A 144,179-nucleotide genomic window follows, 5' to 3' on the forward strand; every position below is an offset into this window, starting at 1 on the left:
CAGATTCCAAGGAGTCCATCTCCCCATCACCATTATTATCAGGCCATATATCCCCATCCCAAATTTCAGGATCCCATTCTTTCTTATCAAAATCCACTACTTTCACAGCAGATACCCTGCAAGGTTGAGATTTTAGCTTATGTAGTAAATCTGCTACTCGCTCAGTGAGCCTCTGTGTCTGGTTTTCAGAGATCTCAAGTCTGCAATCAGAAGAAAGAAGATTTTCTTTCAGGGCAAACATGGAAACGTTTACATCATTCTTACAGCGCTTAATTGTAAGTTTGAAGACTTCAGCTCATCCCTTTCCCTCATCGCTGTATCCAGCGTATCTAACAACAACCAGCAAACATCATTATACATCTGAATTCCACAAAACTCCATAAAGGTGTCAAAAACATTATCACCCAGAATCTTACCTCATATAAGCATACAATTAGCAGAATCTAATGGTAATATTTTGGGTATCTCTTTTGCCAACTCACCCCATGGACTTTCAATGCCATCTTGATTACTGAAAACAGAGTCATTAGTACCTCTGTGTCCAATCAGAGTAGAAAACCAATTGTAAAAACCCATTTTTAAGATTCTGTTTCTCAAGAACCACCTCACTCTTGGTACCATGCTGTATTAGTCAGGGTTCTCTAGAGAAACTGAACCAACAGGACATGTCTGTAAATATGAGATTTATAAGATGTCTCATGCAACCATGGGAATGGAGGAGTCCAAAATCTGCAGGGCAGGCTCTGAAGCTGGCAGCACCAATGAAGGGTCTGGACAAACTCCACAGGAGAGGCTCACTGGCTGAAGAAGCAGAAGAAAATTCTCTCTTTTCCCTTAAAAGCCTCCAACTGATTGGATTATCTCATTGTGGTAGACACACCTTAGTTGATCACATATGTAATCAGTCACAGAGGCAATCGATTGACTGGTGATGTAATACAGCAGCCCTCCAGTTTATCAACCAACCGCGAAATATCCTTGCAGCAATGGTCAGGCCAGTGCTTGCCTGACCAGACAACTGAGAATAATCTCTTGACCAAGTTGACACCAGAACCTGACCATCACAGCCTTCTCTTTTTTCCTCTTCTTTCTTTTTTTTGGGGGGGGGGGCATTGGGGGGGATAGGGTGCATGGTCCAAGCATCCAACCCGGGTCTCCCATATGGAATGGTGAGCATTCTACCACTGAACACCTGTGCACCCCATCACAGCCTTCTTGAACATTTTCTTTCTTTTTTTTTTTTTACATGGGCAGGCACTGGGAACCGAACCTGGGTCCTCTGGCATCGCAAGCAAGCATTCCTGCCTGCTGAGCCACCGTGGTCCGCCCTTCTTGAACATTTCAATGAACTTTTATAACATTCTTCATAAAGATCTAATCTTATATATATTACATTTTTCTTTGTACTCATTTGGAAGTTTATACTCTCCTCTTTTACTCATTACCCCTACAATTTTATTGCACATGCTTAAACTCTAAAAGTAATATCTTAATGCCCATCTGAAATAATACAAGGACCTTAGAACACTGTATTAGTTAGGGTTCTCTAGAGAAAAAGAATCAAAAGGGAACTCACAAATATAAAATTTATAAAAGTGTCTCACGTGTCCACGGGAACACAGAGTCCAAAATCCACAGGGCAGTCTGCGAAGCCGATGATTCCAATGGAGGGTCTGGATGAACTCCACAGGAGAGGCTCACCAGCCGAAACAGGAAAACCCTGTCTCTTCTGAATCCTCCTTAAAAGGCTTTCAGTGATTAGATTAAGCATCACTCATTGCAGAAGACATGCCCCTTTGGCTGATTACAAATGGAATCAGCTGTGGATGCAGCTGACATGATCATGATTTAATTCCATGAAATGTCCTCATCACAACAGACAAGCCAGCACTTGCCCAATCACCACTTGGCCAAGTTGACACGTGACCTGACCATGACAAACACCTTCACTCCAAACTTCACCTCTTATTCTATGTTAGTTCTGCCCTTTTATTCATCCAATATTCACTTCGTTATCATTATTATCATTACTATTTTATACAGACACTTACTTAGATTTATCTCTATGGTTGCCACTTCCTGTGCTCACCCTTCCTTCTTGAATCACACACCTTCCTTCTAAGGATGTCTTTTTCCCTCCTACAGTACAGTCTTGACCCTCATATGATGAAGGTCCACTGGTGATTAATTCCTGGCTTTTGTGGTGCCCAGAAGCATCACGTGGAGGGGCTGGGGTGGAGGAGGACCAAGATGTATGGGGCTGTCCAGGTAGCTGGGCTGGGCTGGGAGGGTGTCGGGGGAACTCCTGGTTCTGGCAGGGGTCAAAGGGGGGACCCAGCTGTCTCCCTAAGAGGGTCCTCGCTGGCATAGAGGGCTGGGGTAGAAGAACTTTGCTGCTCACTCTCTCTCTGGAGACCCATTTGCAGAGGCCCCAGCACTAGGTAGACCTGGACAGAGCTAGAGGAAGCCCAGGAACTGCCCTGCTGCTGGATGTCATGGTCCGTCCGGGATCTGTCATGGCTACTCCCTCTTCTCTGCCCAACTCCGTAGGATTTAGACCAGGAGGAGGGATGAGGAGGCAGTATCCCCATGGTGGACAGTAGTTCTCCCTCCCCTTCTGTTCCAGTCTGCTAGCTGCGGGAATGCAATATACCAGAAACAGAACGGCTTTTAAAAAGGGGAACTTAATAAGTTGCTAGTTTACAGTTCTAAGGCTGAGAAAGTGTCCCAATTAAAACAAGTCTATAGAAATGTCCAATCTAAGGCATCCAGGGAAAGATACTTTGGTTCAAGAAGGTTGGTGACATTGAGGGTTTCTCTCTCAGCTGGAAGAGCTCATGGCGACGTCTTCTAGCTTTCTCTTCCAGCTTCTCGTTTCATGAAGCTCCCTGGGAGGCATTTTCCTTCTTTACCTCCAAAAGTTGCTGGTTGGAGGACTCTCTGCTTCATGGTTCTGCGGCATTCTGAAGCTTTCTCCAAAATTCTTCTTCTTTTATAGGATTCCAGTAAACTAGTCAAGTCTCAGGTAGAAAGGGTGGAGACATGTCTCCACCTAATCAAGTTTAATAACCACACTTGATTGAGTCACATCTCTATGGAGATAATCTAATAACAGCTTCCAACATACAGTACTGAATAGGGATTAGAAGAAATGGCTGCCTTTATAAAATGGGATTAGGATTGAAACCTGGCTTTTCTAGGGTACATACATCATTTCAAACCAGCACACTTTCCATTGTAGAGAGAGTGCCTGGAAGAAGAAGCTTCTCCAGCTTCTAGGCCCTTCAGCATGAGTTGGGGGATGGATGGGGGATTTTGAATAGGTTATGAGATCAGAGCTTTACACTGATGAGTTGTGGTTTTTGTTTTTATTTTTTATACACTTTTTTTATGGAAAATTTCACACAGCCATAAAAGTAGAGAAAACAGAGTAGTACATCCCACTTAACTTTCTCCCAGTTTCTCCAATTATCAGTTCTTGGCCCATCTTGTTTTAGCTATATCCCCCTACCCACCCACATCCTCTACCCCAGGATTATTTTGAAATGCATGCCTGATGCCTATCATTTTGTCTGTAAATATATCAGTTCGTATCTTTAAAAGATGAGGAATCTTTTTAAAAGAAAGATGACCATGATACACTATCACATTTGAAAACATTTTAGTAGTTCCACAATGTCATCAAATAGCCAACTATGCCAAACTACGTAAATAGTTTGCATTTCCCTTATTGCTTATACTTGGGCTTTTTTGCAGTTTTTGTTTTGTTTTTCAATCCAAATAAAGTTCACAAAGGGCCAGACTCACTGGCTGCTTGTTGTGGTATGGCCCATAAACTAAGGATGTTGTTTACATTTTTAAATCATTAGAAAACATCAAAAGAAGAATATTTTATGATATATGAAAATTGTATTGAATTCAAATTTCAGTGTTCATAAATAAAATCGTATTGGGAGGTCGCTATACTGATTCATTGAATATTGTCTATGGCTCCGTTCACACTACACAATCAGAGTTGTGATAGAAGCTGGATGGCTTCAAGGCTAAAATATTTATATCTAGCCTCTTACAGAATAAGTATGCCAACCCCTGATTTCTAGACTTCCCCTCCACCTTTGTTTTTCTTTTGCAATTTTTAAAATTGAAATAGCTGGGTCATTTTTCCTATAAAGTTTCCTATTGGTCTGAATTTTGATGCTGTTGTTTAACATTGTTCCTTGTTTCCTGTATTCCCTAAAAATGGTCATTGAATCTAGAGGCTGGACCATTCTAGTTTGTTTGTTTTAAGCAAGAGAATTTCATTGGCATTAATGTGCTCTCACCCCAGGAGGCCATAAGTCTGCTTCCTCTCTTCATCTGATGTTAGTAATCATTGATGAGTGTTGGCAATGAAATGTGATTGGAAAGTTGTAGGATCTGCCAGAATATTAAGTTATAGGATCTGGTCGACGGCCCAGCAAGAGAAAAGAGAGTCAACAGATATGGTCAAGGGCAGTGGTTGGAAGAAATTGAGTTGAGATTCCTTCGTAACCCTGTAATCCATAGAGGGAAGAAATAATTTGATAAGATATAATCAAAGTAATGAGGAGTATTATTTAAACCTGGTGATGATTTGAGTGATGCATAATTTTCTGTGCTTTATATATTTCTGTCAAAACTACTCTTTTAAAGAAGATGATTACATCTTCTAAGAAAGATGATTACAAAGCAGCTTATGTTGTATTCATTGGCTTTCTTTTCTAAGCACATTTCTTCTCCCTGTAGTTAGACTGTGTGATGGCTAATTTCATGTATCAACTTGGCTAGGTTATGATGTTCAGAGGTTTGGTCTAGCACTTGCCTACTTGTTACTATGAGGGTATTTTTGTACATACGACTTGTACCTATTACCAATAGGCTGCATCTACAGTCAGTTGGTTGCATCTACAATGAACAAAGGAGCTTTCCCTAAGCAATGTGAGGAATCTTCTTATCCAATCAGTTAGAGGTCTTAAAAGCCAGAGCTGAGGACTTCAGGAATAATTTCTGCCTCAACTTCAGTGTGGGCTCTCTCTCTCTCTTTCTCTCTCTCTCTCTCTCTCTGGTAGTTCTGTTTCTCTGAAGAACCCTAGTACAGACTTTAAGATCCTTGAAGACAGGATTCATCCCCCGCCATTCCCTTTAGTCATCACAACATTCACTTGTAAAAAAAAATACCTGCAGGTACTAAAACTCACTAATCAGGCTGAGTAGTGTACCAAATAAATCAAAACTGTTTTCCCAAAAACTTACTAACATGCTTTCTGGCAACAGCACCTTCATGCCCTCATCAAATATTGACTGAACATCCCTGAGTCTAGGTTCTGTCCAAAATGATTCCTACACTCCCCTTTGCCTCTACCAAAATGGTCTTCTAGTATTTCCCCCTAATTGTCCCAAGCTCTGTTCCAGGATGATGGGAAACTGACCCCCAGGAGAAGAAGGCTCCACAAGGGAGTTTCCAGTGACCTAGAAGGGAATCAGATAAAAGAGAGAGGCAGATTTGTAGGCCCAAAGTAGTTTAGTTTATGCATTAGCCCCTCCCTACAGCCAAAAAGTTACACACATTTAGGGGAACAGGGATTGTGAAAGAGGCTCGTGGATCAGAGAATGGGGTGGGGTGAGGAGTGGGGCTGCCTCAAGATCCCTAATCATGGGATGTATTTCCCAGGGTATTAATTAGTAGTTGGTGCAAAAAGGTAAAATTCACTCTAGTTATAATCTGTGACCAATGGCAAGGGTGTGTCGCTAGTTTGTGCTTCGGACCGCAATTTAATACCTGCTGGAATTATGGGCAGGAACCATAAACTTCATGATTTGTTTCATTGATTCATTCCATAAATATATGTTGAGCATTTACTCTTCATCAGAGACATTATTCAGAAATGTGGGTTTCTCTATAAGTTTCTCTCAGAACTTATAGTTGGGGAGTAGGAGGAATTTTTGAATAAATAAATCTTCAAATGCATAATGACAAGTTACGGTGAGTTCTCTGAGGGGAAACTGCAGGGTATAGGGAGCTGGGGTGGAGTGGGGTAGAGTGGGGGTTGCCATGTGTTGCAGGTTGCATCATGTCCCCTAAAAATGTATGCCCAAATCCTAATCCCGATACCTGCAGACATGACCTTATTTGGAAATGGGGTCTTTGCAGATGGCATTACATTAAGATGTATACTGGATTAGGGTGGGTCAATCTAATGACCAGTGTCCTTTTAGGAGCGGGAAATACAGATACAGACCTGTAGGGAGAATGCCATGTGGCAACCGAGGCAGAGATTGGACTGATGCGTCTCCAAGCCATGTGAAATCAGGGGGGACAGTCAGAAACCACCGGAAGCCAAGAGAGATGCATTGGACGGATTTCCTCCCAGAGCCTGCAGAAAGAACCTACCTGCTAACATCTAGATTTCAGACCTCCAGAGATGTGAAAGAATAAGTTTATGTTGCTTTAAGTCACACAGCAGTTGGGAATGTGTTCCAGTCACCCTAAGAAAGTAAGATTCCAGGTCTCATTGCTATTGGTGCAGAAGTAGGTAGCTGCCCTCCTACCAGTATCAGGGTCAAACCAGGCCAGTGGGGCCCCTAGAGTTTTCAGCCCATTCCTGGACCTCTTTCATAAGTTCCCCCTTCCTCTGGCTCAGGGACAGAGATTTGCCGTCCTCACCCCCAGACAGACCCACAGGCACTTGTCCCCTGGACAAGCCCTTCAGATATATTAAGCCCAGGCAGGTCCCTCCTAGCTGTCAGCCACGTGGATCACCCAAAAAGAGAAAAGAAATGCAATTTCCTTCTGCTGCCTCCCCACTGGGGGCCCCTACCAGCCCCCTCTCCCCCACTGTCGTAACAGCCTCAGGGTTTCAGAGAGAGAACAGTTGTAGCTAGCCTTCCCTCCTCAGCTGACAAATTAAGGAACTCAGGCTGGGGGCAGGGGACACTGTTTGCTGCGGGCTACAGGATCAGTGCCACTGGGGCTGGGACAGGACCTGACTCTGTTTCCGGGTGCAGAGTCCCTGTCCAGCTGGCCTCTCCACCTTTGATTTCTCTTCCCACTGTGCGTATAGATGGCTCTTTCTGAACATATTTCCCCACACAATCATCTCACTGCGCCTATTGTGAAAGTCTGCACAAATCCCCTTGGCTCATTGCCCAAAGCTCTTCCATGTCTGACCTAAGTCGGTGCTTCTCAAACCTTAAAGTGCTTCCAAACAGCCTGGAGAGCCCTGTTAAAACGCAGATTCCTTGCCTAGAGTGTATAATGATAGTGACCAAATGTACAAATTTAAAAAGTGTTTTTGCATGAGGAAGAACAATCTATGTCATTACTGCAGGGTGCTGAAAGTAGAGGGTAATTAATATTTTAAAATTTTACCTTATGTATGAGACTAAAGCAAAAAATGTTTATTTGGTACAAAATTTGTATTTTGACTCGTGCATTTCCTAATATAACTTATGTAGACAGCTTAATTGAACACCATAAATACAAGGAACCTTGAGTAGGACATGAGATTTTGTTGGTTTGTCCAGAGTGATGCCCTGATAAATCCCAGAGTGATTTGAACAGTGAATAAAAAAGTATTTGCAAAATCCCTTTTGGGGAACGGTGAGAAAGGGGGAAAATTGAACTTCCCCAAGTTGAATTCTTGATATTCTCACAAGCAGTGCGGACAATCAAAGCTATAGGCTGATCCCCCAATCTTGGGATTTGTTCATATGAAACTTAACCCTACAAAGGATAGGTCAAGCCTACTTAAAATTAGGCCTAAGAGTCACCCCCATGAGAGCCTCTTTTTTTGCTCAGATGTGGCCTCTCTCTCCAGACAACACAACAAGCAAACTCACCACCCTCCCCCTGTCTACGTGGGACATGATTCCCAGGGGTGTGGACCTTCCTGGCAACGTGGCACAGAAATCCTGGAATGAGCTGAGACTTAGCATCAAGGGATTGAGAAAACCCCTAGAATGAGCTGAGACTCGGCATCAGGGGATTGAGAAAACCTTCTTGACCAAAAGGGGAAAGAGTGAAATGAGACAAAATAAGTGTCAATGGCTGAGAGATTCCAAACAGAGTCGAGAGGTTATCCTGGAGGTTATTCTTACATATTAAATAGATATCACCCTGTTAGTCAAGATGTAGTGGAGAGGCTGAAGGGAACTGCCTGAAAATGTAGAGTGTGTTCCAGTAGCCATGTTTCTTAATGATGATTGTATAATGATATAGCTTTCACAATGTGACTGTGTGATTGTGAAAATCTTGTGTCTGATGCTCCTTTTATCTACCTTATCAACAGATGATTAAAATAAATGGAATAAAGATGAATAATAGGGGTAACAAATGTTAAAATAAATTTAGAGTGAAATGCTGGTGATCGCTGAAGGGGAGGGGTGGGGTGTGGTATGTATGAACTTTTTTCTGTTTTATTATTATTTTTTTTCTTAATAGATGCGAATGTTCCAAAAAATGATCATGATGATGAATGCAACTATGTGATGATATTGTAAATTACTGATTATATGTATAGAACGGAATGATCAAAAATGACAAATGTTTGCGTTTGTTTGGTGTTTTTTTTGGTATTTAAAAAAATTTAAAAATTAATAAAATAATATATACTTGGGGGAAAAAATGCAGATTCCTGGTTCTTGCTCCTAGAGATTTCACTTTAGTAGGTGTGGAGCAGCCCGAGAACATGCATTTCTGAAGAGCTTACGGATGGGGAGACGCCTTCATCCTCTCTCCCCGCTGTCGAAGCAGTGCTTGCCCGCCCCCCTCAGCACCCAAGACCCTGAGCTTACTTATGCCCCAGCTCCCCCTGCCAGGAGCTCCCTGCTGCTAAGCCTGTCACTACAATCAGGTCCTAGGGCCTCTCAACTCCGGGAAAAGTTGAGAGGCTGCCCTACCTCTTTTTTTTTTTTTGCATAGGCAGGCACCGGGAATCCAACCCAGGTCTCCGGCGTGGCAGGCTTTTTTTTATTCAAAAAAAAAAAATTTTTTTTTTGTACGCTGTGCAATGGTGGGTGGGGGGGGTCACATTTCATTCTTTTCCATGTAAATATCCCATTATTGCAGCACAATTGTTGAAACTTTTTTTCTTTTTTTAAGTACACGGGCGGGAATCGAATTCCCTGCCTGGCAAGCCGAGAATTCTACCCGTGCACCGCACACCCCGCTTTTTAAAGGGGACTCCTTATTGGAAATTGAACCAGAACTGGACAGACTAGTCCTAAGGCTCACGGGGAAGCTTAAAAACAACACAGATCTCTGCTCTCTGGGCCCCACCCCCTACTTCTCAACGTGCAGGTGAAGAAACCCAGCCAGGAGAGGGGAGTGACTGGTCCAAGGACACGTGGCATGTGAGAGCAGAGCCTGGGCGAGCAGCCGGGTCTCCTTCAGCAAAGCCGTGCTCTTCGGGACCCAAGGGGACCCTCCTTCCCGTCCCACCCCACGCCCTCCCCTTCTCGCCTTTCCCTCTCCCACTTTCTTGTGACCGCAGCTGCGCCCTGGCTTTTCCAGCTGGTGTTGATATGAAGCCTTGGGGGACCATAAAACTTGGAAAAGGGAGAAGAGTGGGGGAAAGGGCCAGGAAAATGAGGGAAGGAGAACTTTGGCAGGCAGAGTCGGGGAGGGGAGGAGACACCGGGAAGCCGCCAATGCCCGGCCTGGGAAGCTGGGGGCGGAGCTGCCCATGGCACCGCAGACCCACCGAGGGCTTGCGCTCCGCAGCCACGGAAATCACAAACCAGCCCTTGCCCTAAAGGAATCAGCCACGGACCCCCTCCGCGAAGGCGAGGCGCTCCACATCGGGAGGGTTAGTTAGACACCGGTGCAGTGGGTGGGGCTGGGACTAGCTCGGGGCCAGGAGTGACCGCCGCTCTCCCAGCTCTGCCCGCCCCGGCCTGCTCCAAGGAGCATTAGGACCTGCAGGGAGCAGGTGAGGCGAACAGCTGGGAGAGCTGCCCTAGACGTTTGAGGATCTGAGCTCCTGGAATCAGAACTGGCAGCCTGAGCTGTACTCCCCCCATCCCTCATGTTACCCCGAGAAAAACTGGACCCACTTCCTGACAGCTTCATCCTGCAGCCACCCGTCTTCTACCCGGTAAGCAGCCTGGTCTGGGACTTGCTGGGTCTCGGGGTGCTTCCCTTTCACCTGGGCGGGGATTCCCGGGTGGTGGGCGGGACAGAACCTGTCCTGGGCCCTGCTTCCCCTCTCACCTGTCCTGAGCTCTAAAAGGCCCTCCTGAGCTCAGTACCTGGGTGTTAAAGCCAGCTGGACCCCCAGGGGTCCTTGCATTTTAAAAGTGGCAGAACCTGACCTATGGCTAGGAGAAAGCTGGGGAGGGTGAGTTGGGAAGTATCATTGGGGGTTGCTGATAAACTGGAAGGGGCCGTCTCCTCTAGTCTTGAAGGGAAATTAGATTGGAGCCTCCAACTCAGGGCTGCAAGGGGAAGTGGGGAGGTGTCTCTTTACTTTCTCCCTCTTGCTCAGTGCCTGGCAGATTTGGCAGATTCTCCAAAGCCAGGCCATGCTTATGAGAAAGCTGAACGTCCAGTAGACAACCCCCTTGTGGCTGGATTAATGAGCACTAATTATCTCTTACCCTTGACTCATCCTCTCCTCCCAGGACAGCTGCATCTGCTCAGTTAATTTTTAATCCATATGTTTTACTCGTCTGTTGATAAGGTAGATAAAAGGAGCATCAGACACAAGGTTTTCACAATCACACAGTCACATCGTGGAAGCTATATCATTATACAATCATCATCAAGAAACATGGCTACTGGAACACAGCACTACACTTTCAGGCACTTCCCTCCAGCCTCTCTAATACACCTTAAACTAAAAAGAGGATCTCTATATAATGTGTAAGAATAACCTCCAGGATAACTTTTCGACTCTGTTTGAAATCTCTCAGCCACTGACACTTTCTTTTGTCTCATTTCTCTCTTCCCCTTTTTGGTCGAGAAGGTTTTCTCAATCTCTTAGTGCTGATTCCTAGTTCATTCTAGGATTTCTGTCCCACGTTGCCAGGGAGGTTTACACCTGTGGGAATCATGTCCCACGTAGACAGGGGAAGGGCAGTGAGTTTGCTTGCCCTGTTGGCTGAGAGACAGAGAGGCCACATCTGAGGAACAAAAGAAGTTTTCTGGGGGTGACTCTTACGCCTAATTTTAAGTAGGCTTAGCCTGTCCTTTGCGGGGATAAGTTTCATATGAACAAACCCCAAGACTGAGGGCTCGCCGTATTGATTTGGTTGTCCCCACTGCTTGTGAGAACATCAGGAATTCTCCACATGGGGAAGTTGAATTTTCCCCCTTTCTCGCCATTCCTCCAAGGGGACTTTGCAAATACTTCTTTATTCACTGTTCAAATCACTTTGGGATTTATCAGGGCATCACACTGAACAAACCTACAAAAATGTATTCAAGGTTCCATGTACTTATGGTGTTCAATTAACCTGTCCATATAAGTTGTATTAGGAAAGGCACTAGTCAAAATAGAAGTTTGGTACCAAATAAACATTTTTTGCTTTAGTCTCACACAGAAGTTGAAGTTTTAAAATATGAATGACCATCCTGCTCAGTTAATGACAGTTCCAGCCTGGAGCCTGGGAAGCGGATGCAGCAGACTTGCTGAACCCGGCTAAGTCGTGGGTGCTCTGGCAGGCTGGGGTATTGGGGACTCCTGCACCTGGCCAGGTGCCTGAGTCAGGGAGTGAGGCAGGCTGAGAGCTTGCTGCAGGAGGGTAGCGCTGGGAGTTCCTGCTCTTTCAAGGTGCTTTAACTTCTGAAGGCTACATGTGAAGGCCGATCAGGTGATAATGCCTGATGTCCACCTGCTACCTGGGTCACATTTATTGAGCAAATATTGAATCAGAGCCTACGCTGTGCCAGGCCAGATGCTGAGCTTACAGAAGGGAAAAGACCGAGCTTCAGCCTTGGGAACTTAGGGCCTCCCAGGGTAAACAGTCAGCCCAACACCTCCCTCGAAGCCAGTGGAGAAGGCTTCAGAGACGATGTCAGGAGTCTTAAAAGACAAGTAGGGCATCACAGGGTGGCGGGAGGCAGACAAAACAGTGCCCAAGAGAGTGAGGAGTTGTAAAAGTGTGCGGTATCTTTCCCCAGCAACTCTGTGGGGAAAAGTGAGCTTGGGAAGCGAGGCTGGCACACCCCCCTATCTACCTCCCCCTATGCACGTATCAGCTGTCAGTTCCCAGGCTTCAGCCATTAAACAGTCCTCAGGTAGCCTGGGTACCGGCTTCCGGGGGTCCAGCGAATCACTTGTTGGACAGTGAACAGCACTGGGGCAGGGTGGGAGGTAGCAGCCTCTGGCGCCCTTTGAGCCAGGAGAGAGGGGGCTGGCTGCTGCTTCCAGGGGACAGTGTGACCAGGGGTGTCTTCCCCACTGAAATGTGACTTTGACATGCAACCGTCCAGGGAAGCAGGTGGTAGAGAACATTTCTGATCAATTCAGTTTGTCCCCTTTTTCTGTTTCAGGAGGGAAAGTCGAGTATTTTTGTTCTTCTTTGCCCCCACCCCCACCCCCAACATAGGGGTCCCTGGGGTCCTTTCTCCAACCCCGCCTGGATGGTATTTCTCCTTGTTCAGGTGATTCCTTATGTCACGACAATTTTTGGCGGCCTGCGAGCAGGCAAGATGGTCATGCTGGAGGGAGTGGTCCCGACAGATGCACGGAGGTAAGAGAGAGGTGCAGGTAAGGAGCGCTCGCAGGTTAGGAGCGCTCACAGATAAGGAGCGCTCACAGGTAATGGTGATGCAGGAGCTCAGCCCTAGAGGTTTCAAGCAGGTGGGGTGGGGGGTTCCTCCCTGCCTTCAGGGTCCCTGGGGGTCTCTGCCTTCAGCTGCATGTTGAGTACCTGGCCTTCCCCCAGGTTCCAGGTAGACTTCCAGTGTGGCTGCAGCCTGCAGCCCCAGCCGGACATCGCCATCCATTTCAACCCTCGCTTCCACACCACCAAGCCCCATGCCATCTGCAACACCCTGCAGAGCGGGCACTGGATGGCAGAGGCCCGCTGGCCCGGCCTGCCTCTGCAGAGGGGCACCGGCTTCCTCATCCTCTTTCTCTTTGGGGATGAGGAGGTGAAGGTGAGTAGAAGGCTCTAGAACTTGTGCCCTTCTGAGCCTCCTTTTGGCCAAACTCCCCATGCCACTTAGCACCGGAGGCAGAGGCGGTACCGAGAGAACCCAGATGGGGCCAGGCGTGGTTCCAGCTGCCTCCAGCCCACTTGTCCCGGTGTCCATGGCAGCAAGAAGCCTCTGCAGCACCCAGGTCTGGAGAAAGCACCATTGCCCTAAAACTGGCAAACACCTAGATGGTGTCCCCAGGTGCCAAGCGCTGCTCTGAGCTCTTTCAGTAGATCAACTCGTTTGATCTGTGCAATAACCCTGTCTTAGTCCGCCTGGGCTCTATGGGTTGGCTTGAACCACAGAAGCTTGCGGACATGTGATTCTGGAGGCTAAAAGGCCAATGCCAAGAGTCCGTAGATTTCTCCCAGAGGCCATGGCTTTCTCCCAGAGCCCATGGCTTTCTCTCTCTCTGTGTCTCCTCTGGTTTCTGCTGCCTTCGGTCTTCTGCTGAGTGACTGTGTCCAAATTTTCTCTACTGTAAAGGACTTTCAGTCCCATGGGCTATGTCCTCCCTGATTCAACTTGGCCACATCTTTAAAAAGATCTCCAAAGATCCTTTTCACAAATGTGTCCACACCTGACCTCATAACAGCTTCAAAGGTCTTAGTTTCAAATGGGTTCATGCCCACAGGACCGGGATCTGGACCCAAGTGCATCTCTAGAGGGGAAACAATTCAAATCCCAATAAACCCCACAAGGGGATGACCCCCAACTTACAACTAATGGGGCGAAGGGAACAGGGAGAGAGAACTTAACCTTAAAGCTTCTCCTATAGAGACGGCAGCTGGTGGGAGAGAGCTAGCAGTGGGAAGACCTTGGAGCAGGTGGGGGGTGGAGGTTTGTGGGATATAGGATGATCACAGAACCTCCCGAGCCTCAGTTTCCCCATGAGGAAGTAGGGCTACTGCTGCGGGCAGGTCTGCTAAGAAAGTGAAACAAGGGCCTATTTCACTCCAAAGCTAGCTTTGCCTTCTGCCCATCCTGCAATCTTGGGGAGGTTACTAAGCTCCCCAAGCCTCGGCCATCTCATCCGTGAAATGTCCCTACCTCATCGAGTTGTGACGTTAAATGAGAAAAATCCAGGTGAAAATGCTTCTCCATGTGTGGCACATTCTCATGCGCTCCCTGGACCTCAGCTGCTGTTGAGTAGCCTCCGTCTGTGTCTCCAGGTCAGCGTGAATGGACAGCACTTTCTCTGCTACCCCTATCGGCTCCCGCTGTCCCGTGTGGACACCCTGGGAGTATTCGGTGACATCTTTGTGAAGGCCATTGGGTTCCTGAACATCAACGTAAGTGTGTCTGGGGCCGAGGCCAGTTGGCTGCAGCCTCCGACTTCCTCTGACACCTGGACAAGCTTGGGGACCCCCTCCCTGCCCCAGACCAGAGACACAGGAGGGCTGGCACATCAGCTAGAGCCAGGGGGAGGGGACCCTCTTAGCGCGCTGGATATAGGGGGTGGGGAAGGGAAGATGACCCCAGAAAGGAGGTCCAGGGGTCTTGCACAGAACCCAGATGGAGTCTGGTTCACACCATAGAATAAGGGCTCACACTGCAGAGCAATGCTTCCCAAAGAGATAGCAGCTGGTGATGTCCTTCTCCCCTTGGCAGCTGATTGCAAATGCAGATTTCTGGGACCCACCACCAGAGATCCTGAATTTTTAGGTCCGAGATGGGGCCTGGGAATCTGTATGAAAATGCCAGGCTTGGGAACCCAGTGATGCGCTCTGGAGACCAAAACCTGGTTTCTGCTCACCTCCCTGGCACAGGCAGGAGAGGTGGGAGCCAAATAAATGACATCTCAGACTTTGCAGATTGGTCCTGACTGTTACTTGTCGCTGTCTCTTTCCAAACAGCCATTTGAGGAGGGCGAAAGAGAGTATCCGGTGGGATATGTGAGTCTCCTGGGAGCAGGGTTGGACATTGCAGTCCCCTCTCCCCACCCCAGCATGACCTGCCTTCGGTGGTCTGCCACTTGCTTTGGACAAAATTCTTGCATGTTGCTTTTGCATTGGGGATGCCTGGGTCAGCTTCGGTGCTGGAAAGCCTGTCTTTGCTTCTCCCACCTGGTGTCCAGGACCACGTGGGAAGATGGATGGGCTGGGTTGGCTGCTGGGGGTGGGCAGGGTTCCCCCTCTTGGGGGGGTCCATATGTCAGTTGGAGCTTTCACTTCTCGGAGCAGCCCTGTGTGGTGGCAGGCTCGGCTCCTGAGAACAGAGGGAGCTGCAACGCCCTTGAACTTACCTGCGGCCACACGGTGAGGGACTGACAGGCCCTGCCATCCCCTCTCTCCCACGAGTCCACTAACTGCCTCTGAATTCAAGAGGACCCCACTGGGAGAGACCAACCCCAGACACCCCCAATTTATAATAATAATTAGAGGAGCCCTTTCATTACACAAATGCTACATGTCCTCAGTTCCCCCTCTTTCTCTCCTTGACAGCCTTTCCTGCTGAAATGCCCCAGGCTGGTGAGTGGACCTTCTCCTCTTTTCTCCTGGAAGCCTGGGCCCTTATCTGCTCCCTCAGGGGTGGGTGGGCAGCTGGGAAATACCCCACCCTCACCCCATGCTGGGACATGCCCTCAGCCTCAGTTTCCCCTTCCCTTACTGAAAACCACACGCTATGGGGGGGCCAGGCAGCTCCAGACTGAAGCCCCAAATTTCCTTTTGCCTTTTCTTCATTCATTCATTCATTCATTCCATGAACAAGTTATTTGCTGACCCTCCGTGCCAGGCCCAGTGCCAGGCTTTAGGGCTGAGGGACAAGCCAGCTGCAGTGCCTACAGGAGCTCACAGGCTGGGGGTGGTGGTGGGGAAGTCAGACCCCTGAATGGCCATGACAGTTCGGGGTACAGCAGTGGGAGACAGAGGGGACACCACACTCAGCCCGGGGGAGGCAGGGATGGCTTTTGGTGGGTGCAGGGCACAGGGATGGGTGTTCCTTAAATGATCAGGGCTCAGACCCTTCCTGGCTGCAGGCCTAGGGACAGAGACTTACTGAGGGCAGCCCAGGAAGCTGTCACTGGGGAGTGGGGGGTGAGGTGGCCCCTCCTTGAACTCCCGTGAGCGGGCTCCTCAGTTATCTCCTATGTCCCTCCAGGAGGTACCCTGCTCGCGTGCTCTCCTCCGGGGTCTCTGGCCTGGGCAGGTCATTATAGTGCGGGGGCTGCTCTTACCAGAGCCCAAGGAGTAAGTATCCACAAGGAGGGGAGGGAGCAGCCTCTCTGGGCAGGCACGTGCCTTACCAAGGTCACCTGGTTTAATCTCTGAGCACCACCATTTCACCCCCATCTGACAGCTGAGAATGCTTAGGAGCAGAGAAGGTCGCAGGGCTCCTGACTGGGGCTGGGGGAGCTCAGGCTGCCTGCTGGCCTCTTTTGGGGAGCCCGGCTTCCAGAAGGATCTTTCTCTCTGCTCCGTTTGCTCACGCCAGCTGGTCTCTGGTGGCAGGTCTCAGCTGGGGCCCCAGGAAAAACCCTTCACAGGCAGGGGACAGGCGCAGTCTGCAGATGTAGCCTCCCACAGTGACACAGTGCATGGTTTAGGAAATGGGGGCTGCCCCAGGGAGGAGGGGAAGTGTTTGGACCCCAGAGCTGGGAAGGCCAGAATGACCAGGCATACACTGCCTGCAGGGGGCGCTTCGTCTCTGTCTGCCAAACCTGTGGGCTCAAACGCAGCCTCCCAAAGAGAGAAGGGCTGGGTGGTTTTGATGCTTTAGCATTTTTCTACCCAAACCAGCGTTATAAAGCAGTTCTACCGTATGGTACACCCTCCCTAGCTGCAAATTGCATTTTAAGCTTTTTTTTTTTAAATTTTACTCTCCCAATTTTATCCACTGTTAATATAAGCATGCTTCAGGGTTAACTTTTTTTTCTATTTTCTTGATCTGTTTTGATATAAGGTTGTCTTTTTTTTTTTTTTTTTTTAGTTTTTTAAAAACAAACGTACTCCCTTTTCCTTGTCCCCCGCCTTACTGCCCCAGTTACATCTAATATGCTTTCTGTCTTTGTGGATTTACTATTTCTAGCCCTTTCTTCTAAGCAGCATCAGGCAATTATTCTTGTACGTCTTGCTTTATGTCACCAAGCATAATGTTTTCAAGATACTTTCCATGTTGCAGTATGCCTCATAACTTCAGTATTTCTTATATCGGATACAAAATTTTTGTTTATCCATCAATTTGCTGATGGAGTTGGTTTCTTTCCAGCTTTCAGCTATTGTGAATAATGCCACTGTAAACACTGGTGTAAAAGGGTCTGTCTGAGACCCTGTTTTCACTCTTTGGGGGTATATAACTAGCAGTGGGATTGCAGGGTCAAATGGTCACTCTGTATTTATCCTTTTGAGGAACCACCACTTTGCTTTCCACAGTGGCTGCACCGTTTGACATTCCCACCAGAAATGCACTAGAGCTCCAATTTCTACAATACATATTATTTTCTGTCTGTTTGTTTGTTTCAGATAATAGCCATTCTTGGGGATGTGAAGTGGTATCTCATTGTGGTTTTTACTTGCATTTCCCTAATGGCTAATGATACTCAGCATCTTTTCATGTGTTTATTGGCCACTTGTTTGTCTTCTTTGGAGAAATGTCGATTCGGGTCCTTTGCCCATTTTTAATTGGATTGTTTGCTTTGTTGTTGAGTTGTGGGAGTTCTTTACATAGTCTGGACATTAAATCCTTCTTTGATAGATGATGAAATTATTTTCTGCCACTTTGTCCATGGTTATAATATCCTTTGCACAAAAAGTTTATAATTTTGATAAAATCAAATTTATTTATTGTTTCTTTTGTTGATTGTGTTTTGGTGTCTCATCTAAGAATCCATTTCCAACTCAGGTCATGAAGATTTGACCCTACATTAACTCCTAAATGTTTTATAGTTTTTGCTCTTATATTTCGGTTCTTAATCTATTTCGAGGTAGGACTCTACCTTCATTCTTCTGTATGTGAATATCCAGTTTCCCCTATACCTTTTGTTGAAGAGAATTTTCTATCCCCACTGCATGTACTTAGCATCCTTGTCAAAAATCAGTTGGCCATGAATACGCGGGTTTATTTTTAGGCTTTCAGTTCTGTTCCACTGATTGATTTATCTGTCTCTGGGCCACCAGCACATTGTTTTGGTTACTGACACTTTCTAATCCACTTTGAAATAGGGAAGTGTGAGTCTTCCAACACTTTCTTCTTTTTCAAGATTATTTTGGCTATTCCTGGTCACTTGCAGTACCTTATAAGTTTGAGAATTGGTTTTACCAAGCCAAATGCTGCCGGAATTTTAATAGTGATTGTACTGAATTTGTATATGTCCTTGTTAGCAGTATAGTTAATATTGACATATTAGCAATGTTAACTCTTCCCATCAATGATCATGGGATATCTTGCCGTTTATTTAGGTTTCCTTTAATTTCTTTCAGCAATATTTTATAGTTTTCAATATACAAGTCTTTTGTTTCCTTAGTTTTATTCCTAGGTATTTTATTCTTTTAGATACTGTTGTAAATGGAATTGCTTCTTAATTTTCTCTTCGGATTGTTCATTGCTAGTGTATAAAAACACAGTTTTTGTGTGTGTGTATGTGTCGATTTTGTACCCTGCCACTTTGCTCGATTCATTTTCTAGTTTTATGAGCATTTTATCAAGCAAGAGTGCTGAATTTTGTGGAATGCCTTTTCTACATCAATTGAGATCGCGTGTTTTTTCCCCTTCTACTTAGGTACTGTATTCCTCTGACTTTTTACATTGAACCATCCTTGCTTTTGTATCAGAGTAATGCTGGTTTCATAGAATGATGCAGGGAGTCTTGAATTATTTGGAAGAGTTTGAGAAGGATTGGTGTTAATTCTTCTTGAGTTGTTTGAATTCACCAGTGAAGCCACCTGGCCCTTGATTTTTCTTTGGTGGAAGGATTTTGATTGTTGTTTCAATATCTGTACTTGTTATAGGTTTGTTGATGTTTTCTAGTTCTTCTAGAGTGAATTTTGGTATTCAATGTATTTCTAGGAATTTTTCAAATTTCTTCTAGATTATCTAGTTTTTTTGTGTACAATTGTTCATAATAATCGTGCAATTGTTCATATATTCATACAGTTCATAATATTCTCTTATAATCCTTTTTAGTTCTGTAAGGTCATTAGCAGTATTGCCGTTATCCTTTCTGACTGTAGTTATATGCATCTTTTCTCTTTTTTAGTTTGTGAGTTTGACAAGTTTTAGCAAGCTAATCGAATTTTTCAAAGAACTTTCTTTCTTCTCTCAATTGTTTTTCTATCCTCTATTTCATTTATCTCTACTCTAATCTCAATTATTTCCTTTCTTCTGGTACATTGTGTTTCCTTTGCCCTTTTTTTCTAGTTCCTCAAGATGTAAAGTTAGGTTATTATTTTAAGGTCTTTCTTTTTTGATACAGGCATTCATAGCTATAAATTTCTCTTTGAGCACTACTTTTGCTGCATCCCATAAAGTTTTGATATGTTTGTTTTTGTTTTCATTTGTCTCTAAGTTTTTGATCATTTCCCTTGTAATTTCTTTAACCAATTGGTTGTCTGAGGGTGCTGCTTAATTTCCGTAAATTTGTGAAATTTTAAGTTTTTCATCTGTCATTGATTTCTAGCCTTATTCCACAGTAGTAAGAGATTATTTTTATTATTTCAATGTTTTAAAATTTATTTAGAGGGCCAACCATGGCGGCTCAGCAAGCAGAGTTCTCATCTGCCATGCAGGAGACCCGGGTTGGATTTCCGGTGCCTGACCATGTTGAAAAAAAAAATTATTTAGGCTTCTCTTGTGCTCAAACATATGATCTATCCTAGAAAATGATCTGTTTTCCCTTGAAACCACCATTTTTGGGTGAAGTGTTCTATATATGCCAGTTAGATTTAGTTGGTTTAAAGTGTCGTTCACGTCCTGTTTCCTTATTACTCTATTTAGATGTTCTACCCAGTATTGATTGTCACATGATGAAATCTCCAACTATTATTATAGAACTGTCTATTTCTCCCTTTAATACTGTCAGTTATTTCTTCATATATTTTGGCACTCTGCTGTTTGGTGCATAAATGTTTATAATTCTTAAGCCTTCTTGTTGAATTAACCTTTTTATCGATGTGATGTCTTTGTCTCTCATAACAGTTTTTTTTTGTTTGTTTGATTGTTTGTTTTTTTGACATGGGCAGGCACCAGGAATCGAACTGGGGCCTCTGGCAACAGTTTTTATTTTTAAAGTCTATTTGATGTGATATCAGGATAGTCACCCCTGCTCTCCTTTGATTACTATTTGCATGGAATATTTTCCCATTCTTTTCACTTTTAACCTACTTGTATGTAAGATGGGTCTCTTTTAAATAACATATAGTCTGCCTTTTGATTGGAGAGTTTAATCCATTTATATTTAGGGAAATTACTGATAAGGCAAGACTTACTTCTGCCATTTTGTTCATTGTTTTTTTGTAAGTCTTATACCTGTTTTGTTCCCTCATTTCCTCCATTACCACCTCTCTTTTTGTTTAGATGCTCTCTGTTTTTTTTCATCACATAGTTGTATATTCATCGTCATGATCATTTCTTAGAACGTTTGCATCTATTCAGAAAACGAAAACAGAAAAAAATTCATTCATACCATACCCCTTACCCCTCCCTTTCATTGATCGCTAGCATTTCAATCTACTAAATTTATTTTAGCATTTGTTCCCCCATTATTTATTTATTTTTAATCCATATGTTTCACTCATCTGTCCATAAGGTAGACAAAGGAGCATCAGACACAAGGTTTTCACAGTCACACAGTCACATTGCGAAAGCTATATTGTTATACGATCATCTTCAAGAAACATGGCTACTGGAACACAGCTCTACATTTTCAGGCAGTTCCCTCCAGCCTCTGTTTCATCTTAACTAAAAACGTGATTATCTATTTAATGCGTAAGAATAACCTCCAGGATAACCTCTCAACTCAGTTTGGAATCTCTCAGCCATTGACATTTTCTTTTGTCTCATTTCCCTCTTCCCCTTTCAGTCGAGAAGGTTATTTTAATCCCTTGGTGCCAAGTCCCAGCTCATGGGATTTCTGTCCCATGTTGCCAGGAAGGTCCACACCCCTGGGAGTCATGTCTCATGTAGAGAGGGGGAGGGCAGTGAGTTTGCTTGTTGTGTTGGCTGAGAGAGAGAGGCCACATCTGAGCAACAAAAGAAGTTCTCTTACTTAAAATTAGGCCTAATTTTAAGTAAGTTTAGCCTATCCTTTGTGGGGTTAAGTTTCATATGAACAAACCCCAAGATTGGGGACTCAGCCTATTACTTTGGTTGTCCCCACTGCTTGTGAGAATATCAAGAATTCTCCACTTGGAGAAGTTGAATTTCCCCCCATGTCACCATTCCCTCAAGGGGACTTTGCAAATACTTTTTTATGCACTATTCAAATCCTTCTGGGATTTATTGAGGCATCACTCTGGAAAAACCTACAAAATCTCATGCCCTATTCAAGGTTCCATGTACTTGTGGAGTTCAGTTAAGCTGTCCACATAAGTTATATTAGGAAATGCACTAGTTGAATTATAAATTTTGTACCAAATAAACATTTTTTGCTTTAGTCTCACACATAAGTTGAAATTTTAAAATATTAGTTACCATCTATTTTGAACACCCTACTTTATTGACATTCCTTTGTTCTTCCTTATGCAAAACATTTTTAAATTTGTACATTTAGTCACTATCATTATATACTCTAGGCATTCCTAGATTATACCATCTCGGTCTTTATCATATGTCTTTCCTTCTGATTTCATTTGTGCCCCCAGGCCTCCTCCCTCTATAATTCTCATATTCAGCTTCATTCGATGTTCTAACATTATTGTATTACAGTTAGGTAGTATTGTGCTATCCATTTCTGAATTTTTACAATCAGTCCCGTTGCACAATCTGTATCCCTTCAGCTCCAATTACCCAATATCTACCCTATTTCTATCTACTGATGACCTCTGTTCTTAACTGAATTATCCAAGTTCATTCATTAATGTTAGTTCATATCAGTGAACCCATGCAGTATTTGTCCTTTTGTTTCTGGCTAATCTCACTCAGCATAATGTCCTTAAGGTCCATCCATGTTGTTACATACTTCAAACTTTATTCTGTCTTACAGCTGCATAATATTCCATCATATGTATATACCACAGCTTGTTTAGCCGCTCTTCTGTTGATGGATATTTAGGCTGTTTCGATCTCTTGGCAATTGTAAATAATGTTGCTATAAACATTGGTGTGCAGCTGTCCATTTGTGTCTTTGCCCTCATGTCCTCTGAGTAGGCACCTAGCAATGGTATTGCCGGATCATATGGCAATTCTATACTTAGCTTCCTGAGGAACCGCCAAGCTGCGTCCCAGAACAGTTGTACCATTTGACATTCCCACCAACAGTGGATAAGTGTGCCTCTTTCTCCACATCCTCTACAACACTTGTCGTTGTCTGTTTTATTAATAATGGCCATTCTGGTGGGTGTGAGATGATATCTCATTTAGGTTTTGATTTGCATTTCCCTAATAGCCAGGGAAGTTGAGCATCTTTTCATGTGTCTTTTGGCCATTTGTATTTCCTCTTCAGAGAAGTGTCTGTTCAAGTCTTTTGCCCATTTTGTAATTGGGTTGTCTGTCTTTTTGTTGTTGAGTTGACCAATTTCTTTATATATTCTGGATACTAGACCTTTATCTGATATATTGTTTCCAAATATCGTCTCCCATTGTGTAGGCTGTCTTTTTTACTTTCTTGATGAAGTTCTTTGATGCACAAAAGTGTTTAATTTCGAGGAGTTCCAATTTCTTTCTTTCTTTCTTCAGTGCTCTTCCTTTGGGTGTAAGGTCTAGGAAACTGCTTCCCATTATAAGATTCATAAGATATTTCCCTACATTTTCTTCTAACAGTTTTTTGGTCTTAGATCTAATTTTTAGGTCTTTGATCCAGTTCGAGTTAGTTTTTGTGTAGGGTGTGATATATGGATCCTCTTTCATTCTTTTGCATGTGGCTATCCAGTTTTCTAGGCACCATTTATTGAAGAGACTGTTCTGTCCCAGGTGATCTGGCTTGACTTCCTTATCAAACATCAATTGTCCATAGATGAGAGGGTCTATATTCAAACACTCTATTCAATTTCATTGGTCATTATATCTATCTTTATGCCAGTACCATGATGTTTTGACTACTGTAAATTTGTAATACACCTTAAAGTCAGGTAGCATGACACTTCTGACTTCATTTTTCTTTCTCAGGATACTTTTAGCTATTTGGGACACCCTGCCCTTCCAGATAAATTTTGTTATTTGTTTTTCTATTTTTGAAAAGTAAGTTTTTGGGATTTTAATTGGTATTGCATTGAACCTGTAGATCAATTTAGGTAGAACTGACACCGTAACTATATTTAGTCTTCCAATCCATGAACACAGTATGCCCTTCCATTTATTTAGGTCTTCTGTGATTTCTTTTAACAATTTCTTATAGTTTTCTCTGTATAGGTCCTTTGTTTCTTTAGTTAAATTTATTCCTAAATATTTTATTCTTTTGGTTGCAGTTGTAATTGGAATTTTTTTTATTGATTTCCTCCTCAGATTGTTCATTACTAGTGTATAGAAACACTACAGATTTTTGAGTGTTGACCTTGTAACCTGACACTTTGCTGTACTCCTTCATGAAACTCTAGTAGTTTTGCTGTGGATTTTTCAGGGTTTTCGACATATAGTATCATATTATCTGCAAACAGTAAGAGTTTTACTTCTTCCTTTCCAATTTTGATGCCTTGCATTTCTTTTTCTTGTCTAATTGCTCTGGCTAGAACTTCCAACACAATGTTGAATAACAGTGGTGATAGTGGACATCCTTGTCTTGTTCCCGATCTTAGGGGGAAGACTTCAATTTTTCTCCATTGAGGGTGATGTTAGCTGTGGGTTTTTCATATATTCCTTTATCATGTTGAGGAAGTTCCCTTTTATTCCTGTTCTTTGAAGTGCTTTCAACAGGAAAGGATGTTGAATTTTGTCAAATGCCTTTTCTGCATCAATCAAGATGATCATATAGTTTTTCTGCTTTGATTTGTTGATATGGTTTATTACATTAATTGATTTTCTTATGTTGCACCATCCTTCCATACCTGGGATCAATCCTACTTAGTCATGGTGTATAATTCTTTTAATATGCTGCTGGATTTGATTTGAAAGAATTTTGTTGAGGATTTTTGCATCTATATTCATAAGAGAGATTGGTCTGTAGTTTTCTTTTTGTAATATCTTTGTCTGTCTTTGGTATAAGGGTGATGTTGGCTTTGTAGAATGAGTTAGATAGCTTTCTCTCCTCTTCAATATTTTTGAAGAGTTTGAGTAGGATTGGTACTAATTCTTTCTGGAATGTTTGGTAGATTTCACATGTGAAGCCATCTGGTCCTGGGCTTTTCTTTTTGGGGAGCTTCTTAATGACTGATTCAATTTCTTTACTTGTGATTGGTTTGTTGAGGTTTTCTGTTTCTTCTCAAGTCAATGTTGGTTGTTCATGCCTTTCTAGGAATTTGTCTGTTTCATCTACATTGTTGAGTTTATTAGCATAAAGTTGTTCATAGTATCCTGTCATTACTTCCTTTATTTCTGTCGGGTCAGTGGTTATGTCTCCTCTTGCATTTCTGATTTTATTTATTTGCACCCTCTCTCTTCTTCTTTTTGTCAACCTCACTAAGAGTCCATCAATCTTATTGATTTTCTTATAGAGCCAACTTCTGGTTTTCTTGATTTTCTCAATTGTTTTCGTGTTCTCAATTTCATTTATTTATGCTCTAATCTTCATTATTTCTTTCCTCTTGCTTGCTTTGAGGTTAGTTTGCTATTCTTTCTCTAGTTCTCTTAAGTAGACAGTTAATTTCTCAATTTTTGCTCTTTCTTCTTTTTTGATATAGGCATTTAGGGCAATAAATTTCCCTCTTAGCATTGCCTTTGCTGCACCCTATAAATTTTGATAGTAATGTTTTCATTTTCATTTGCCTCGAGATATTTACTGATTTCTCTCGTAATAGCTTCCTTGACCCACTGGTTGTTTAAGGGTATGTTGTTGAGCCTCCATCTATTTATGAATTTTCTGGCACTCTACCTATTATTGATTTCCAACTTCATTCCTTTATGATCTGAGGAAGTGTTTTGTATGATTTCAATCTTTTAAAATTTATTGAAACTTGCTTTGTGACCCAGCATATGGTCAATCCTTGAGAATGATCCATGAGCACTTGAGAAAAAGGTATATTCTGCTGTTGAGGGGTGTAATGTTCTATACATGTCTGTTAAGTCTAGCTCATTTATTGTATTATTCAAATTCTCTGTTTCTTTGTTGATCCTCTGTCTCGATGTTCTGTCCCTGATGAGGGTAGGGAATTGAAGTCTCCAACTGTACTGGTTTGAAAGGATGTACATCCCCTAGGAAAGCCATGTTTTAACCTAAATCCCATTTTGTAAAGGCAAAATGATTACTATTCAATACTGTATTTTTGAATCTGTAGTTAGATCATCTCCCTGGAGGTGTGATTTAATCAAGATTGGTTGTTAAGCTAGATTAGGTGACAACATGTTTCCACCCATTTGGGTGAGTCTTAATAAGTTTCTGGAGCCCTATAAAAGAGGAAACATTTTGGAGAATGAGAGCAGAGCAGAATGAAATAGCCATGAGAAGCAGAGTCCACTGGCCAGCGACCTTTGGAGAGGAAGAAGAAAAATACCTCTCGGGGAGCTTCATGAAACAGGAAGCCAGGAGAAACTAGCAGATGATGCCAGGATCACCATGTGCCTTTCCAGATGAGAAACTCTGACTGTGTTCACCTTGTGCCCTTCCACTTGAGAGAGAAACCCTGAACTTCACTGGCCTTCTTGAACCAAGGTATCTTTCCCTGGATGCCTTAGATTGGACATTTCTATAAGCTTGTTTTAATTGGAACATTTTCTCAGCCTTAGAACTGTAAACTAGCAACTCATTAAATTCCCCTTTTTAAAAGCCATTCCATCTCTGGTATATTGCATTCCAGCAGCTAGCAAACTGGAACACCAACTATTATGGTAGATGTGTCTATTTCTCTTTTCAGTGTTTGCCTCTTGTATTTTGGAGCATTCTGGCTTGGTGCATAAATATTTATGATTGCTATGTCTTCTTGCTTAGTTGTTCCTTTTGTTAATACACAGTGTCGTTCTTTGTCTTTTTTAATTGTTTTACATTTGAAGTCTAATTTGTTGAATATTAGTATAGCTACTCCTGCTCTTTTCTGATTGTTATTTGCATGAAATATCTTTTCCCAACCTTTCACTTTTAACCTATGTTTATCCTTGGGTCTAAGATGCATTTCCTGTAGACAGCATATAGATGGTTCCTGTTTTTTAATACATTCTGCCAGTCTATGTCTTTTGATTGGGGAGTTTAATCCATGTGCCCCCTCCTTTCCTTCAAGGTCCAGACCTTTTCAACTCCAAAAAACACCTCTTTTTTTGTTTTTGCTTTCTTTTACCATCAGCCCTGTCCCCTCTGTGCCGAGGCAAAAACCAGCGACCTCTGCTTTTACTCGAGGTTCTGCTGAGCTTGGGGCTGTTTTTTAGTAGTCAAAACTTGTTAATTAATTTCACAATTGGAGTTTTGCTGCACTCAGCCCCTGCTGCTGGAAAAGTCCCTTTCCTTTCCCCTCTGGGAAGCAGTCTGTCGGGGAGGGACACCGGCTACTGTTGCTTTAGGGAACTCACGGTTCTGGGGTGCTTTAGCAGCTGGTCCAGCTGGTCCAGACTGGGGTACACTGTGTGTCCAGTCACTGATGTGGCCCCAGCAGTTGTTCTGTACTGTTCCTGGCTGTTTACTAGCCGCTCTGGAGGACGAACTTAATCCCACACTTCGCTAAGCCGCCATCTTGGCCCAATACCTGTGTTTTACATGCTATCTTGCTCTTCAGAAAAGTGCTTATTCATATTTTTAGCCCATTTTATAATTGGGTTGTTTTTTCTTTTGTTGTTGAGTGGTATGATTTCTTTATGTATATGGAATATCAAACTGTTATCCGATGTGTGATTCCCAAATATTTTCTCCCATTGAGTTGACTGCCTCTTCACCTTTTTAACAAAGTTTTTTGAGGCACAGAAGCATTTGATTTTGAGGAGTTCCCATGTATTTATTTTTTTCTTTTGTTGCTTGTGCTTTGGGTATAAAATTTAGGAAGCTACTACCTATTATTAGGACTTGAATATGTTTCCCTACATTTTCTTCTAGGAGCTTTATGTTGCTAGTTCTTATATTTAGGTATTTGATCTACTTTGAGTTAGTTTTTGTATAGGGCATCAGATAAGGGTCCTTTTTCATTCTTTTGGCTATTGATATCCAGTTCTCCCATGTCTATTTATTGAAAAGACATGTCCCAGTTCAGTGGATTTGGGGGCCTTGTCAAAAATCAGTTGATAGTAGATTTGGTGGTCAATTTCTGCACTCTGATTCAATTCCATTGGTCAGTGCTTCTATTTTTGTGCCAGTACTATGCTGTTTTGACCACTGTGGCTTTATAATAAGTTTTAAAATCAGGAAATGTTAATCCTCCCACTTTGTTCTTCTTTTTTAGGATGCTTTTAGCTCTTTGGGGTCTCTTTCCCTTCCTGATGAATTCGGTAACTGGTTTTCCAACTCTTCAAAGTAGGTTGTTAGTGTTTAGATGATCTTTTATAATCATCCATTTTTAGATCATCCTTTTGTGCAGATTTTTTAGATATTTTCTTTATGGTTACCATGTGGATTACATTACTAACTCTATACAATTTAGTTTGTGTTGATTCCAACTTGACTTCAGAAGCCTATGCATCCCCAGTGCCTTTGTTCCTCCCTAATTCCTTTAATATTGTTCATGACACAAATTATTACATCTTTATGCATTTTGTGCCCAGTCACAATGATTAACATGTGTTTTTCACCCATATAATAAATAAAAGACATTAAAAATTAAAAAATGAAACAATGCTGATGTATATATTTATCCACATTTTTACTTACATCAGAGAGGTTTATTTCTTCCGTTGATGTGAAGATACGGTCTAGTATTCTTTCCTTTCAACAGACTCCTTTTATCATTTCCTTTAAGGCAAGTCTGGTAGTAATGAACTCAGTCTTTGTCCAGAAGCGCCTTCATTTCTCCCTTATTTTTGAAGGACAACTTTCTCAGTTATATTATTCTTTGGTAACAGGCTTTTTTTTTTTTCTTTTTCTTTCAGCACTTTAAATATGTCCTTCCACTGCCTTTAGCCTCTGTGGTTTCTATCGAGAAATCAGATGTTAATCTTATTAAGTGTCCCTTAGATGTGACACAGTTCTTCTCTTTTGCTGTCTTTATCCTTGGCATTCAGTTTAATTATAATGTGTCTCAGTATAGACCTGCTTGGTTTCTATTGTGCGTCTTAGATTTGTATATTCATATCTTCCATCCGATTTGGGAAGTTTCCACACAATATTCCTTCAAATATCTTTTCTCACACTTTCTCCCTCTCTTCTCCTTCTGGTACTCTTTTGATGTGTGTTTTGATACACTTGTTTGTGTCCCACAGGCTCCTCAGGCTCTATGCAGTTTTTTCTATTTCTTTTTCTTTCTGCTACTCAACCTGGGCAACTTCAATTGCCTTATCTTCAAGTTCACTGATCCTTTCTTCTGACTCCTCCAATCTGCTGTTGAACCCCTCTATTGAATTTTTCATTTCAGTTACTATATCTTTTCAATTCCAGAATTTCCCTTTGGTTCTTTTCTATAGTTTTGATCTCATTATTGAATTCTCACTTTGTTCATACATTGTCTTCCTAATTCCTTTTAGTCCTTTGTCCATGTTTTCTTTAAGTTTATTGATTCTATTTATGATAATTGTTCTAAGTTTTTGACTAGTAATTTGAGAGACTGAAATTTCTCCAGAATATTTTCCATTGAATATTTCTTTCCCTGTGACTGAGACATACTTTCCTGCTTCCTTATATATTCTGTAATTTTTTGAGAACTAGACATTCTGAGTATTGTTATGTGGTCATGCTGGAAATCTAGTTCTCCTACTCTTCAGTTCACTATACTAAGAACAAGAAGGGGGAAAGGTAAGGAAAGAAAGAGAGGGCAAGGGGAAAAAAAGAAAAGACAAAATATGAACAGACAAAAAAAAAACACCCACAAAACAATAAAAAGGAACAATAATGAAATGCACTGCCTCTTCTGGTCTTTTGTTATGTGCTACTGGGAAGCCAAAAGTTGCTACTTTTGAGACAAAAATCTGGGCCAGCATCCATGCTTACCCCTCATGGAGCCATAAGACCCAAAAGAAAAAAAAAACAGAGGAAGAAAAGAAAACAAGTAGAAAGAAGGAAGGAAGGAAAGAAAAGAAAAGAAAAGAAAGGAGGAAGAGGTGTACTAACTATGTTCCTGTAGATGCTGATGTAAGGCCATGCTTCACTTTGCTTAAATTGTCAAAACACAATATACAAGAAATAGCTTGGCTCTTAACAATGAGGATTTATTAAGTTACAAATGAACAGTTCTAAGGCCATGGAAATGTCCAAATTAAGGCATCAACAAGAGGAAACCTTCACTGAAGAAAGGCTGATGGCATCTAGATTCCTCTGACATGGGAAAGCATCTGCTGGTCCTTTGCTCCTGGGTTCCATTGATTTCAAGTTCTGTGTGTCTTTTGCTTGCTTCTCCAGGGACACCTCTCTGAGCTCTTTGTGTCCTGCAGGTCTTGTCTTAGTATCTCCGGAGCATTTCTCTCTCTCTGTATCTTTCACTTGGTTTCATCTCTCTGCTCTCTGTGTTTTCTGTCTTTATTCTCTCCATAAAAGATGAAGACCCACCTTGAACTGGGTGGGTCACATCTCCATGGAAACAACCTATTTAAAAGGTCCCACCCACAATAGCTCTGCACTCACAGGAACGGATTAGAAGAACATGGCTTTTCTGGGGTGTCTCACAGATTCAAACCAGCACTGGCCAGAAGATGCTGCTTCTGAGAGAAACCAAAGTTAGCATATGTGCTGGGCCCTCGGGCATCTGCCAGACTAAACAGCACAAGAAAGAGAAAGAAATAACTCCACCAATGCAAAGGGGCTCTGGGCTTTTAAGACTGGATACAGGATGGTGTGTGCACAGAAGCTTCTGCTGCAGGGAGGGTTGAAACCAGGAGCAGTCCATGCTGCACCCTCTGGGATCTGTGAGACCAGGAAATGCCCACACAGACATTCAAACAAACAAACAAACAAACAGAAAGCACTAACATCCCAGTGGATGCTGATGGGAGGCTGGAAAACTGAGACAGGTTCCATGCTGGGCCCCTCTGGAATACCCAGACCCACTTCAACCCTCAACCCCAAGCTACATAGGAGGTTTTCTCTGCCAACCCTGGCCCCAGCCAGCCACCCCCTTGCACTGCTGCAGCCACAGACTCCTCCACAGCTCTTAACTGCAACCATGGGGCTGAGAACCGGGGGCTGGCCACTGCTCTGTTGCTTTCACCTACAAAAGCTGCACACTCTGCAGCCTCTCACTTCCTCTGGCACATCTGTAGTTGTTCCAGGTGTCCATTCTGGTTCCAGGGTTACCACCTGGTTAATTCCAGCCTCTTTTTCAAGCTTATTCACTTTTCTCATAAAGGAAGCGATTTGTAAAACGTGCTGCCCTGTATTCCCTAGAGGGCTGGTTTGTGTGGTTGTTAGAACATGGGTTGCATGTCATGACTTTTGGGAGCCGAACTGCTTGGATTTGACTCCTGCTTTGGCCATTCACTACCTGTGCAGCATTGGGGCAGTTCATTTTCATTTCTGTGCCTCAGTTTCCTTATCTGTAAAGAGAGGATAATTGTAGTGCCAGCCTTAGGGGTTGGTATAAATTCTTAATAGAGTGCCTGGCACATAGTAAGTGCTTGACAGATGTGGGTGGGGAAGGAAGAGGAGCCCCCGAATTCCCCCAGCCTTGCCCCTTTTTGTTTTTGTGTCTAGGCCCCTGACCTCACCAACCCCTTGCCCTGCTCTTAATCCTGCTGAACTCTGGGGCAGGCACAGAGGCACAGCTCTGGACAGTTTTGGAGCCAGGCACACCTGGGTTCGATTCCTGGTTTTACTGTTAGGCAAGTCATGACTCCTTCTGAGTCTCAGTTTCCTCATCTGAAAAAAAGGACAGACATCCCCAAAATGGGGAAAATGAAAAAGTGCCCAGTGGTAGTGAGAAGCTACCCCCACCCCGTCCCCGGAAATCTTGGGAGACATGAGCCCAGCTCAAAGCTGGATGGTTATTTGTAACACAGCAAGTCACTTACCTGTTCCTTCTCAGGAGCTAGGAAGGCATGTGCCCTCAGGGGCCAGGCAGGCCATGTCAGTAGTGAAGTGTCACATCCACAAGGTAGAGGAGTGGAAGGGGGACTGGAGAAGAGAAAGGCATAGAAGACAGCTGATGGGGGAGGATGGATAAGGATGAATAATGCAGGCTATTCTCCAGGTTCCTGCCTTCCCGGCTTCTTCCAAGCTCTGAGCCTGTCCATCTCCTTCCAAAATCTGGGAATTGATGGAGCCTCATGTTAGAATGGATCCACCAAAAGTCCGAGAGGCCTTCCCATGGCTGGCCTTTCCCCCACTTTGCCTGCCAGCTGCATCCCGTGTCACTTCCCATTTGCAACAACTTCCCACTGAGGGGTCAGCCCATGGCAGCGTTAAGGAGATTGTTTCAGAGATGACTTTGGAAGATCCCAAGACACGCAGCAGGCTCTAGGTGCCCCAGGTGTGAGGCAGGTGCCATGTGGTAGGAAGGAAGACCCACCTCCAAATCTGGTCCACATCCCAGCTTGAGAACCGTGGCATGGGGATTTTGTATTAAGGAAAGGCAGACACTAATGTTTGTAAAATGCCTACTGTGTGCCAGGGGCTTGCTGGCTTTCACAGACATTATCTCCTTGGTTCCCATCAGGGATACCTGTAGGTGGGTATTGGGTTATGCATCATATTTCAATCGCATTGGGTAACATTTGAGTGCCACGTGCCAAGTGCCATTATAAGTGCATTGCACGGATCTGCTCATTTAACTCTCACAACAGATCCACAAGGCAGGGACCATCCTGCCAGTTTTCCCATATCATAGATGAGGAATCTGCAGCCCCAAGAGATGAAGTGGCCCATCCGAGGTCACAGGACTAGAAAGGAGCAAAGCCAGGGTAGAGCCCAGACAGCTTCACTCTGACCACTAAGCCATGCATGGACACTCCAAACAATACCTGGCACACAGCTAGCCCTCGACAAACTGCTGTCTCGCTTATCCCCATCTCAAGGAGGGGAAACTGAGGCTCAGCATAGGTCATTTGCCCAAGGTCCCAAATCAGTTCATGGCAGCACAGGATGCAATCCCAGGTCTGTCTTTGATTCCTGAGTTCAGAGTTCCATGTCCAAGCATCCAGCCTGTCGTCTGTTGCAGGCCCTTACCCTTGCCTCTGGAGGCAGGGTCTGCTGCATCTCTCAGCCGTTGTTCAACCTCCACCCGCCTCCCTCCCAGGGCCCCACAGCCATACTCAGTGGCATTGACTGAGCAGTGGCCTGAGATCCGCTGGGAAAGACCCCCACTCTGGCTCCCCTGCCCACAGTTTCACGCTGAGCCTGAGGGATGAGTCTGCCCATGCTCCCGTGACGCTCCGAGCCTCCTTCACGGACAGGACACTGGCGTGGATCTCCCCGTGGGGACGGAAGACATTAATCTTGGCCCCCTTCCTCTTTTACCCCCACAGGTTCTTTGAGGTGAGTCCGTGGAAGGGGGGTGCCTCCTTGCTTTGGGATGGAGCCCAGAGCTCAGGCAGATGGTGGAGGCATCAGGCAAGAGCCAGAGCTGGCAGCTGTCACCCCTCCACGCTGCTGCCAAGGGAATCCATGCCCAGAAACCTAGATTTAACTAATCTGGGTGAGCCTAAGCATTGCTGGGTTTCACAAGTTCCCCTGAAGGTTCCAGTTTGCACCCAAGATTGAGAACCACAGGTCTAGGGGACGCAACCCCTGTGACAGGTGGTCAAACCAAGGCCCAGAGATAGACCCTTGTCAAAGGTCACAGTGGGCTGGTGCTAAGCTGGGCCCATAGACCTGTTCTTTGCCACTACTCTGCCCTTTGGGTCCAGCCCGTGGCCCCTCTGATGGGAAGAGGGTCTCTGGGTTGTGCATCAGGCAGGCATAGGAGGGAGGGTCTGTCTGGAAGGCAGCACCCCACTCATGCCCTCCTCTTCTAGGTGCTGCTCCTGTGCCAGGAAGGTGGGCTGAAGTTGGCACTCAACGGGCAGGGCCTGGGAGCCATCAGCCTGTGCCAGGAGGCCCTGGAGAGGCTGCGGGAGCTACGGATCAGTGGCAGTGTCCAGCTTTTCTGTGTCCACTACTGAGGGGTATTGGGGAAGAAGAGGGTCAGCCTACACTGGGGACCCCACATTAGGGTCCCACTCTCCTCCCTGCATTGAACCGTCCAATGTCACCACCAAGTCAAGCCCGACTCACTCAGTCTGGGACTGCCAGGCTGAGTCTGTGGGAGCTTTGGGCCCCAAGACAGAGGGAAGGCACGAGACTTTGTCAAGCATCCTGGAAACTCTGCACCTCCCTCCACCTTCAGCCTGGGATTTGGCTCTATCTTCCTTCAGGGCATGGACTGGTGTTCAGAGAGGCAGGTTTTCTAGCCTAACAGAGATACTCCAAAATACAGTAGCTTAAAGAATGCAGAAGTTTATTTCATTCTGATCTCTCCCTTCTGGGGTGAACGATCCAGCTCAGTGGGTGAGGTCTCTTCCCCCAGGGACATCTGGGTTCTCTCCTGCTCATCATCTGTGCAGCTGAAGCTCAGCTCCTGCCATATCCAGGTTTCAGCCACTGGGAAGGCGGATGGAGGATGCCAGCCCACCTGGCATTTTCTATGCCCCAGATCTGGAATGGGCTCACACCGATGACATGTGGGTTTCATTGGCCAAACTGTCTGCAGGGGAGGCCAGGAAACATTTCCCTTATCACGTGCATGTCCAGCCATAGTTCTATAAAGGAAAGAGAGAATGGATTTTGGTGGCTAGCTCTAGCCTGTGCGTTAATATCCTCACTTTGGAAAGGAGGAAACTGAGGCACAGAACTTCCTTTCCCTTCCCCCTTTTAGATCGTAATTGCCTTAAGTAACACATCTGCACACACTTAAAAGCCCCGTAAGACTACTAATATTTTTTTCAACCAACAAATATATTTTGAAGTTTTTTTCAGAGTTTCTCAAACTCAGTACATTTGGGGTCAGATGATTTTTGGTTGGGGGAGGGGGGCTCTGGCCTGCGTATTGAGGAAGGTTTTGCATGATCCCCGTCCTGGCCACTAGGTGGCAGTAACAACCGCCTCCCGCCATCAGGACAATTAACAAGTGTCTCCAGACGCTGCTAAATGTCCCCCTGCAGGGCAAAACGGAGACCCAGTGGTCTAATGTATTTACCCAGGTAGTTATTGATTTTGTTGCCCTGCCTTTATGCCTGATTCCCAAGTTTCACTCTTTCATTTTGCTTTTGCCTGAAGAACATCCTTTCGCGATTCTTTTACAGAAGACACTGGCAATGATTCTCTTAATTTCCCTTTATCTGAAAAAGCCTTATTTCACTTGGATAAAAATCTATAAGTGGGACTTTTGGGTTGTACAATAAGTGCCTCTTGTGATAAGTATATGGGAGGGTGGGAGGGTGGGAGGGTAGGAGTGGGAAAAAGACGGCAGAGAGTGCCTGAGGGGAGGTTTGAATTGGGGGGTTCTAGTTTGCAGGCTGCTGGAATGTGATATGTTTATCTTTAAAAAAGGGGAATTTATTAAGTTGCAAGTTTGCAGTTCTAAGGCCATGAAAATGTCCAAATTGAGGCAAGCCTATAAAAATGTCCAATCTAAGGCATCCAGGGAAAGATAACTTGGTTCAAGAAGGCCGATGACATTCAGGGTTTCTCTCTCTGCTGGAAAGGCACATGGTGAGATCTGCTGGCTTTCTCGCCAACACCTTCCCCAGGGCTCTGCCTGTTCTGTCGGCTGTGTTGGCTCTCATAGCTCTAAATGCTTTCTCCAAAATGGTTCCCTCTTAAAGGGCTCCAGTAAACAGCCCCACCTTGAATGGGTGAAGACGCATCTCCATGAAAACCATCTAATCAAAAGTTATCACCCACAACTTGGAATATTTCTTTGGTAACAGAGACCATCAGGAGATAGAAATAGGGTGAGATATTGGGTAATTGGAGCTGAAGGGATACAGACTGTGCAACAGGACTGAATGTAAAAACCCAGAAATGGACAGCACAATACTACCTAGCTGTAATACAATTATGTTAAAACACTGAATGAAGCTGATGTGAGAATGATAGAGGGAGGAGGGCTGGGGGCATAAATGAAATCAGAAAGAAAGATAGATGTTAAAGATTGAAATGGTATAATCTAGGAATGCCTAGAGTGTATAATAATAGAGACTAAATGTACAAATTTTAAAAATTTTTTTGCATGAGGAAGAACAAAGGAATGTCATTACTGCAGGGTGTGGAAAATAGATGGTAATTAATATTTTAAAATGTCACTTTATGTGTGAGACTAAAGCACAAAAATGTTTATTCGATACAAAATTTATATTTTGACTAGTGCATTTCCTAATATAACTTATGTAGATAGTTTGATTGAACACCATAAGTACTTGGAATCTCAGGTGGGACATGAGATTTTGTTGGTTTGTCCAGAGTGATGCCCTGATGAATCCCAGAGTGATTCGATCAGTGAGTGGAAAAATATTTGCAAAGCCCCCTTGGGGGAATGGTGAGAACAGGGAGAAATTCAACTTCCCCAAGTTGAATTCCTGATATTCTCACAAGCAGTGTGGACAACCAAAGCTACAGGCTGAGCCCCCAGTCTTGGGGTTTGTTCATATGAAACTTAACCCCACAAAGGATATAGGTCAAGTCTACTTAAAATTTAGTCCTAAGAGTCACCCCCAAGAGAGCCTCTTTTGTTGCTCAGATGTGGCCTCTCTCTCCAGCCAACGCAGCAAGTAATCTCAGCACCTTCCCCCTGTCTACGTGGGACATGACTCCCAGGGGTGTGGATCTTCCTGGCAATGTGGGACAGAGATCTTGGAATGAACTGAAACTGAGCATCAAGGGATTGAGAAAACCTTCTCAACCAAAAGGGGGAAGAGTGAAATGAGACAAAGTGTCAATGACTGAGAGATTCCAAACAGAGTCGAGAGGTTATCCTGGAGGTTTTTCTCATGCATTGAATAGATATCACCTTGTTATTCAAGATGTAAGGGAGACGCTGGAGGGAACTGCCTGAAAATGGAGCTGAGTTCCAGTAGCCATGTTTCTTGAAGATGATTGAATAATGATATAGCTGTCACAATGTGACTGTGTGACTGGGAAAACCTTGTGTCTGATGCTTCTTTTATCTACCTTGTCAACAGACGCGTAGAACATATGGAATAAAAATAAATAGTAGGGGGAACAAATGTTAAAATAAATTTAGTTTGAAATGCTAGTGATCAGTGAAAGTGAGGAGTGGGGGGTATGGTAGGTATAATCTTTTTTTCTGTTTTCATTTTATTTCTTTTTCTGTTGTCTTTTTATTTCTTTTTCTGAATGGATGCAAATGTTCTAAGAAATGATGAATATGCAACTAAGTGATGATATTGTGACTAGCTGATGATCTATGTTAATTTTTATTTCATTTGCTAATTGTTTTAATTAATAAATAAATAAATTTTTAAAAAAAGTTACCACCCACAACAGGGTGGATCACATCTCCATGGCAACAATCAAAAAGCTCCCACTCAGCAATACTAAATGGGGATTAAAGGACATGGCTTTTCTGGGGTCCACAACAGATTCAAATTGGCACAAGGGGGGTTGAGAGGAAGGGGGAACAACTGAGGCAGGTATAAAAGGGTAAGTAGTGAGAGTTGTGTGGACTTGGAGCCTTAAGATAGAAGATAGTTTTTGAGTTTCCTCAAAGCAAAGTAAATTTTCTTTCAGAACAGTAGTTGGTTTTGGCAGTTTCCAATATATTTAAACATACATTTACCATATGACCCAGAAATCCCACTCCTAAGCAATCACCCGAGTGAAATGAAAATGTCCTCACAAAGACCTGTGTTTGAGTTGTGATAGAAACTTAGTTTATAATATCCCCCAAACTGGAAATAACTCAAATGTCTATTGACTAGTGAATAGATACACAAATCCATATAACCCATATTAATGGAATATGACCCAGTAAGGAAAACAGGAATTACTGATTTCATGCAGCAGCCTGGGTGAGTATCAAAAAAGCATTATGCTTAAGTGAAAGAACCCAGAACTAAGAGGCTCCATATTGTGTCTGCTATTTATAAGACATTCTGGAAAAGGCAAAATTACAGTGACAAATCAAACCAATGGTTGCCTAAAGCTAGGGGTTTGGGAAAGAGTTAACTGCAAGAGGCAGGAGGGAATCACTGGGGATGATGGAAATATTCTGTATCTTCATTGTAGCAGTGCTTACGTGATAGAGGTACTGCCAAACTCATAGGGCTGTACTTAAAAGGTGGACTTTATAAATAAACTAAACCTCAATAAATTTGACTTAAAAATGAAAAAGACTTAGTGGGACGCAAGAAAATGATCAGTCATCCAGAGCAAGTTCAATCATTTTTTAAGATGATTATACACAGAACCTTGTTTTCATTACTCAAATATTAGTAACACTATGTTAAAAGTGAAGTTTAAGCTGAAGTATATTCCCAAGTGAGTTACGTGATCCAGAAATAAATACATTTGAAGTAAGAGCAGATACTTCAACCTTCATCCACTCCAGAATATTGGAGGCTCAGGACTTGGAGATTAGTGGAGAATTTTTAAATGAATTTTGAAAGTTATTTGTTTAGTTCTTCTCTCTGAGCAGGAGGAAAAATGGGGTCAAGAGAGAAAGCCTTTATGCGCCGACTGAGAGAACTGGGTATATGTCCCCTGGGCTTGGGGGGTGGAGCGGCCAAAGAACTAGTGTCTGAGTCCCATCTGGAAAACTCCAGAGGTTAGAGTAGACTGGACACTTCTCTTTTGTACAATCTGCCCATCCAGAATGGGGTATCTCTGGAGGATGCATGAAAGCACCCACCCAAGGGTCAGCGCTGAACATCTACCAAGTGTGGGGAGGACTAAAGCTACATCGTCACTGCATTACCTGTTACGGATTTTTCTGCTCACCTTACCTCAAAGGTTTATCCTTCTCCATCGAATTGCTTTTCCAACCTTGCCACACACAACTGCCCATACTCATGCAGACTTATTTTTCGACTCTGTATTATGTTCCATTGGTCTATGGGTTCATTTCTTTGCCAACAGGACACGGCTTTGACCACTGTAGCTTCAAATTACATCTTAATATTGAGTAGTGTAATTCTTCAAATTTGGTTCCAGTTTTTCAAATTAATTTTGTCTCTTCTTGATCCTTTGCTTCTTCATGTACATTTTAGAATCATTTTGTCCATATCTACAAAATATCCTGCAGGGATTTTGACCAGAATTGCATTAAATATAAATCAATCTAAGGTCAACTTGGAGAGAATTGACCTCCACATTATGAGCTCTTCCAACTCAGCTCTCCAACTATTTTTATCGGGATTTTGTAGTTTTCAGTATGCAGATCCTATACATTTATTAGTAAATATTTAATTTTTAGAGCTATTGTAAATGGTACTTGTTCACTTCAGTTTTAATTGTTTATTGAAGTATATAGGAATATGGTCGATTTTTGTGTGCTGGCTTTGTGTTCTTGTGACCGCTTCTCTCTTCCTCCTGCTCCTCATCTGGAGTAAGAAATTGAACTGATAAAAATGGGTAAAGAAAGACAGGAATGGTCAAATGTGCTCCCTTTCCCATTGTCCACAGCTAGAAGAGAAGATTCGGTTAGATCAAATTCAGAGTTCTGATAAGTGACTCAGCTTTCATTAGTCAGAAGGAAAATGCAAATGAAACCACATTGTCATACTTCCACATGCCCAGAAGAATGGCTAACACTAAAGTCTGACAATACTAAGAGTTGGTGAGAATGTGGAACAAAGGGAATTTTCATGCCCTGGAGGGGAGGAGAACAAATTAATGCACCACGTGGAAAACCATTTGACTTAACATATGCATACCCTATGAGCCTGCAATTCCAATGGTAGATAAATATCCAGTAGAAAGGCATATCTAGATGCCAGAGGACATATATGAGATTGTTCATAACAGTCTTTATAATTGCCCAAAGACCTATTCATTAACAGAATGGGAAAAAAAATAGTTTTCTCTTCATACAGTGGAATACTATAGAGCCATGCTGCATACAAGAGCACTGATTAATCCCAAGAACTGAAGTTGAGCAAAAGGACCAAATGCAAAACAATATTTGCTGAATAATTCCATTTATTTAAGATTGGAAAACAGGCAACACTAATCTATGGTGCTTTGAAGAGGTCCAAGATAGGGAGTGAAAGTAGGCGTGAGAGAAACTTCTGGGGTGTAGGTTGGCACCCCTTTTAGTGGATTAGGGTAAAGTGCCCCTTCCTTCAGGAGGATGCCAGTCCTGTCTGGCACCCAGCCTGGCAACAAACCAGAAGATGGAGGGGCTTCAGTTGTCACCTGTCCCCTCCTCTCAGAGCTTCTTGTGCAGGGAACAAACAGCTCAGCCATGGGAAGCAGGAGAAGGGAGAATGCCCCAAAGAGGAAGATGAGCAGGCGGGGTGTAATTACAAAGGTTTTCCATGCCAATATGTGTAGGACTACAACCTGATTTTTAATGGATGTCCTAGGGTGCCATTTTATGTGCGTATTGTAATCCCTTTTGTTGAACATTTTGATTTTTCAATTTTTCATTTTCATAAAATTGTTGGTACAGATCTTTTTGTGCTTGCATTCATCATCATACCTTTAGTTAATTCAGAAGGAGGCAGTTTTTCTTAACCATCTTTTTTGTGCCAGGCTGATGTTTGGACATGTGTGATTCACTTGATCCCCTCCTTGTCCCAGGGGGGTCGGTATCACCACCCCCACCATATGAAATGGACTATAGAGCCTTTAGGAGATTAAGTAGCAGAGCCAAGGTCTCTGCTTAGGACCTTGTGATGGAGCCAGGATCCAGAACCTTGTGTTTAGGGTTCTCTAGAGAAATAGAACCAACAGGAGAGATATGTAAATGTGAGATTTATAACGGCACCTCATGCAACCGTAGAAATGGAAGAGTCCAAAATCTGCAGGGCAGGCTGTGACACTGGCAGCTCCGATGAAGGGTCTGGATGAACTCCACAGGAGAGGCTCACTGACTACAGAAGTAGTGAAGAAATCTCTCTTCTCCCTTAAAGTCTTCAACTGATTAATTATCTCATTGTGGAAGATGTGCTTTAGTTGATGGCCGATGTAATCAGCCATAGATGCAATCAATGACTGATAATTTAATCCACCAGCCTTCTGGTTTATCCACCAGCCACCAATTATCCTGGCAGCCACAGGTCAGTGCTTGCCTTACCAGATCAACTGGGCATCACCATTTGTCCAAGTCGACACCAGAATCTAACCATCAAAACCAGGACTCATAAACTCCATAGGTGCAGCCTACTCTGTGGAGTCAGACTGCCATAGTGTTTTCTGTTTCAGACATTTCTCTTAAACCTGTCACCTGGCACATGGGACACATGACAGGGCTTACCAAAAACTGCAATGCAACTGATGTATAACAAATTCCCTTTCGTGGAGAGTAAAGGTCCTCGGTCCTTTATTTCCAAAGAAGCCAACATGCTCAGTAGGGGATATACTATGATTGATTAGGTGGATAAACATTCCTACTTCTAGACTCAAGGTTGATATTTAAACAGAAAATCCTTCCTGACTTGCAGAAGCCAACAGCTCCTGTTCTCATCTCCCACCTCAATGGCCCAGTGCATACAGCCCCTGTGAAAATCTCAGCCAGATCTCCAGCTGGTGCCATTGGCCTGCCTGCGATGGAAGAACCAAGAAAATACAAACCTGAGCCCTCCCAAAGAACCCCAGACAGGCTTGTTTGGGGAGAAGGACAATGTTGCAGCTTAGCCCATGAGCCCCAAAGCTGATTTCCATCACCTGGTGGGAAACATGGGGTCCCCTGAGGGGCGCCTGACTGTGGGGTACTCAAGAGAAAATGCCCCTTGAGAAATGTGGAAAGGTGGGTGCATACAGGGTGTGTGTCTGTTGTGTACCCATACATGCAGATGTGTCCAAATATCCATGGCTGTATTCTCTGCATGTACTCATGAGACTGTATGTGCCATCGTCTTTACAAAATGTCAAAGCACCAAGCCTGCCCGGGGCACAATTGGACAGTTGGTCTGGAGCCCCTTTCCTCTTGCAGATGGATTCTTGAGCCCAGCTTATCTTGCTCCCTGGACGTATTGAACCTCCCTCAATATGCCCTTTTCTAGAATTTGATGTCCTCAGAGATGCAAATTGAAGGGACTTTATGTAACCCAACAGGCAGTTTGGTCAACAACCAGCCTCTTGCAGTAGGTGGACAGAAGCCATCAGCCCCTTTGCTGGGCATTTTTTCTCCAATGGGTCCAGTGCTCACAACAATCCATGCAGGGAGGGATTCTCACCCCCATTGCACAAGTATGCAAACTGGGGATCAAAGAAGTTGACTGATTTGCTCGAGGTCACTTGGGCTAAGAGGCCAAGATGAGTGGTGTGTCTGCCCACACTGTATACTGGTTTCTCCGTGTCTGTATATCCTTCCTTCTAATTTCCTTCCCAGTTCTTGGTGCCCCACCCCAGGGCTCTCCAGCATCATAGAGAAAGTCTTTCTCTGTTTCTCATTCTCTCAGCCCTTGACCTGGTAAATGGCTTCATCCTCTCCACCTCTCACCCCTGGTCCCCCAATCACAAACCTTCCTCCTTGTGGTGGTTTGAAGCTGTTTTGTGCCCCGGAAAAGGCCATGTTCTTTTGATCCATTCCTGTGGGTATAAACCTATTGTAGGTGGGGCCTTTTGATTGGATTATTTCAATGGACTCACCTTCCAATTCAAGGTGAGTCTGAATCCTCTCACTGGAATCCTTTATAAGAATCACTCATAGAGAAAAGCCCCAGAGAAGCTAGGAGAGCACCCACAGAAGCTCAGAGAGGAGACCCACAAAGCCAGAAGATGAAACCAACAAAACCCAGAATGAAGGACCTGCGGATGCCGGCCATGTGCCTTCCCATGTGACAGAGGTGTCCTGGATGCTGGCAGCCTGTCTTCAGAGTCCAGGTATCATCTTGTCGACACCTGGCGTTGGACATTTTCACAGCCTACAAACTGTAATTTGTTAATTAATAAATCTCTACTGTAAAAGCCAACCCATTTCTGGTATATTGCATTCTGGAAGCTTTAGCAAACCAAAACACTCATCAAATCACAAAGGCCCATCATTGGCACCTTGGGAAGATTCTCAGAACTCATTTCCTCATCCCATCTCCTGGTCCACTGCCTTGGCCCACAACCACCGCAACCTCCTCCCTGGCCCCCTGCCTCCTGTCTTTCCACTCCACTTCTCACCTCCACCATGCCCAGTGACTCCCTGAGGCTGGCTCACCCAAGTCCCACAGACCTGGGGTTGGTTACTCCACAAGCCCACATGCCAGTTCTTCCCCAGCTCCTTGGGGTGAGCTGGACCCCCTGGGTCGAGCAGGCACAGCTCCCATCACAGCATCCCCTTCCCCCAAGCTCTGCGCTTGGCTCCACCGAGGCAAACATGGCCCCATGACCTCACCATCCAGCAGGGAAAAGGGGCTTTTAAACAACGAATAGTTTCCGATGAAAATCTTCAAAAGGCAGGCCATGGAGTAGCAGTGTCAGAGGCCTTTATACCTGGGAAGCTGCCCAGTGTCCAGTCACTGATATAAAGTTTTAGGGGGACTTACCGAAGCCATCTGGGAACCAGCACAGGGGGTCTCCTGCTCGCCTGCTCCTGAGTCAGCTTTATACCACCGTGGAGAATTTCACTTTCAATTTCCTTCTGACACTTCTCAGAAAGAAACAATTTAAAAGCAAAATTTTTACTCTAAATCCAAAGGCTGTTGATTACCTTCATCCATACATAGAATCACTGGTGCCTGCATGTTCCCCAGCAGCAGTGAGAGTGGAAAGAGAGGCCCCACCTTCCTTCCCCTGCTTGGGAAAATCAAGGTCTCCTCCAACAAGAACCCTGGCAGCTTTTTCCATCTTGGGAGAGCCAGTGTGTAGAGGCAGAGAGATGCCGATCCCCACCCCCATTCCCACCCACAGAGGATTTTTCACCTAGCAATATTGGAAATATTGGGCCAGATGAGAGCTGCACCCCACAGGAAAAGACTGCAGGTGCCTTAGCCTGGCTGAGGTTCAGGCCCTGTTAGGATACACTTGGCTGCAAGATGCAGAACGAAATGAAAAGTGGCTTCACCAGCCTGGTGGTTTGTTGTCTTGGTAACTTGGAGACAGGAGGTAGGTGAGCTGGGTTTGACCCAGCAGCTCACCCCAGCCACCCAGGACCCAGGCCTTTTGTCTCTCCATGTTGCTGACCCTGTGTCCTCAGTGGCTCCCTGCATGGCAGGATGTGGCTGCAGCAGCCTTAAGCATCCCCTTCAGGGTAATAGGTCTGGACCACTGCAGTGCATCTCTTGGATCTGTGGGAAGGGCTCTTTCTTCAGGGCTCCATTATCTTGGGAGAGTGGGGACGTGGGGGGAGACCTGCTGCTGGTTAGGCATCCCATCATGGCTACTGATCATACCAGCTCACCTCCTAGTCCTTGTAACAAACTAGGTTCATTGGAGAGCTACAAAGAGACTAGACCCAGTTCTCAAATAATCAGGCTGAAACTCTATAGAATCTGGCAGTGAAAATGGGAAGACTGACCCCCTGGGGATTGGACAGGAAGGTGGCAGGCCTGGGGAGGTTGGCAGAGTCCCCAGAAAGAGAGCTCATGCTCAGGGGACTCTGGAAGGGCACCCCCCCCCAACACACACACACCACGCCCAGTCCCTTTGTCCGTTCATCCACATGCAACTCCAGTCACAGTGGTTCAGCATCCATTAACTCCTCCAGCTTTGTCCTCATGCCTGGCACCCACCCATCTTGTTTCTAAGTAACGTGGATTTTCCTGTTTCTTACAGAGCTTCCCTTTTCTCATTTTTAAAGGGTATAACAATTGCTGACAGTCACCTTCTAGCGCAAATTTGACTGCAAATTCCAGAAAATATTTGGCAGGAGGAGAAGCAGTACAGTTCAGATGAGACTCTGCTTCACCACAGAGAAATTCAATGAGTGGAGCGTATTACACTGCTTTAGTGTGAAATACTCAATGTCCCAATCAGCATATTTTTTGCTCCAACATACAAAACTAAACTAAAAGTTGCTTACATGCTCAGATTTTGCTTTCTACATAGCATCGATCAATAAAAGAGACCAGGCCCCTTGGAGAAAGGATAAGATGAGCCTGGAATATATTGCTATTGCAGAAAAGTAAGGAAGAATTGAAAGAATGAAGTGGATGTATCCAAAGAATACAGAATGGGGACCTCACTGGCAAATGTGGGACAGTTTGTGCATCAAAATGAATAATAATACCAAATTATCATGCGTTGTGTAAAAATACTCACAAGTCCATACTAGTAAAAATTAATGAACAAACAAATAAATGTGAGAGAAGGCAAAGTTCTTCTAGTAGAATGCAAAATAATTATAGAGAAATGATGGATTTAGAAAATCACCATTTGCAACCATAATAATCATTGATTTGTCCTGTAATCAATGGATGCTAAACCTAGTGCAAAAAATTAATAAAAAGCAGGGTATTTACATAGTCACACAGTATCACCCTATAAATGGCTCACTAATGATAACTTTATAGTGGAGAAACTGATGGACTCCATTTTATTCAAATAATCAAAGTTAATATCACCAATAAGAAAAAGCAATATCACATGCCCCCAATATATGTGCTGAGAAGGACATGGTATCACTTCTGTGACAGTATAGCCAAAAATGCTGAACTTGAGTCTTATCATAAGTAAACATCTGATAAATCCAAATCAAGAGATATACTATAAAGCAACTGGCTTGTAGTCTTCCAAAGTATCAAGATCAGGAAAGATAAAGAAAGGCTGAGGTGTTGTTTCAGATTAAATGACACTGAAGAGACCAAACATTCAAGTGGAAAACATGATCCACGACTTAATGCAGGACTGGAACAAGTAGCTATAAGATATGATTGGGCACTGGCAGTGGTGGCTCAGTGACAGAACTCTCCTCTGCCATACTGGAGACCCAGGTTCAATTCCCGGAGCCTGCCAATGCCAAAAAAAAAAGAAAAGATATGATTGGGACAAGTGATAAATTTTGAATATGGACTCCAGATTAAAATAAAAGTAGCACATCAAACAAACCCTTAGAAAGACTGATAAAGGAAAAAAGAGAAAACACAAATCAATAAAATAAGAAATGGGGGGAGGGACATTAATGCTGACCACACAGAAATAAAAAGGATCATAAAAGGATATGATGGGATTCTGGCCCAAGATGGCGGCTAACAATGTATGCATTTTAGTTCATCCTCCAGAAAAACTACTAAATAACCAGAAACAGTACAGAACAGCTCCTGGACCACGTCAGTGATCGGACACACAGCGTACCCCAGTCTGGACAAGCTGGACCGCCTGCGAGCCCCCCCAGAACTGTGAGTTCCCCAAGCCATGGCGGCTGGCACCCCTCCCCCACAGGCTGCATCCCAGAGGGGAAAGGAAAGGGAATTTACCAGCAGCAGGGGCTGAGCCCAACTAAATGCCAATTGTGGAAATAATTAACAAGTTCTGACTACTAGAAATAGGCCCCCAGCTCAGGTGAACCTGGTCAAAGCGGAGGTCGCTCATTTCTGCCCCGGAGCTGAGGGGGGCAGGGCTGATGGAAAAAGAAAAAGAAAAGGAAACAGAGGTTTTGTGGCTATGTTTCTACAAAGGCTTGACTGCCTCTGGATTCAGTGGCAGGACTTCTCAGGCTGCAACTGCCTCAGACATAGGCAGAAACAAGGTTGTTTGAGAGTTGGTCTGGAGCCTTTGCCTTCCCCAGGGGAGGGGTGATGCCCAACTCAGGTGGAATCCCTCCCTCAAGGAATTCAGACCTCAGGGCTTGGTAATTTGAAGCCATTAAAACCAGCCTACAACCTCTCCTCCATCTCCACCACATTCCCAGCAGGGAGAGTCTGCCAAAGTTAAAGGTACCACATCATCTTATGCTGGTGGGACCTGCAGGCAGACAAGCGCCACATACTGGGCAGGATAAGAAAAACAGAGCTCAGAGACTTCACAGGAAAGTCTTTCAACCTGCTGGGTCTCACCCTCAGGGAAAACTGATGCAGGTGACTCCTTTCCCCTGATAGGAGGCCAGTTTAGTCCACGAAAACCCAGCTGGAGTCTATAATACCTATGTAGACCCTCCTAAGGGTGGGGAGGGAAAAGGCACCATACAAGCAGGGCAAGGAAAAAGAAAACAAGAACTTAAAAATTATCCTCTGTTAAACAAAACCTAAGCTAGAGGTCCAGATAAAGCTGAACTGAATGTCAAAGAACAGATAGACAACAAATTCATTCAGCAAGAAAACCCTAGGTAAAAGAAGTGAAAGCAATCTCCAGAATAAACTAATTAAGGTAATTAAATGCCTAGATGCCAGCAAAAAATAACAAATCACACTAGCAAAATTGAAGATATGGCCCAGTCAAAGGAACAAACCAACAATTCAAATGAGCTACAGGAGCTGAAAATATTTAATTCAGAATATATGAACAGACATGGAAAACCTCTTCAAAAACCAAATCAATGAATTGAGGGAGTATATAAAGAAGGCAAGGAATGAACAGAAAGAAGAAATCAAAAGTTTGAAAAAAAAATCACAGAACTTACGGGAATGAAAGGCATGGTAGAGGAGATGAAAAAATCAATGGAAACCTAAAATGGTAGATTTTGAGAGACAGAACATAGGATTAGTAAACTGGAGAATGGAACATCTGAAATCCAACAAGAAACAGAAACTATAGGGGAAAAAATGGAAAAATATGATCAGGGACTCGGAATTGAAGGACAATATGAAGTGCACAATATATGGGTTGTGGGTCTCCCAGAAGGAGAAGAGAAGGGAAAAGGAGGAGAAAAACTAATGGAAGAAATTATCACTGAAAATTTCCCAACTCTTATGAAAGGCCTAAAATTACAGATCCAAGAAGTACAGCATACCCCAAAGAGAATAGATCCAAATAAAAGCACTCCAAGACATTTACTAATCAATATGCCAGAGGTCAAAGAGAAAGAGAGGATCTTGAAAGCAGCAAGAGAAAAGCAATCCATCACATACAAGGGAAACCCAATAAGACTATGTGTAGATTTCTCAGCAGAAACCGTGGAATCAAGAAGACAGTGGGATGATATATTTAAAGTACTAAAAGAGAAAAACTGCCAATCAAGAATTCTATACCCAGAAAAATTGTCCTTCAAAATGAGGGAGAAATTAAAACATTTCAGACAAAAAAATCACTGAGAGAATTTGTGACCGAGAGACCAGCTCTGCAAGAAATACTAAAGGGAGCACTAGAGACAGATATGAAAACACAGAAGAAAGAGGTGTGGGGAAGAGTGTAGAAAGAAGGAAAATTAAATATGACATATAAAATCCAAAAGGCAAAATGGTAGAAGAAAGTACTACCCAAACAGTAATAACACTAAATGTTAATGGATTGAACTCCCCAATCAAAAGACATATACTGGCAGAATGGATTAAAAAACAGACAAAGAATGATGCTATGTACTAATAACAGGAAAAATTCAGCATGAAAACATAACAATCATAAATATTTATGCACCGAACCAGAATGCTCCAAAATACATGAGGCAAACACTGCAAACACTGAAAAGGAAAATAGACACGTCTACCATAACAGTTGAAGACTTCAATTCCCCACTCAATCGACAGAACATCTAGACAGAGGATCAGTAAAGAAACAGATAATTTGAATATTACAATAACTGAACTAGACTTAACAGACATTTATAGGACATTACACCCCACAACAGCAGGATACACCTTTTTCAAGTGCTCATGGATCATTCTCAAAGATAGACCATATGCTGGGTCACAAAGCAAGTCTCAACAAGTTTAAATAGATTGAAATCCTACAAAACACTTCCTCGGATCATAAACAAATGAAATTGGAAATCAATAATAGGCAGAGCACAAGAAGATTCACAAATATGTGAAGGGTCAATAACACATTCTTAAACAACCAGTGAGTCAAGGAAGAAATTACAAGAGAAATCAGTAAATATATCGAGGTAAATGAAAATGAAAACACAACATATCGAAACTTATGGGACACAGCAAAGGCAGTGCGAAGAGGGAAATTTATTGCCCTAAATGACTATATCAAAAAAGAAGAAAGGGCAAAGATACAGGAATTAACTGTCCACTTGGAAGAACTGGAGAAAGAACAGCAAACTAACCCCAAAGCAAACAAAAGGAAAGAAAGAACAAAGATCAGAGCAGAAATAAATGAAATTGAGGACATGAAAACAATTGAGAAAATCAATAACCAGAAGCTGGTTCTATGAGAAAATCAATAAGATTGATGGGCCCTTAGCAAGACTGACCAAAAAAAGAAGAGAGAGGATGCAAATAAATAAGATCAGAAATGGAAGAGGAAACATAACCACTGACCCCACAGAAATAAAGGAGGGAATAACAGGATACTATGAACAACTTTATGCCAATAAATACAACAATGTAGAAGAAATGGACAACTTCTAGAAAGGCAAGAAAAACCAACTTTGACTCGAGAAGAAATAGATGACCTCAACAAACCAATCACAGCACAACTGTGCTGGGTTTCCATGATGAACTTGCTAGTGCTGCTGAGCCATATCCCAGCCCAGGTGGACTCCCATTGCTGGTTCCTGGCCTGGAACCCAACAAGGATCCTACTTGCTTCACCTAGGGGTGACCATACACTCAACCACTGAGGTCATGAGGGTGGCAGGTGGATCTGCAAGTCTGTCTTCTTGAGGGTATCCAGAGAACTGTGTGAATGGAGGCTTAGTCTCCCTTTGAGAATCACATGGCTTCTTCTAGCTTTGACACTGTTGTTTTCATTTGGAAGTGAACCAGGATACACTTTGGAGGGTCATGGAAATGAGGTCAAAGCAGTGGCATGGGCCCCATCTGGCAAACACCTAGCAAACTACAACCAAGATAAGAATGTCTCTCAGGGAATTTGATGAAGAGAATGAGTATGAACATGCGAGTGTCCTCAACTCCCAGACTCAGAATGTCCAGAATGTGGTCTGGAACCCAAACCAGGAGTTTTAGGCTTTTACCAGCTGAAATGACACAGTGAAGCTGCACCAGGATCAAGAAGATGACAAGGTATGTTGTGCCACCCTAGGAAGTCACAATCCCACCTCGTGGAGCATTACCTTTGTCTCCAGTAGCCAGCATCTGACATCTTGTGCTGATAACTGTGCTATGCGTATTTGGTGCCAGTGCTTACAAGGCAACAAGCAAGTGGTGGCATGCAGTGGCTCTGACCCCAGCTGGAAATGTTTCTGCAGATTATTTGGCTTTTCCTTTAAGAGCAATTATGATACTGTTTGTTGTCAGTTGATATGGGCTGAGATTCAGACTTTCTTACAGAGGTTGTGGCTTTAATCCATTGAATGGCAGTCAAAGTTCCCCAAGGTGCTGCAGACTGAGCCTGGTAAACAGAAAGCTGCTATCTCAGATGCCATTGGACACTTAGGGAGGCTTCAGAGCACCAGTGGAGCTCACCAGGAGCCTTCTGCAAGTGTGCCGGGAGAACTCACTAGAAAGGAAGACAATTGTGCATCTCACATGCTTACCAAGTGCCAGAGGAGCAAACACACTCAGCATCTTGGAAGAGAAGTACCTTCCATTTGTCATGTTTCTTCAATGCACTTTATTGAAAAAGTAAAATTATCATAAACTGAAAAAAAACCAGCATGGTACTGGCATAAAGATAGATATATTGACCACTGGAATCGAATAGAGTGTTCAGATATAGACCCTCTCATCTATGGACAGTTGATCTTTGATAAGGCAGTCAAGCCAACTCACCTGGGACAGAACAGTCTCTTCAATAAATGGTGCCTAGAGAACTGGATATCCATATGCAAAAGAAGGAAAGAGGACTCATATCTCACACCTTATACAAAAGTTAACTCAAAATGGATCAGAAACCTAAATATTAGATCTAAGACCATAGAACTGTTAGAAGAAAATGTAGGGAAGTATCTTATAAATCTTATACTTGGAGGTGGTTTTATAGACCTGACACCCAAAGCAAGAGCAATGAAGAAAGAAAGAAAGAAATGGGAACTCCTCAAAATTAAACACTTTTGCGCATCAAAGAACTTCATCAAGAAAGTAAAAAGACAGCCTACACAATGGGAGACAATATTTGGAAATGACATATCAGATAAAGGTCTAGTATCCAGGATTTATAAAGAGATTGTTCAACTCAACAACAAAAAGACAGCCAATCCAATTACAAAATGGGAAAAAGACTTGAACAGACACTTCTCAGAAGAAGAAATACAAATGGCCAAAAGGCACATGAAAAGATGCTCAACTTCCTTGGCTATTAGAGAAATGCAAATCAAAACCACAATGAGATATCACCTCACAGCCCCCAGAATGGCCATTATCAATAAAACAGAAAATGACAAGTGCTGGAGAGGATGTGGAGAAAGAGGCACACTTACCCACTGTTGGTGGGAATGTCAAATGATAAAACCGCTGTGGAAGGCAGTTTGGCAGTTCCTCAAAAAACTAAATATAGAATTGCCATAAGACCCAGCAATACCATTGCTAGGTATCTACTCAGAGGACATAAGGGCAAAGACACAAACGGACATTTGCACAACAATGTTTATAGCAGCATTATTTACAATTGCGAAGAGATAGAAACAGCCAAAGTGTCCATCAACAGATGAGTGGCTCAACAAACTGTGGTATATACATACGATGGAATACTATGCAGCTGTAAGACAGAATAAAGTCATGAAGTTACGCAACATCATGGGTGGACCTTAAGGACATTATGCTGAGTGAGATTAGCCAAAAACAAAAGGACAAATACAGTATGGTCTCACTGATATGAACTGACGTTAGTGAAAAAACGTGGAATATTTCGTTGGTAACAGAGACCATCAGGAGATAGAAATAGGGTAAGATATTGGGTAATTGGAGCTGAAGGGAAACAGATTGTGCAACAGGACTGAATGTAAAAACTCAGAAATGGACAGCACAATACTACCTAACTGTAATACAATTATGTTAAAACACTGAATGAAGCTGAATGTGAGAATGATAGAGAGAAGAGGGCTGGGGCACAAATGAAATCAGAAAGAAAGATAAATGATAAAGATTGAGATGGTATAATCTAGGAATGCCTAGAGTGTACAATGATAGTGACTAAATGTTCAAATTTACCCCCAAGAGAACCTCTTTTGTTGCTCAGAAGTGGCCTCTCTCTCCAGCCAACACAACAAGCAAACTCACCACCCTCCCCTTGTCTACATGGGACATGACTTCCAAGAGTGTGGAACTTCCTAGCAACATGGGACAGAAATCCTAGAATGAGCTGAGACTCAGCATCAAGGGATTGAGAAAACATTCTCGACCAAAAAGGGAAGAGTGAAATGAGACTAAATGTCAATGGCTGAGTGATTCCAAACAGAGTCTAGAGGTTGTCCTGGAGGTTATTCTTATGCATTAAGTAGATATCACCTTGTTGTCCAAGATGTAATTGAGAGGCTGGAGGGAACTGCCTGAAAATGTAGAACTGTATTCCAGTAGCCATGTTTCTTGAAGATGATTGTATAATGATATAGCTTTCTGTGTGATTGTGAAAACCTTGTGTCTGATGCTCCTTTTATCTACCATGTCAACAGATGAGTAGAACATATGGAATAAAAATAAGTAATAGGGGGAACAAATGTTAAAATAAATTCAGTTTGAAATGCTAGTGATCAATGACAGGGAGGGGTAAGGGGTTTGGTATGTAAAATTTTTTTTTCTTTTTCTGATTTTGTTTTATTTTTTCTGTTGTCTTTTTATTTCTTTTTCTGATTGATGCAAATATTCTAAGAAATGATCATGATGATGAATATGCAATTATGTGATGATATTGTGAATTACTGATTATATATGTAGAATGGAATAAGCATATATTAAGCATGTTTGCGTTTCTTTCGTATAATTTCTATTTAATTAATAAAAAATTATTTAAAAAAAAAGGAAAGGCTGCTCCCACAAGATTGGATCAGGATTTGAACATGGCTTTTCTAAGGCACATAATCCTTTCAAATACCCATTAAAAAGTATTTGTAGTCCAAGATACTCCTGGAAGGATACTATGGAATTCATAGTGTGGCCTCCAGGGAGAGCCTGGGGGGCCAGAGTGGGGAGGCAGCAAGCTTATTTTTTGCTTATTTTTATAAGCAGGAGGCTTATATTATCATAAATATAAATAATATATTTATTTATTCATTGAATAAAAGTGTATAAAGAGAAAAAAGAGCGAGACTTTATTCCGGGTTGTATCAGCCCCTCTCTGCCCAGTTGAGACAGTCTGTTTCCAGCCCAGTGGCTGGAAGGACGGCAGGTGGACACACAGAAATCCCAGCCCCCTGCCCCGTCTTTACTGAGTCTCCTTTCACGGGGCTGTCCCGCCCGATTTTCTGAATAGATTGGGTTGGGTGAAACGCTACAAGCCCCAGAATGGAGACCAAAAAAAAAAACACACGTTCCTCTCAACTCCATTCAGTCTCTATATTGGCGCCAACCCAGGTCCTGTCAGCTGAAGCCACCCAGCCAACCCCTGCCGCTCAGGTCAAGGGAATGCCACTGATTGGATGAGCTGAGGTCACCTGATTCACGACCAGCCAGTCAACAGTTGCCCTGCATTCCCTTGGGGCCCCGCCCAAAGGGGCTCTGGCCAATGGCAGCAGGAGGAAATGAGCCAAGTCAACCCCACTGTCTTCTTCCAGAATTGAAGCTGCAGGTGGCTTTGAGCGTGGTTCCACTGAACTCCAAAGGAGAGGGGAGTGGAGATGCTGAGAGAGGCCGAGTCTCCTTGGGAGCAAGACAGCAGCTGTCTTTAGAGAGGCTGTGAAACCTGAGTAGTGTCCATTCCATCGGCATTCTCACACTAATGCTTTTTTTTTTTCTTTGCCCAGTGCCTGAGGAGAGTGGTTTCTGGTCCTTGTTTCACTTGCTCCAGCCCCCTCCACCTCTTCCTGTCCGGGTTGACCTGGATATTGCAGAATATAAATGGAAGTCAGAAGACATATCCTTATTTGGGGTTCTGGGTTGGCTGTCGCTTTGGTGACTCAAAAAAGCAACTCCCCCCCACAAAGTTGGCAATGGATTTGGGTTTTCAGTTGGTCTGGAATGTGTGTGGCTGAAGAGGGGTGGGGAGGGAGGGGTAGGAGGGGAGTCTCTTCTCGTACTTCTGGCCAAGTCAGCTCCCTCAGTTTCCACCATGGGGGCCATGCCACCGATGACATGTTGTATCTAGTTCCATCAACTTTGAAACTGGTGGAAGTGTTAGCATGTTCTGGCAAAGGCCAGTTCCATTTTTCAGGGTCCACCTCCGTTCCTGAAACTCTTCCCCTTTGTCTTTTGACCTTCCATCCTACCTTGACCCTTTCCCCATCTGCCCGTGTCTGTTCCCCTTCCCCTCTCCTATCCACCCTGAAACTTGGTGAGCATGTCCCTCACCTCAGCCACCACCGTAACCAGAGCTCTCATTTCTCTTATCTGGCCAATTGTCTTATTGGGCATGTTCTCTAGCCCTTCTTGAAGACAGGGAACTGTTTATTTGAACCTTGATCTAGGTTTTTAAATATGTGTATGCCTGGGCAGGGTCGAGGGAAGATAAACCTCTTAAGGTTAGGGAAAGGCTGGACCAACAGGCAGTGTCGGAAAGAAAGCCATACCTGACAGAGAATAAACACTCACCCAATGATACAGAAGAAAAGAATTTATTAACAATCTTGTAAAAACAGGTGAACAAAATGTGGTGGCTAGCACACCAAACAACAGGAGGCAGCAACATTTATACCCTAAGCCTAATATACAAATCCCTCCCATTTCCCCATTGGCTGGGTACTCCAGAGATTACAGCCTATTCAAGAGATATAACTCACAAACTTTTTCCATATAAGGAAATGGTGCTGATTCCCAAACTTATATCAGAGGTCCCTCTCCCCCCCCCATCTCGGACCCTGAACCGCTCTGGGCTGGTTTTGCAATCTTTGTTTACTAAGTTTCCATTTCCCTGACTCCATGCCATTTTGTGTGAAAACAAAACTTAATTTTATTCTTACAGCAGCAACAAACATGAGACACCATCTTGACTGAAGAGTGACTTTGCAAATGCCCCGTGTACTGGTTTGAAAGGAAGTATGCCCCCTAGAAAAGCCATGTTTTGATCATAATCCCATTTCATAAAGGTGGAGTAGTCCCTGTTCAATACTGTATGTTTAAAAACTGTAATCGGACCATCTCCCTGGATGATGTGATTTAGTCAAGAGTGGCTGTTAAACTGGATTAGGTGACGACATGTCTCCACCCATCTGGGTGGGTCTTGATTGGTTTATTGTAGTCCTATAAAAGAGGAAACATTTTGGAGAATGAGAGATTCAGAGAGGGCCAGAGAAAAACGACATAGCCACAAGAGCCCACAAGCCAGCGGCCTTTGGAGATGAAGGAAAATGTCTCCCGGGGAGCTTCATGAACCAGGAAGCCAGGGGAGAAAGCTAGCAGATGATGCTTGCTCGCCATGTACCCTTCCAGCTGAAAGAGAAACCGTGACTGTGTTTACAATGTGCCTTCTCGAATGAGAGAGAGACCCTGAATTTCATCGACCTTCTTGAACCAAGGTATCTTTCTCTGGATACCTTTGATTGGACATTTCTATAGACTTGTTTTAATTGGGACATTTTTTCAGCCTTAGAACTGTAAACTAGCAACTCATTAAATTCCCCCTTTTTAAAAGCCATTCTGTTTCTGGTATATTGCATCCCAGCATTTAAAGCTTTTATTTCAAAGAAACAACTTCCCTGTTACTGTGAAATGTCTGCAGCTCTGACACAAGAGGGGACATGGGTCCATGATGAGGCCTGAGGGTCCGGCTGTCAGACATGGCAGGGGAAGGCATCAGGGAGCTGGGCCATGAGCCCAGAGGCCTCCTTCCCTCAGCTGCTGGGCCCAGTTTGGACCACTGAGGCTGAGGAGCAACATGGCCTGGGCTTGGGTTTGTGCTTTTCCAAGCCCTCATCCAGCCATCCAGGGAATGATGGGCTCAGGGAAGGCAGCCCCTGGCCCAGTGCTCAGGGGCACGTCCTTAGCCACACTCTCCAGGATTGCTGTGAGTGGCTGGGGAAAGAAGGTCCCAGAAGGTGCTGTGTAGGTCTCCCTTGCTTCCCAGCAGTGTTGGCACCTTCTCCTTTTCCTTCCATCCCCTTTTTCCCATCCCTATATTCCTTCTTCCTTTAGTCTTCATGATAGCCACATTTCCCAGGTGCTTATGGCATCTTGGAACAATGCAAAAGACCTTTTTTTTTTTTTTTTTTTTTTCCTGAAGCTTGAGTTTACTTCAGACAGACTTCAGACAACTTTATTCTTAACCAGATCCTGGTTATATACCACAGGATGTCAATAGGCATGCATGCATTTCCTGAGGGAACAAAGTTCTTATCTTTCAGTGTTCTTCCTTCATACTTAACATAACCATTTGGGGTAAACATTCCCTTCCTCCCAGACTGCTCTACATAACTATCTCCACAGTTTACTGCTGCCATCCTGAGGCCAGCTGCTCCCAACAAAACCTGCAGGTCTTGTTTTAACCCTTGGCTCCTACACTCAGTTAATTTTTGAAGGGAAGTTGCAGGGAGATACATTTAGAAGATTTGATGAAATAAATACAATTTGAGCTGGATTTTTAGTAAGAAATGGAAAATTGAGTGTTCATAGTTTTTCTAGGTCAGAGAACATCTTAATTAATAGGGTATACCCACCCTTTTGTTCATTAGTTGATTTGAGTTGATTTGCTGTCAGTTGCCTCAAGATGAATTTGGAAGAAAAAAGTGGAGTGAAAAAGGTCACGTGCTCTTCTCTCCTCCTGCTTATAAGCTATAAAGTGTATGTATTTATTTTGTGGTGCAGCTTCAGAGACCTCATATTTGCTTGGGCAGTTTCCCACTTGTTTCCCCCTTTGGAAGCTCAGCAGGCTCCAAGCACTGTCATCTGAGCCATGTATGTGACTTGGTTCAACCTATCAGATCTACCTGAAGATTGGGTTTAAACAGGGTCAAAGGAGCTGATGGCCCATGCCACCTCTACCTCAGCCACCCAACCCCTGCAGAGTGTTTGATAAAACCAGTGCGACGAGCTACTGGGAGATGGCCTGCCAGGCAGACAAGGCAGGGGTGGCAAAGAATGAGAGAGAGCAAGACAGAGAGTGGGAGAAAGAGAGGGAGAGAGAGAGAAGGAACTCTCACTCAGACTTTGTGTGAGAAAATACTGGGTTAGAAAAATAGGAAGGGCATGGCTCTCTCAAAACAAGGAGTCTGTTTCAGGAACATATGGCCATAGGAAAGTTTTTTATCTTCGACACTGGTGGAACATATTCATTAAATTCCCTTAGTACATGTGATGAGTGAGACAAAAATTTGAATATGAAGGCAGAAGCTGGATGGACCAATTTTTCTTTTGAACTCCCTTGGCTCAAATTCTGTACTTTTTTTTTTTCTTATTAATTAACGGAAAAAAAGAAATTAACCCAACATTTAGAAATCATACCATTCTACACATGCAATCAGTAATTCTTAACATCATCACATAGATGCATGATCATCGTTTCTTAGTACATTTGCATCGGTTTAGAAGAACTACCAACACAACAGAAAAAGATATAGAATGTTAATATAGAGAAAAGAAATAAAAGTAATAATAATAGTAAAAAAAAAACCTATAGCTCAGATGCAGCTTCATTCAGTGTTTTAACATAATTACTTTATAATTAGGTATTATTGTGCTGTCCATTTTTGAGTTTTTGTATCTAGTCCTGTTGCACAGTCTGTATCCCTTCAGCTCCAATTACCCATTATCTTACCCTGTTTCTAACCCCTGCTGGACTCTGTTACCAATGACATATTCCAAGTTTATTCTCCAATGTCCGTTCACATCAGTGGGACCATACAGTATTTGTCCTTTAGTTTTTGGCTAGACTCACTCAGAATAATGTTCTCTAGGTCCATCCATGTTATTACATGCTTCATAAGTTTATCCTGTCTTAAAACTGCATAATATTCCATCGTATGTATATACCACAGTTTGTTTAGCCACTCGTCTGTTGATGGACATTTTGGCTGTTTCCATCTCTTTGCAATTGTAAATAACGCTGCTATAAACATTGGTGTGCAAATGTCTGTTTGTGTCTTTGCCCTTAAGTCCTTTGAGTAGATACCCAGCAATGGTATCGCTGGGTCGTATGGCAATTCTATATTCAGCTTTTTGAGGAACCACCAAACTGCCTTCCACAGTGGTTGCACCATTTGACATTCCCATCAACAGTGGATAAGTGTGCCTCTTTCTCCGCATCCTCTCCAGCACTTGTCATTTTCTGTTTTGTTGATAATGGCCATTCTGGTGGGTGTGAGATGATATCTCATTGTGGTTTTGATTTGCATTTCTCTAATGGCCAGGGACATTGAGCATCTCTTCATGTGCCTTTTGGCCATTTGTATTTCCTCTTCTGGTAGGTGTCTGTTCAAGTCTTTTTCCCATTTTGTAATTGGGTTGGCTGTCTTTTTGTTGTTGAGTTGAACAATCTCTTTATAAATTCTGGATACTAGACCTTTATCTGATATGTCATTTCCAAATATTGTCTCCCATTGTGTAGACTGTCTTTCTACTTTCTTGATGAAGTTCTTTGATGCACAAAAGTGTTTAATTTTGAGGAGCTCCCATTTATTTATTTCCTTCTTCAGTGCTCTTGCTTTAGGTTTAAGGTCCATAAAACCGCCTTCAATTCTAAGTTTCATAAGATATCTCCCAACATTTTCCTCTAACTGTTTTATGGTCTTAGACCTAATGTTTAGATCTTTGATCCATTTTTAGTTAACTTTTGTATAGGGTGTGAGAGATGGGTCTTCTTTCATTCTTTTGCATATGGATATCCAGTTCTCTAGGCACCATTTATTGAAGAGACTGTTCTGTCCCAGGTGAGTTGGCTTTACTGACTTATCAAAGATCAAATGTCCATAGATGAGAGGGTCTATATCTGAGCACTCCCTGCCCTTCCAGATAAATTTGCTTATTGGTTTTTCTATTTCTGAAAAATAAGTTGTTGGGATTTTGATTGGTATTGCATTGAATCTGTAAATCAATTTAGGTAGGATTGACATCTTAACTATATTTAGTCTTCCAATCCATGAACACGGTATGCCCTTCCATCTATTTAGGTCTTCTGTGATTTCTTTTATCAGTTTTTTGTAGTTTTCTTTATATAGGTTTTTTGTCTCTTTAGTTAAATTTATTCCTAGGTATTTTATTCTTTTAGTTGCAATTGTAAATGGGATTCGTTTCTTGATTTCCCTCTCAGCTTGTTCATTACTAGTGTATAGAAATGCTACAGATTTTTGAATGTTGATCTTGTAACCTGCTACTTTGCTGTACTCATTTATTAGCTCTAGTAGTTTTGTTGTGGATTTTTCCGGGTTTTCAATGTATAGTATCATATCGTCTGCAAACAGTGATAGTTTTGCTTCTTCCTTTCCAATTTTGATGCCTTGTATTTCTTTTTCTTGTCTAATTGCTCTGGCTAGAACCTCCAACACAATGTTGAATAATAGTGGTGATAGTGGACATCCTTGTCTTGTTCCTGATCTTAGGGGGAAAGTTTTCAATTTTTCCCCATTGAGGATGATATTAGCTATGGGTTTTTCATATATTCCCTCTATCATTTTAAGGAAGTTCCCTTGTATTCCTATCCTTTGAAGTGTTTTCAACAGGAAAGGATGTTGAATCTTGTCAAATGCCTTCTCTGCATCAATTGAGATGATCATGTGATTTTTCTGCTTTGATTTGTTGATATGGTGTATTACATTAATTGATTTTCTTATGTTGAACCATCCTTGCATACCTGGGATGAATCCTACTTGGTCATGATGTATAATTCTTTTAATGTGTTGTTGGATACGATTTGCTAGAATTTTATTGAGGATTTTTGCATCTATATTCATTAGAGAGATTGGCCTGTAGTTTTCTTTTTTTGTAATATCTTTGCCTGGTTTTGGTATGAGGGTGATGTTGGCTTCATAGAATGAATTAGGTAGTTTTCCCTCCGCTTCGATTTTTTTGAAGAGTTTGAGGAGAGTTGGTACTAATTCTTTCTGGAATGTTTGATAGAATTCAGATGTGAAGCCGTCTGGTCCTGGACTTTTCTTTTTAGGAAGCTTTTGAATGACTGCTTCAATTTCTTTACTTGTGATTGGTTTGTTGAGGTCATCTATGTGTTCTTGAGTCAAAGTTGGTTGTTCATGTCTTTCCAGGAACCCGTCCATTTCATCTAAATTGTTGTATTTATTAGCGTAAAGTTGTTCATAGTATCCTGTTATTACCTCCTTCATTTCTGTGAGGTCAGTAGTTATGTCTCCTCTTCCGTGTCTGATCTTATTTATTTGCATCCTCTCTCTTCTTCTTTTTGTCAATCTTGATAAGGGCCCATCAATCTTATTGATTTTCTCATAGAACCAACTTCTGGTCTTATTGATTTTCTCTATTGTTTTCATGTTTTCAATTTCATTTATTTCTGCTCTGATCTTTGTTATTTCTTTCCTTTTGCTTGCTTTGGGATTAGTTTGCTTTTCTTTCTCCAGTTCTTCCAAGTGGATAGTTAATTCCTGCATTTTTGCCTTTTCTTCTTTTCTGATATAGGCATTTAGGGCAATAATTTCCCTCTTAGCACTGCCTTTGCTGCGTCCCATAAGTTTTGATATGTTCTGTTTTCATTTTCATTCGCCTCGAGGTATTTGCTAATTTCTCTAGCAATTTCTTCTTTGACCCAGTCATTGTTTAAGAGTGTGTTGTTGAGCCTCCACGTATTTGTGAATTTTCTGGCACTCCGCCTATTATTGATTTCCAACTTCATTCCTTTATGATCCGAGAAAGTGTTGTGTATGATTTCAATCTTTTTAAATTTGTTAAGACTTGCTTTGTGACCCAGCATATGGTCTATCTTTGAGAATGATCCATGAGCACTTGAGAAAAAGGTGTATCCTGCTGTTGTGGGATGTAATGTCCTATGAATGTCTGTTAAGTCTAGCTCATTTATAGTAATATTCAGATTCTCTATTTCTTTATTGATCCTCTGTCTAGATGTTCTGTCCATTGAAGAGAGTGGTGAATTGAAGTCTCCAACTATTATGGTATATGAGTCTATTTCCCTTTTCAGTGTTTGCAGTGTATTCCTCACGTATTTTGGGGCATTCTGGTTCGGTGTATAAATATTTATGATTGTTATGTCTTCTTGTTTAATTGTTCCTTTTATTAGTATATAGTGTCCTTCTTTGTCTCTTTTAACTGTTTTACATTTGAAGTCTAATTTGTTGGATATTAGCATAGCCACTCCTGCTCTTTTCTGGTTGTTATTTGCATGAAATATCTTTTGCCAACCTTTCACTTTCAACCTATGTTTATCTTTGGGTCTAAGATGTGTTTCCTGTAGACAGCATATAGAAGGATCCTGTTTTTTAATCCATTCTGCCAGTCTATGTCTTTTGATTGGGGAATTCAGTCCATTAACATTTAGTGTTATTACTGTTTGGATAATATTTTCCTCTACAATTTTGCCTTTTGTATTGTATATATCATATCTGACTTTCCTTCTTTCTACACTCTTCTCTATACCTCTCTCTTCTATCTTTTTGTATCTGACTCTAGTGCTCCCTTTAGTATTTCTTGCAGAGCTGGTCTCTTGGTCACAAATTCTCTCAGTGACTTTTTGTCTGAGAATATTTTAATTTCTCCCTCATTTTTGAAGGACAATTTTGCTGGATATAGGAGTCTTGGTTGGCAGTTTTTCTCTTTTAGTAATTTAAATATATCATCTCACTGTCTTCTAGCTTCTATGGTTTCTGCTGAGAAATCTACACATAGTCTTATTGGGTTTCCCTTGTATGTGATGGATTGTTTTTCTCTTGCTGCTTTCAAGATCTTCTCTTTCTCTTGGACCTCTGACATTCTAACTAGTAAATGTCTTGGAGAACGCCTATTTGGGTCTAATCTCTTTGGGGTGCGCTGCACTTCTTGGATCTTTAATTTTAGGTCTTTCGTAAGAGTTGGGAAATTTTCAGTGAAAATTTCCTCCATTAATTTTTCTCCTCCTTTTCCCTTCTCTTCTCCTTCTGGGACACCCACAACACGTATATTTGTGCGCTTCATATTGTCCTTCAGTTCCCTGATACCCTGTTCAAATTTTTCCATTCTTTTCCTGATAGTTTCTGTTTCTTTTTGGAATTCAGATGTTCCATCCTCCAAATCACTAATGCTATCTTCTGTCTCTTTAAATCTATCATTGTAGGTATCCATTGTTTTTTCCATCTTTTCTACTTTATCCTTCACTTCCATAAGCTCTGCGATTTGTTTTTTCAGTGTTTCTATTTCTTCTTTTTGTTCAGCCCATGTATTCTTCATGTCCTCCCTCAATTTAGCGATTTTGTTTTTGAAGAGGTTTTCCATTTCTGTTCATATATTCAGCATTAGTTGTCTCAGCTCCTGTATCTCATTTGAACTATTGGTTTGTTCCTTTGACTGGGCCATATTTTCAATTTTCTGAGCGTGATCCATTATCTTCTGCTGGCATCTGGACATTTAGTCAGATTTCCCTGGGTTTTGGACCCAACAGGTTAAAGATTTTTCTGTGAAATTTCTGGGTTCTGTTTTTCTTATCCTGCCCAGTAGGTGGTGCTCGTGGCACACGTTTGTCTGTGGGTCCCACCAGTAAAAGGTGCTGTGGGTCCTTTAACTTTGGAAAACTCTCGCCGTCGGGGAGGTTCGCCAGCCGAAGCGGCTTGGAAGAGTGCCAGCCGGCCCGGGGGTCCGAATGCGGGGAGGTTCGCCGGCCGCCGCAGCCCGGGAGAGAGCCCGTCCAAATTTCCTAGTCGGCCCGGGGCGCCAAGCGTGGCCGGAGGGCATCAGCTGCCGCAGCCTGGGAGAGTGCACCATTCCCAGCCGGACCGGGGAGTCACGTGTTTGGAAGGGACCCCCCCAGTCACCGTTCTCCACAGTCTGGGGATTTCCGATCCAATTCTCTCAGTTGGTCCGGGGGGCCTCACATGGTGGGGGCACCAGCCGCTGCGGCTTGAGGGTACCGCCTCCCCAATTCTGCCAGCTGGTCCAGGAAGGAGGAAGGGAGGGACTCCGGCCTCTTGCCGCCCCGCCCGGGAAAGCCCGCGCCCCTCGGCGATCCCACCGGAGCTGGTTCTCCCAGACAGTCAGCCATTCCAAGATGGGGTACGCTGTCTTTTTGATCTCTGTCATGGCTCCGTGAGCAGTTCTGTATCGTTTCTACTCCCCTAGTGGCTGTTCTGGAGGAGGAAAGTTGAGGATGGCAAGGCTGTCAAGGATGGTGGCGGAGGAGCCGGTGAAGGCGGAAGAGGGCACGGTTGTGGTTGGAGAGCCGCTGGAGTAGGAGGAGAAAGGGAAGGATAAGATGGCGGATGGAGAGCAGCCGGAGCAGAATGGGAAAGAGAAGGGCAAGTTGGCGGCGGGAGCGCGGTCGGCGGAGAAAGAGGAAGAGGAGGGCTAGATGGCGGCGAGAGCACCTGCAGAGAAAGAGGAAGAGGAGGGCTGGATGGCGATGGGAGCGCCAGCGGAGAAGGGGGAAGAGGAGGGCTGGATGGCAGCGGGAGCGCCACTGGCGGAGAAAGAGGAAGAGGAGGGCTGGATGGCGGCAGGAGCACCGCCGTCGGAGAAAGAGGAAGAGGAGGGCTAGATGGCGGCGGGAGCACCGGCGGAGAAGGGGGAAGAGGAGGGCTGGATGGCGGCGGGAGCGCCACCGGCGGAGAAAGAGGAAGAAGAGCTCAAATTCTGTACTTTTAAAGAAAGAAAAAAGTGGGGGAGAATATGGGTCACACTGGAGCCAGCGATACCCAGAAGTAGTGAAGAATCCATTCCGGGGTCCAAAAGGCCTTTCTTGACTCTTCACTATAACCCTGCGAGGTAGGAGTAATTACTCCTAGTATTACAGATGATGGGTGTGTTCTAGTTTGCTAGCTGCCAGAATGTGATATACCACAAACAGAATGGCTATTTAAGAGGGGAATTTAATAAGTTGCTAGTTTATAGTTCTAAGGCCGAGAAAATGTCCCAATTAAAACAAGTGTATAAAAATGTCCAATCTAAGGCATCCAGGAAAAGATACCTTGGCTCAAGAAGGCTGATGATTTCAGGGTTCCTCTCTCCACTGGAGGGCACATGGCAAAGTCTGCTAGCTTTCTCCTCCAACTTTTTGTTTCATGAAGCTCCCTGGGAAGCGTTTTCCTACTTCATCTCCAAAGGCTGGTGGACTCTCTGCTTTGTGCTTCTATGGCATTCTGAAGTTTTCTCTAGAATACTTCTTGTTTTATAGGATTCCAGTGAACTTCTCAAGTCCCAGGTGGAATGGGTGGAGACACGTCCCCACCTAATCAGGTTTAATATCCACACTTGATTGAGTCACATCTCCATGGAAAAAATCAAAATGAAGTTTCCAACATAGAGTACTGAATAGGGATTAGAAGAAATGGCTGTCTTTCCAAAATGGGATTAGGATTAAAACATGACTTTTCTATGGTACGTACATCCTTTCAAACCAGCACAGGATCCGATATTCTGATAAAGGTAACTTACTTAAGAGTCAAAGAAGTGATTTGAATCCAGGTTGCTCTGGCTCCAAGGCCTTTAATTTTTAGTTTTTGAACTAATTTCCTGAATTCCACAAGATATATGAGAATACATCTTCCTCATTTAAAAACAAACAAAACACCAAAATCCTTATTAGCGTTGAGTCCAAAGTCCTTCTTTCACCACCCTCCCCATTGTGGGCACTGTCCCTTCTCCATGGTTTGTCCTTCCAGGTGATTTTCTATGTGGAAAAAATGGAAAGTTTTTCCCTATATGGAAAGTATTGTTTTGTGGCTTTGGGTTTGGTTTTAAATCTGGTTCCAAGTACAGTTCATTTAGGAAATACCTGAAGCTTTTCCTGTATTTACCGGTGTTTGGAATAATGCCTTGATTCCTTTGCATCTTCCAAAGATGACTAATGGGTTTGTAAACATCATTATAAATGTATGGATTGTAACCTATTTGGTGTGTTTCAATCTCTGTGTAGTTATTGTTTTTCATGCTCAACTTGTCTTTTTAGCATCTTTGGTTATGTTGAGCCCTGAGTCTTGGGCAGGTTGACTCTGTTATTTAAAATATTTTTGATGAAAAATAACCACACATATACAGTCCATACATATTATACAGTCAGTGGCTCACAATATCATCACATAGTTGTGTATTATTCACCATGATCATTTTTAGAACATTTGCAACAATCCAGAAAAAACAAAACTAAACAAAAAAACAGAAAAAAATCCTCATACATCCCATACTCCTTACCTCTCCCTCTCATTGTCCCACAGTGTTTCAATCTACCTAATTTCTGCCCTTTATCTCCCCCTATTATTTACTTATTTTTATCTGTATATATATATTTTACTCATCTGTCCATACCCTGGATAAAAGGAGCATCAGGCACAAGGTTTTCACAACCACACAGTCATACTGTAAAAGCTGTATGGTTATACAGTCTGCTTCAAGAATCAAGGCTACTGGAAAACAGCTCAACAGTTTCAGGTAGTTCCCTCCAGCCACTCCACTACACCATAAACTAAAAAGGGGTATCTGTATAATGCATAAGTATAACCTCCAAGATAACCTCCTAAATCTGAAATCTCTCAGCCACTGAGACTTTATTTTGTCTCATTTCTCTCTTCTCACTTTTGGTCAACAAGACGTTCTCATTTCCATGAGTCTGGGTCCTGGCTCATCCCTGGGAGTCATGTCCCACGCAGTGAGGAGGGCATTGAGTTCACATGCTGCATTGGCTTAGAGAGAGGCCACATCTGAACAACGAGAGAGGTTCTCTCTATCTGACTCTTAGGCATAAATATAAGTGGGCTTAGCTTCCCCTTTGCAGGAATAACTTTCATTGGGACAAACCCGTATATTGAGAGTTTGGCCTATTGATTTGGTTGTCCCCAGTGCTTGCAAGAATATCAGGAATTCCCCAGGTTGGGAAGTTTAAGATACCCTCCTTTCTCCCCAGTCCCTCCAGGGGGCTTTGTAAATATTTTTTATTCTCTGTTGGGAAGGTTGACTCTTGATCCTTGTCATCAAAGGCTTTACTTTCAACCACGTCTTCCCACCAGCCTCCAGTTGACTGGCCAATTCATCACCCCCAGCTGCAGCTCAACTCCCTGGTCAGGGTGGCCCAGCTCAGCAGGGTGGGGGGAGGAGGAGTGAAAGCTGGCCTCCGAGCATTCCTGAAACAGAGCTCCCTGGGCTCAGGTGTATCGCACGTTCCGGCTGGGGCCAGGGTGACAATGCCTCCTGCTCACACAGATTCCCACTGCTGACTCCCAACCCTCCCCTGAGATCCTTTGCCCCTGTGTGGGCTTGGAGCCCAAGTTTAGATGGCCCAAGCCTGGCTCGGCCCTTCTGAGATCATTAAGGGCGTACACATTGGAAGCATTCGGTCCTGGTTTCGATCTTGCTCTTCTACTGACCAGGTAAGGATCTTTGGGGCTTTGCATGTTGGGGCTTAGGCCCAGGTATGCAGCCCTTAAGAGACATTTTAGACCCCCTCAGTAATCACACTCACCTGCTCTATTCACAACCCTTGTCTCCATCAGGTGTCCTGTGCTCAGTGCTGTCTTTCAAACATTCTCCTTATCTTAACCAATACAGGGCGATACTGTGTGCGGGAGCCTTTCTTGGAGGAGCCAGGTGGATCACGTAGCCATCCCCCACGTAGATGGCCCAATGCTCATACCTCCCGCGGAAAATCTCAATCGGGTCTCCAGGCTGGGGCTCGTGGCATGTCTGCAACCGAAATACTAGGGCTGGTGACGGAAGTCTTCTAGGCCATGTGGGAGACCCCAGCTCGGGGAGCCGCTGCTGAGCTGGGGTTCCCTTGCGGATGCGCATTGCCTGGGGAGAACACCGGATGGGCACGAGACCCTGACACCCCCCAGCCCCTCTCGCTCCAGGATCCTCAGCCCAGCTGACACTGTTAAGAGGCTCTCCCTGGTGCAAAGGTCACCAGTGGCCAGAAACCTGGAAAAAAGTGACCCTCGTGGAATGTGGGAGAGGAGGTTTCTCCAGGACGAGTGCATGCTATTCACACGGGTGTGTGTGTGTGCTCAGGAGTGAGACGGGCATGGATGGGGGGGTGGCGCAGGGTTTCTGAATGTTGACACGTGGGCCTCATGCTCAAGCCCCTTCTCCCAGGACAGGTGTGGCCCAAGCGGAATCGGTCAGTGGAGTCACGGGCTTCTCAGAGCCTCAGCCCGTCCTCCAGCCCTGTGATTGTCTGCGGCCATGGGAGGCACTTCTTCATCCTCAGACTCTCCTAATACCCAGCCCGTGGGGCTGCTGATCTGAGAGACAGTAGTTGGCAACATCTCCATGAGCGTCCCATGGGACTTCCAGCTTCCAGCTGTGGGGTGGGCTCCAGGCACAGGGTGCTTTTCCGACATAATTGCCATCATCACTATAAGCCCCAGGAGACAGGACTTGCCCCAGGGCACTGGGCCAGGAAAGGCCAAGCTGGCTCTCCTCTCACCTCCTTCCCCTCCTAGCTTCCTGGCCTCCAATTTGCGCCCTTTCTCAGTGAGTGACAACCACCTGCCAGGCTTTGCAGTCAGAACCCAGGGGTCCCACTTAACTCTCCTTCCTGCCCATGTCCAGTCACTAGTCCCAGCAATGCCAACTCAGGGTGTTTCTTGGAACTCATTTCCTCATCCCATCTGCTTTCCACTGACTGGGTTCAGGGGTTCCCAGCCCTCACTCCATGACTGCCATGGCCTCCCCACTGGCCTCCCTGCCTCCTGTCCCTGCCACTGTACCTCTAGCCTCCCTGATGCCCAGACTGGCCTTCCCAAAGGGGTGGTTTCTCCCCGCCCCATAACGCTCTCTCTTGCCTCTGCTTCTTTACACATCCATTTCTTTCTGCCTCCCACCACCGTCCTCACACTTGGAAACCTCTCCCTGGGGAGCTGTCCTGGCAGCTCCAGCCTGGCTCGCCTGCCCTCTCTGGGTCCCTCACTCCTTTGGAACTTCCACCTCTCCTTGCTGGGATGACGAGGGGTTTGCAGTTTCTGCCACCATCTATGCACGTCCTCGGGACTTAGTGCTCCATTCAGGATGGGATCTTGCCAGCTCATCCCTCCCACCCTGAATCTGAGGGTCCTGCAGAAGGTCTGGCATGTAAGGGGCAAAGATACAAACAGCTATAGAGGAAGGGTGAGGCACAGCAGTGCCAGGACTACTGCCAGGTTCTTTATCTCATCTGAAGGCTGCAGCATCAGCCAGGGCTCAGCAGGGCTCAGAAGGGGAATGCACTTTATAAGGAGGGAGAAAGGGACATGCAAGCAAGAGGAGGAGGAAAGAGCCATTTGAGGTTAAGAAGGGATGGTATTTCAGCTAGCAACAGAGGCAGGCAAGGTGGGAAACTGCCCACTTTCTCCAGACCTGGGTTTGGCTCCCTCCATAGGACCCCATCTGGAGCTGGATGCTGCTGGCTCAAACAAACAGCTCGCATCACGCAGCGCCCCCTCTTACTAGCCCACCCCCCACCCCCAGGCCCTGTGCCTGACTCAGAGAAGAAGCAGATGTGACCCAAAGACCTTGGGCCATTTCTTAATTTAAGAAAACAAACAATATCCTTAGATCCACCAAAATTGGATATCTTAGTTCACTTAACCATAGCCATATTTAAATAAAGTATCCATGTAATCATCACACGAACCAATTTAAAATGAAGGCAATCAGGCTGCATTGCTATAGTAATGACATATGCTATTCAATATTTTCCTTATTTCAGGAAAATACGAAGCTCACCCCAGCCACCCAAGGCCCAGGCCTTTCGTTCTTCCATCATGCTGATCCTGTGTCCACAGTGGCTCCCTGCAAGTGAGTTTACAGTGAGACACTAATCGCATACTTTGGATAGAATATATGTCATATGAATATATATTTTAAAAAGCTGCAGATTAAATAAAGAATAAATAAACAGAAAGACATACATGCTAGAGAAGATGTGGAGAGAAAGGTATACCTAGTCAGTGTTGGTAGGGAAGAACGGTCCAGCCCGTCTGATGGGAAATGTATCAGTTCCACAGGAGGCTAAATATAAGGTTGCCATTGTGTTAGGCAATCCCATTACTAGGAATAGACTTCAAACAACTGACAATAAGGATATGAACAGATATTTGCACACAGATGTTTTACGGTGGCATCATTCACAATCGCCAATTGATAGGAGGTGGCTCATTCAATATTGCTGGGTAGGATCTTTTTTATTGTTTCTATGGAGATGTGACACCCCCAATTGTAGGCAGTAATTTTTGATTAGATGGTTTCCATGGAGATGTGTCTCCACCCATTCAAGGTGGGATTGCTTACAGGAGCTCTTTAAGAGGGAACCATTTTGGGAAAAGCTTTAGAGACACCTGTAAGGGAAAGATACACTTGTAGAGTCTGTACTGTTCAACTGATTTTGCCATTGCATGCAACTGGTGTTGCTATTACATGACCTTGGTAAGAAACAGTTGAAATGTGCACTCCAGCTGGGAGAACTGCTATCCTCCCAAAAGGAGGTGTACTTTGATAAAGTTACCTCGGTCTTAGGAAACTTCCTCTGTATCTTTAGCCAGTTCTCAGAGGACCAAAGTGGGCCTGGCCATGTAAGCTAATTGGAATTTGGCCACCATTGTGTAAAGATATCACAAAAACTGCATGCAAGCCATTAGAGAGAGAGAGAGAGAGGAGAAACTTATGAAGAAGAAGGAGGAGGAAGAGAGAGAAGAATCTTATGAGAGAGGGAGAGCACCTCATCAGAATCTTATGATTCTCTGCTATGGATTATAACTAAGGAAACTCTGAATGCTGTCTCCAAGATTGCTGTGGATTTTCACTAATGAGACTTGGAATTCTGCTTCTGAAACTCTCCAGAACTTCTCGTCAGGAGTTGGTGCCATCTTATCTGGTGATGTAACTATGCTTTATTTTTAAAGACTCTTTTACATACTGTCTTTTAATTATTTTCTTTAATTTCCTTCCTAATAAAATCTGTTTTTATATCACCAAAGTCTGTGTTGTCCGTGAATCTGAACCTATAAATTAAGTGGCCACAAATATCACTTTTCCTTTCGTGCGACACCACCAGAACCAACAGAGCCCACACAGGCAGAGCCTTTTGGAGATGCATAGGGAGAGGTTGCCCGGGGGAAGCAGTTGAAGAAGCCTGGAGAGAAGGCTAGCAGATCTCACCATGTGCCTTTCCAGCTGAGAGAGAAACCCCGAACATTATTGGCCTTTCTGAGCCAAGATATCTTTTGCTGAATGCCTTAATTTGGACGTTTTTATAGGCTTGCCTTAATTTGGACTTTTCACAGCTTTAGAACTGAAAACTTGCAACTTAATAGATCTGCTTTTTAAAAAGCCATCCTGCTTCTGATATATAGCATTTTGGCAGCTTTTACAAACTAAGAAAATATATGTAAGTGCTTTTGAGAATGGGTCCATGAGTACCTGCATGCACGCACCTGCCCCATGGTGGGGAACGTCTTCCGCATCTTGGAGACCTTGAGACCTGTCTGCCTTGGCCTCCTGCTGCTTCAGCAATTTCGGTGGCTGCAGTGAGGTTCTCCTCCATCCGATTCCCTCTCCAGCCTTGATGCCCATCCATCGGAGCCAGTGTCCTCTGATCCGCCAACATATGAAATGCTAATGTAACCTAGTGGGTAGCTAATGCAACCCTTGCCATCACGGATCAGGTCTGCTGGCCAGGCACGTGTCACATGAAGTGTCCAACCCTCACCACAGAGTCACTGTTCCCATTTCATAAGTATGAAAGCCGAGGCTCAGAGAGGGCGAGCGATTTTCCCAAGGCTGCTCAATGAGGAGGAGGCCAAGCAAGGTCTTCCCTCTGCCTGGGCTCCTCTCCTTGATCCTCACCCTCACCTCCTGAGCAGTCCTCAATGTCCCACCCCAGAAACCCCTACCTTTATGAATTGAGACTTTTTCTGTTTTCCCTCCCTCTATGATCCTGATTGGACCCCACGTCAGCAGCCCTCTCCCCAGTTGTCCAATCAGACACCAGGATGGCGACCATCACTCCCTCCGCTTCCTTTGCCCACACCCATCACTGAGTCCTGTCAATTGTAACCCCTCAAGCTTCTCCTGGAATCATTCCTCTCCTAAGATGACCGGCTGTCCCCGTCTGTGGGGTCTATGGGATTTTCTCGAGACTTGGGACTTTCAGTGCTAAAACTAAGAAAGTCCTGGGCAAATGGGGGTGAATTGTTCCCTTCCGGCCTCCCTCTTTTGCTGTCTTGGTTCAGGCCGGGGCACCCCCGTCCTTCAGCATATGATGGCCACAGCCTCCTGGCCAGCCTCGTGTCCCAAACACGCCTCATCCTGTCTCTACCCAAGTTTGTAAGACCTTCCCAAGGGGTCATCCACCCATGCTGTCGTCCCCAGGTGGCTCACGGGCCCTTTGCTCTCCCCTGCTCTCTGCACTTCCATATGACCCGCCCTCCAGGCTTAGCAAATGCCTCCTTGGTTCCATTAGCTCACGCTCTCGCCTCTGCCCCTTTTCACAGCCTCTTCTCCTACCCAAAACACCATCTGCCCTCCCCTGAGCAGCTGCCCTGACCACTCCACCTGGCTCAGCTGTTCCTCACGGGGCCCCCAGGTCCTTCAGAACCTCCACTTTCCTCACAGGCAGGGTTGCAATTGCCTGAGCTCTGTTTGGGCAGGGGTCATATAGGATCGCCCCCTCCCTCCCTGCGGCTCCAGGCGTGGCACATGACATGTGAGTGCAAGGGGCCTGGTAGGTGCATGGGACACATGCATAGAAGGAGTAAGAGAGGAGCAAGTGCCCAGCTCACTCTTGCATGGGCTCATCCACCCAGGGGGCATGGCCACGTCCAAGACGGCTTCCCTGGCAGCACCCAAGGGTCTCCCTGCCAGACTGTGTAAGGCAAAGATGTGGCCCTATCACCCGCAGCTGGAGGTCAGCTGATGCCTGAGCTCCAGCAGGGAACTTTCCTTTTGGAGGCATAAAACGGGAAAGGGGTCCAGGAACCATGGAGGGACCGTGGGCAAGAGTCAAGGGTTGCAAGGTGGGCATATCCTAGAAACAGTTTTGAAAGAAGCATGTCACAAAAGAAAACATAGAGCATATCATTTCCTATAAAGTTTAAAATAAGCAAAACAAAACAACATACTCGAGATACAAATAAGTTATTTTACAAGCTGTTTTGAAAAGCTAGGACATGCTAGAGACAAAATTCAGGATAGAGGTTACCTCTGCTGGGGCGCCAGGGAAACGAGAACGGGAGGCACACCCAGGCAGAAGTATCTGCATTAGGTATGATCAAGTTCTTAATTCGGATGGTATGCTAGTGGATAGTAATTTTATCATGTTCCATAATTAAATATATTCCATCTATTCTTTTCCATCAATTACATTAGAGACATGTATCTATTTATTTATTGTGACTTAAAAAAAATCCATGCAATCCTCAAGGACTTAACGCATAACTGTGCCCCCAAGGCCTTCCAAATCTGGCCTTAATCACGCTCTCCAGATATCACCACTCCAGCCACTTTCCAAGCCCAGCCAGGGCTCATTTCCGAGTACTGCGCGCTACCTCCCACTCCACGAGTAACTTTCCGCGCACCGCTTCCCTGCCATTCCTCTCAAAGACCCCCAAATTCCTGGGGCCTTGCAGCCACCTCACGGGCGCCCCTCTGAGTTCCCAGGCGCATTCCCCGCGCGCTCCCCTGGGTCCCTGCGTTCTGCGCAACTTTGGTCACGCGCCCCCGCCGTTAGCTGCGCGCTCCGCTGCCCTGACCCGGCGCTCTAGCGCCGCGGCACCTGCACCCCCGCACCCCACGCAATCCCTCTCCGTGCAACCCCCAGCACCCACAACCCCTGGGCTCTGCGGACCAGGGGCCGCGCCCACTGGAAACTGGCCTGGCACGTTGTCCCTAGTGAGGTCCGGAGACCCTCGGGACCGCAGCAGCCGGATGGGCCTGAGCCCTGCCGCCGGCGGGGAGCGCCGGCTCTGTCGCCCTCGGTTTCCAGGATCAGGCCCCAAACCCGCCTCAAAAGCCGCGGGAACTTGGGCTCCCGGGGGACAGGACCGAATGACAATGAACCCTGCTCCTGAACGACCATCTGTGCGCCAGCCAGGTCCGTCCAAGGAATGGGGACCCTCTCTCCAGGGGAGCCTGAGAGTACCGGGGCCGCCGTGCCTGCTGACCCCGGCGCGCCGTCGGACCCTCCTAGAGTCCCCACAGTTCCTTTCTGGACCCCTTCTCATGGGCAGTTGTTGATTGTGCAAAATGTGTTCATCGCAATAAGCGAATATTTAGGAATGTTCATTTATTGTTAATTGAATCAAAGACACCAGCTCCCTAGAGCGCCTGGCGTCCAGTGACCTCTTGGGGATTTACTTTCCTTCTGTATTTCGGGGTGTGGGGGGGCGGAAAGTGGGGCAGAGAGGGCGGCTTCCCAAGGCCCAGCTGCGAATGGCTCTAGCTCTGCAGAAGCTTCTGCCTTTTGGGTTTAGTCTCACGATTTCTGCGATGCTGTGGAGAGAGACAATTCTTACTTCTTCACCTTTTCCCCGGATTCCGCCCTTTGGAATTCCTCAGTCTCTCTTTAGCAGAGAAACTGAACCCTCTCTAGCTCTTACTCCCACGCTCTCCTTCGCTCATCCACAGTTTTATTGAGGGTTCCCAGGAGCCAAGCCTGGGCCCAGTATCGAGGTGAGAGGCTCTCCTTTCACCGGTTTCACTCCATACAAGGCAAACTGTCTGTAGCATTTTTCTTCCCCCTTGAATTAGAAGAAACCGTGGGATCCCAAGCGCTGTTGGTCCAGCTCCCAGCGAAGCAGCCCCAGCAGGATGTGTTAGACCAGGGAAGAACCTTCCAGGAGGGGTAAGATTCTTTCTATGAAAGCCTTTGGGTAGAGAAGCCTCTGTAAGAATTCACTCTGATGGCAGTTCTGTAAACGCAAATTCTGAGGCGGTTTCTGTAGAAACTAGCCTATCACTAATCAGAAAATGGAGGTGGACCAGCTTCTGCAATGACAAATTGATGACCCTGCCAGGGACCGGCAGGCAGCGGGAGGTGGCTTGCAGCAGTTTCTAGCCATCGGGCCATTCTCGAAATCATTGAGAATTGCAACACTCTAGAAGGGAGCTCGTGATACTACTAATTGCAGTCATAACTCAGGAATGATGTAGCCTCCTTGGAAATTTCCTCAACGTGCTTTCATTAAAAACAGGATAAGTACCTCTTTTAAAATTATGCAGGGCTTAATTAAAAGAGCTCTACTGGGAATGAGGGGTCTCCCCCCCCCCCCCCCGTATGGTATAATTCTGGAGAATGAGAGTTGAAGCACAGGAAAAGGTGAAGAAAACACCATGTTTGAATGTTGGCAACTGGACCCAACGTGGACCATGCTTTCTCCCTTAACCTTCCTGACAGTTCTATGAGGCCAATATTATCATCTCTATTTTATAAATAATCAACCTGAGGTTCAGACAGATCAGTTTACTAGTTCAAGTTTGGGCAGCAAGCATCAGAGCCAAGATTCAAATCCAGGTCTTTTGGTTCCAAGATATTTCGCTCTACTATACTACCCAAAAGCATTCTCTTGCCTTCAGTTTCAGAGACAAAATTGTTATTTTAAGAGATAAAATATATTGATTTCTTTCACATTACTTTGCGTTCCAGTGTTGGGTGGCTCAACAACATTTCTCAGAAATAAGGAGCTAATTAATAGAAGAAATAGTTCAAGAATTCAAGAGGCTTGGCTCTGGCAGTAGGATGAGATGAGAAGGGAAGGGCAGAGGCCGTTATGTACAGTTTTCTTTTGTTCAGCTATGTGCAAGTATCACTTTAATAAGCATTTTTAAAGAGTATTAGTAAATTAAACAAACAAACCTGAAAGTTACGCATTGCTGTCATTAGCATTTTAAACAATTGCCAGAAAACCAATCAACCGCAATTATTTTGTGTGAAAGCTATTGTGTCACAAAAACAAGCTTAGAGGGGAAATGTTTCCTGGGATTTCAGATCCCAAAGGTGTAAGGCCTGGCCCAGTAGACTCTGGCTGGAAGGCCCCCACCTGAACTAAAAGCCGTGAACATTCGGGCATACAGCTGTTCAAACTCAGCCAACCAAGACCTGCCCTGACAAACAAAGGACGCCCCACTGCACATGGCCCGTAGCTATGTCCGCTGCATACGGCTCGTAGTTAGGATCCCCACCCCGGCCAAGGCCCGTATCTATGCCCCTGGCCCTAAAGAGTGCGAAACTCCTAACCTACCACAGGAGGCCCCATAGGTATCATCAGCACCCCCATCAGCTAGCCTATATCTAGCCCCGCTGCCCCTAGGAGGGCGCGACTTCCCTGGCCTGCACCTGCGCACCTGGACCTGGGAACCTCGCCCCAGGACAATAAACTTTTTAAACTCGGACTCAGTTTCTCTGATTTCTCAGTCAGCTACCATCTAAAACCTGACATTTTGGTGCCAAAACCCGGGAGGAGTTTCACGGCACCTCCCGGGGGAACTGACTCCTCCTTGCTGGACAGACCTGGGACCCCTCAACTGCCCATCGGCTGGCCTGTTCTCCGAGCGGACTTTTACTGACCTGTGCCTTCTGAGTCAGCGAGTCATCCCTTGCCCATACCTCAGTCTTGTCCCTGCCATCCAGAGGGACTTGTCCATAATCGCAACTGCATCAGGAGCCCCTCTCCAACCGAGTTGTCCTCCTGGGATGCCTGGAAGGCCTCTCGGTCTCCTGCCATTTCCAGGGACGTGGGGTGTGGAGACGTCCTCACTCTCACTCCTCCCTGCCAGTCCCCCAGGGGGGACCCTGTTCCAATAGTCCAGCCATGCCTTGGGATGCCGTGACTTGGTCTCACTATTTCCGGACTGGACATAAATTATGGGCAACCAGGAGTCTCACATGGACCCAAAAATCCTGCTTGCATGTTTAATCCACAATCAGGCTAAATTGAACATATCCATAAAAATGAAAGAGCTTATCTTCCTGTCTACCATAGCCTGGCCCCAGTATCCCCTCCCAAATGGGTCAGCCTGGCCACCCGAAGGCACCTTAGATTTCAAAGTCCTCTCTGATCTGGACACTTTCTGCCAACAGACCCGCAAATGGTCGGAGGTCCCATACGTCCAGACTTTCTGGCATCTAAGATTCCAGCCGGATTTATGCGCTACTTGCAATACCACTCAAGTTCTCCTTGTAGCAAAGGAACCCTCATCTGCCCCTTCCCTTACTCCTCCCCCATCCTCGTCTTCTGCATTCTCCAATGAGCCAAAAGAGCTGGCCTTTCCGCCAGCCCCTCCTGCTAACCCCCCCCTCCCTACGCCCCAGAATCTCTCGCCTCTCCAGTCAGCTCCCACACCTGGTCACACGACCCTCCAGTGCCACCTTCTGCTCAGGTGCCACCCTCCGTGCCCCTTAATTCCTCATGCAAAGTCACGGAAGCTGAAAGCGCAGTCCGAGTGCCTCCCCAATCACATGACCCTTCGAAGCCATGCTGTCCTCTATCACATGACCTTCCAGTGCCATATTTCACATCTCTTTGCTCTCTATCACATAGCCTTCCCATGCCACCTTCTGCCCCAGCATCATCTTCTGCACTTCTCTGTCCCCTTAGTGAAGTCGTGGGAACTGAGAGCGTGGTCCGCGTTCATGTTCCCTTCCCTCTCTCTGGTCTGGCGGCTATTGAAAAACGCCTGAGGTCCTACTCTGCAAATCCTACGGTGTATACTAAAGAATTCCGTCAAATAACCCAGGCTTTTGACCTTATCTGGCATGATGTTTATGTAATCCTGTTCTCTACTCTCACCCCCAATGAGCGCAGTTGTATCATAGCTGCCTCCCGTGAGCATGCGAATCAATTGCACCTGTCCAATCCTGGCATACCAGTCGGTAAAACCGCAGTTCCCCTGGACGAGCCAAACTGGGATTACCATGTGGGAGGGGCCGGCTGCAAGCGCCGGGACCGAATGGTTGAGAGTATATTAACAGGATTAGAAAAAAGGCAGCCCAAAAAGTTGTTAATTATAATAAACTCTGGGAAGTTACCCAAGAAGCTTCAGAAAACCCCACAGTTTTTCTAAATCATCTCACTGAAGCTCTGATTCAGCACACTAGGCTAGACCCTGAATCTCAAGCTGGAGCCACAGTCTTAGCCACCCACTTCATAACTCAGTCTGCCCCAGACATTAAAAAGAAATTTAAAAAGGCAGAGGATGGCCCTCAACCCCCCATCCATGACCTGGTGACCATGGCCTTTAAAGTCTTTGATAGCCGGGAGGACACAGTCGAAGCCACTCAGCAGGCCCACCTCCACCAAAAAGTAAATTTACAAGCCCAGGTCATAGTAGCAGCCCTGAGGCCAGCAAAGCTTCAGCAACCGGGAAGAAGGGGTCCACTGAAATCAGCAAGGAGCACTTCACCGGATTGCGGCCAGGAGGGACACTGGTCCTGCCAGTGTCCACACCCCAGGCCACCCACCAAGTTGTGCCCAGAGTGCAAGCGGCATGGGCACTGGCACAGCGACTGCCCAAACCGGCAAACTGGCTCGCCCTTGGCACCTCAACACGGAGTGCCAGCTAGCCAACCAGACAATGCAGCCCGGGCTCAGTGACCCCTATCACCCTTGCTGAGCCCAGGGTAACGCTACAGGTGACAGGTAAGTCCATTTCCTTTTTGGTGGACATGGGGGCCACTTATTCAGTTTTGCCTTCTCATTCTGGTTTTAGCAGCCCCTCCCAGGTCTCGGTGGTTGGCATTGATGGCAAAACCTGCCAATCACTGCAAATGCCGCCGCTGTCATGCAGCCTCGACTAAACCCCCTTCTCTCACTCCTTCCTCATTTTGCCCTCATGCCCAACTCCGTTACTAGGGTGAGACAGTCTCCAAAAATTGGGAGCCTCAGTCCAATTTAGCCCTCCTTACCCCTCCCCAGGGGCAGGACTCTTCTTAGCAGCCCTCATCCCAGAAAAGGCTCTCTGTCCGCCGCTCCCACCAGACATAGTTAACCCCGAGGTCTGGGACACTTCAAAACCTATAGTGGCCACACATCATGCTCCAGTTATTATTAAACTCAAACAGTCTTCCTGTTTTCCATCATGGCTCCAGTTCCTGATCTCCAAAGCTCACTGGTTAGGACTAAAACCTATCATTGACTGCCTATTGGATCGCAAAATTTTTATTTCATTCAACTCTCTGTACAACACCCCCATTTTACCGGTAAAGAAACCAAATGGGGACTACCGTCTAGTCCAAGATGTCCACCTCATTAACGAAGCTGTGGTCCCCCTCCACCCCATCGTTCCTAATCCCTACACCCTACTGTCACAGATTCCTCCCCAAACTACTCACTTCATGGTCCTATACCTCAAAGATCCCTTCTTTACCATTCCGTTACACCCGGACTCATTTTTTCTGTTTACATTTACTGGACAGATCCCCACACCAACTTGCTCCAGCAACTCACTTGGACAGTCCTCTCCCAGGGATTCAGGGACAGCCCCCATATTTTGGGGCAGGCTCTTGCATCTGATTTACTCAACTGAAAACTTCAACCGAGTGCTCTCTTGCAATATGTGGTTGACCTCCTCCTTTGCAGCCCCTCCCTTTCCCTCTCTCAGCAACAAACGGCTACCTCCTAAACTTTCTAGGAAAAAAAGAGTATTGGGTTTCTCCTGCCAATGCCCAAATAAGCCAAGCCTCAGTCTCTTACCTAGGGCTAACAATAATCCTGCCACCAAGCAAATCACTGTCAACCGTCGCAAAGCCATTATGGCTCTGCAACCACCCACCATGGCTAATGAAGTCCTATCCTTCCTCGGATTTGTGGGATACTTCTGTCAATGGGTCCTCAACTTTGTGCTTCTAGCCAAGTCCCTTTATGTCGCAGCAAGGGAGAAACCGACCGGGCCGCCCTCTCAACCAACTATTGTCCGGAAAGCATTCAGCTCTCCGGTTGAGGCATTAACAGCGGCTCCACCGTTGTCTCTACCAAACCCCCAATGCCCCTTTCACCTCTTTACAACTGAAAAACAGGGAATAGCTATTGGGATCTTAGCACAGCCCCTAGGACAAAAGCACCAACTTGTAACCTACTTGTCCAAACAACTAGACGCCACGGTTAGGGGAGGGCAACCATGTCTACGCACACTTGCGGCAGCTGCAGACCTTACCAAAGAGGCACTGAAACTCACACTTGGCCAACCAATCTCTGTCTTCTCGCCTCATTGGCTAGCTGATCTTCTTACACACAAATCCTTAGAACACCTAGGACCTTCACATATCCAAATATTTCACCTCCTCTTCATAGAACACCCAGCCACCAGCCTTTTAACCTCACCATGACTTAACCCAACTACCCTCTTCCCAGACCTACCTATGGCATCCCCTTCTATCCACTCCTGTGTAGAAGTGTTAGACAGCCTTGCCAAACTGTACACACATATTTCAGATCAGCCTCTGCCCCATCCAGACCTTACCCTGTATATAGACGGCAGGGCCAACATCACAGCCAAGGAACAATGAATAGCTGCCTACGCTATTGTTACAGACTCTGCAATAATAGAGGCCTAAAAACTCCCCATAGGATATACCTCACAGAAAGCAGAACTGACTGCACTCACCCGTGCCCTTACCCTCTCAAAAGGGAAAAAGGTAAACATTTACACAGACTCAAAATATGCCTTCCTTATTGCACACTGTCACTCAGCTATATGGAAAGAATGAGGCTTTCTCACCACAAGAGGATCTCCCATAATAAATGCTAGCCAAACCTCAGATTTGCTTGCAGTGCTGCAACTCCCAGCAGCAGTAGCAATTATTCATTGCTGAGGACATCAGGCACAAACCTCCCCAGTATCAAGGGGTAATGCTAAAGCTGATGCAGTAGCCAAGTCTCTTACTACCTCACCCTCCCAACCTTCTGCTATACTCTTCCTACAAACAAAAACACAACCACACTACACTGAATCTGAAAAAGAAAACCTATTAAAAAGGGGAGGCACTGTATCACAGAAAGGGTGGATCCTCCTCCAGGGAAAAATTGTTATCCCTCAGCTCCAACTACTACCTCTCATTACTGAAATCCACCAGATGTGACACACCCAATTGTGGGTGTGAACTGTTGATTAGATGGATATGTGACTCTGCCCATGCAAGGTGGGTCTTGGTTAGTTTACTGGAGTCCTTGAAAGAGTCGACATAAAGAACCATTTAGGTGAAATATTAGATGCAGATGTTTGGAAATGGAGAAGACCCTGGAGGTGCCAAGAGCTGAGAGAGCCAACAGAAACCAAAGCCAAGCAGACAGTGCCATGTGCCTTTCAATGAGATGCTGTTCTAGTTTGCTAGATGGTGGAATGCAATATACCAGAAACAGAATGGCTTTTAAAAAGGGGAATTGAATAAGTTGCAAGTTTACAGTTCTAAGGCCGAGAAAGTGTCCCAATTAAACAAGTCTATAGAAATGTCCAATCTAAGGCACCCAGGGAAAGATAGCTTGGTTAAAGAAGGTTGATGACATTCAGGGTTTTTTCTCAGCTTGGAAGGGCTGAAGTCTGCTAGCTTATCCTCTGGCTTCTTGTGTCATAAAGCCCCCCTGGGAGGTATTTTCCTTCTTCATCTCCAAAAGTCACTGGCTGGTGGACTGTCTGCTTTGTGGTTCTGTGATGTTCTGAAACTTTCTCCAAAATACTTCTTCTTTTATAGGATTCCAGTAAACCAATCAAGTCCCAGGTAGAAAGGGTGGAGACACATCTTCACCTAATCAAGTTTAATAACCATACTTGATTACATCATATCTCCACGGAGATAATCTAATTAAGGTTTCCAACATACAATACTGAATAGGGATTAGAAGAAATGGCTGTCTTTACAAAATGGAATTAGGATTAAAACATGATTTTTCTAGGGTACATAAATACTTTCAAGCCAGCATGGACATTAAGCTAAGAGATGAAACTCAGAGTTTTGCCCTGGTGCAGCTAAGTCAGGGCCTGCAGGAACTAAATGCCTATTTGTAGGGTGGGGAAGTGGGTGTGTTCTGGGGTACCACACCTTTCCAGGAAGAAAGCCCATGACTGTTGACCTGACTCAGCAGGCTTTGAGAGCCCTGTGATCCACTGGATGCGCTGGGTGGTGGGTAAGTACCATTGGTTAGGACTCTCAGGTAATCAAGTTACACTCAGGTGTGTGCTCAGGTAGAGTGAGATGGAGTCAAGAGTTGGTTCAAGACTACGTAAAATCTCATCTGGGGTCTCCTTCTGGACTGACTCAGCAAACCTTGCCCGATAACATTACCATCACACCTCCCTCCCACATTAGTGCCAGAAATGGCCCGAGTTCCAGTGAGTTGAGTTCCTGCAGTTGTGCTTATTGATCATCCTCATGGGCCTTTCTTCTTCCCACCTAGTGCCAGGACTTAGATACACCTCATAACTGAATGACACTATCATTATCCCCATTTTGCAGATAAGGAAACGGAAGTATCGAGAGTATAAGGATCTGACACATGGTTGCAATGATGAGGGAGCTGGGCTCTAAACCCATGCCACCTGACCTCAGAGTCTCTCCTCGTAACCACCATGCTAAATAGTACATGTGGCTCTTTCTGCTGTTGGAGAGGGCCTGCACCCCTCTGTACCCTCTGGTTCTAGAACTAGAGCCCAGTCCCCAGAAGAGGAGGATAAGGGCTGTTTCATTGAGCTATTGACTTGAATGGAGGAAGGATCTAGAAGCTGGGCCTGTGACAATTCACGGCAGGGCCCCTTGAATTGGGTTAGCACTGCTCACATTCTCTAGTGATGCAGTTTCCTCTCTAAAGGTGGAAAAATGATGTATATGGGGTTAAGAAACCTAACGTGGTGGACTGCATTATTATTCTTCTCCCCCAGCAATAGCGGGCTTGGCAGTGTGATTTGCTTTGTTCAGTGAAATGGGGTCAGAAACAATACATGCCATGCCTGGGAGAAGCTTTGAGAGCCAGTGCAGGGGTTGTCATGTTCTCTTTTCCCTCTGCCTTGATTGCTGGGTTATTCCTGTTAAAGGCTGCTCTGCTCCATTAACTTGGTCCAGATGGAAGATATGGAACGTGGACACAGATGCCCTGTGATGGGAATGTAGTTTGCATGAACAAAAAACCCTAGGTGTAACTGAAAACCCTAGGAGGCCTTTAGGATCCCTGCTTTCCACTTATAGCCACCTATCCTGTCTGATTGTGTTCTGGTTCAAGAGTTATCTTGCTGCTAATTGTGTGACTTGAGACATTTATTTTTCCCTCTCTGGAGTTCTGCCCTATTGTTTGTGAAGTGAGAGGAAAGGAATATACTGAATTCGATCATCTCTAACCTGCCGCTGACAACCGGTGTGCTGATGAAATAGCCCTTGTTGGAGCTGATCCCCAGGTATCTCTTTGATGTCTTTTTGGGGGACCCTTAGTTCAGTCACTGGGGGCAGGTGGTGTTGCATGATGCTTCTTTTCTCTCCTGTGACTGCTTTGAGGGTAGATATTTTCTGTAAACAGAGAACCAGAAGGGACAGGTTTCAGGGTGGGGCATGCCCAATCTCCTTCCCTGAACCTAAGGGAAAAGAAAATGAAGTCCAGCTTTCAGTTGCCTATAACTCTGCTTCCTGTGTGGGAGGCCTGGGTTGGGGAGCCCTGTAGCAGATGTGCTGCTGCATTTGCATTTTCCCTTGAAGGCAGAAGACGTAAGAGTTGGTCAGGGAGGGTAGGAATCCTGGTTCTGGTCCCAGCTCTGCCATAGACTTGCTGTGGGTTTTTAAGCAAAGTACTTTGTCTCTCTTGTCCTCAGTTCCTTCCATGTGATATAAGAGTGTGGATTATTCACAGATAACCATGATCTCAAATGGGCAGGACTTTTGAAATGAGTGAAGATCTCAGCAAAACCTCTCCTAGAAAAGCAATGATACACCTGAAAAAAATTGTCAGAGACAACCATTTAAAGACTGAAGATTTAACCAAAGGGATACATGAAATTGAAAAACATTAATTCAAGAAACTCAACTGAATTTCAGAAGAAATGGTGGCCATCAGAAGATTTTCAGGCCCCCCTCCCCAGCTCTGTGATAGGGAGGCACAGCAGAGGGGTGGTGGCAAATTCATTTGGAGCAGAGAGTAGAAAATGCCATGCCTGGAGATATTGTGAAAATGCTGGCTATGCCACTGGCAATTTTTCTGAAAATTGCCAAAATTTCAGCTGGTCTGAAGATGCAATACTGATTGGAATAAGAAACAGACCAACAGACTAGTTAGAAATTTAACATGAAAATCCAGCTAATGAGACATCTAAAGAGGGTCTTGCAAAGCTGGCACATATACCTGGTGGTCTGGAAGGCATGCCCAAGGCTGCACACACATTCAGGAGAGACCAGAGGAGACCCTAGTGAGTCTCTCATCCCTGGCTGACCATGAGGTCTTGTGAACACAGAAAGTAAAAGCTGGAACAGACTTGTAAACCTGCTGAAGTTTGATTGAGCTCATTCTCCAAGCTGCACAGGGCTCTATTGGCAAAGGATGGAAGCCTTACAGACTCAAGGTGAGACTCAGCCTCTGCCCAGTCATGGGTCCACCACTAAGTTATGTTGATCCGGGGACAATTCATTGGAATCCAGGCTTAAAAATAAAAACAAGAAGAAAACTGAGCAGTTACACTGGAGGTTGCACACTGTGGGGTAAACAGGAGTCACAGAATTAGTCCTGCATGTCACTAAACAAACTTAAACATAATCAACAAATATCAAACCAACACCATGCCTTAGAGGAGGGTTCATCAGAATCCAGAGTTGCTACAATGAATTATCTAAAATGTCCAGTTTTCAATAAAAATTTATGAGACGTTCCAAGAAATAGGAAAAAATGAATCAAACCTTTCTGATTTAAGGAAAGGATGTTAAAGTAATTAAAGAACATTAGGGCTACCATGACTCATTAAATAGAGAATATCAATAAATAGACAGAAATTTTTTAAAGGTGCCAAATGGAAATTTAGTGTTGAAAGGCACAAAGGCCAAAATGAAAAATTCACTAATTCACTACAGGGAGTCAATAGCAAATGTGAACTGTCAAAAAGAAAGAAAGAACCAGCCAACTTGAAGATCAGTTCATAGGAATTATCCAATCTAAAGAACAGAAGAAAAAAAGAATGAGGCCTGTGAGATACCATCAAACAAACCAATATTTGCATAACGGAAGTACCAGAAAGGGAGACGAGAGAAAAGGGGCAAAAAAAAAAAAAAAAGATATTTGAAGAAAAAATGGTCAAAAAGTTTCCAAATTTGATGGAAAACATTAATCGACACTTCCAAAAATCTCAGCAAACACTTAAGCAGGATAAACAGAGACCAACACTTTGACACATTATAGTTAAATTGTTAAAAGCCAAAGAAGAAATCTTAAAAAAGCAAACGAAAAATATAAATCATTATGTGCAAGGCAACTGCAATAAAATTAACAACCAACACTTCATGAGAAACAGTGGGGTCCAGAAAGCAGTAGTAGGATGACCTATTCCAAAGGCTTAAAGAAAAAATCTGTCAACCAAGAATTCCATATCCATTAAGTATTTGAAAGGCATCAAATGTGAAAGAACTATAGATAGTGCCAGATAAGCAAAGACTGCTAGAATTTGTTGCTAGCAGACCTGCCTTAAAAGAAATAGCAAAAGAAATTCCTAAGGCTGAAAGGAAGCCACACCAGATCCTAACTCAAATCAACATGAAGAAATAAAATATGCCAGAAAAGGTAATTACATAGGTTGTCATAAAAGAAAATATAAATAGGTGTTTTAGATTTTCTTCTCTTAACAAATTTCAAAGCTGCAAATGAAAGAATAATTATAAAATTGTATTGTTGGACTTCTGATATACAAAGATGTAATAAATATGACATAATAGCATGAAGGAAGGAGGCATAAATGGAGCTATATTGGAGCCAGGATATGATTCCAAATGATAACTTGAATCTACAGGAAGAAAGGAAGAGCCCCAGAAATGGTAAATACCTAGGTTAGTGGAAAAGACTTTATAAATATATTTTTTCTCCTTCCTATCCTAACTAATTTAAAAGACATATGTTTGTATGATGCAATATCTATGGCACTGCATTGATTTTATAATATATATATGATGTCTCTGATAATAATGGCACAACGTGGGGGGAGAGGGAATGGAGTAATATTGAAATAAACTTTCTATATTTTAATGGCATTAAGTTAGTACTAATTTGAAGTAGAAAGTTGAGATATATATTGTAATCCCTAGAGCAGTCATTTCACAATAAAAAGTCCACATTCTATTCTATATGAATAGAATTACAAAAATATTGATTAAAAGTAGCAATTTTGGTACATAGTTGCACATAAAAAACACTTTCCCATATTACTTCCTTATCTTTATGAATATCCTTATTTACATAGTCTGGATATTAAACCCTTATCAGACATATGGCTTTCAAATTATTCTCCCATCCTGTAGGTTGTCTTTTCACCTTCTTGGTAAAGTCCTTTGATGCACAAGATTTTTAAATTTTTATGAAGTTCCATTTATCTATTTTATCTTGTGTTGCTCATGTTTTTGGTGGAAAGTCTAAGAAACCATTGCCTAACACAACTTCCTGAAGATGTTTCCTCATGTTTTCTTCTAGGGATTTTATAGTTTTTATTCTTATATGTAGGTTTTTGATACATTTTGAGTTCATTGTTGTATATCCTCTGAATTAAGGCCCCACCTGGAATCTTCTGCAAATGGCTATCCAGTTTTCCCAGAACCAGTTGTTGAACAGATTATTCTTTCCACATTGAGTGGACTTGGTCCCCTTGTCAAAAATCAATTGGTTCCAGAAACCTACACGTTCCAGATGGGTTCCTAAACCAGGTGAAACCCAGAGGGGCCAGCCTCTCCAGAATGTCAACTAGTTCCATCTCCCTATCCTATATTATCGATAGCCCTTTCCATCATAAAAGTGTTAGAATGAGCATAATCCAAATGCTCCTGAAGATTGGGAGAAAGATCAAAGGAGAAAGTGGAGTTATAACGGAGAAGATAGGATTCAACAAATGAATATGATTGCTGAATCCTTACATTGATATTTCTTTAATCTACAGTGACTTGGAGCAACTAGAATGGAAAACCTAAAAATTGTAGAACTGTAACCTATACCAAATTTTGAAATCTGTTCTATAACTAATTGCTGTGGTGTGTTATGAAATTTATTCTTTTTTTGTAAATATGCTATCTTTCACAATAAAAAGTCAATTGAATACAGATGTGAGGATTTGCTTTTTATTTTTTTCTTGCATGGGCAGGATCCAGGAATTGAACCCGAATATCTGGTATGGCAGGAAAGAATTTTGCCTGCTGAGCCAACATTGCACCACCCTAGATGTGAAGGTTTATTCTCGAACTCTCAGTTTGATTATATGCATCTGTCCTAGTGCCAGTACTACACTGTTTTGATTACTGTAGCTTTGAAGTAAGTTTAAGAATTGGGAAATGTGTGCCTCTTCCAACTTCATTCTTCTTCAAGATGCTTTTGGCTATTTGGGACCCCTTACCCTTCCATATAAATTTGATGATTGGCTTTTTCATTTCTGCAAAGAAGGTAGTGGAATTTGGGTTAGGATTGTATTAAAACTGTAAATCACCTTGGGTAGAACTGACATCTTAACAATATTTAGTTTTCCAATCCATGAACATTGAATATCCTCCCATTTATTTAGGTCTCCTTTATTTTCTTTCAGCAGTGTTTTGTGGTTTTCTGTGTGCAGGTCCTTTATGTCCTTTGTTAAATTTATTCCTAGATATTTTGATGTTCGTGCCCCTCATTTTTTGAAAAACAGACTTGCTGGATATAAAGTTCTTGTTTGGCAATTATTTTCTTTCAGCATTTTAAATATTTTATCCCACTGCCTTCCTGCCTCCATGGTTTCTGGTGACAAATCAACACTTAATCTTATTGGTGTTGTTTTTGTGCATGACAAGTTGTTTTTCCCTTGCAATACTCAGAGCTAACTCCTTGTTCTTGATATTGCAGTTTGACTACAATGTGTCCTGGATATGGTTCTCTTTGAGTTTATCCTGTTTGGAGTTTGTTGGCCTTGAATATGTGTATTTCTCTTTCACTAAATTTTGGAAGTTTTCTGCCCTTAATTCTTTGAATATTCCTTCTGACTCTTTCTTCCCTTTTTCTCCAACTGGGACTTCCATAATGTACATATTGGTATGTTTAATGGTGTCCCACACATCTCTTAGGTTCTGTTTGTTTTTTTTCATTTTTTTTCTTTCCCTCCTCAGCCCAAATAATTTCAATTGTCTTATCTTCAAGTTCACTGATTCTTTCTTCTACCACCTCCAATCTCATGTTGAACTCCTACAAGGAATTTTTTTATTTCAGTTACTGTGGTCTTCAACCCAGTATTTCTGTTTAATTCCTTTTTCTAATTTCTATCCCTTTATTGAGATTCTCATTTTGTTCATTTATAATTTTCTTAATATCTTTCCATTCTTTTTCCATGTTTTCTCTTTAGCTTTTGAAGTTCATTTTTAAAATGTCTTTGTCTAGTATGTCTTTGTTGGTGGTTCCTGAAGTTTCATTTGGTTCCTTTGGATGGGCCATCATTTCCTGTTTGTTTGTTTGTTTGTTTGTCTTGTAAACTTTTGTAGCTCCACTAGGGAGGAGCCAGAAAGTGCACCATGAGCTTTTGCTACTGATTTTAAGCTGTATTTTCTTGATTTGGTGCTTACCTGGTCATTACTGCAACCCCCTAGCTGCTTTCCAGAGCACCGAGGAAGAGGTCTCTGCCCATTTTTGCTAGTTGTTCAAAGAACCTTGGAGCATTCATCTTGGTGAACTGAAAGTCCTTTTTTTCCTTCTTCCTTATTCTGGTGTTGATATTTCTTGACCTGGCAGGTCCCTGAAAGCCCAGCATGGACTTTGGCCTTGGTTTTGTCTCTGTGCAGCAAGCCACAGCTTCTGGCCTCCCTCAGCATCCACCATGGATATAGGACCAGTGTTCCTTTTATTTCCTTCTATGTAGGTATTTCCTTTATTTAAGAATCATCAATGTTTTATTGCCTTTTTCTTTTTTTGCATGCTGTATTTATATTGCCTTTCCCTTTTTAAATGCAATTTTATTGATATATATTAAATATTCACATACCATATAATTATTCAAAGTGTACAAGGAATGACTCATCGTGTCATCATATAGCTGTGCATTCATCATTGCAATCACTTTTTGAACATTTTCATTGCTTCAAAACAACAACAACAAAAAGAATAAAAATAAAAGTAAAAGAGCACTCAAACATACCATATCTTCCTTTCTCCCTGTTGTTAATTTTTTGTTGTTTTTTTTTTCCTTACTCATCTATCCATACACTGAGATAGATGTGAAATCCCAATAGGATTTCACAATCATAAGATCACACCTTAAAAGGTCTATAGTTATTCAGCCATCTTCAAAAATCAAGGCGAATGGATTCCATTTCATCAGTTCCAAGTATTTACATCTAATTACTCCAATACATCAAAAACTGAAAGGGAATATCTATATACTGGGCAAGAATAACCTCCAAAATGACCTCTTGGCTCTATTTGAAATCTCTCAGTCACTGGCACTTCATTTTGTTTCATTTCTCTTCCCCCTTCTGGTCAAGACGGTTTTCTCAGTCTGTGTGGGTATTTCTTGGTCTGGCAGACCCATGAGGCCCTAATGTTGACACTGGGCTCATTTTAACTTAACTTCAGCCCTTTCACCAGCAGCAGTTTCTGGGCTTCCACCAGCATCTGCCAATACATAAAGAAATGGTGGACCTTCTTATTCATTGATATTCTTTCTTTTGTGTGTGTGTGTGGGGGGGTGTCTCTTGGTCTGGTGGGTCCCTGAGGTGCCAGCATGGATATTAGCATAGGTTTAGACCCTCCAAGCATCAGCAACTTCCAGCATCACATCAGCATCTGCTGGGATGTAAAGAACCAATGCACCTTTTAGTTTTGGTTAGGTTTCCTGCTTTCTCTTGCTTGTGTTACACAGTCAGTGGATCACTGAGGGACCAGTGCAGATAATGGCCTCAGTTTTGGCTCTCTTGGCAGCAGTGGCTTCAGATCTCACACCAGCAACTTCCAGGAGGTAAAGCCAGCACACCTATTTTTCTTCTTTGCTTGGTTTTCTTTCTTTTGCCTGTGTGTGTGTGTGTGTGTGTGTGTGTGTGTGTGTGTGTGTGTGTAGTTCTTCATTCGGCAGATTGCAGAGAGACCAGTACAGGCACTGACCTCAGTTTCAACCTCCATGTCACCAGCCTCTGGCTTCCCATCAGCATCTATTGAGGGTCTTGAAGAGACCATACACCTTTTTGTGTGTGTGAGAGAATGTTTTGTCCATTTGTTAATATTTATTTTTATTTTTTCTTTTACCCTTTCTTTGTTTCCTTGATTTTCTTTCTCTTTTTCTTTGTTCTTGGTATCGCAGACTGAGAAATGGAAAAATTAGATTTCCAGAGTTACCATAATAAAATATTCAGGGTGTGTATTTATTTTGGTTTGCTAATGCTGACAAAGTGCAATATACCAGAAATGGACAGTTTTTTAACAATGGGGAATTATTAGCTTACAAATTTGCAGTCTAAGGCTGTTAAAATGTCCCAATTAAGGCATCAACAGGATACTATCCTCTCTAAAGATCAGCTACCAGCAAGCTTGGGTTCCTCTGTCAGATACCAAGGCACATGTTGACATCTTCTAGTCTTTCTGTCCTAGACTTCACTGCCTCCAGCTTCTGGCCTCAGTGTCTTCCTCTCAGCTTCTCTAGGACTTTTTCCATGACCTTCCATGAGTTTTAAGTGTGTCCTTTATTCTCCTATAAAGGACTCCAGTAAGAGGATTAAGACCCAACTTGGGGTGCTCCTGAACTGAAATAAACTAATCAAAAGATCCCACTATGGTTGGTCTACACCTACAGGCATGGATTAAAAAGAACATGGCCAGCTCATTCTCTCCAAATTCAACTCTGCAAGTGAAATCATTGTCTTCCCCCCTACATGGAATTTGACATCCAGGGTGAAAGTCTCCCTGGCAACATGGGAGATGACTCCCAGGGATGAATCCAGAACTGGCACCACAGGATCAACATTTCCATCCTGACCAAAAGGGGGAAAAGAAGTGTAACTAATAAAGTATCAGTGGCAGAGAGAGTTCAAATAGAGTCAAGAGGCTACTCTGGAGGATGCTCTTATGCAAGCCTCAGTTAGGCATACTCATCATAACCTGCCAACCCCCAACCAGGATCATTCCAGCCAGTCCTAAAGAATACCTAGGGCAATATATAAGATTCCACAAGGGTTCCAGGCACTAGAGTAACTTCCCAGAAACCTACAACCTCCAAATGGGTCCCTGATCCAGATAAGTCCTGAAACCTAGCCTCAGCCTCTCCAGAACATCACATAGTTCCATCTCCCTACCCTTAATAGGGACAGACCCTTTCAATATGAAACATTTAGAGTTTCCATATCCCAAACACCCCTAAAGAGAGGGATGGAAAGATCAAAGGTGATGGTAGAGCTATACAGAGAAAATAGGATTTAACAAATGAATATGAATGCTGAATCATTAAATTGATATCTCATTTAGTCTCCAGTATTTTAGAACAGCTAGAAGTAAAAACCTGAAATTGTGAAATTGTAACCCATGTCAAAGTCTGAAATATGTTCTATAACTAATTTTGGTGCTGTGCCTTAGAATTTATAGCTTTTTTTGTATATATGTTATTTTTCACAAAAAAGGAAGAAAAAAAGTCTATTGTGATAATAAAAAATATTTAAGCCTCTAGCCTCCTATATTCTGGAGCAGCTAGAAGTAAAAATATAAGAGGATTGTATGGTAGCCCATGACAAACTCTGGGATCTGTCCTGTAACAACTTGTTGAAGAGTGCTTTTTTATTTCTTTGCTTTGTATATATGTTATACTATACAATAAAAAAAGTTTAAAATAATAATAAATAAAAAGAACATGGCTGGGGTGCATGGGTGGTTCAGCAGTAGAATGCTCACCTTTCATTCAGGAGACCCATGTTCAATTCCAGGATCATGCACCCCAAAAAACAAAGAAAGAAAGAAAGAAAAGAACATCATCTTTTCTGTGGTACACAACAGCTTCAAACTACCACAACAGTTTTCAACTAAAAATTACAAAACATAAAGGGACAGAAAAGTATGATCCTATCTCAGGAAACAAAAAGAATTTGATGGAAACTATTTTGGAAGAAGCCCAGTCTCTGGAATTATTAATCAAAGATTTTAGATGAACTCTCTCAAATGAAATTAATGAATGAACGGAAAAAAGGACAAAGAACTAGTGTAAATCAAGAAAACAATGTATGAGCAAAATTAGAACTTCAATAATGAGATAGAAATTATAAAGAAGACCAATTTCAATTCTGGAGCTGAAAAGTACAGCAACTGAAATGAAAAATTCAGTAACAGGGTTCAATAGCAGATTGAAGGAGGCAGGAGAAATGATCAGTGAACTTGAAGATAAGACCATTGAAGTTGTCTAAATTAAGAAGTTAAAAGAAAAAAGAATGAGAAAAATGAACAGAGCCTGAGGACTTGTGGAACACTATCGACCATACCAATACCTGCAACATAGGACTCCCAGAAGGAGACGGAAAAGGTATTTGAAGGTGTAATGACTAAAAGCTTTCCAAATCTGATTAAATAAATGAAAAAAAAATCCAAGAAGCTCAATAAACACCAAGCAGGATGAACCCAAAGGAATCTATACTGATGCACATTGTAATCAAACTGTTGAATATCAAGGCCAAAGACAGAAACTTGAAAACAGGAAGAGACAGGTGACACATCATAACCAATGGATCCTTAGTAAAACTGACATCCAATTTCTCATTAAAAACCACGAGGGCCAGAAGACAGTGGGAAGTAATAAAGAGCTGATAGAGAAAAGATTGTTATCCAAGAATAATCAGCAGAAGTTATTCTTCAAAAATAAGAAAGAAGTTAGGACATTTGTGGATAAACAAAACCTGCCTTACAGGAAATCTTAAAGGGTGTCCTTCATGTTGAAAGGAAAAGACACTAAACAGTACTCAAAACTATATGAATAAATAAAGATCTAGGGTATAAGTAACCAAACAGGTGAATATTAATGTCAGTATTATTGAACTTTTTTGTGATGCTATGTTTTACTTCTTATATGGCTTAAAAGTAAAATGTATGAAAAGTATAAACTATTTTTACTAGGCATACTATGTATGAGGATGTAATTTGTGATAAGAACACATAAAAAGGGGGTAGAAGGATATAGGAACAGAGTAGGTGTAGATCAAGTTAAGTTGGTATCAATATAAACTAAATTGTAATAGACTTAAGATGTTAAGTGCAATCCTTATGCTATCTATAAGGAAAGTATGCAATAAATTTACACAAAAGGAAATGAGAAGTGATTCAAAATGTATCATTATAAAAGATCACCTCAATGAAAAAGGGAGGTAGTAATTGAGAAAAGGAGGGAGAAAAGAAGGTATAAGATCTACAAAAATAATTAGTAAAATAGCAGAAGTAAATCTTACCTTATCAGTAATTACCTTATATGTAAATGGACTGAACTCTCCAATCAAAAGATAGATATTAGGAGAGTGGATAAAGAAACATGGCCCAATTATACACTATTCACAAGACTCATCTTTGATGCAAGGACGAAGCATGTTGAAAGTAAAAACATTCCATGCAAATGATAATCAAAAGACAGCAGGGGTGGCTATACTAATACTAATATCAGACAAAATAGGTTTTAAATGAAAAACTATTACAAGAGAGAAAGGACATTATATCTTGATAAAAGGATCAATTCAGTAAGAAAATTTAACAATAAATGAAATATATGACCTATCAGCAGAGCATCAAAATATATGAAGCAAACACTGACAGAATTAATGGGAGAAATAGACAGTCCTATAATATTAGTAGGAGATTTCAACACATGACTTTCAACAATGATAGAACATCCAAATAGAAGCTCAGTAAGGAAATAGAAGAACATCGTATGACTCTAGAAGAAATGGAAAACCTCAACAAACCTCTAATAAATACAGAGATCGAATCAATAATTAAAAAACCTTCCCCAAAGATAATTCCAGGACAAAATGGCTTTACTGGAATCTAAACATTTAAAGGAGAATTAACACCAATGCTTCCCAGACTCTTCCAAATACGTTAAGAGTTGGGAGCACGTCGTGATTGATTCTACAAAATCAGCATTCCCTTGATACCAAAACCTGATAAAAGGCACCATAAGAAAAGAAAATTATGGGCCAATTTCCCGTATTAAGATAGATGAAAAATCTTTAACAAAATACTGGCAAACTGAATCCAACAGCATATTTAAAAGATCATTCATTATAAAGAAGTGGGATTTATCCCAGGAATGCAAGAGTGTGTCGATATAAGAAAATCAATGAACATTGTACACCACATAAATAGAACAAAGGGGGGAAAACATTTGATTATTTCAATAGAGGCAGAAAAGGTATTGTATTAGTTTGTTAATGCTGCCAGAATGCAATATAACAAAAATAGAATGGTTTTTATAAAGAGAGTTTATTAAGTTGCAAGTTTACAGTTCTAAGGCTATAGAAATGACCAAACTAAGGCATCCAGATAAAGATACCTTAACTCCAAAGAAAGACTGATGGGTCTAGAACACTTCTGTCAGCTGGGAAGGCACATGGCTGGAATCTGTTTAGGCCTTTGGCTTTTCGTTTCAGACAGCTTCTCCAAGGGCAATTTTCTTTTGAATCTCCAAATATCTGGGTCTCACGTTGGCTCTGAAGCTTTTTCCAAAATGGTTCCCTCTTAAAGTACTCCAGTAAGCGACCCCATCTTGAGTGGGTGGACACACATCTCCATGGAAACCACCTAATCAAAAGGTCCAACCCAACAATTTGATTGAGGATTAAAGAACATGGCTCTTCTGGGGGTAGGCAACAGTTTCAAACTAGCACAGTTATTTAACAAAATCTGGTATCTTTTCTTGATTAAACAAAAACACCAGAAAACTAAGAATAGAAGGGAACTTTCTCAAAATTATAAAAGCCATTTATTAAAAGCCCACAGTTGGGTGGGCCAAGGTGGCCCAGCAGGCAGAGTTCTCACCTGCCTGGGTTCAATTCCCAGTGCCTGCCCATGCAAAAAACAAAAGCCCATAGTTACCATCATATCCAATGTGAAAAACCTTGAAACTTTCCCTCTTAAGATCACGAATAAAACAAAGGATGCCTGTTTTCATCACTGCTTTAAATATTGTAACAGCATTCTAACCAGAGCAATTAGATGGTACAAGAAATAAGAGGTTTACAAACTGGAAAGGAAGAAGTAAAACTGTCTCTATTTGTAGATATCTTCTTACATTTAGAGAATCCAAAGGAGTCCATGAGAAAATGACTAGAGCTAATACATGGCTTCAAGCAAAGTAGCAGGGTACAGAATCAACATGCATTGTGTTTTTATACACTAGGATGAAAAATCTATTGAGGAAATTAAGAAAACAATTCCACTTACAATAGCATCTGTTTCAGTTTGTGTATTAGATAGGGTTCTCTAGAGAAACAGAATCAACAAGCAACAGTCGCAAATATAAAATTTATAAAAGTGTCTCATGTGACCATGGGAATGCAGAGTCCAAAATTCGCAGGGTAGGCTGTGAAGCCTATGATTCTGATGGACAGTGTGGACGAACTCCACAGAAAAGGCTCACTAGCCAAAGCAGAAAGAGAGCCTGTCTCTTCTGAAGTTCCTTAAAAGGCTTCCAGTGATTAGATTAAGCATCACTCATTGCAGAGGACACTCCCCTTGGCTGATTACAAATGGAAGCAGCTGTGGATGCAGCTGACGTGATCATGATTTAATTCTATGAAACGTCCTCATTGGAACAGACAGGCCAGCACTTGTCCAACCAGACAAACAGGTACCACCACTTGGCCGTGTTGACACATGAACCTGACCATGACAGTTTGCTAATGCTGCCAGAATGCAATATACCAGAAATGGATTGGATTTTACAAAGGATATTTATTAGATTACAAATTTACAGCTCTAAGGCCATGAAAATGTCCAAATTAAGGCATAAACAAGAGGATAACTTTACACAAGAAAAGCTGATCATGTCCAGGGTTCCTCTGTCACGTAGGAAGGCATATGGAGACATCTGCTGTCCTTTTCTCTCAAATTCTGGTTTCAAGCAGCTCTCTTAGCACCTCCACATGCCTGTGTCTGCTCTCTGTGTCAGCTCACCAAGTATCTGTGCTTTCTCCAAAATGGTTCCCCCTTAAAGGGCTCCAGTAAGCAGATTAAGACCCACCGTGAATGGCCAGGGTCACATCTCCATGGAAACAACCTAATCAAAAGGTCCTACCAAACAATAGGTCTGCCCTCACAAGATTGGATTAGAAAAACATGGCTTTTCCAGGGTACATAACAGTTTCAAACCAGCACATTCCACCCCCTGGATCCCCAAAGATATGTCCTTTCCAAATGCAAAATACAGTCATTCCATCACAATATTCCAAAAGCCTTAAATCATTTCAGTAACAGTACAAATGTAATTCAAAGTAAAAAATACTACAAAGTTTCAGCAAAATACTACAGGCATGGTCTGTCCTAAGGCAAAATTCTCCTCTGGCTGTGGATCTGTGGAACTCAGAACAAATTATCTGTGCCAATATACAAAGGAAGGACAGTCATAAGATAAACATTCCTATTGCCATAGGAAGAAATTGGAAGGAAAATGGGTCACTGGAACCACACAATTCCAAAAATCTGCAGGCAAACTTTCAAAGTCTGAGAATCATTTATAGAATGAAGTTTTATCTTCAGAGCTTGTGCTGGTTTGAATCTATGGTGGACCCCAGAAATGCCATGTCCTTTAATCCTCATTCAATATTGCTGGACGGGAGTATTTTGATTATTCCCATGGAGATGTGACCCACTCAATTGTGAGTGGTAACTTTTGATTAGATGATTTCCAAGGAGGTGTGTCTCCACCCACTGAAGGTGGAGTTGCTTACTGGAATCCTTTAAAAGAGGAAACATTTTGGAGAGAGTCCCTTTTTGTAGAGCCACGAGAAAGCCAGCAACTGTCACCATGTTCACCATGTGCCCTTCCAGCTGAGAGAGAAACGTTGAAAGTCATCAGCCTTCTTGAACCAAGGTATCTTTCCTTGAATGCCTTAAATTGGACATTTCTATAGACTTATTTTAATTGGGACATTTTCTCAGCTTTAGAATTGTAAACTAGCAACTTGTTAAATTCTCCTTTTAAAAAGCCTTTCTGTTTCTGGTATATTGCATTCCAGCAGCTAGCAAACTAGAACAGAATTTGGTACCAAAGGAGTGGGATGCTGCTTTGATTTGCAAATACCAAACATGTTGGAATGGCTTTTTAGATGGATAAGTGGGAGATTCTGGAAGAGTTGTGAGGCTCTTGATAGAGAAGGTCTAGAGTTCTTTGAAGAGACTGTTGGTAGAAATGTGGGCTCTAAAGTTACTGTTGATAAAACCTTAGATAGAAATGAGGCACGTGTTATTGCAAACTGGAAGGAAGGCGATCCTTGTTTTAAAAAGGCAGCTAATCTAGCAAAACTGACTAGTGGCTTTGGCCTGAAGACAGATTTTAAAAGCCATGAACTTGGATATTTAGCAGAAGAGATCTCCAAATTATATGTGGAAAGTGAAGCATGGTTTCTCCTCACAGCTTATAGTGAAATGCAACAGGATGCAACAGAAAGAGATAAACTGAGAAATGAACTCTTGGGTACAAAGAAACCATAAATTGATATCCTGGAAAATTCTGCGCTTTCAGTAAGGGAGACCCTAAAATATGGTGCCCCATGTGAGGATTTGGCCAAATGTGAAACCAGCCATTTCAGAGAAAGCCAGGATTGGACATGGAGCTATCCAGGAAGGATTTGTGGAAACTCCTATGTCTGATGGGCATAATCCAAGGCTACTGCATGGAAAGCCAATGAGAGTGCCATGGGACCTCTACAAACAGAGCCGCTGTCAGTCTGTACTGGGGAGTTCAGAGAAGGAACACTGTGAAAGTAAAATAATTTCAGAGCCAAAGCCATGGAGGCTGAGGTCTGAAGTCAAAAAGCCTCGGGCCAGGAGAGTGGACCCACCTAAGCCCGTGGAGAGGGTGAGTTTGCCCCAAAGGCATAGGATGAGCCTTCCATCTCATGGCAGTGGAAGAGTCATGCCTCCTCAGGCCATGGAGAGGGTGGAGCACATTCCTTTGGGTTTGGGGAGAGCCTGGCTGCCACCACATGGAGGAGTTGAGCATGTGCTCCGGAAATGGCAGAGAACCCGGGTGTGGCCCCAACCCTTGGAGAGCGTGGAGCTAAGAAAAGGTGGTCTCCCCAACGTCCCCCAAGGTTGTGTTTGGAGAGAGACAGGACTCTGCATAGGCCCTTGGAAAGGGTGGGACTGCCCCTTTCTAAAGCCTTGAAGATAAATGACTTTCAGACTTTGAAATCTTATGGACTTTGCCCTGTAGATTTTTGAAATTGTATGGGTCTGCTGCACCCTGTGTTCATTCCTCCCTATGGTAATGGGTATATGTATCCTAAGACTGTTCATCCTTTGTATGTGGGCAACAAATAACTTGTTTTGAGTTTCCCAGGTCCAGAGTCAGAAGATAATTTTGCCTCAGGACAGACCATGTCCATAACTGACTTGATGAGATTTTATACTGTTTCTAATTTTGCATTTTATTGGCATTGTTACTGAAATGGTTTAAGGCTTTCTGATATTGTTATGGAATGAATGCGTTTTGCATTTGGAAAGAGCATGTCTTTTTGGTGTCCAAAGGGTAGAATGTGCTGGTGTCAATCTATGGTGGACCCCAGAAAAGCCATGTCCTTTAATCCTCATTCAATATTGCTGGATGGGAGCATTTTGATTATTCCAATGGAGACGTGACCCATCCAATTGTGAGTGGTAACTTTTGGTTAGATGATTTCCATGGAGGTGTGTCTCCACCCTTTGAAGGTGGAGTTGCTTACAGCAATCCTTTAAAAGAGGAAACATTTTAGAGAGAGTCCTTTTTTGTAGAGCCACGAGAAAGCCAGCAGATGTTGCCATATTCACCATGTACCCTTTCAGCTGAGGGAGAAACATTGAAAGTCATTGGCCTTCTTGAACCAATGTATCTTTCCCTGGATGCCTTAGATTGGACATTTCTATAGACTTGTTTTAATTGGGACATTTTCTCGGCCTTAGAACTGTAAACTAGCAAATTATTAAATTCCCCTTTTTAAAAGTCATTCTGTTTCTGGTTTATTGTATTCTAGCACCTAGCAAACTAGAATGGGGCTCAAAAGAGTGGCAGTCCCACCCTTTTCAAGGACCTATACAATAGCCTTGCTCTCCTGTCCACATGCATGGGTGGGTCCGTTCTCTTGGCCTGAGATTTCCTGACTCCATACCTTAGCTTCCATGATTCTGCCTCTGAAGTAATTTTTCCTTCAACTTGTCCATTTTTGTCCCTTCTAGTCCAGACTGGCAGTGGTTCCCTTTATACGGATCCCACAACACTCATCAGTTTTCCATACAGTATGCAGGGATCAAAACCATTAGACAATAGGACTTCCCACAAATCCTTTCTGGATAACTCCATCTCCAATTCTGGTTTGTGCTGAAAAGACTGAACTTTCATGTTTTGTTAAATTCTCACATGGGGCATTATTCTCTGAAGACTCATTTTCCAAAGATTCAGAATTTTCCCAACTATCAGTTTCTGGTTTCTTTGTACCCAAGAGTTCAGTTCTCAGCTTATCTCTTTACTCTCACATTTTATTATAAACTGTAAGGAGAAGTCAGGCCACACTTTCCACATTTAGTTTGGAAATTTCTTTGACTAGATATATGGGCTTGTTGCTTTCACATTCTGCCTTACATCCACCACCAGTACTCAATTCTGCCAAATTCTCTGCCACTTTAAAACATGGGTCATCTTTATTCCAGTTTGCAATGACACTTCATCATTTCTGTCTAAAGCCTCATCAGAGGTATCTTCAGAGTCCACATTCCTACCAAAAGTCTGTTGAGAGTAATTCAGGCCTTTTCTCTTAAAGGACTCCAGTAAGCAGATTGAGACCCACCATAAATGGTGGGAGTTCACATCTCCATGGAAACAGCCTAAGAAAAACGCCCCACCAAACAATAAGTCTGCCCCCACAAGACTGAATTAGAAGAACATGGCTTTTCTGGGATATATAACAGTCTCAAACCAGCACAGCGTCTGAAAGAGTAAACATCTAGGAATAAATTTAACCAAGGATACAGAAGACTTGTAACTGAAAACTACAAAACACTGCTGAAAGGAATTTAAAAAGACCCAAATTTTAAAAAAGACCCAAATAAATGGCAGTACTTCCCATGTTCATATATTGGAAATCTTAATACTAAGATGTTAGTATGACCGAAAATGATCTACAAATTTATTGCAATCTTATCAAAATTCCAACAATTTTTTTCTTGTAGAAATGAGCAAACTGTTCTTCAAATTCACATGGAGGTTCCCACTTCCTGAACCTGACAACATGCCACAAAAAGAGTAGGTTTCTTCATTCCCCTTTTTACAACAGAGGACTCAGTAAAGACAACTTTCAGTTTTGCGGGGAAAGAAGCTGACTATCAGAAAGAACTGGCTATGACCTACAAGCAGAGGGCAGAGAATACACAAGAGGAGCTCTGAGAATTCCAAGAGGAAATCGAGAATACGAAGCTGAACTGGAGAAGCAAATTGCAGTGATCTCCTGTCAGAAAATAACCACCTTAGCATAGAGTTAGAAACCATTGAGGAGAAGTTTGAAATGCAGCATTCTGAGGGCTACCAGCAGGCTTAGAGCTATCTCAGCCTTAAAGGATGACTTCCCACAGGCTAAAGCAATCAAAGATCAACTGCAGAAATATCCAAGAGCTGGAACAAGCAAATGATGAGTTGGAAACAGCAAAACGGCCACAGTCATGTCTCTGGAAGACTTTGAGCAGTGCTTGAATCAAGCCATTGAGAGAAATGCCTTCCTGGAAAGTGAACTTGATGAGAAGGAGACTCCACTGGAATCTATTCAGTGACGGAAGGATGAGCTCAGAGATTTGCAGCAGCTCTCACCCCAGACCCCACTCAGGTGGAGCTGTCATCCAGGACAAAATCTCCAATGCTTTATGGCACAGTAAGAATGGGCATATTTAAGTCATATCTAGGATTGAACAGTAGAGTAGGCCTGTGCCTGTTTCTTAAGCCATGTAATGTACCTCTGAGACTTTTTAACCTGCCTCTCCTTGAGGCATTTAGAGATTTAGAAGCATGATCAAGTTTCGGAGTGAATTTCCTGCAGACCAGGGTCCCTCAAAAAATTGTGTCCTCTTTAGATGAATCCTGACCATTAGTTTCCTTGACCTGGGAAAGGCTGGGAGTCACTGGACAGAGGGGCCTTGGTAATGCAGCTCTTAAGAACAGGACTTCCCTATTCATGGCCACAATGACCTAATGGGGTGGCCTTCAAATAGGGTCACAGCATGAGGACTGTCGTTGGAAACTTCCTTTTCAAATAAGGAAATGAACCCAGGATTTCCAACATTCAGCGGTGTGTTGTGTCCTCACCACTGCCTTTTATGAACTGACATTTCCAAATGCAAGTAAAAAGAACACACTAATTTCAGGAGCATGTGCACAGCTCACTCACCTTCCTTTAGTTACTAAGTTATTTTCCCAAAGAACCACAAAAGTGCCCTTGAGTTAAAAATCTAGCTTTTTAAGTGCTACTGAAATTCAGCAAAAAAATGCAGTGCCGGGTTTTTTCCCCTAAGAAGCATTCTTAGTCTGTATCACTGAAAGATGTGCTTTTAGCTTTTCAAAAGAACAGTAAAACCACATGTTCAAAAAAAATTCATATGGAACTGCAAGGAGCCCTGAAGTGCCAAACAGTTTTGAAAAGCAAAGTAACAACCAAAAACAATATAGGATGCATACCTCTTGACTTCAATTTGTGCTACAAAGCTGCAGTAACCAAAACAGGGTGACATTGGCATGAAGACAGACAAATAGATCAATGGAATAGGATTAAAATTTCAGGCATAGACCCACAATCCATAGTCAATAGATTTTTTTTTTTTTTTGCATGGGCAAGCACTGGGAATCGATCCCAGGTCTCCGGCATGACAGGCGAGAACTCTGCCTTCTGAGCCACCATGGCCCTAAGTACAAGCCATGGGAACAAAAAACAGTCTTTTCAATAATACTGTTGGATATCCACATGCAAAAGAATGAAATTGGACCCTGTGGTGGATTGAATTGTGTATCCCAATTTGGACATGTTCTTGGTCTCGGTCTGCATGAAGGTGTGGCCCCGTTGAATCAGGTTGGGCTTTAATATGAACGATTGGAGTCCCTTAAAGGCAGAGTGAAAGTCAGATGGAGGAAGCCAGAGGCCTTGCCATGTCAAAAAAAACAAGGACCAAGGATCCCTGGCAGCTACAGTCTTATGGGAGAAAGCATTGCCCTGACGATGCCTTGATTTTGGACTTCTCAAAACCATGAGCCAATGAATTCAATGGGATGGGAAGTTTAAGCCATTCCATTGCATGCTGTTTGTTTTAGAGCTAAGAAACAAAAGCAGTGCAGGACTCCTAAAAAGCATAACTGATATCAGTACTGTAAGTTGATCTTGTCCTGCTGCATGGAGTCCTGTAGTAGTATCCCTCGTTACCAGGGCAAGAGGGTAAGTGCCCAATAGTTTATATTTTTCTGAAGATGGACACTGTATTGGCTAGGGTTCTCTAGAGAAACAGAATCAGCAGGAGATATCTCTAAATATAAAATTTATAAAAGTGTCTCATGCAACCGTGGGGATGTAAGGTCTGTAGGGCAGGCTGTGAGCTTTCAATGAACTCTCAAGAGAGGCTGGCTGGCTGACGCAGTAAGAGTAATTGAGTTTTCTGAATTCTCCTTAAAAGCCTTCCAGTGATTAGATTAAGCATCACTCATTGCAGAAAACAGTTTCCTTAGCTGATTGTAAATGTGATCAGCTGTGGATGCAGCCAATGTGGTCATGATTTACGTCCATGAACTGTCCTCATAGCAACACAAAGACCAAGACTTGTCTGACCAGACAACCAGGCACCACTGCCTGGCCAAGTTGATGTGTGAACCAGACCATGACATTTAGTCATCATATTTATACCTCCATGCCCATATCCTGTGTGCATATTCTCATTCTCTCTCCCTCTCTCTCTCTCTCAAACACACACACATACACACTGCAATATCTTTTTCAGTGAACAATCTCTCTACTCCCAGGCCTCTTTGGAGAGATAGTATACCCACCTGGGTCCAAGTAAGAGCCAGAAACCACACAGTAGGCTAAACGGAGTGGGGTGGGACTAATATAAGAGAATCATTTAACCATGATAAAAGAGCAACTATAAGACATGAGGAAACTCTCAATGGTGCCTAGGGCTTAAGGAGAGTGCCCAAGGCAAGGAAAACTTCAAAGGAGTTCAGACCTCCCTAGAAGTTATGGCTGAGCCCACAGGATAGCAGAGCAGACTGCAGGTCTGGCCAGCCTGGAGGGTCCCAGTACTAACCAATCAAGTAGGAGACACCTCCTCAGGTGTGTGCAGGAAGCCTTCTATCAGCAGTGGGTGGCATGGGCATCTGAGGGTAGGGGGAGAAGGCCACCTTCCTTGCTGCTTGTGAGTTATCTGGCTTGGGGGGGTCTTGCAGAGGGAATCAGGGGTCCAGAGGGCCGGAGGTCTTTGGGCACTGGTTTCCCTGTCCAGGGGGCTGCAGAAAGGTTATCACCAAGCAGAGACTGCAAGATTGCTGAGGAACTGAGCATTCTAGGCTCAAGCCAAGCTCCACTGATGTCTCACACCCACAGTGCTGGCATCCCAGCACCTCTTCCCACTCCCAGCCAGAGCTGCAGGATAAACCCTGGTTTCTTGCATATCTCTCCAGCACTCTCCTAAGAAAGATTCACTTCACACTCACTCTGAAGGAAAAATGGATCATTCCATCAGGGACCACAGAGCATTAGAAACAGAGGGGCAGTAAATTGATAGCTGGGAGAAATTTCTGCTACCACTCTAATACTAATGCTGAGAGTGACACTAGGAGAGGGCATGTCCTGTGGTTCTTGGTGTGAAAGGAGCTTCTCCAGCCTTGGTTTCTGAAACAGAATGGATGGTAGTGAAGAGGTTTGGAGCTGAGCTGTCCTGCACCCCACCCAGTTAGTGTCTCTGGAATTCTTTGGGCATGTGCAGTTTCTATATCTATTTTTTTTTTCCTTCTTCCATTACAGGACAAACCAAAACCCAGACCTGGATACCTGATTTAGATTTTTCGAATTGGCTATGAGCATTGGGCCATCTACGTAGAAGATGACTGCGTGGTCCATTTGGCTCCTCCCAGTAAAAGTGGATATTCCATTGGAATATTAGAGTTAGCAAAGCAAATGGAAGTGCAGTCAATTTTGTGTGCTTCAACCCCTGCCTTTTAGCCTAAAGCATCCTGAAGAGTTACTGGACCTTTATTAACTGTGTAATAAAAAATGGTCTCTGTCCATGAATAACCACCAAATGCCCAGCATTAAGACAGATTCAAATACAAAAAGTGCCCCCCAATTTCCCTGACCTTCTAGACCACACTTCCTTTTAAAATAAAAATTTAGGAACTCGGGCCTCCCTTCTGTATTGACGACAATGCATGACTCTTCCTAGTATTTCTGAGGATTCCTAAAAGGGTGCTGTTTTAGTTTACTAATGCTGCCAGAACGCAATGCGCCAGAAATGGACTGGCTTTTATAAAGGGGATTTATTTAGTTACAAACTGACAGTTCTTTTAAGGAAAGGCAGCTGGCTTTCCTCAAGCTTTCTCTGTCACATAGAAAGGCACACAGCAATATCTGTTGGTTCTCTCTCTCCCGGCTTCTGGGTTCAATCGGCTTTCCCTAGGGTGTGTCTTTTCTGCATCTCCAAACGTCTGGGTCTGAGCCAGCTCTGAGCTCTGAGTTGAGTTGTGCTGGGCTGCTGAGCTGTCCTGGGCTGCTTCTCACTCTTCTTACTTCTCCTTTTAAGCCTCACTCACTGTGGAAGTCACTCCACTTAGCTCTCTGACTCTAAACTGCTCCAGTTTGCTTCACCCTAACTATAGATTTTTCCTCCTTTCATTTCTCAAGGCAGCATTAACACAACACTGGGATTAAACTTGCAGTTAATCAGATGCTAATCTGATGAGATTTGGTGAGGAAGAGGTGTTGATAATAGAGGAAAATTACAGCATAGAACGGGAAGAAACTTAACTTAAAGCATTTGGATATCTAGAACCACTGCTTATAGTGAATGCCTCAGGAGATAGGGTTGGGGGATGGGAGGTGGGGTGGGTAGGGCTGGGAGATGAGGAGGAATACCTTTTGAATTTTGTAGCCTGGGAGAATATTGATCATTTTAGATTACAGAAGAGAGCACTGGTGCCGAAGGGTATCGGCCACACCTGTTCTCAGCTTTCATCCCTGTGTCCTCTCCTTCCAGCCCAGCCTCCCTCTTTGCTGGGGCCTTCCCACAGAGCAGAGACCCTTCTCCCATTGCCTCACTTTCTGCCCCAACCACTCACAACCTTTCCCACATCTTGTCTTGGAACTTATCCAACGAATGTAAAAACTGCTTTCCATTGCATTCATCTCCACCTCTCCGTTCCAGACCAAGTCTGCATGTCAGGTGCCTTCTGCAGCTTTTCTAAAATCAGCAATCTTTCTTCAAATGCACAAGAAAAGAATGTTTCTTTTCATGTCATCAGATAGCTTACAATGCCTGTATGTACACAGGTTGGCAGAAAAACAGTTCTGGTTTTAAATTACTACACCCCTGTCCTTGGACTTACTCCTGATCATCTTTGACCCCTCCATCCTCTAATATGATACAGTAGCAGTTTTCAAACTTTTCTTTTTTCAAAGCCATGGAAACTGGATTCCAAAGAAATGAGTTAAATGAGAGAGAGAGGAGTGTGGAGGCTGGGAGCGGAAAGGGCAGAGCAGGGCAAATGGCTTTGCGGGGAAGCTGGTCCTTTGTGGCTTGCCAGGCCTTGGAGAGATGGCAGAACGGAGGCCCCTAAGGGCAGAAGCTCACCCAAGTGAGCCAGGGCTCCACCCATGACCCCCTGCAGCTTCCCAACTTTCTGTTTGTCTTCAGTGTCCAGGCGAGGAGTTTGAGGTTGGCAGCATCACCTCTATCTTTAGCAGCCGAGCCATGGTCAAGTACAGCTGCCTGGAGGACGTGCTGCACGGCTGCTCCTGGAAGATCAACAACAAGCTGGATGGGACGTACCTGCCCCTGCCCATGGACAGGATCATCCAGAAGATGAAAAACATGATCAACAAAATGCAGTCAATATCATCCTTTACCATTTCATCTGTTTTACCTTAGTTCTAACTAGATCAGCTGTAATTTAAGTCTGATCACTTTTTCAGCTTTTTAAACAGTTACTGTATAGGGTAATGTTGACTTTCATAGTTGCAGAGCTCTTGCTCTGAGTCTCAGGATTCTCACAGATACCCGAAGTTCCAGTGAATGACTGGGACTTGTACCTAAAGAGCTCAGCATCTCAGAATTTAGAAATAACAGTTGCCACTTGGAAATAGATGTGACTGCTATAAGAGCTTGAAACCTAGAAGCCTGTACAATCAGCCTTCCCCTGACAACTTATGTTCTTGAATTCCATTCTCAGAGTTTGCACATTGCAGTTAGTCCATATTAGTGAGGCATTATAATTTGTCTTTTTCCTTTCTGATTTATTTTATTCAACATACTTTCCTCAAAGTTCATTCACCAGTTGCATGCCTCAAAATGCCATTCCTTCTTGGAGCCACCCAATATTCTGTTGTATGTCTACACCACCGTTTGCCTTTCTGTTTGTCAGTCGATGTACCTCCAGCCATTGCTAATCATGAATACTGCCAACATAAACACCAGTGTGGAATTGTCCATTGGTGTCCCTTCTTTCGGTTCTTCCAAGTATATACTTAATAACGGGGTTGTAGGATCGTATGGCAACCCCTCCCCTAGCTTCCTGTGGAGCCACCATGCTGCCCTCCAGAGGGGCTGCTCCACTCAGCTTCCCTACCAACTGTGAATAGGAATGTCTCCCTCTCCACATTTTCTCCAGGACTTGCATCTTTCTGTTTATTTTTTAAATGGTTTTATTCCACACACCATGCAATCCATCCTAAGTAAACAATCAACGATTCCCAGTATAATCACATGGTTATGCATTCACCACCACAATTTATATGAGGATACTTGCATGTCTTCTGCAAAGAAAGAAGAAAAACTGAAGAATAAAAAATAAACAGATAAAAAGGAGAAACAACACCACCAAGACTCCCATACCCCCTTCCTTATATCCCACTCTTATTGGCATTTAGCTTTGCTTTATTGCCTTTGTTACATTTAATGGGAGCATATTCCAATGTTACTGTTAACTATAAAACTTAGTTTGCATTGATTGTATTTTTTCCGTATACTATCCTATTTTCAGCACTTGCACATTTGACATTCATTTGTTCTCCTTCTTGTAAAAATTCTTATATTCATACATTTAATCACCATCATTGTCCACTCTACGTTTTCTTTCAAACACACTCACGCTCAGCTGTGCTCAGTGTACTTACAATATTGTGCTACCATCAGATAGTATTGTATCATCCATTCTGGGTCTTTACAATCAATCCCGTCAAATAGTCTGTATTCCAATATCAAATGCCCAATCTCTGCCCTCTTTTTATCTCCTAATAACCTGTGCCCTCAACTTTAACTCTCCAAGTTCACTCATTAATGTTAGCTCATATTAATGAGATCACACAGTATTTTTCCTTTTGTTTCTGGCTAATTTTATTCAACATAATGTCCACAAAGTTCATCCTCATGTTGTTGCATGTATCATGACTTTATTTTGATATATCTCAATTTTTTTCTTTCATTTTACCCTTACTGATAGTGTTCATTACACTCTCCTTCAGACTTCTCTTTCCTGTCTTTTCTTATCTGATTGTAGTGCTCCCCTTAATATTTCTTGTAGAGCAGATCTCTGGTTCACAGACTTTCTCGGTGTCTGGTTGTCTGAAAATATTTTAAACTTTCCTCCCCACTGCCCCCTCCCCCTTTTTTTTGCATAGGCAGGCACCGGGAATTGAACCCAGGTCTCCGTCATGGCCGACGAGAACTCTGCCTGCTGAGCCACGGTGGCCCACCCTCCCCCATTTTTGAAGGACAGTTCTAGTGGATATAACATTCTTGGATGGCTGTTTTTGTCTTTCGGTATCTTAAATATATCAAACCACCACCTTATTGCCTCCACGATTTCCGCTGAGAAATCTGCACATAGTCCTATCAAGCTTTGCTTGTATGTGATGGATAAGTGTTCTCCTGCTGCTCTCAGAAATTTCCCTTTGTCTTTGGCATTTGTCAATCTGATTAGTAAATGTCTTGGAGTAGATCCATGTGGATCTATTCTGTTGGGGTACACTGTGCTTCTTGGATCTGTAATTTTATGTCTTTCATAAGAATTGGGAAATTTTCAGTGGTTATTTCCTGCATTATTCTTTTTGCCCCCATGCCAGTTTGAAACTGCCGTGTACCCCAGAAAGGCCACGTTTTGTGATCTTCAATCAGTATAATTGGGTAGGATCTTTTTGATTAAGTTGTTTCCATGGAGATGTGACCCATGCAATTGTGTATGGGAATTTTTTACTAGGTGGTTTCTATGGAGATGTGTCTCTACACATTCAAGATGGGGTTGTTTACTGGATTTCTTTAAGAGAGAACCATTTTGGAAAAGCCTTCAGAGCTAATGCAAGACCCAGACATTTGGAGATACAGAGAGAAAATGTCCCCAAGAAAGCTTTTTGAAATGAGAAGCCAGGAATGAAAGCTACCAGACATCACCATGTGCCTTCCCCGCCGACAGAGAAACCCTGAATGTCATCAGCCCATCTTAAGCCAAGATATCTTTCTCCAGATGCCTTAGTTTGGACATTTTGATGGCCTTAGAACTTTAAACTTGCTACTTAATAAATTCCCTTTTGTAAAGCCATTCCATTTCTGGTATATTGCATTCCAGCAGCTTTAACAAACTAAGCAGCCCTTTTCGCTTCTCTTCTCCTTCTGGGACACCCATAAAACACATATTCGTGCATTTCATTTTGTCATACAATCCCCTGGTGTTTTTCCATGTTTTCCCTATCTGCTCTTTTGTGTGTCATATTTCAGAATTGACCTTCATTGAGTCAAGAAGGCCAGTCCTTTACACCTCTGTGTTTATTTGTCTGTGGATGCAAACTGTCCCAATCAGAGGATGTGGGATTCTCAGACAGGGACTCTGCTGAGAGCTGGCAGCCACCCAGCCTCCCGGCATCTGGACGAATTCCTGCTTCAGACCCGAAGGCTGGTGGGAGGAGGTGTGTGGGAGGGGGCAACACACCACCGTCCCCATTGCATTTGGCGTGTTCTGAGCACTCTATGAATCTCTGGGGATTTGAACAAGAGTAAGACTCCTTGAGAATTTTGCGGTCTCTGGGGGAGACACTCACAGGAGAGAAACCCACAGCATTCCTTGTCCTTGATTTATGTCATCTATGTGATCCCACAGGCAAGTATGAAAAAAAAAAGGTTTACACTTTGGGGGGTGTTTGGATTATATTCATCTCTGTAAAGGTGGAAGATAGGATTTTCTTTAAAACCAATAGACTTGACTGTGCAAAATTTTAACTTGCAAAAACATCTTCATCTTTGTCTAGAGTCCTTCTCTGCCTGATGGCAGCTGAAGGCAGTGAATCCAGTCCTTTCATGTGTAAGTTCAGCCTTTTCAGGGTATTTTCCCCTCTTTTGCCTGAGGATGAATCAAGAGGAGAGGGGATGCTGACCTCCCACCTCTGCTCCCAATACAGCATCTTGTCTGTACCCGGCCTGCCCCAGGTATCTTCCCAAATGTGCAGTTCCCATCACTTCCACTAGGGTGTGCTCTTCCTCATGCCTTTGTCAGCTTTGGCTCTCCTCCAGGCCTCTGGGAGGATTTGAGAGGCGCGGCATGTTGGCAAAAGAACATCCAGATTAGAGCCATCATCAGCTCACAAAGTTCCCGTTGGGATTGGTGCACAGGCCCCTTCTACTCTCAGCTCACCAAATATAGGAGCAGAGTAGGGAACCCAGCCTATATGTCACCTGCATCACATCATAGTTTCAGTCCTTAATCTTCTATATGACAAAAATCTGTCAGTAACAGTCATGAAATGAAGTGAATAATAATGGCCAGAATAGACAATGAAAACTGTATTTTATTGAACCTCATATATATATATATATATATATATATATATATATATATATATGTATATGTATAAAATCATGCCAGTAAAACAATGGAATAAAATAAAATTAACATTATAAAACATCAAAGGGGAAAAAAACACAACTATTCAATAGTTTTTTTCCCCTATCTTACAGTTTGAACTCTGACCCCTGTTTACAGCCTGATCTAATATTTTATAGAATGTTTGGATCATCCAGTAAGTGTACCAAAAGGCAAATATGAAATTGTACCACTGACACAACACTTTGTTTTCTTGTTTATCCATCAATTTAAAGCAGTTAACAATCATAAGACAATAAACTTCAATTTAAAAATACTGTTCACTTTCAATGAAATTCTTCATATATGAATTAAAATTTTCACTTTGAAAACAAAAACATTACACCTCACAGTTGGCATTCTTACAGTTTTAAATTTTAAACACAAAACATCAAGTGGAGGGTTAAAACAACACAATTAAAGTAATAAAGTTCTGTTTCTTTATCTTTCCAATCACTATGCTTTCATTGTTTATTTCAAAATTGCTATTTAAGGGCAAGAATATGCAGTACCACAGGAATTGGAGACATCATGTTGCCCAAAGCAAGCTGGTACAATTCTGAGCCCTTATGAATTTATTCTCAGAAGTGAATGTTTGTAGCTGAACCCACAGATGTCTGGGTCCGACTGTATAACTGGAAGGTCTCCAAGCTAACTTCTGTGTAGAATATAATATTTATTCAGTTCTAAGTAACAAAAATAAGATGATTTGAAGCTTATATATTTATTATTAAAAATCAGCATAAGTGGATCAATTGTTCAAAACTTAGGCCAAGAGAAAAGTTTTTTGGGTAAGAGTATTTAATCACTTAAATGAAATTGCTGGTACATGGTGCCAATAAAAAGTAGACCGACTTGCAGTAAGTTTTATTATTCTGCTTTTAAATTCTCTACAGAAATGTCCCTCTTTATACCCTGGGCTTCTACTGAAGGGGGTGGCCCATTCTGTCCGTTTTGGGTGATGGGTGATAACACCCTAAACAAAGCTCCTTTTCAGCTCTTCCTCTATTGTTTCCTTTCAGACTATCCTCCCCCAGCTCTGAGATTTGTAGCTAGTCTTGAGTTTGGGGGGTGGTATAGAGTACAGGCTGAACAAGATGATTCTTAAACATTGCTTACACTTGGACAAAGACCTCCAAACTCAAAGCCAAGAATTTGCTTGCTTCACTTTGAAAACTTCCTTCCCATAATATAATAACACATGTCTAATTTTGATAACTCATAACCAGCTCCCTGGTCTAGAAAAATGGACCGTATGTAGGATGGTCATAAAAACCAAACCAAGGCACTTTGGGTCATGTAAAGTGGAACTCTGTATAATTAGGTTGGGACAACAGGTTCATAAGTTAAGACAACTTCTATCTTGGGCAAACAGGTGTATGAGCACCTCAGTGCAGAAGTACAGACATGCAGATGGTGTGTGCGTGAGTATGTGCATATGTGTGTGTGTACTCAGAGATGGAGAAAACATATCGGTTAATACTTAAAAATACTATCCTGGACTTCTGATCAACCCAGATGGCAACATAAGAGGCTTGAGAATTCCGTTCATCCACAGATTCTTTGAACAACTAGCAACAGTTGTCAGAGCCATCTTCCTCTAAACTCCAGAAAACAGTAACTGGGTAAGTGCTGAATCAAGAAAATGAAACTTAAAACCAATGAGGGAAGCTCCTAGCACCCTTTTGAAGTGAACAGAGCATAAAAGAACTGTGGGATACCACCAAGCATTCTGATTTATACACCATGGGGGTCCCAGAAGGAGAAGAAAGTGATAGGGGAACAGAAAGAATATTCAAAGAAATAATGGAAGAAAACTCCCAAAATTTAATGAGAGACATGGAATACACACTGCCAGAGTTTGATAAGCTGCTCAAGGCAGCAAATACAAAGAAATGCATTGCCTTTATTAGCTCACAAACTTACAGTTTTGAGGCCATGAAAATGTTCAAGTCAAGGCATCATCAAGACATTGCTTTCTTCCTGAAGACCAGCTGCTGGTGATCCTGAACTCTTCTGTGACATGGCAAAGCACATGGCTGCATCTGCTGGTCTCCTCTTTCTCTTCCATGTTTCATTGCTTTCAGCTTATTGCTTCCATGGCTTTTTTTCCCTCCTGGCCTGAATTTCATTCTCTGATAAAGGACTCCAGTAAGAGAACTAATAACCCTTCCTGAATGAGGTGAATCACACCTTAACTTGAGTAGTCTCACCAAAAGATCCTACTAAAAATGAGTCCACAGTCATAGGAATAGATTAGCTTTAAAAACATGATTTTCTAGAGTACATACAGTTTCAAACCATCACATACACATTCAAGAATCCTAAAGAACCTCAAGCAGAAGAAACTCAAAGAGAACCACAACCAGACACAATATAGTCATACTGTCAAATGCCAATGACAAGGAGAGAGCTCTGAAAGCTATGAGAGAAAAGCAACAAATTATGAAAAAGGAAGTACCAATAGATTAAATGCTGATTTCTCATCAATTTCTCATCATGGAGGAAAGAAGGCAACAGCATGAGTTATTTAAAGTGCTGAAAGAAAATAGTTGCCAACTGAGAATTTTATATCTGGCAAGACTGGTCATTAAAAAATGAGAGTGAGATTAAGCCATCCCAAGATAAGCAAACCTGAGGGGCTTAATCACCACTAGACCTGCCCTACAGCAATGCTAAATGTTCATAGAAGGATTATTCATAATTGTCCAAAGATAAAACAATGAAGTGTCCATTAATGCATAAAGAAAATGTGGTATATACATATGATGGAATATTGTTCAGTGGTAAGAAAGAATGAAGTCCTGAAGTATATGACAACATGAATGAACCTTGAGGACATTATGTTGAGTGAAATAAGTCAGACATAAAAGGACAAATATTGTATGATCTCACTAATATGAACTCATTATAATTTTTAAACTCATAGCCATAAAAGCTAGAATATAAGTTTCCAGGAGATAGAATGAGACTAGAGAATGATGAGCTGATGTTTAATTTGCACAAAATTTTTAGCTAGGTTGAACTTCAGATATTTGGAAATGGGTAGAAGGGATGGTAGCATGTTACTGTGAATATAATCGACAGTGTTAAATTGCATTTGAATGTGGTTGAAAGGGTAAGTTTAGAGTCATGTCTGTCACCAGAAGGAAAGTTGGAGGTGAAAACATGGGAATGTATAATAATACAGCGAATCTTATGTTGGACAATGACTATAATTAACAGTCCAAATACAAATTTTTTTTCATGAACTAGAAAAAATGTGACACTGTTACAAGGAGTTAATGAGAGAGTGCATATGGAAAAAATGTACCTATTATAAGCTACTGACTAGAATTAACTGTAGTATCTTAATATTCTTTTGTCAACAGTAACAAATGTACCATACCAGTACTAGGGGTCTGTTCTAGTTTGCTAGCTGCCAGAATGCAATATACCAGAAACAAAATGGCTTTTAAAAAGAGGAATTTAACAAGTTGGTGGTTTACAGTTCTAAGGCTGAGAAAGTATCCCAATTAAAACAAATCTATAGAAATGTCCAATCAAAGGCATCCAAGAAAAGATACCTTGGTTCAAGAAGGCCGATGAAGTTCAGGGTTTCTCTCTTAAGTGAGAAGGCACATGGTGAACACGGTCACGGTTTCTCTCTCAGTTGGAAGGGCACGTGGCAAGCACAGTGCCATCTGCTAGCTTTCTTTCCTGGCTTCCTGTTTCATGAAGCTCTCCGGGAAGCATTTTTCTTCTTCATCTCCAAAGGCTGCTGGCTGGTGGACTCTGCTTCATGGTGCTATAGCGTTCTCTGCTCTCTCCAAATCTCTTTCCCCAAAATTAGGACTCTTATAGGACTACAGAAACTAATTAAAATCCACCCAAATGGTTGGAGACATGTCATCACCTAATCCAGCTTAACAAACACTCTTGATTTGGTTACATCTCCAGGGAGATGATCTAATTACATACAGTATTGAATAAGGATTATTCTGCCTTTACAAAATGGGATTTAGATTAAAACATGGCTATTCTAGGTTTCATACATCATTTCAAACCAACACAGATCAATAATAGGGGAAAGATAAGGGTTATGGGATGTTGGGGTTCACTTTTCTGGGAGTAACGAAAATGTTTTAAAGTTGATTGTGGTGACGAATACACAATTATGTGATGATACGGCAAGTCATTAATAGTATACTTTGGATGGATTGTATAGTGTGTACATATATTTCAACAAAATTGCATTTATAAAAAAGAAATAAAGATCTCTGATAAAGGTAATCTTATGGATAATTATAAGTGCCAGCACTACTGTGTTGCATTTTGGGTATAACTCCACTTTTTAAATTCCTCACAGGTTTTAAAATGCAAATACATAAGAAGTAATGATAAATCTATGTTTTTTGTACATTCAAAGCAAAAAAGGTATCACTTGTAACAAGTACAACAAAAAGTGGCAACCACAGAAGAGTGCAAGAACCATGTTTTGTACTTTATTGAAGTTATGTTGGTATCAAATCTAAGTTTATTGTTATAGATTTAGGATGTTAAATTTAAATTATGGTAATTGCAAAGAAAATAACTGAAAATATATAGAGAAGAAAATGAGAAGGGACTCAGATTGGTACAGTACAAAAAATAAAATAAATATGAAATAGCATTAATGAAATAATTGAGGGACAGAAACATATAAGACTTACAAAGGCCAAGCAGCAAAATGAGTCAAAAGAAGGTTCTGCAATATCAATAATTACTTTAAATGTAAATGGGTCAAATTTTCCAGTCAATAGGAGAGCTAAAAAACGGATTAGCTTTCTCCACCAGCCCGCCGCGCGGGGCCCACGCCCCGCAGCAGCAGACCCGCCCACCCTCTTTCTCCCCTCTCTTTCTCCGCCGGCCCGCTGCGCGGCGCCCACGCCCCGCAGCAGCCGACCCGCCCACCCTCCTTCTCCCCTCTTCCCCCTCCTGCTCCGGCAGCTCTCCAACCACCACGGTGCCCTCTTCCACCTTCACCGGCTCCTCTGCCACCAGCCTCGACAGCCTTGCCGCCCTCACCTTTCCTCCTCCAGAACAGCTACTGGGGGAGTGAAGACAATACAGAGCAGCTCTCGGAGCCACGACGGAGATCAAAGGGACAGCGTACCCCATCCTGGAACGGCTGACTGTCTGGGAGAACCAGCTCCGGTGAGAACACCGAGGGACGCGGGCTTTCCTGGGCGGGACGGCAAGCGGCCGGAGTCCCTCCCTTCCTCCTTCCCAGGCCAGCTGGCAGAATTGGGCAGGCGGTCCCCTCAGGCCACGGCGGCTGGCGTCCCCACCACGCGAGGCCCCCCGGACCAACTGAAAGAGTTGGGTCAGAAATCCCCAGACTGCAGAGAATGGTGACCAGGGGGTCCCTTCCAAACATGTGACTCCCCGGTCCGCCTGGGAACAGTGCACTCTCCCAGGCTGCGACAGCTGGCACCCTTCTGTCACGCTTGGTGCCCCGGGCCGAATAGGAAATTTGGTCGGGTGCTCTCACGTGCTGCGGCGGCCGGCAACCCGCCCCGCGTTCGGACCCCCGGGCCGGCTGGCACTCTTCCAAGACGCTTCAGCTGCCAAACCTCCCCTACGGCGAGAGTTTTCCAGAGTTAAAGGACCCACAGCAACTTTTACTGGTGGATCCCGTAGACAAACGTGTACCACGAGCACCACCTACTGGGCAGGATAAGAAAAACAGAACCCAGAGATTTCACAGAAAAATCTTGCAACCTGTGGGGTCCAACACTCAGGGAAATCTGACTAAATGCCCAGACGCCAGCAGAAGATAATGGATCATGCTCAGAAAATTGAAAATATGGCCCAGTCAAAGGAACAAACCAATAGTTCAAATGAGATACAGGAGCTGAAACAACTAATGCTGAATATATGAACAGAAATGGAAAACCTCTTCAAAAACAAAATCGATAAATTGAGGGAGGACATGAAGAAGACATGGGCTGAACATAAAGAAGAAATAGAAAAACGGAAAAAACAAATCACAGAACTTATGGAAGTGACGGATAAAGTAGAAAAGATGGAAAAAACAATGGATACCTACAATGATAGATTTAAAGAGACAGAAGATAGAATTAGTGATTTGGAGGATAGAACATCTGAATTCCAAAAAGAAACAGAAAATATAGGGAAAAGAATGGAAAAATTTGAACAGGGGATCAGGGAACTGAAGGACAATATGAAGTGCACAAATATACGTGTTGTGGGTGTCCCAGAAGGAGAAGAGAAGGGAAAAGGAGGAGAAAAACTAATGGAAGAAATTATCACTGAAAATTTCCCAACTCTTATGAAAGACCTAAAATTACAGATCCAAGAAGTGCAGCGCACCCCAAAGAGATTAGACACAAATAGGCGTTCCCCAAGACACTTACTAGTTAGAATGTCAGAGGTCAAAGAGAAAGAGAGGATCTTGAAAGCAGCGAGAGAGAAGCAATCCATCACATACAAGGGAAACCCAATAAGACTATGTGTAGATTTCTCAGCAGAAACCATGGAAGTTAGAAGACAGTGGGATGATATATTTAAGTTACTAAAAGAGAAAAACTGCCAACCAAGACTCCTATATCCAGCAAAATTGTCCTTCAAAAATGAGGGAGAGCTCTCCCCTCTATTGCCCGCCGGCACGCCGCGCGACGCCCACGCCCCGCAGCAGCGGACCCGTCCGCCCTCCTCTCCCCTCTTTTGTCCACCGGCTCGCCGTGCGGCACCCACGCCCCGCAGCAGCAGACCCGCCCGCCCTCCTCTCCCCTCTTTTGTCCACCGGCCCGCCACACAGCGCCCACGCCCTGCAGCAGCGGACCCACCCGCCCTCCTCTCCCCTCTTCCGCCTTCACCGGCTCCTCCGCCACCAGCCTCGACAGCCTTGCCGCCCTCACCTTTCCTCCCCCAGAACAGCTACTGGGGGAGTGGAGATAATACAGAGCAGCTCCCGGAGCCATGAGGGAGATCAAAGGGACGGCGTACCCCATCCTGGAACGGCTGACTATCTGGGAGAACCAGCTCCAGTGAGATCACCAAGGGGCACGGGCTTTCCTGGGTGGGACGGCAAGTGACCGGAGTCCCTCCCTTCCACCTTCCCAGGCCAGCTGGTAGAATTGGACAGGCGGTCCCCTTAGGCCATGGCAGCTGGTGCACCCACCACACGAGGCCCCCCGGACCAACTGAGAGAGTTGGGTCAGTAATCCCCAGAATGCGGAGAACAGTGACCGGGGGATCCCTTCCAAACACGTGACTCCCCCGTCCGGCTGGGAACAGTGCACTCTCCCGGGCTGCAACAGCTGGCGCCCTCCCGTCACGCTTGGCGCCCCGGGCCGACTAGCTAATTCGGCCGGACGATCTCCCGTGCTGCGGCGGCTGGCGACCCTCCCCGCATTCGGAACCCCAGGCCGGCTGGCATTTTCCCAAGATGCTTCGGCTGCCGAACCTCCCCTACGGCGAGAATTTTCCAGAGTTAAAGGACCCACAGCAACTTTCACTGGTGGAACCCGTAGACAAACGTGTGCCACGAGCGCCACCTACTGGACAGGATAAGAAAAACAGAACCCAGAGATTGCACAGAAAAATCTTTCAACCTGTGGGGTTGAACACCCAGGGAAATCTGACTAAATGCCCAGATGCCAGCAGAAGATAACGGATCACACTCAGAAAATTGAACATATGGCCCAGTCAAACGAAGAAACCAATAGTTCAAATGAGATACAAGAGCTGAAACAACTAATGCTGAATATACGAACAGAAATGGAAAACCTCTTCAAAAACGAAATCGATAAATTGAGGGAGGACATGAAGAAGACATGGGCTGAACATAAAGAAGAAATAGAAAAACTGAAAAAACAAATCACAGAACTTATGGAAGTGAAAGATAAAGTAGAAAAGATGGAAAAAACAATGGATACCTACAATGACAGATTTAAAGACACAGAAGATAGAATTAGTGATTTGGAGGATGAAACATCTGAATTCCAAAAAGAAACAGAAACTATCCGAAAAGGAATGGAAAAATTTGAACAAGGTATCAGGGAACTCAAGGACAACGTGAACCGTACAAATATACATGTAGTGGGTATCCCAGAAGGAGAAGAGAAGGGAAAAGGAGGAGAAAAACTAATGGAAGAAATTATCACTGAAAATTTCCCAACTCTTATGAAAGACCTAAAATTACAGATCCAAGAAGTGCAGTGCACCCCAAAGAGATTAGACACAAATAGGCGTTCCCCAAGACACTTACTAGTTAGAATGTCAGAGGTCAAAGAGAAAGAGAGGATCTTGAAAGCAGCGAGAGAAAAACAATCTGTCACATACAAGGGAAACCCAATAAGACTATGTGTAGATTTCTCAGCAGAAACCATGGAAGTTAGAAGACAGTGGGATGATATATTTAAGTTACTAAAAGAGAAAAACTGCCAACCAAGACTCCTATATCCAGCAAAATTGTCCTTCAAAAATGAGGGAGAAATTAAAACATTCTCAGACAAAAAGTCACTGAGAGAATTTGTGACCAAGAGACCAGCTCTGCAAGAAATACTAAAGGGAGCACTAGAGTCAGATACAAAAAGACAGAAGAGAGAGGCATGGAGAAAAGTGTAGAAAGAAGGAAAGTCAGATATGATATATATAAAACAAAAGGCAAAATGGTAGAGGAAAATATTATCCAAACAGTAATAACTTTAAATGTTAATGGACTGAATTCCCCAATCAAAAGACATAGACTGGCAGAATGGATTAAAAAACAGGATCCTTCTATATGCTGTCTACAGGAAACACATCTTAGACCCAAAGATAAATATAGGTTGAAAGTGAAAGGTTGGGAAAAGATATTTCATGCAAATAACAATCAGAAAAGAGCAGGAGTGGCTATACTAATATCCAACAAATTAGACTTCAAATGTAAAACAGTTAAAAGAGACAAAGAAGGACACTATATACTAATAAAAGGAACAATTAAGCAAGAAGACATAACAATCATAAATATTTACGCACCGAACCAGAATGCCCCAAAATACGTGAGGAATACACTGCAAACACTGAAAAGGGAAATAGACTCATATACCATAATAGTTGGAGACTTCAATTCACCACCCTCATCAATGGACAGAACATCTACAAAAGAGGATCAATAAAGAAATAGAGAATCTGAATATTACTATAAATGAGCTTGACTTAACAGACATCTATAGGACATTACATCCCACAACAGCAGGATACACCTTTTTTTCAAGTGCTCATGGATCATTCTCAAAGACAGACCATATGCTGGGTCACAAAGTAAGTCTTAACAAATTTAAAAAGATTGAAATCATACACAACACTTTCTCGGATCATAAAGGAATGAAGTTGGAAATCAATAATAGGCGGAGTGCCAGAAAATTCATAAATACATGGAGGCTCAACAACACACTCTTAAACAACAAGTGGGTCAAAGAAGAAATTGCAAGAGAAATTAGTAAATACCTCGAGGCAAATGAAAATGAAAACACAACATATCAAAACTTATGGAATACAGCAAAGGCAGTGCTAAGAGGAAAATTTATTGCCCTAAATGCCTATATCAGAAAAGAAGAAAAGGCAAAAATTCAGGAATTAACTGTCCACTTGGAAGAACTGGAGAAAGAACAGCAAACTAATCCCAAATCAAGCAAAAGGAAAGAAATAACAAAGATTAGAGCAGAAATAAATGAAATTGAAAACATGAAAACAATAGAGAAAATCAATAAGACCAGAAGTTGGTTCTATGAGAAAATCAACAAGATTGATGGACCCTTAGCAAGATTGACAAAAAGAAGAAGAGAGAGGATGCAAATAAATAAGATCAGAAATGGAAGAGGAGACATAACTACTGACCTCACAGAAATAAAGGAGGTAATAACAGGATACTATGAACAACTTTACGCTAATAAATACAACAATTTAGATGAAATGGACGGGTTCCTGGAAAGACATGAACAACCAACTTTGACTCAAGAAGAAATAGATGACCTCAACAAACCAATCACAAGTAAAGAGATTGAATTAGTCACTCAAAAGCTCCCTAAAAAGAAAAGTCCAGGACCAGACGGCTTCACATGTGAATTCTATCAAACATTCCAGAAGGAATTAGTACCTACTCTCCTCAAACTCTTCAAAATAATCGAAGTGGAGGGAAACTACCTAATTCATTCTATGAAACCAACATCACCCTCATACCAAAACCAGGCAAAGATATTACAAAAAAAGAAAACTACAGACCAATCTCTCTAATGAATACAGATGCAAAAATCCTCAATAAAATTCTAGCAAATCGTATCCAACAACACATTAAAAGAATTATACATCATGACCAAGTAGGATTCATCCCAGGTATGCAAGGATGGTTCAACATAAGAAAATCAATTAATGTAATACACCATATCAACAAATCAAAGCAGAAAAATCACATGATCATCTCAATTGATGCAGAGAAGGCATTTGACAAGATTCAACATCCTTTCCTGCTGAAAACACTTCAAAAGATAGGAATACAAGGGAACTTCCTTAAAATGATAGAGGGAATATATGAAAAACCCACAGCTAATATCATCCTCAATGGGGAAAAATTGAAAACTTTCCCCCTAAGATCAGGAACAAGACAAGGATGTCCACTATCACCACTATTATTCAACATTGTGTTGGAAGTTCTAGCCAGAGCAATTAGGCAAGAAAAAGAAATACAAGGCATCAAAATTGGAAAGGAAGAAGTAAAACTATCACTGTTTGCAGACGATATGATTCTATACGTAGAAAACCCAGAAAAATCCACAACAAAATTACTAGAGCTAATAAATGAGTACAGCAAAGTAGCAGGCTACAAGATCAACATTCAAAAATCTGTAGCTTTTCTATACACTAGTAATGAACAAGCTGAGGGGGAAATCAAGAAACGAATCCCATTTACAATCGCAACTAAAAGAATAAAATACCTAGGAATAAATTTAACCAAAGAGACAAAAAACCTATATAAAGAAAACTACAAAAAACTGCTAAAAGAAATCACAGAAGACCTAAATAGATGGAAGGGCATACCGTGTTCATGGATTGGAAGACTAAATATAATTAAGATGTCAATCCTACCTAAACTCATCTACAGATTCAATGCAATACCAATCAAAATCCCAACAACTTATTTTTCAGAATTAGAGAAACCAATAAGCAAATTTATCTGGAAGGGCAGGGTGCCCCGAATTGCTAAAAACATCTTGAGGGGAAAAAACGAAGCTGGAGGTCTCACGATGCCGGACTTTAAGGCATATTATGAAGCCACAGTGGTCAAAACAGCATGATATTGGCATAAAGATAGATATATCAACCAATGGAATCGAATACAGTGCTCAGATATAGACCCTCTCATCTATGGACATTTGATCTTTGATAAGGCAGTCAAGCCAACTCACCTGGGACAGAACAGTCTCTTCAATAAATGGTGCCTAGAGAACTGGATATCCATAAGTAAAAGAATGAAAGAAGACCCGCATCTCACACCTTATACAAAAGTTAACTCAAAATGGATCAAAGATCTAAACATTAGGTCTAAGACCATAAAACAGTTAGAGGAAAATGTAGGGAGATATCTTATGAATCTTACAACTGGAGGTGGTTTTATGGACCTTAAACCTAAAGCAAGAGCACTGAAGAAAGAAATAAATAAATGGGAGCTCCTCAAAATTAAACACTTTTGTGCATCAAAGAACTTCATCAAGAAAGTAGAAAGACAGCCTACACAATGGAAGATAATATTTGGAAATGACATATCAGATAAAGGTCTAGTATCCAGAATATATAAAGAGATTGTTCAACTCAACAGCAAAAAGACAGCCAACCCAATTACAAAATGGGAAAAAGACTTGAACAGACACCTACCAGAAGAGGAAATACGGATGGCCAAAAGGCACATGAAGAGATGCTCAATGTCCCTGGCCATTAGAGAAATGCAAATCAAAACCACAATGAGATATCATCTCACACCCACCAGAATGGCCATTATCAACAAAACAGAAAATGACAAGTGCTGGAGAGGATGCGGAGAAAGAGGCACACTTATCCACTGTTGGTGGGAATGTCAAAGGGTGCAACCACTGTGGAAGGCAGTTTGGCGGTTCCTCAAAAAGCTGAATATAGAATTGCCATACGACCCAGCAATGCCATTGCTAGGTATCTACTCAAAGGACTTAAGGGCAAAGACACAAACGGACATTTACACACCAATGTTTATAGCAGCGTTATTTACAATTGCGAAGAGATGGAAACAGCCAAAATGTCCATCAACAGAAGAATGACTAAATAAACTGTGGTATATACATACGATGGAATATTATGCAGCTTTAAGACAAGATAAACTTATGAAGCATATAATAGCATGGATGGACCTAGAGAATATTATGCTGAGTGAGTCTAGCCAAAAACTAAAGGACAAATACTGTATGGTCCCACTGATGTGAAAGGACATTCGAGAATAAACTTGAAATACGTCATTGGTAACAGAGTCCAGCAGGAGTTAGAAACAGAGTAAGATAATGGGTAATTGAAGCTGAAGGGATACAGACTGTGCAACAGGACTAGATACAAAAACTCAAAAATGGACAGCACAATAATACCTAATTGTAAAGTAATCATGTTAAAACACTGAATGAAGCTGCATCTGAGCTATAGGGTTTTTTTTTGTTTTTGTTTGCTTGTTTGTTTGTTTGTTGTTGTTGTTTACTATTATTACTACTTTTATTTCTTTTCTTTATATTAACATTTTATATCTTTTTCTGTTGTGTTGCTAGTTCCTCTAAACCAATGCAAATGTACTAAGAAACGATGATCATGCATCTATGTGATGATGTTAAGAATTACTGAGTGCATATGTAGAACGGTATGATTTCTAAATGTTGTGTTAATTTCTTTTTTGTTTGTTTTTTTTCTTTTTTTCCTTTCTTTCCGTTAATAAAAAAAATAGAATAAATTTAAAAAAATAAAATAAAAACGAATTAAAAAAGCATGGCCTAACTGTATGCTGTTTACAAGAGATTCACATAAAACTCAAAGTCACAACTAGGTTGAAAGGGAAAAGATGGAAAATATTCCATTCAAGTAGTAACCAAAAGAAAGCTGGGGTAGCTATCCCTATATCAGATAAAATAGACGTTACATAAAAAACTGTCCCAAGGAACAAGAAGGATACAAAATACTGCAAAAGGTATCAGTTCAACAAGAAAACATAACAGTTATAAATATGTATGCACCTAATATCAGTGTCCCAAAATATATGAAGCAAATATAAACAGATTTGAAGGCAAAGCTATACAGTTTTAAATTAATAGCAGGCGACTTCAATATACCACTTTCAATAATGGATAGAATATCTAGACAGAAGATGAATAAGGAAATAGAACACCTGAACAATACTACAAACCAACTAAACCTAATGGACATATAGAACACTCATCCTGCAACAGCAGAATACACATTATTCTCTCGTGCACATGGGTCACTTTCTGGGATAGACCACATACCAGGTCACAAAACAATTCTCAGTCAATTTAAACATACTTAAATCATAAAATGCATCTTCTCTAACTTCAATGGGATGAATCAAGAACAGAGGAAGAACTTGAAAACTTACAAATTAAGCACACTCTGAAACAACCAATAGATCACGTGCGCAGGCCCAGCACACTGAGTGGACATATTCGTCTTTGTCCTTGGGTGCGACCTTGCCCTGGGTCCATGTGGCACGAAACAGGTTGTAAAGTAACCAAACTCTATGCAATCCTCCATTGAGGCAGAAAGACAACCTGGATGGTGGAGAAAGAAGTGGAAAAAAAGTGTGTCCAGAAGAAGCCTATGAAGATAGAGAGGCAACAAGACTTGAGAAGGAAGTCCATCTCCGGCAAAGGACAGACTGAGGGAAAAGCAATGAATATTCAAAAATTGGAAAAATATTTCTCTGACCTCAGAACTTTTTTCTAAACAGCCCCTCTTTGAACTCACCCAGTAAGAGTTTGAAATGCGAATTCAACTTATTTCATCCTGAAGGAAGATGTGTAGGGAAGAATTATCAGTTTGTTAAATCCTTCCGCCACAGTTTACAACTTTGATAATAACACCCACAAAGTATAAATCAGTGTGAAAACGCCTTCTATTTGAAAATTTTGAACTCCACTGATAACAGAGCATTCATACTGGAGAGAAACCCTATGAAATTACTGAATTTGGGGAAACTTCTTTCATTCATATGTCATACTTCATTAAATCTAGAAGTCATACTGGAAAGAAACCCTGTGCTTCTAGGGAATATTGAAATGCCTTTAGCTAGTTGATAAATTTCATTGAGCAGAAGAAAATTCATAATGGAGAGAAATCACTGAATGTAAGAAAACTTCATTGAATGTTAGAAAATTTATATGGGAGAGAAACTTTTTGAACATACTGAATATGATGAAGTTCTCTCTTGCATATCATTTCTTACTCTATGTTTGAAAGGCAATAAAGGAGGAAAGCCATATAAATGTAAGAAATGTGGAAAAATCTTAAGTCAAAGGTAAATCCTCATTCATCAAAAAATTCATATTGGAGAGAAACCTTGTGAATGGGGGTAACCTTCCATTCAGCTGTCAAACCTCAGTCAGCAGAAAGTTATAGAGGGGAAAACCCCTTTGCCTGTAAGGTATGCAGGAAAGTCTTCAGCCGCAAATCAAACCCCAGTGAGTATGAACAGTTTCATACTAGAGAGAAATCTTTTGAATGTAATGAATGTCAAAAAGCCTTCAGCCAAAAGCTGTATGCCTTTAAAAATCAAAACATTGGGTGGGTCATGGTGGCTCAGCAGGTAAGAGTGCTTGCCTGCCATGCCCGAGGACTCGGGTTCGATTCCCAGTGCCTACCTATGTAAATTAAAAAAATAAATAAAAACACTTATACTGTGACATATAAAATCCAAAAGGCTAGATGGTAGAAGAAAGTACTACCCATACAGTAATAACATTAAATGTTAATGGATTAAACTCCCCAATCAAAAGACATAGACTGGCAGAATGGACTAAAAAACAGGACCCATTTTTATGCTGTCTACAGGAAACACATCTTAGATCCAAGGAGAAACATGGGTAGAAAGTGAATGGTTAGGAAAAGATATTTCATGTGAATAACAATCAGAAAAGAGCAGGAGTAGCTATACTAATATCCAACAAATTAGACTTCAAATGTAAAATAGTTAAAAGAGACAAAGAAAGACACTATGTATTAATAAAAGGAACAATTCAACAAGAAGACATAACGATCATAAATATTCATGCACCGAGCCAGAATGCTCCAAAATACATGAGGAAAACACTGAAAAGAGAAATAGACACATTTACCATAATAGTTGGAACCTTAAATTCACCACTCTCATCAATGGCCAGAACATATAGATGGAGGATCAATAAAGAAACAGAGAATTTGAATAACACAATAAATGAGCTAGACTTAACAGACATTTATAGAACATTACACCCCACAACAGCAGGATACACCTTTTTCTCAAGTGCTCAAGGATAATTCTCAAGGATAGATCATATGCTGGGTCACAAAACAAGTCTTAATAAATTTTAAAAGATTGAAATCATACAAAACACTTTCTCAGATCATAAAGGAATGAAGTTGGAAATCAATAATAGGCAGAGTGCCAGAAAATTTACATATATATGGAGGCTCAACAACACACTGTTAAACAACAAGTGGGTCAATAAGAAATTACAAGAGAAATCAGTAAATATCTCAAGGCAAATGAAAATAAAAACACAACATATCAAAATTTATGGAATTCAGCAAAGGCAATGCTAAGAGGGAAATTTATTGCCTTAAATGCCTATATCAAAAAAAGAAGAAAGGGCAAAAATCGAGGAATTCACTGTCCACTTGGAAGAAGTAGAGAAAGAACAGCAAACTAACCCCAAAGCAAGCAAAAGGAAAGAAATAACGAAGATTAGAGCAGAAATAATTGAAGTTGAGAACATGAAAATGATTGATAAAATCAACAAAACCAGAAGTTGGTTCTATGAGAAAATCAATAAGATTGATGGATCCTTAGCGAGGTTGACAAAAAGAAGAGAGAGGATGCAAATAAATAAAATCAGAAATGGAAGAGGAGACATAACCACTGACCCCACAAAAATAAAGGAAGTAATGACAGTAAATACAACAATGTAGATGAAATGGACAACTTTCTAGAAAGGCATGAATAACCAACTTTGACGTGAGAAGAGATAGACGAACTCAACAAACCAATCACAACTAAAGAAATTAAAGAAATTGAATTAGTCATTAACAAGATCCCAAAAAAGAAAAGTCCAGGACCAGATGGATTCACATGTGAATTCTACCAAACATTCTGGAAAGAATTAGTACCAATCCTGCTCAAACTCTTCAAAAAAATTGAAGAGGAGGGAAAGCTACCTAATTCATTCTACAAAGCCAACATCACCCTCATACCAAAGCCAGACAAAGATATTACAAAAAAAGAAAACTACAGACCAATCTCTCTGATGAATATAAATGCAAAAATCCTCAACAAAATTCTAGCAAATCGAATCCAGCAACATAATTAAAATAATTATACATCATGACCAAGTAGGATTCATCCCAAGTATGCAAGGATGGTTCAACATAAGAAAATCAATTAATGTAATGCACCATATCAACAAATCAAAGCAGAAAAATCACATGATCATCTTGATTGATGCAGAAAAGGCATTCGACAAAATTCAACATCCTTTCCTGTTGAAAACACTTCAAAGGACAGGAATAGAAGGGAACTTCCTCAAAATGATAAAGGGAATATATGAAAAATCCACAGCTAACATTGTTCTCAATAGGGAAAAACTGAAAACTTTCCCCCTAAGATTAGGAACAAGACAAGGATGTCCACTATCACCACTGTTATTCAACATTGTGTTGGAAGTTCTAGCCAGAGCAATTAGACAAGTAAAAGAAATACAACACATCAAAATTGGAAAAGAAGAAGTAAAACTCTCACTGTTCGAAGATGATATGATACTATATGTCAAAAATCCCAAAAAATCCACAGCAAAACTACTGGAGCTAATGATTGAGTACAGCAAAGTGGCAGGTTACAGGATCCACACTCAAAAATCTGTAGTATTTCTATGCACTAGTAATGAACAGTCTGAGGGGGAAAATCAAGAAAAGAATTCCATTTACAATTGCAACCAAAAGAATAAAATATTTAGGAATAAATTTGACTAAAGAAACAAAAGGCCTATACAGAGAAAACTACAAGAAATTGTTAAAAGAAATCACAGAAGACCTAAATAGATGGAAGGGCATACCGTGTTCATGGATTGGAAGACTAAATATAGTTACGATGTCGATTCTACCTAAATTGATCTGCAGGCTCAATGCAATACCAATTAAAATGCCAAAAACTTACTTTTCAGAAATAGAAAAACCAATAAGCAAATTTATCTGGAAGGGCAGGGTGCCGCAAATAGCCAAAAGAGAGAAAAAAAGTGAATTGGAGGTCTCACGCTACCTGAATTTAAGGCATATTCTGAAGCTACAGTGATCAAAACAGCATGGTACTGCCATAAAGATAGATATATTGACATATGGAATTGAATAAAACGTTCAGATATACACCCTCTCATCTATGGACAATTGATCTTTGATAAGGCAGTCAAGCCAACTCACCTGGGACAGAACAGTCTTTTCAGTAAATGGTGCCTAGAGAACTGGATATACATATGCAAAAGAATGAAAGAGGACCCATATCTCACACCTTATACAAAAGTTAACTCAAAATGGATCAAAAACCTAAACATTAGATCTAAGACCACAAAACTGTTAGAAGAAAATGTAGGGAAATATCTTATAAATCTTATACTTGGAGGCAGTTTTATAGACCTTATACCCAAAGCAAGAGCATTGAAGAAAGAAAGAAATGGGAACTCCTCAAAATTGAACACTTTTGTGCATCAAAGAACTTCATCAAGAAAATAAAAAGACAGCCTACACAATGGGAGACAACATTTGAAAACGATATATCAGATAAAGGTCTAGTATCCAGAATTTATAAAGAGATTGTTCAACTCAACAACAATAAGACAGCCAACCCAATTGCAAAATGCACAAAAGACTTGAACAGACACTTCTCAGAAGAGAAAATACAAATGGCCAAAAGGCACATGAAGAGATGCTCAACGTCCCTGGCCATTAGAGAAATGTAAATCAAAACCACAATAAGATATCATCTCACACCCACCAGAATGGCCATTACCAATAAAACAGAAAATGACAAGTGCTGGGGAGGATGTGGAGAAAGAGGCACACTTATCCATTGTTGGTGGGAATGTCAAATGGTGCAACCACTGTGGAAGGCAGTTTGGCAGTTCCTCAAAAAGCTAAATATAGAATTGCCATAAGACCCAGCAATACCATTGCTAGGTATCTACTCAGAGGACATGAGGGCAAGGACACAAACGGACATTTGCACACCAATGTTTATAGCAGCACTATTTACAATTGCAAAGAGATAGAAACAGCCCAAAAGTCCATCAACAGACGAGTGGCTAAACAAACTGTGGTATATAAATACGATGGAATATAATGCAGCTGTAAGACAAAATAAAGTTATGTAACAACATGGATGGACCATTAGGACATTATGCTGAGTGAGATTAGCCAAAAACAAAAGGACAAATACTCTATGGTCTCACTGATATGAACTGACATTAGTGAATAAACTTGGAATATTTCATTGGTAACAGAGACCATCAGGAGATAGAAATAGGGTAAGATATTTGGTAATTGAAGCTGAAGGGATACAGATTGTACAACAGGACTGAATGTAAAAACTCAGGAAAGGACAGCACAATACCACCTAACTGTAATACAATTATGTTAAAACACTGAATGAAGCTGAATGTGAGAATGCTAGAGGGAGGAGGGCTGGGGCAGAAATGAAATCAGAAAGAAAGATAGATGATAAAGACTAAGATGGTATAATCTAGGAATGCCTAGAGTGTACAATGATAATGACTAAATGTACAAATTTTAAACATGCTTTTGCATGAGGAAGAACAAAGGAGTGTCATCACTGCAGGGTACTGAAAATAGATAGTAATTAATATTTTAAAATTCCAACTTATGTGTGAGACTAAAGCAAGAAATGTTCATTTGGTACAAAATTTATATTTTGACTAGTGCATTTCCTAATATAACTTACTTAGACAGCTTAATTAAACACCATAAGTACATGGTACCTTGAGTAGGACATGAGATTTTGTTGGTTTGTACAGAGTGATGCCCCAATAAATCCCAGAGTGATTTGAACAGTGAATAAAAAGTGTTTGCAAAGTCTCCTTCAGGGAATGGTGAGAACAGGGGAAAATTCAACTTCCTCAAGTTGAATTGTTTTTTTTTTTCATATTCAGTCAGAATTTTAATTAAAAGCAAGCATCCATCCAAGACTATGATCTAGACATTTCTTCTTACTCATACAGTGACCCAAGTCAGGTATCTCAATACTTTCACATCCTCCCTCTTCTCTTTTTCTCTTCCAACTCTGACTCTAGGATCCACTTGTACACTGCAGTCTTAGTTCAAAACTAGATAATCACTGTAAGTGATCAGCCAATGGAGCTGCTTCCATTGGTCTCACCCAACAGAAATTAATATGAGGCCATATGAAAAGTCAAGTTGAATTCTTGATATTCTCATAAGCAGTGTGGACAACCAAAGCTATAGGCTGAGCCCCCAGTCTTGGGGTTTGTTCATATGAAACTTAACCCCACAAAGGATAGGTCAAGCCTCCTTAAAATCAGGCCTAAGAGTCTCCCCCAAGAGAAAAATCTTTTGTTGTTCAGATGTGGCCTCTCTCTCCAGCCAACACAACAAGCAAACTCACCACACTTCCCTTGTCTACGTGGGACATGACTCCCAGGGGTGTGGATCTTCCTGGCAATGTGGGACAGAAATCCCAGAATGAGCTGAGATTCAGCATCAAGGGATTGATAAAAACTCTAGAATGAGCTGAGACGCAGCATCAAGGGATTGAGAAAACCTTCTCGACCAAAAGGGGAAAGAGTGAAATGAGACAAAGTGTCCATGGCTGAGAGTTTCCAAACAGAGTCAAGAGATTATCCTGGAGGTTATTCTTACGCATTAAGTAGATATCACCTTGTTAGTCAAGATGTAATGCAGAGGCTGGAGGGAACAGCCTGAAAATGCAGAGCTGTGTTCCAGTAGCCATGTTTCTTGAAAATGATTGTATAATGAAATAGCTTTCGCAAGGTGACTGTGTGATTGTGAAAACCTTGTGTCTGATGCTCCTTTTATCTACCTTATCAACAGTCGAGTAGAACATATGGAATAAAAATAAATAATAGGGGGAACAAATGTTAAAATAAATTTTGTTTGAAATGCTAGTGATCAATGAAAGGGAGGGGTAAGGGGTATGGTTTGTATAATTTTTTTTTCCTGTTTTCAATTTATTTCTTTTTCTGAATAAATGCAAATGTTCCAAAAAATTATCATGATGATGAATATGCAACTATGTGATGATATTGTGAATTACTGAATATATATGTAGAACGGAATGATCAAAATAGGAATGTTTGTGTTTATTTGGTGTGGTTTTTTTGTATTTAAAAAAATAAAAGAAATTTATCAAGATGCTCCCAAATGGGTGGAGACATGTCATCACCTAATCCAGTTTAACAACCACTCTTGATTAAATCCTATCTCCAGGGAGATGATCTGATTACAGTTTCAAACACATAATATTGAATAGGGATTATTCTGCCTTTACAAAATGGGATTTTGATTAAAGCATGGCTTTTCTAGGGGACACACATCCTTTCAAACCAGCACAGGTACGTTGTGTTTTTGTTTTCATTTGTCTCTAAGTATTTTCTAATTTCCCTTGTGATGTCTTGTTCAATGCATTGGTCACTTAGAAGTGTGCTGTTTAATTTCCACATTTGTAAGATTTCCCAGTTTTCCTTCTGTAGATTTCTAGCTTCTTTCCACTGTGGTCAGAGTAGTTATTTTGTACGATTTCTTTTTTTTTTTTTTAATTTGTTGAGACTTCTCTCGTGTCCTAACGTATGGTCTATCATAAAGAATGATCCATATGCACTTAGAATGTATATTCTGCTTTTTTAGGTGGAGTGTTGTATATAAGTCTATTTTGTCAAGTTGTATATATGTCTACTTTGTTGAGTTATTTTGCAGTTTTGTTCAAGCCCCCAATTTCCTGCTGATCTCCGGTCTGGATGTCTTATTCAGTACTGAAAGTGATGAATTGAAATATCTAACTAGAACTATTTTCCCTGCTTCAATTCTGTCAATGTTTCCTTCATGAATTTTGGAGCCCCATTGTTAGGTGTATATATGTTTATAATTATTTTATATTTCCTTTTTGAATTGACCCTTTGTCCTTATTTATCCCTTGAAACAGTTTTTTACTTAAAGTCTATTTTGTCTGACATTAGTATAATCACTCAATTCTTTTTCTTTTACTATTCGCATTGAACATATTCTTCCATCCTTTCACTTTCATCTTGTTTGTGTTTTTGGGTTGAAAAATGAGTCTCTTGTAAACAGCAATTGTTTTTATGTTTGCTACCTTTTTATCTCTTATTGCTTCCATACTGCCTTCCTTTTTGTTTAGATGATCGTTTGTAATGAGCCATTTTGAATCATTTCTCATTTCTTCTTCTTCTTATTATTATTATTGCATGGGCAGGCACCAGGAATCGAACCCAGGTCTCTGGCATGGCAGGCAAGAACTCTGCCTGCTGAGCCACCGTGGCCCGCCCCTCATTTCTTTTCGCGTGAACTTTTTACATATTTTCTTTGTGTTTACCATGGGGATTCCATTTAACAACCTGAATCTATTACAATTTAATTTGTACTGAAACTAAAAAAAAAAAAAAGAAAGCGAGAAAAAAGAATCAAACACACACAATGCATTTAGAAGGCACACTGCCCCTGAGTGTCTCTCAGAAAATGCTGAGGACAAGCCAGAAACTGCGACTGCTGAGGCAGAAACCAAGACCAGAGTTTGCTCAGGTTTCTCTTTATTGGGTGTTGTATATATATCTATTATGTTGAGGAATATTTATGTCTTTTGGTTTTTTCCTACCTATCATCATTCAGGATCATGGAAACATCAAAGAGTTGGGGTGGAGAGTGTTAGGTCTGGGGAACGCGGAAGGACGCTGCAACTGCAGAGCTGTGGGGACTGCGTCACCCCTCCCAACATGGCTTCTGGAACCGCCCCTTCCGGACACCTGACTTCCGGGGAACCGCCCCTTCCGGACCTCACCTGACCCCCTTGCTTAAAAACCACCCACATCATCACCCAAGTGCTGACTCACCTCCCTCCATCCTGGGTTCTGTGAGTTCAGCCCGGGAGCGCAGAAATAAAACCCGCCCATTTTAAATTTCCACGTCTATGTTCCTTCTTTCTCACCCTTTCACCTCCTAAACCTTTCAGAGAGGAGAAATTGATGAGCTCTGCTAAAAATCATGGAGAGGAACTGTGCACTGGTGCCTCTCTGCCCCATAGGAAAAAATAGTGCCCTGTCCTCAAGTATGCCCATATTAAATAAACCCTCAAAATAGCCCACAAATAAAATATTTTATTATTTTTAATCTTTTCAAATTTATGAATGAAAGAGTTCTCATAGTAGAAAACCAAAAGCAGATAAAAATAAAAATGACGTTTTGAGTGAGTCACTCATGGTTTATATTCTGCAAGATAATTGTCCTGGACTCTTTGCAAAGACAATGTCATGAGGGAGAAGAGTGGGGTGATGGTTCTGGATGTTAAATAACTAAATATAACAGAACATCCAAATGCAATGTACAAATCTTGATTGGATTATGGGTTGAGTGAGGAAACAGCTAGAAAACACATTTAGGGGGACAATTGAGGCAATTTTAATAAGGACTGATTGCTGATTTTATATAATTATTGTTCATTATCTTAGTTGCTATGATGGAAGTGTAATGTATGCAACTGTCGTTATTCTTATTACATGTGTGCTAAAGAATTTAGGAGTGACATTATGTTGTCTCTGTAACTTCCTTTCAAACGGTTCGACTAAATAGCATGCGTGGAATGAAATGAAGCAAATGCAGCAAAATATTAGTGTTGAATCTGATTAACATATGTGGATGTTCACTACACTACTCATTTAAACTTTCATGTTTGAAACATTTTAACATAAAAATGGCTCTTAACCCACTCAAGAAGTAGATGACATTAACATTTTTCATATATTTGTGTATATAAATAGATGCCATAAATAAAACTGGGTTAGATACCATTTATAGCCTCTTTTAATATCAACATAAACTTTTAAAATAAGTTATTCAAAAGTAAATTTGGTGACATGAAAAAAATTTACACAAGGCTTTTCTGGTTATCTTCAACAAACACTGTTGTGATCAGTCCTATTGTATTAATAATTAAGGCAGGGAGCTGCAGTTTGACAACCCCATAATCATAATGAAAGATTGATTCTCCCTGATGTCACAGTTTTCTGTGGGTCTGGTGACCATCTGGAGACTCATGCTCTAGGCAGTGGCTAAGGAAACCAGCTCCATGGATTCTGTGACTTTCACATCTGTGAGTTCTTTGTTTTCAGCTATGTTGTCAGAAAGTTTGGAGAGACCCGCAACCAATCTTGTGTGGACATGCCTGGAAGTGGCTTAAATCACTTTTATCTATATCCCATTGCCCAGAACCTAGAACCAGTTGTATGGATTGACCTAACAGAAAGGTTAGGATGTGCGGTTTTCCTTTATGTCCAAATAAAAAAATTGAAGTCATGTTGAACGTCTAACCAGTGTGTGCAACATTTAATAATGAATGAAATGATGGTTTGATTCATTTGCATAATGCAAATTTCTCATTTTGGATATCAAGCACAGGCTGTTAATTAACATATTCTTTATTTCATGTTACAGTATCCTCACTAATTTGGCAACAAGTTCTTTTATGTATGTGTATATGTATGTATGTGTGTATGTATGCATGTTTCTTTCATGTATATATGTGTGTATAGGTATGTTTCCCTTTTTCTCCATTCTCCATTCCCATTTCCCTCCTAATATAGGAACCAGACAAATGTATTAACTATTCTTAAACTGATAGGTGTTTTAAAAAAAAAAAATCCTGTAATATGTATTGGTTTACAAAACAGGGCATTGTGTTGTCTCATTCTGTTTCTAACTTAAGTATACACACCACTACATTTCTGAGATACATGCATGCCCATTCCTGTGTTTAAATCTAGTCTGGTCCATCTTTCTAATTGCTACATAGTGATACTCCATCACATCGTTCCTATCGTGTCTTTGGGGGATACCAAAGGCCACCAAGGGCTTGCTGACCCCAAACATCACTGAACTTAACATTTTCAAATGTGACCTTTTCCTGTAAGAATTTATATGATATGTATTTGTACAAAACCACTTTTTTTTTTTGGCTGACCAGGGTTTCCAGTAATTGCCACTCCATGATTGCATTAATCATATCTCTTCACTATAAAGAGTCTCTTTCTCTTGTCATTCAAATAAAATATGGAAATAATCTCTTCCTGTGATAAATATTCATCATGTAAGAGATTTAACAATCATATAAGTTAAATATGATGTGAAAGTAGCAAATAATACAGAGCCTGTTGCCCAATTCCAATGTTTGTCCAATTGTTAACATTACTGGACATATAGAATATTCATTCTATTCAAGTTGCCTCCGAAAAAGGCCCCCATGACCAGGTGCCTGTGAAATACAGTATTTTCTTTTTAATTTACTTATCTTTCCTCTCTCTGTTCCTTCATTCTCCATTGCACCTAATTCTTGATGCCGAGAACTTTTCAACATTTTTCTGCGCCTGTTTTGTCGTTTTCTTGAATCCGGTTCTAGGTGAAGGACATTTCCCAAAGCCTAACAACTTACACGCAGCAGAAATTCCAAGCTGTTATGTAGCCCTTCAGCCACTATGATGCATTTGATGTTCCTTTCCCATCAATTTATTCTTGTTCTGCATGGTCAAGGAGACCCAAGAACACAGTTAGATCCATTGTGCTCTCTACATACTATTCAAGACCTCAGTACGTTTACATATGTATTACTACAATGGACACTTATTACATGTCACAATTTCCAATATTGCAGCCCTTCTTATAAGGTTTCACTTGATGTTAGGTACTGAAAGGTTTAGGAGGCAAAAGGTGAGAAAGAAGGACGGTAGACTGGGAAATTTGAAGTGGGGGGGGCGGGCTGAGCTCACCGAATCCAAGATGTAAGGAGGTGAGTCAGCACCTGGGTGATGGTGTGGGCAGTTTTTAAGCAAGCAGGTCAGATGACGTCTGGAAGGGGAGGTTCTCGGGAAGTCAGGTGTCTGGAAGGGGCGGTTCCAGGAGCCATGTTGGGAGGGGCGACACAGCCTCCACAGCTCCAGTGGCAGTGCCCTTCCCCATTCCCCTGACCTAACAGGTACTTCTGATGAAATGTTGGTAAAGAAGCTTAGTATTGCCAGTACCCATCTACAAACAGGAAGGGTTGCTTGTGAGATTTCTGCTGTTGGTTCTTCCAGGTTGGTTTCAAGTGCAAATTTCACAGGTTGAAACATGCCTTAAATTTCCAAGCATGCCTTCTCTTTGCTAAGTTTAACTGCAGGTCATTATGTTCTTGTGATCTGACACAGCTCTCTGTTTCTCAGGTTTGGGTGGAAGTCGCCGCTCAGATGGTGTTTCCTCACCTTGCCATCACTGACACCTGTGTGGTCTTTGCTCCCACTTTCCCCATTTACTGCTCACTGTGCTTCTTGGCTGGGTTTTCTGCCACAACCCTACTGTTAAATCTTGCAATGCTCCATAAGTCGTGACTTTTGATCATCTACATTCTCCAAACTTGAGTTTGACCTGAATTTCCACATTCTTCCGAAGTAAAATCCCATTTGTGTTTTTGATCAGTGGCAGAGTGGACAACACCCCAATTCAAAGGCCTGGTAATGACCCTGGTAAACTGTGCTGTCAGTGTTAGCCAAATACCGTTTGGAGGCCTGGCTTTTGTCATTTGCAATTGGTGAACACTCCAGCTGATGGGATCTGTATCATTCTGTCTTCTCTCTGTCCTCATGGTATGAGTTTACTTTTATTCTTTATCTCAAAAAGCCCCCATTTTTGTAATTTTTTTTGTTATTAGAGAAGTTGCCAAAAGGGCCTGTGTTAGGTAGGTTCAGTTGTCAACTTGGCCAGGTGAGCATACCTAGTCTTGTTGCTGCGGACGTAAGCCAACGGTATGTGAAGCTCATCTGTTGCCAATTACATCTGCAGTTGGCTAGGAGGCGTGTCTGCTGCAATGAGTGACGTTTGACTTAATTGGCTGGTGCTTAAATGAGAGATTGCAACATAGCACAGCCTAAGCAGCTCAGCATTCCTCATCTCAGCACTAGCAGCTCAGCCCAGGCATTTGGAGATGCAGAAAGAAGTCACCCCGGGGAAAGTTGTTGGAACCCAGGGGCCTGGAGAGAAGACCAGCAGAGACCATCCAGTGCCTTCCATGTAAGAAAGAACCTCAGTGGAAAGTTAACTGCCTTTCCTCTGAAGAACCAACAAAATAAATCCCCTTTTATTAAAAGCCAATCTGTCTCTGGTGTGTTGCATTTCTGTTCTAGCAAACCAGAACAGGGCCCTTTGTGAGAACAAATATAGGAATTCATGTGTGTTAACTTGACCCCTGGCTTGGACCTAGAACTCTGAGCCCAGCTGTGCTCTCTGTGTCACCTGAGAAGCAGAAATGGAAGTGGCAATGACCTTCTACCTAGGATGTTGAGACTTTGCTGTGCTATGAAAGTAAATGCAATCAACATTATTTTCTAATAGCAAAGAAGATCTATCTGGGTCAAGGAGTGTGTGTCTGTTAATATTTTCTGTAAAGGGCTACCTAGTAAATCTCTGAGGCTTCATAGACCATGTATTCTCATAGCAACTTCTCAACTCTGCCTCCTTCATGCAAAAGAAGCTACAGATAATTCATAAATTCATGGATATGACTGCTTATAAACAAAACTGTATTTATAAAACAGCTCTGTGGGCTGGGAATGACACCAGGGCTTTGGCTCTCTTCCCCTAACCTAGGTAATTCATGGAATAAAACAGGGCTCCTCTAACTCAAGCTTCGCTAGCTTCATGGAAAATTTGTCTCTGAGACCAGGATCCAATACAACTTCAAATCCTGATACCTAGCCATGATGACATGGTGATGATGTCATTATCGCATTTTATTCATCATTGTTTGTTAGGGATAGGAGAACATTAATTTCAGTTCCCCAGTCCAAAGCATATGCACCTGAGGTCATGGGTTACGTGGCAGAAGAGCAAGTGAAAGTTGACTGAGCCCGCGTTTCTTCTTTTTTTTTTTTTTTTTTTTTTTTAAGACAGAGAGAAGAAAGGAGGGATAGAAGGAAGGAAGGAAGGAAGAAAGGGAAACATCTTTTTTTTTATTGTATTTTGTTTCTTTGTTTTTGTTACATGGGCTGGGGCCGGGAATCGAACCGAGGTCCTCCGGCATAGCAGGCAAGCACTTTGCCCGCTGAGCCACCGCGGCCCGCCCCCGCGTTTCTTCTTTGACCAAGTGGCTGGCAGAGTCTGCTCGGTGGCTGGTTATCACCAACAAACCAAATGAGGCCTTAGAGAATGTTAGGCAAGCTGCATGTAAGAATGGAATGAAGAATGCTGAAGAGATCCTCACAATGGAGATGAGCAGGAGAGAGCGCTGGTTATGGATGCTGGGAAGACTCACCTGACATGTTCACTAGTTTGGATCCTTTTAGTGAATGCAGGGCTATAATTGCAGGCTTAGTTCTGGATCCTTTTACCTCACTGTCTTGTTTCTCAATGGTTACCAGTGTTGTTTGGGAGTGTATTACAAGAGCATATTCTGTTGTCGCCAACAATTGCACACAAATATTTTGCCACAACACAGGCAGGGAGCTCTGGGTTTTCACAATTGGATAGGTTGTGCATTGGTCTGGCTCTGACCTTTGGAGTAGGTAACCAAAACTAACCAATGGCCTTCCTTATTACAACACATTAACTCTTCTTTTTTTTAATCAGAGGAAATAAGGAATATAGTGACTATACAGAAGACAACCTAGGAAAATCCGATTCATTTTTTTCTTCATTCTAGCATGGATTTTTTTCACTCAAGATACATTTAATGTGTGCCTACCCTGTGTAAAGGTCTGTTCTAAGCCCAGAGATAAGGCTTGGCCAAACTGTCCAAATCGCTGTTCTGTGGAGTTAATGTCTTACTTATTCAGATACCAAGAGCATTTCTCAGTGAAAATGTCTCATAGAAGTCTTTTCTTTTTCTTTCCATCCCAGGTATGCTGCAGATCAATAGTAACTCATTCATCATGTTAAACACATACAGAACATATTTACTGAACAAATACATGGTGACAAAGCATGGTGCTAGATCATGAAAAACAGAACAAGTCAGTGTCCTAAGACTTCAAGGAGCTTCCATTATAATATGAGAGAAATAAATGGACAAATTAGGATCCAAATGTTTGCAATGATGAGGGAGTAGAAAGAATGATATTGGAGCACAAAGAAGAAACACATACCTTGTGTTTCTTATACCATTTTTTTAATTGGGAAAACAGAGGATTAAGAGTTAGCCAGTTCAGGGTGGGCCACAGTGGCTCAGCAGGTAAGAGTGCTTGCCTGCCAAGCCCAAGGACCCAGGTTTGATTCCCGGTGCCTGCCCATGTGAGAAAAAAGAAAAAAACAGTTAGCCAGTTCAAGAAGAGGAATAAAAGCTTTTGAAAACAGGTTCAAGGGCACATATGATGGAAAGGCGAGACATCCTTTAGAAGAAAATTTCACTGCAGATGAAAGAGAACTCCTGAGGTATTAGATTTCATTGGAAATGGTGGGAAGTAATCAAGGTTTCCCAAGAGGTGAAGCCATTACTCAGAGATGGTGGCATTGAGGGCCCTGATTTGGTGGGAGAAGTGTTGCCATGAGATTTTTAGAGACAAGGAAAACTTGAACCTTAGAACTTATATGATAGTTCTAGACAGCCTGTTTCCATGACTAATTTATATAAAATTATTCTGGACTGCATAACTTGTTAAGACGTATTCTTAGGTCCAATGCCACAGCTATCATTTTGTGTACCAGGTTGGCCTAATCCAGAAATAAAAATAGCAACTGCATTTAAGCAAATCTGTGCCAAGCAGACAAGGCACATGTGTTATTCAAGTTAGATGCCACAAAAAGAACAATGAATTAACCAAATGAATGACAACTGCCAAGCACAAGTAAGGTAGCATTGTTCATGAGCAGCAATTGAAATTTGGTTTAATAAGTGGGTCCCATGCATGTGTGGGTAGTCAATGTCACTATGATTTAATTTTATCTTAATATTTACAAATGATTCAGAAATTAGAAAACATGCCAAACTTCTGATTTTGACAATCTTGGCAACTAACTAAAATTGTATATAAAACCACTCTGCTATTGATCTAAAACACACTCATGGGCCAGATTCAGCCTGGGGGATAAGTTTATGAGCACAAAACTGGGCTTCTTTTTTCTTTCCACCCTGTCACCTATTTCTCAGGTTCACGACCACCAGAACTGTCCTGCCTGCTGTGAACCATTAGTGAGTTGACACATTTTGGACATTGAATTGGCTCTCCTTGACATGTTCTTCTCGGGCTGTCCTACCAACTTAAGCTGCCCCACCTTATGGTAGCATGGTAGCACAAATATCAATGTATTGATTATGATTACTCCAGGTTTAGGAGTTTAAGTGGTCCAATAAATAACACTCATCTCCCCTGTCCAAGTCACAAACAACTGAGGGATAATTACAGAGGTCACACAAACGGAGATTGAAATTCTTATATTTTACTGCTCTAAAATCTGTGTTATAGGATGCGCCTTTACATTTTTGGCAACCATGGCTTTGCTAATATTTTATTCAAGAATTAACCTTAGTCAGAAATCATAGGTCTTTCCAGCAGGGATATTGTCTGCCCTGCTAAACAAGTGAATGACCTAGAAGGCAGGCTCGAAGGCAGTCTCCTTCCAAAGGTGGTCTGAACTATTTTGAACATGGAACATAAGGAATGAAGAGTATGCCCATTCTCTGCTCCCACAGTCAACATTCAAACATCTTAATACTCCACGGGCAGCTGAAGTTATGTTAACAGGGGCCAGAAGTGTTAATCTTTCGAAGTTCCTCTACATGGAGTACGAGGGTCCAACCCTCATATAAGTGTCCAACCCGTCTCCCAACCCCAACCTCTAGTATTTCTTAGGTAACTTCTCTTCAGTTCACTTTCTAGGTCAGCCTAGTTCCAGTTGGCTGCTTGAAGATTCTTTTTCTTCCCTTAGTGTATTCTCTCCTTTATCTTCTGGCCAGTCTTCCTACTGTTCTTCTCATTACATTCAGTTAGAATCTATCCTTTGCTGCAATCTGGTCTCTTCTACATTCCTGCAACTCCAAGCTCCATATAGTCCAAATTCCCTCATGCTCTCTCCTCACCTCTACTTGCCTCCATTCCCTCTTCCCACTCCAGTGTGAGGTGTCTAGACTTTTTCAGCCTTCATCTTTTATCTGCAAAGTGGTTCAGCTCCTGGAAAAACCCAAGAACTCAGGTTCCACAATAGTCAAGTCTGAGTTATGTTCTCTGCATAATTCCTTGGGCATACACTAACCCCCCACGGATCATTTCCCAGTCAACCCATGTAAGAAAAATATTAGGTGGAAGCTGTCTCCTTAGAAATTCAATGATGACACCACTTAATTGTTGTGTGTGTCATGGTAATCATGAAAGACCAATGCAAATTCTCCTATATAATCCTTTGTAGGCTTCTAAAACATCCGCAAAAATCATGGTATTTCCCAAGTACTGAACATTTAGAAAATTTAGTATCTAAGTGACATAAAAATTAAATTTTAAAAGAAAGGTTAACTTACAGTATCTTTAATCTAATTCCCAAAGATCTTCCAAAAGTTCTCTGAATTCCTGTGTTTTATTGCTGCATGGTTCTGTAATTCATGATCTTTCAACTTCTAAATGCATTCAGTCCTGGTCATCCTTCCAAACGCAGTGCCTATACACTTTCATACAGCCTGGCTGGTCCAACCCATTACATACATGTTCTCAAGATAAATGATCATTAGTCCCGAAGTAAGTAATTCTCAAGTAAGCATCACACATAGTTTCATAAATTCACCTGGTAGTTGAGATGGCCTCTGTATCTGTTAATTGCCTTTATCCAAAGGAAAAATAAACTCATCTCTTCATGACAGGGAGTAGTTTTGAAACTTGGAGCCAGGTGCCTCCCAAAGTTAGGCTCCTAGATTTCCACTGAGATGGGGAGTAGAAGCACTTTCTTCCTTGATGATTACATTTATAGAATATGGTTCCCATGTTATTGAAGAAAAGATTCCTGGGTCATAAAACTGGCAAGAGGCTTATATAACTTTTTTAAAGGTATGCCTACAGCCCAAAGGGGCAGGGAAAGAATTCATAATTACAAGCTTTCTGAAGAAAACTAAGAAAATTGTGTGGAGTCTCTTTCACTTTTTGCATCAGGGGAAATTATTTTTCATGTTACAATTTGCATTTACCTTATAACATCCAGTTTGGTAGATGGGTTCAGGTTGTTTTTCGGCAACCACCAAATATATTCTTGACTTTAAGAGAAAGTAAAAAGAGTATTCCCATTTTTTGTATAGTCATGTGATTATGATACTTTTATGACCGTTGCTTTAAAAATAAATACACAAAACACAACAACAAGTGGCTTTGTTCTTTAAAACTGGTCACTGGCTGCTTGGAGCAATTTTATCATCAATTGCAGGATAAAACTCTAAATCTTATGACATGTGTCTTTGCTCTTTTGTTTACCACAGGTTTGCAAGTAGGATGCCCTCTGTGAACCTAATGCTCAATCTCCAGTACTTGGGGAGCAATGTTTTCCTGTTCCAGGTTCTCTTTGACTCAGTCATCTTCCCCATCAGTTTCTTGCTCTTTAGGCACTAAATCTCATGGGCCATCGTGTAAGCTGGATAGTTTTCATGTTTCTGGTGGGATTTTGCATTCTGCCCATGCCTTTTGTACCCTAAGGTGAGAGAGGACTAGAAGCCAACAAGAGGAAGTATCTTCTCTTCATTTCTCAAGGATTATATTGGTTACACCTGCCTGAAGCCAGAAAGAAGTGGAGGTGCCACTTCAGGACCAAGGATTCCCTTAAGCCAAACTGGGGGTTTGGTCCAGATTCTGGCAAGTAGTAAGAAGGAGAAGAGCCAGAGATCAGCAAAGATGGCTCAATGCAAAGCTGTCCTCTCCACATTCCAGGAGTACCTGAAAATAATGCAGTTTATTCCTGGCGGTTTCTCTAGAACAAGAAATGATCATTTGCCCTTTGTCTGATGACACTTAAATTAAAAATCATGGAGGCATACACCTTGCAGTTATTTTCTAAAGTGTGGACCCAATATAATCACCTCCAGTGACTGGGAACTTTCCTATTACCACAATCTCAGTGAGCAGTCTACTCCCTGATCTCTATGTGTCTACCTGTGTGTACTGTTATAAGTCATCATGGCAACAACCTCTGCTTAGAGGAATCTTCTTAAAATCAAGGAGATAAAAATCTCTTGTCTTCAATTAGAGATGTATATGGTAGAATAAAAAAAAACAGATTCAGGAGTAAAAGAGTTGAATTCATTTCCTGTTAGACTATTTTACTAAAATTAATAGAATGATCACATATATGATGGTTAGGGAACTTACTGAAGTTAACTTCACCAGTATCAGGGGTATGTTTTACAGACTTCGTGATTGGGGGTCTCTGCTCCTCTCCATGAGTGACATCAAGCAAATGAAAATTTGCTGCTTTACAACAGGGCATACTGCCGTGTTGTAACACTCTCATGAGATTAATTTGGGGGAGGGTTCTTTTTTCTTTTTATTTTTAATGTATTTTTATTATAAACAATGAACAAGCATACGAACATTCTTGACATGGCTACAATAAATGGCTCACAATATCACCCCATAGTTGTGTATTCATCACCATGATCATTTTTTTTTGAACACTTGCATCTCCCTAGCAAAAGAAAGAAGAAAGAAAAAAAACTCATACATACCACAACTCTTACCATTCCCTTTCATTGGCCACTAGTATTTCAATCTACTCAATTTATTTTAACCTTTGTTCCCTTATTATTTGTTTATTTTTATCCGTATTTTTTTACTTATCTGTCCATACCATAGATAACAGGAGCACCAGACACAGGTTTTCACAATCATACAGTCATATTGTGAAAGCTATATCATTATACAATCATCTTCAAGAAACATGGCCACTGGAACATAGCTCTACAGTTTTAGGCACTTCCCTTCAGCCACTCCAATACACCATTAACTAAAAAGGGGTTATCTATATAAAGTGTAAGAATAACCTCCAGGATAATCTCTCCACTCTTTTTGAAATCTCTCAGCCACTGACACTTTGTCCCATTTCTCTCTTTCCCCTTTCAATCAAGGTTTTCTCAATTCCTCGATGCTAAATCCCAGCTCATGCTAGGATTTTGTCCCATGTTGCTAGGGAGATTTACACATGTCTTACATAGAGAGGGGGAAGGCAGTGAGTTCGCTTGCCATATTGGCTGAGAGAGAGAGAGAGAGAAAGCACATCTGAGCAACAAGAGAGGTCTCTCATCAGATTAATTTTTAATTGCATAAGAAAAATGACTCTGAACCTCCCTTTCAGTGGTTTCCAAAGTCTGGCCTTTTATTCTCCAAATAAATGTTCCTAATCTTGCATCTTTCTGCCTGAACCATTGTTCTAAGTCAAGCTTCCCTTCAGCCTGTCCACTGGTGGAAAGTCATGACTTTTTGCTATTCTGTGGTGCAATACTTGTCCATATCAACACTGGGTCTGCATTAGATTTTTAAATCCTCCAGGAAATGGATAAATCCTCAACTCCCCAACACTGCCCACACAATAATCTACAGGAAAAGGATAGGAGGTACTGGACAGAATAAATGAAAATGAACTTCTGCCAGACTCACCTCCCCTTCCCCCTCCATTAGGCAAAAACTCAAATATTCAGGGAATGTGGGTACAATTCATTTCAATCTATTTATCCATGATTTAAGCCATACTATGCTGATAATTGAGTCACTTTTCTCAGGTTATCTGCAGCTCTCCATTGTCCTCCACTGTACAGTTTCTGTGTGATGCATTATATATGTGCAAAACCCTCCAGTAGGGTCTTTTCAAGCTCTGATTTGCCCAAATGGGTCTGTATTTTTCTCTCCAGAAATACAGACCCTGCATGTGGCTTTGGCAATATTGGGAATTGTCGTTTCTGCTGCCACTACGACCACTTTGAACATCTACTTTGAACTCATACCCACCAAAGTCAGGTATGACAGCCTGTGGTCACTCTGTCAGGAATTAAAACTGAACCTTCCCTGCTAAGTGACATGCATTGAGAGAATAAAGCTGTGTCTGGTTAGCTATCAAAAATAAGCACAAATAACAATAATAGCAATAAATATATAGTTAGTGTTTATGGCAAGCTCAATTTGAATGTGCACAGTGCTAAGATCTTTAACACATCGTGTCATTTAATCATTAGAACTAATTCTCAGAGTAGGTGCCAGGGGTTCAGAAGCAATTGAATGGGATCATAATACAGCTGCAAATTTAACACTAACAGCTATCATCTGGCATACCATTTCTCAAAGCAGTGGTATGCAGACCCAGTGCTCACTTATCTGACCACTCTGCCACAGTGTCCCCCATCATCAAATCTACCTAGAAGATCACAACTTACCAAAATGTGGATTTTTACCATATATATTTTTTCACATGAGCAGGTTCTAGCATGGCTGGTGAAACTCTACCACTGAGCCACCATTGCCCGCCCTACCATATT

At 42.3% G+C, this 144,179-nt stretch overlaps 1 protein-coding gene and 3 pseudogenes across 4 annotated transcripts; all 4 read left to right on the forward strand.

Annotated features, from left to right (window-relative positions):
- The first annotated feature begins 9,390 nt into the window (after positions 1 to 9,390).
- Positions 9,391 to 37,776, forward strand: LGALS12 (galectin 12). Of its 4 annotated transcripts, XM_077115925.1 has the most exons (10): positions 9,400 to 10,112; positions 12,623 to 12,711; positions 12,907 to 13,120; positions 14,332 to 14,451; positions 15,016 to 15,054; positions 15,343 to 15,417; positions 15,604 to 15,630; positions 16,262 to 16,350; positions 32,783 to 32,933; positions 33,413 to 34,866. In XM_077115925.1, the coding sequence occupies exons 1-10, from the start codon at positions 10,044 to 10,046 to the stop codon at positions 33,557 to 33,559; spliced, it is 1,020 nt and encodes a 339-aa protein (XP_076972040.1). In that variant the 5' UTR covers positions 9,400 to 10,043; the 3' UTR covers positions 33,560 to 34,866. The 4 variants fall into 4 exon arrangements, with proteins under 4 accessions (XP_076972039.1, XP_076972038.1, XP_076972040.1 ...); XM_077115923.1 differs by having other exon boundaries at positions 9,395 to 10,112; positions 15,016 to 15,417; XM_077115926.1 differs by lacking the exon at positions 15,343 to 15,417 and having other exon boundaries at positions 9,402 to 10,112.
- Positions 37,777 to 49,083: 11,307 nt separating this feature from the next.
- Positions 49,084 to 49,923, forward strand: LOC143645864 (putative cytosolic iron-sulfur protein assembly protein CIAO1 pseudogene; annotated as a pseudogene).
- A 24,905-nt stretch (positions 49,924 to 74,828) lies between these two features.
- LOC143645519 (nuclear distribution protein nudE homolog 1 pseudogene) lies at positions 74,829 to 99,936 on the forward strand (annotated as a pseudogene).
- Positions 99,937 to 134,943: 35,007 nt separating this feature from the next.
- On the forward strand, positions 134,944 to 137,007 carry LOC143645520 (organic anion transporter 7-like; annotated as a pseudogene).
- Positions 137,008 to 144,179: the final 7,172 nt, after the last annotated feature.

Source organism: Tamandua tetradactyla, chromosome 9 (genome assembly GCF_023851605.1).
Source record: "Tamandua tetradactyla isolate mTamTet1 chromosome 9, mTamTet1.pri, whole genome shotgun sequence".
Classification (NCBI taxonomy): Eukaryota; Metazoa; Chordata; class Mammalia; order Pilosa; family Myrmecophagidae; genus Tamandua; species Tamandua tetradactyla.

Excerpts from the sequence above, each read along its gene's own strand:
- LGALS12 (XM_077115923.1), top strand. The coding sequence starts at position 10,044 with ATGTTACCCCGAGAAAAACTGGACCCACTTCCTGACAGCTTCATCCTG. Across the intron at positions 14,452-15,015 it reads TTGGGTTCCTGAACATCAAC|CCATTTGAGGAGGGCGAAAG; the intron begins GTAAGTGTGTCT and ends CTTTCCAAACAG. Across the intron at positions 16,351-32,782 it reads CTCTTACCAGAGCCCAAGGA|TTTCACGCTGAGCCTGAGGG; the intron begins GTAAGTATCCAC and ends CCCTGCCCACAG.